The sequence below is a fragment of the Lutjanus erythropterus genome, chromosome 1 (assembly GCF_056507025.1).
Source record: "Lutjanus erythropterus isolate fLutEry1 chromosome 1, fLutEry1.hap2, whole genome shotgun sequence".
Classification (NCBI taxonomy): Eukaryota; Metazoa; Chordata; class Actinopteri; order Lutjaniformes; family Lutjanidae; genus Lutjanus; species Lutjanus erythropterus.
The window spans coordinates 12,334,246-12,447,188 of record NC_139317.1 but is presented as its reverse complement, the minus strand read 5'-3'; the positions used below and the strand labels follow the sequence as shown (position 1 = coordinate 12,447,188).

The following is a 112,943-nucleotide window of genomic DNA, read 5'->3' as shown; positions in this document are numbered from 1 at the left end:
TCCACCAGATGTTCCATGTTTCCCTCCAAAAGGCTCTGCTGCCAAAATGGGGACGATCGCTAGCAAAGCGGGAACCAGCTAGCTCCACAGTTGATTCATGATTATAGGGTGATAGTTGGGTTAATTGCTTGTTTCGTGTTTACTGGGCGAGGCCCTGTCACTTGGTTGTCATCTTTTGTGTAGCTGAGAAAATCAGTTTGACAGTAACCAGAGCTGCTGGTATCAGTCTCAGTTGGGAGCAGATAAACATGATGTTATTGATTTATTTTCAAAGATCAGGGTAGCTGTCATGGTCAATAATGATGCTGTTTAATTGTTGATAAACGATGACATGAAAATCTGTCACCATGCGTCCTCGGAGCAGGATGTCATCTGGCACAGGAAGGTAACACTCCACCAAACCAAACGAGTACAAGATGTCAGATGATGCAGGATACAGAGCAGTGTAATGTGTGTGTGACTCAGCACTGATGACAAGCTGCTGAAGCAGCCAACTTCACAGAGCTGGAAGATTCAGCAATCTCTCTTCAGCACAGCAACTGTTGCTATAAATCTGTGCTGCTGAAACGGAGCTACAGATAAACAGAGCAAAGCAGGTGGTGGTTAAACTCTGCTCCGCGTCACGTGATGAGAAGTTTATCACGGCACCTGCAGTGGAAAAGAGACCTCTGAAAACTTTGCCTTTTTGAGGGGGGGAAAGCTTCAAATCAAGTTTTATCTGATGAGATAAAACACGCGTACAGTTTGTAAATAGTAAGGAAGTTGTAAATAAGTAACTTCTTACATTTAGACATATCACTGTAAGAAGCTTTTTAGAAGTCTTGTACACTACTTTTGGTATATTTTAAACTCATCTATTTCCAGAAGTGGAAGTAGCTTATTGCAAATACTCAGATTACTGTAATTCACAATTATCTTTTGGGGAATACTTGTGAGTATTTTTTCAAGTCTATAATTGTATTTGTATGCAATTAGTTATTTTTTGAAATCATAATTAATGCCCAAACTTTGATCTGCATTTTTGAAACCAATAAGGCTATCTGCTTGCAAATGGACCAATAAAAACAGTGACATATTGACAATAAATAAATAAATTGTTGGGAGTAATTAAGATTTGTAGAAACAGAAACCCCTTTGACTGAACGCCTGCTGTTGATAATGCATCTATGGTTAAAAAGTACGCAAGTGCTTTTTAAATAGAATACTTTGTACTTCAGTATTTACTTGAAATTGAGTAACATTTCAGTTCTTGTACTTGAGTACTGATTTTCAGTACTCTTTCTACCACTGTCTGTTTCTGTAAACATCCATTGAAGTAACTACAAACTGTGCTGTGTTTCAGTTGCATAAGGCATTGTAGATATTCATTTCTGATTGGCTGGCAGTGGCTGGCGTCCAGGACACCTGTTTTCTAATTTTTGTTTCTGAGCTGTTTCACCACTATCTACATTTTATGATATTTCTTGCACCTGTGCATTGCCTTGTGAGACAATACTGTCAACACACACTGCACACCAGTGGCTGACAGAAAAAGTACTCATATCAAAGTACTCATCACAAGGACAAAAGTATTAGCATTAAACTATTATTAGTATCAAAAGTAAAAAGACACTTTATGCATAATAATATTTACATTATATGATCATAAGAATTAATGCATTTAGTGTATAGCATCACTTTAATGTTAATGGTGGTAATTGTGGAACTAATTCAAATTTCTTTATATACTGCTGGGTAGTTTGATCTGTATTAATGCATGCTAATAAATTACTTGATTTATGTCTAAAGAAAGAGTAGTAGAGTAGAAAGAGTACTGAAAATCTGTACTCAAGTACAAGTACTGTTGCACTTCTAAAATATTACTCAATTACAAGTAAAAGTACTGGTGTTAGAAATATACTTAATTAAAACTACAAAATATTTCTAGCAAAAACTAGTATTACTAGTATTAGAGTATTACTTACTTTTTAACTATTGTCACGTCACCTCGCCAAACTAGGGTTGCAAATTTTTTTGTGTGTTATCCTCAACCAAAAGTTGGAAATGCAAATAGGCGATTAATCATTAATAATTAATTAGATACAAAACATGTATTTTCCCTTATTTTCATTTTTTGCTGTTTTTATTTATTTATTTATTTTTTCTCATTTTAAGTCTAAGTTTAAGTTTCCTTGCCAGACAAAACACTGTCAAATGAGGTGCAATTACTGACTAAACTTTTAAAAATGTCTGACTATTTTCGCACATCTCTGATTTTGTGGTAAGTGCACAATTTCAGGTGTCTTGTTAAAAAAATTAACTCAGCAGAAGAAACGCCTGGGTCCACCTTGTTCAAGCTAGCGAGCTAGCTTAATGTTAGCAAACACGTTATCTTATATTATTGCTTTTCCCTTTTTAAAAATTTGCTTTAAACTTTATTCTGCATATGTTCGTGTGTTAATTCCCATTTACCTTCACTCACTAAATTAGTCTGTAGGTTGTAGATTTTAGGGCAATTATGACTCTTTTTGAGTAAAATATTAGCAAACTAACCAACACACAAGCTCAAAATGTTAGCTTAAGTTTCACAAACTAGTATTGAAACGTCTTCAAGATTAACTGATGATAATCACATTGAGTCACACCTAACATTGTTTAAATTTTCCCGTAATTTGTCACTTATTTTCTCGATCGATTGCATGATTAACAAGTATTCAAAATGGCATGATGCCAGAAAATAAAAATGAATAAATACATTTTTCAAAAAGCCCATCACTATGTTCCAAGGTGACGTCTTCAGATTGCCAACACAGCACAAAACCCAAATATAGTAGATCAACAATGTATGAAATTGAGAAAAGTATAACCCCCCCCCCCCCCCTCATTTCAGGAGCTGGAAACAGAATATTTGGCATTTTCCTGGATAATTCACTGTAAATGATTAATCAGTTGGCAAATTATATATTTTTTTTTATTACGAGCTGAGCCAGTTTATTAATCAACCAATCATTTCAGCTCTACTGTAAATTTAGTCTTTTTAATGCAAGGCCAACAATTTTTAAGTCAAAACTGTCATCTGTTTGGGAATGCTGATCACTTTTTAATTAGGGTTTACTGTGTGTGTGTGTGTGTGTGTGTGTGTGTGTGTGTGTGTGTGTGTGTGTGTGTGTGTGTGTGTGTGTGTGTGTGTGCATGTGTTCTGTTGTGATGCATTTTCTGTTAATTACACCATCTAATCTACCCCTTGCCAGTGGAATCATGTTGCAGGCTAACTGAATTAATTGAGACTAGATGTTTTTACATATGTAATTAATTCAAATCATATCATTAATGCTTTGCTCAGTTTTCTGCTAAACTGAGGAGGGACGCAGTCGAACCTTGTTTTCTTTTTGGGCAAATGAAGAAATCTCTATGGGCTATCCTGTCACTGATCAATGCACATTTAGATGTTTAACATCTGGCAAGCCACTGGAAATTGGCTTCTATGGCAACATTGCGTTGCCATCATCCTCCCATCATTAGCTTTCACCATTGCCCCGGGGTTCATAATGTCGTTAGCTTACATAGAGACGCAGTAAAGTGATGTTACATGACGTTTCTCAACTCCTTTTATTGAAGAAGCCTGCCATGCAGCCTGCCTGTCCTATTCCGTGGGCACCACAGGGAAATAAGACATGATGAGAGCAGAGGCTTGATGACAAGAGGTTTAAAATTTCTTGCGTCAAACATCATTTAATTTGGGTATTAGGCAAATAAAAGCATCACACAAGCTAGCAGGAAAGGCTTTCTGGCAGTGGTGTAATTTTACGTGTTCATGGAAAATGGGCTATAAAGGATTTTCTATTGAGCCACTTGGCCTACACATGCCGTTATACATTGCTAGATGCTCTTTTGCAACTAGACATCAATCTGCTATATCTTCTGCTCACATCTGTATGTAGCACAAAAGGTGGAACACAGAAATTCAAACTTGGACCATTTCTGCACTAGTTTTAATCGAATGTGCAGTCAAAATGATTAGCCACAATGACTGAAATTATGTAGTTGTAATTACAAACAGATGGGAGGCTTTATTTGCACTTAAGGCGACTGTGTGCATGGGAAATGCAGTGTGAACAAGAATAATTAAGAAGTTAAAGTCCTGTTTTTTCCAAGTTGTGTTTAAATAATTAACGCTATGATGTAAATTTGTTTTAAATTAGCTGTGTAGTTGTATGAATGCTTTGCCAGGAGCAGCTATCACCTTCAAGCCTTGAGGTTGTGGAGATGTAGAGATTTTTATTTATTTACTGAGACCTCAGTTTGTGTCTTTTCTGCAGGGAAACAGAATGTAAAGGCTGCGGTGCCTCATGCTGAGATGTTTCACGATACCCGAGGGCTCATTGGGGAGACAATAACTCATGAAGTGAGTCGGACAGTACTCTCTGCTTTACTACTGCATTTCTCTTTGTTTGCGTTAAGGAAAACAGTACTGTTTTTAAAAGACACTTTACCATTTAATTTGGGGAGAATAAACAAGTTAGTGCAGTCATTCCCAACCTAGAGCAGGGCGGCCCAAGATAAAAGGGTCAAAAGATTATGGAAGGGATAAATAAAAGAATCTGCATTTCTTTTACACATACGTTAACTAGTTCAGACTTTCCTCTAATTGTTACATGCTTCTTTCACAACTCATGTCCAAACAGCACCATAACCTGCGTTGATTAAGTACAATGCTTCATTTTAGCAGAGCACAAACCTTTAAGAAAAATAAAGAAAAAATTGAAATTTTGATTTTTCTAATAAAATGCAATTAGCAATTTTTCAGATTTTCTATAGGTATCTCTGACCAGATTGCAGGACATTTACTGTCCATATATACCTATCTATCTATGAAGTGACATTTCCTTTCTTTACCGCCCCCTTCAACTAGCGCCAAGGGTCTAACAGTAAATAATTTATCAGCATGTTGTTCACTCTGTCCAGCCCTTTGATGTAGTGTGATGATTGCTGCAACCTCTAGGGGCCGCTGGTGGGCTTTAGACATTAGTTTTAAAGTGGTTAATGAGAGCAATTAACAAACCATTTTCATTAACTTAAAACAGGCTGCCAGGGTAATTTTTAACTTTAATTTGGATGATAAGTTGTGCAGTAGTGTTAAGAAGCTGATATGTTTTGTAAAAAATATGTTCTAAATATTCAAATTTCTTGCCTCCCAGTCCTTTTAACAGGCTAGTTTCCTTCTCAAGACCCCATCAGTCCACAGCTGGGTGAGTTGCTTGCAGTTTACTCAGTGTACAACAGAGGTCAGTAGAAGCTGCTCTTGCATGAAGTTGGCACATCCTCTCCATCAGAGCCACTCGGTGTGTGACACTGAGTGCTGTGGACCAAAGTTCCCCCCCAAAAAATGCTGTAGTTGTGAAAGTCTTTCTTTAAGCTACCATTAACAAACAGCTTGTATCTTATTTCCGCCGTATCTGATTCAGCAAACCTGCAAGCACAGGCGTGCTTTATTTATGCTGGTGTATTTTATGCATGACAGTTTTGCTGAGGGGAAAAAAAGTTCCTCCTCCCCATCTTCCCCATGTTTCCCCCATTGATTTTGGCGCTGCTTTGATGTGAATCTGCGCCAGAAGTGTCACTTAGATAAATCACTGTTAGTCCAAGCTGGCATAGCTCGGCACTGGTGACAGAAGGGAGAATTCCACGCGGATCAAATAAATACAGATGTGAAGTAATTAGTTGTATTCCCAAGGAGCCTATTGTGGGCATGTTAAAGATGCTAGGGATCAGCTGGCTTTCCCACTAGCAGCTTTTATCAATTTAAACAGGAGCAGAAACTAGGTGGGTCATAACCCATGTGGCTTTTGATGACTCGCATGTCCAACATGCAGGCCTGGAAATTAAACAAGGTGAAATGTCTGCAGTGCTTGAGAATTTAAACAGGAGCTGAATTTTATGATTAACAACAAACTGCCTTCTCCTTTAACCACTTAACCACTGTGTGAAATTAAGCAAATATGTTTTCCAAGATAAATGTATCGGTAAAGTTCATGCACCACTGTAGTGTTGCTAAAAAAAAAAAAAAAAACGGCTTTATATTGTTCCCTGCCGTGACCGGGGGACAGATTTTTGCATTGCTAATTTGTTTTTTGTTGGTGGTGGCTATCACATAATTACTTTCCTTTTTATTTAACCTTGATTCAACCAACCTGAGAGCAAATTCTTATTTACAATGTCGTCGTGAATTTCAAAAGGAGTCTTAATTAGTGGAGCTGACAGACAGGAGAAAAATGTAATAAAAGGCAGAAAGCAAAGGAAATCTACAGAGGCCTCAAAACCACAGTTCTTTCACACAGACAGACTTTATCGGCAGGCAATATGATTTCTTAAATTGGGAAATCATGATCAAATTTGAAGATATTTTACATGTGTGTTTAAAATTTTCCATGGTCTGGACCACCTCCACTCAATGAATGAATTTAAAGGTCGGCTGCGCTATGCTGGAGAAAGATTGTTTTGTATTTGAACTCAACAACCAAACAAAGTCTGCTTCAGTGCTCCTTTGGAAGATTTGCCGTAATTTTCACTCCCCCTTCCTTTCCCCTTGTCCTGTGCACACACACAAACTCTATCTGTCGCTGATCGGCTGGAATAGTGTTGTGTGGCTCAGTCCAAGCCACTTTTTGTTTACCATTTACGGACCCAGGGCTGTGTAAAAACATGTTTGTTTGTTTTTGCAGCGCACACACAGAATGAGGAGCTAGAGGAGGTGATGCTCACTAAATTTAATAAACTGAACTGAATTTAATAAAAAGTGGATCGGATTAGAATAGCACATCCCACCTTTAACTAAGTCAAAACCCATAACAAATATATATATATAAAAAACTATTGGTACTCACTACCAGGTGGGCTGTAGAATGCCATATAGAAAACGTACCTTTGGCGGTCAGCCCTACACTATGCCCACAGAACGTAGGAATATCATATCTCTTAAAGGTCTGGTGTGTAAAATTAACCAGGATTTATTGGTAGAATATGAAAGAAATATATTCCAGAAGTGGAATAAGAGTCAGACCAGTGCTGCATGTTTGGGGCCAATGCTGGTACTGATATTAGGGGGTAAAAAAAAAAAATCTGATACAGATATAGTCGCCAATATTTTTTATGTGCATACTGTATGTAAAATCCAAAATAACATCAGGACACTGAAAGTCTCTGAAACACTTTTTTTCTGTACTGTTCTTACAGTAGCCCAGAGCCGACAAACAAAACACTCGCTCTAGATACAGCCTTTTGCATTTTGTGCGAGTTTCATGGCCACCATGGGCTCTTCTGCACGCTTAAAATGGGAGGGTGACATGTAATATTTACAGTCTGCAAGCTCACAGATAGATGACACTAAATCCTACACGCTGGTCCTTTAAGTTGCTCTCCAAATCAATTAAACAGTGGTTACTGGACAGTCAAACATCCTGTCATAATCTGAAGAAGTGGTTATGCCATTGTCTTGATAAGTTTAAGTCTGTTTTTATGTGCTCATGTGTTTTTGTACAATATGTGTTCTAATGTTTTTTCTTATATGGTTATGTCATTGTTTTACTCCTTGCGTTTATGTGCTTATATCTGTGCTTATGTGCCTTTGTATGTTATCTATATGCCATCAGCCTGCCAGGGACTGCAGATGAAAATTAGCCTGTATGGCTGAATTTAACCCATTTACATGATGGACATCTTAAATTAAAATAAACATAAACATTAGAACTGCAAACATTAGTCATTTAATCAATTAGTTGTCAACCTCTGAATTAATCACTTACTATTTTGATAATCGATTAATCGGTTTGAGTCATCATTTAACAAAAAGTCAAAATTCTCTGATTTCAACTTCTTAAATGTGAATATTTTCTGGTTCCTTTATACCTCTGAGACAGTAAACTGAATATATTTGAGTTGGGGTCAAGACATTTTAAGGTGTCACATTGGGCTTTGGGAAACAGTGATTTACATTTTGTGGAACAAACAGCAAATCTGTTAATTAAGAAAATAATCAACAGATTAATCAACAGTAAAAATAATCGTGAATTGCAGTCCTGATCAACATAAATATAGTTTTCATATCAAACACATCATCAGTGTGTCATTCCCCCTTAACAAGAATTAAGCAAAAACAGTCTGTTCTGTATGAACAGAGTTTGTACCAAATACATTTCCTCTGGTGCATTACAATATTCTGAGAAGCACATTTATACATCAGTTTATGTAAAACATGCTTTCATCTTCACTCATGTAAACCAAAAACACAATTGAAAAATAGTCTGCTTTAAGTGCATCTTATCTTATAACAAAAGGAGTGTATGTTTGTCACATAATGCTGCCATCACGGTTAATGCCACTTCCTTGTGAAATTGAAACCCACTTTTTTGCTCTCGCAATTATAGGCCCCTTCAGGAGGGGACGTATTTATGCCCAGCAGTTAGCAATGCATTGATTTAATACGTTTCTAATCAGGACATACAGCTTCAGGGCCTAAAATGTTAATTTTTCCTGCTGCTTACAAAGTAGCCTTTGATTTTCTGTCACGGCAGTAATTACAGTGTTTTGCCACTAGATAGGGAGAGAGCTTTGTCTCGTCTAATTATGAGGTAATCATGGCTGTAGTGCCAGCATGTTGTTCTCACCTTTTTGTTAATACTATTTTTATTTTATTTTACAGCTTCCGGCTGTTACCTTCCCTTCTAATTCACGCTGTGACACCGTTAGCACTGTGTGTGTGCGCGTGTGTGTGTCTGAGTGTATATTTGGAGTGTAGTAGCCTAGTGACTGTAATTGTTGTGGTATGGGTGCTGTTAATTACTGGAGTAAACGGTTGAATCACGGCCAGGGCCCTTTGTGGTTGCAGAGTGGCGGGCAGCAGCAGAGAGAGACAGAGGGCTGGAAAATTGTTTTTACCATCTGGGGACTGGGAGAGAGAAGGGAAAGCAGAAAGGAGAAAAGGGGAACAGCGGCAGACAGAAAGGCCCAATTGGTGGCCAGAGCCTAAGGGTCTGGGGGTCCATATGGAAGGCAACACTTTGCCTTGCGCTTTATTGCACACCTTGCTGTTTTAATCAATGGCAAGCCTGTTCACAGAGCCTAGAGCAGCAGTGGTTGTTTCTCATTGTCTCACTGCTACTTCCACTTTTCCTGCTCCACTACACCCCAACACTTCTCACCAAATCTCTGAAGAGCTGTGCGGCACTTTCCGGCCTCTCTGAAAGGCAGAGAAGTGGAAGTGCCACGGTGAAAATGTTTGCACTATGTGTGAGGTAAAAGCTCCTATTTTGTAATGATGATTTGATACGCTTTTGGCTCCTGCCTGCGCTGCTCTAATTTTCCAGCAAAGCAGGGATAAGAATGTGGACGCCTGCTGTGTTTGGAGCCGTTTCTTAAAATGGAGGACACCATTCCATCTGAATTCCATTTGAGTGTAAAGTAATGGGATTAGGCTACAAAAGGCGCGTTAACACCGAGACGCCAGGACGTGTGCTAATAACACTATAAAAGTGCCAGCCAGCAGTGGTCTGACTCCCTCATAACCCCACCCTGTTTAGAGGCAGTGCTGGTAATCACCCCCCTCAGACTGAGCACCATGTCGAGGTGTGGGGAATAAGGCCCTGGCTATGTGGGTGGTTGAGTGTTTGATTTTATCACAGAACTCTTGCAGGAACATCAATATTTCATTAAATTAGACCTATTTTGTTAAGAACACACAAAACTGATAAAGCTACCTATTTGAAATGGAAAACCTGCTGTTTTTATTTCATTGCAGCATCTTAGATAAGTAGTGAGATCAGCAATCAGACAGTGGAGTGCTTTACCATATGTCTTGCATCTGATGGCACATACACAGACAAATCATTTGAATACTAGTTCATGTTGTTTGCAATGGGCAGCTCCATATGTGAGCATATACTAAGACCAGTCCTGTATCCTAGAAATTTCCTTTATATGCAGCTAATTTGCAAAAGCAGCTATGTTTTGAAAGAAATGTAATGGTGACCAAAAGACCAAAGTGAGGTTGTTCCTTTTTCCAAAAGGAAAAGTTCATTATAGTGCCTGGCAAGCTGCAAAAATGTTGATACCAATCAGCAGTCAGTGAAATGTTCACTGACAACATATTTGTTTTCATTTATTTTCCGCCAAAATAGGCAATGTTGTAATATTTGATCAAAATGGAGATGGAGATCTTTCCGTTTGCCTAAACCTATACAAAATCTCAGTGTTTACTTACCTGAACCAAAATGCTTTTGTTGCAGGAGACGTGAACCCCAGACTGCAGTGTCTAAGTCCTTGGGCCGGTCTCACTAAGATATTTTTGGCTAGATCTAGTTAAATGTATTAACTTTAATTTATTTATTAATTAATTATTATTATTATTTAATTATACTTTATTAACTGATTTATTAACTTTACTTATAGAGCACTTTTCTTCTATGTTTCAAAGTGTTCCACAAAAGGCATCAATTCCATAACAAACAGATTATAAAAACAATTTCCAAGCAAATAAATAAAGCTTGCAAAAGCATACTAAATAAAATGTAATCAAATAAAACATATAAAACCAAGAAAAGGGGTCTGTCAGTGGAAATGTAAAAATGCAAGCAGCAGTAAAAATCAAAGCAAATAAAAGACGTAAAACCAGTCAGTGAAAATCATATGTATGTTTTGATAAGCAGTTTAAAGAAGTCACTGATTCTGTTGACCGGGTTTCTTCAGGCAGCTCGTTTCATAACTTTGGGGCTCTGACTGTGAGTGTTCTACTGCTTCTAGTTTTCAGCCATGCCTGGAAACACGTCTGAAAACTAGAGAGACGTTTGACTGAGGATCTCAGGCAACTAAGAGGTCAGACAGTTATAGATAAGAGGTCAGAGAGGCCATGAAGAGCTTTAAAAGTCAAGTTAATAACTATGCAGAATTTGTTGCTGTTGCTAAGGAGCTTTTAGATGCAAGTCGACGTGAAAGTGATTGCCGTGTGATTTAACCATCTGTCTTGTATAGCTGGATCAAGAATAACCTTATTTGGACATGTATTGAATCTCAGGCGGTCTAGCAATAGTTAAATACTCCCCTGCCCAGAATTAACCTTCAGAATTTGGTTGCATTTACACAGTGATTCACTTGCATTTCTCCTCTGTTCTCCTTGATTGAGTTTCAATAAAAAAATTCTGCATAATATATCAAGGTCTCCTAAAACTTTTTCACTCACAAGTTAACCAGCTCTCAAGATTTCCTTCACAGCTATAACCAGAACATGCAAACAGTGTAAGTCAGTACAGACTGTTAAGTAACTGCCATTAGTTTGATAATGAGTCATTTTAACTGTGGGTAGCTTAGTGATACACGTCAGTATTTTGTTGTGGGACCAGTGACATATGTGAGGAGAAAAATCTACCAAGCACAAAACATATAATTCATGGTAAAAAATAGACAATGAAGTCCCCCCAAAATATACCATATATATGCACATATATACACATACAAAGTGTAAAAAGCTCCATCACTATCAATTATCAGCTATCAATTTACTATCTATTAATGATGGTAATTATAAAGTCTTACCATCAATACAACATCTGATCAGGAGCAGGAGGACATTTTTGTCCAGAACAAACCTCATCATCCTTAAAATTGCTGAATAGTGTGTACTGCAATCTGTGATTGGCTGGCACAGCTGCATGACGTCATCCAGATGTCCACATGGAGCAATAAACAGGATGTTCAGCAGACGCAGAATTGTGCATTATGTCTGCTTTGCAAAAGCCACGGTGCGACAGTCTGCACTGTCTCTCCTCCACGTAAACTGACACTGTCGCTGTTGTTTGGCTCGTTGTATTACAGCCTTTGCCATTACTTGGATTTGTGATTAAATTTAGCAAAGTGCTGCCGATAGCCGAATTGTCCAGCCACTCTCAATTACCGTCTAGGGAGGGTACCTGAGAAAGCTTAACGCAGCAATTAACAACTTAATTAAGTGCCACAGCCATTGTGGCACTTCTGGAGCCATGCAACAAGGGGTGTATTGATTGCAGGGGATTGCCAGTTGGTCCCCAATTGATTGCCCAATTGATTGGCTTGGATAGGCATTCCTCAATGACTTAGGGAAGGAGTTGGTGTGTGTTGTGTGTGTGCATTTTGTCTCAGAGGAAGTAGCCGTCACGCCGCTGTGTGACACACTGATAATGACCTGCCAGACTGGCTGCATGGCCTCTCCCAATCCCCCTGAAGTGTGACACACACGTCTGGTGTCAATCACTCACTCAGTCACTCACTCACTCTCTGTCTCTCTCCTTTACACACACACAGACACACACACAAACAGAGGCCCCAGGACTGCGCTGGAATCCTAAGTAACATCTGCAGTCTATTCATTCTAAATACACCTGACAGGGATGTAGTAATAAATACACACACGCACACAACAGAATACATTGGGACCAGTGGATACACAGGTACAAACTTAACACTAGAAACACAAATACACTTCTTTTTTTTCAGTGTATCTTTTTACAACTACAATAAAAGCCAAAACGCACTTAAGGCATCTGACACTTGTGTTTTAAAGCACACCCATTGTTCTAAATGTCAGAACATGCAATGAAAGCATCTTGACGTGCGTCAAACTGCCTTGACGCTACCACTCCGAACTTTTTTCTATTTTGGACCAGAGCTTTTTTCTGTAGCTGCAGTACGTGTTTGGGGAGAGTTAAACAGAATGAAAAAGGCATGGACGTGAGGAGCGAGTGCTGATGGAGCTGCAGCTCCACCTGAAACCCAGTAAAAGAAAAAAGAGCTGACCCACAGAAGAGAGATATTATCATACACCTCTGTGATGCATGATTTTTTATTCCAAGTCCAGTTTGTGTACTTTTAAATACTTAATCACTTCATGCCGATTACTCTTAACTTGGAGGGAGAAGAGACAGGAAACAGAAGAGGGAGAAGGAGTGTGTGTGTGTGTGTGAAGTGCTGAATGATACAAAAACCTTTTTGATAATCACTCCTGATGTTACAGTTCTGTGGTTTATACACAGCAGACTAAAATATCTGTCTCTGTAAACACTGAACAGACAATCGTCTCCTCCACGAAATGTTTGTCATTGCGCTGTTTCAATGTAAGTCATGAAGAATTGATCTGACACTGTCTCTACGTCTTCATCTCCTCAGTGTGTCAGTATGCAGTTTGCTGTCTGCTGCGGTCTAAACTGTCCTCCCTAATGTTAATTCTAAATCTTACTGCCTTAATCCAACACTTTAAGTATTGTGCACCGCTTAGTCATTATATAGACAGACCTGAAAAAAGAGGACTTTTCTCCTCAGTGGACAATATTTTATTAAAGAAATAAACTATTATCAACGCTAATATTAAAGAGATAAATAGATGTATTTATTTATGTATTCCTAAAATACTGCTGGTTCTGTGTGACTTTTAAACAGCCCCCATAGCTGATGAAAATCTATTTGACATGACTCAAGCAAAAATCATGTTGATGGGTGAGGTATTATTCAAGTTTAATTCACATGTGCTGAGTTCCTTCTCCACGTTGACGTATCCTGTGGCTTCACAGAAATTATAGCAGCTGGCAACTGGCTAGTAAAAGTAACAGGAAACTCACCATTACCTTGAAAAAATGACAGATCATTTTGTGTTTGTAGATTGGTGGAAACATTTGGGATCATTTAAGGACACAATTCAACAAAACGTATCTAGCGTATTTAGAAATTTTAATGCAGAAATTATACATATCATAGGTTAAAGTAGTTTTGTCAGACAGTAGATTTTCTAGAAGAAAAACATACATTTGACACAGAAAAACACATCAAGACAGATAAAATTACACATTCTCAGGAAGACACATGGATGCACCTACCAGCCCACACACATACAGACACACACACACACACACACACACACACACACACACACACACACACACACACACACTCAGATTCAGTGATCCCAGGGGAGCAGTTAGGATGCTGGCCATGGCTGGATGTTGGAGGGGAGTGAAGTGGTGGTAAGACGTCAAATAAACTGTCATCTCTTATTGTGTCAATGAAGTAATTCCCTTTTAAAGGCCTGACCCCTCACCCTGGAGGAGCTCGGCCAATTGCACAGAGCTGTGGAGGAGCCACGAGGTGATAACAAATGACTTAACTGAGGGGGGAGGGTGCAACACCGGACCCACCTCGGACCACTTACACCACTTCACCAGGTAAAGGATGTGTCTGAATCAATTACAAACAGACACATACTTTCAGAAACAGCTGTTTAGCTTAGCACCAGTATGTAAAGGGACAGTAACCCCAAATCAAAAATCTGTATTTTTCTTCATACTAGAAAGGCTATTTATCCATCTAGAGATGCCTGCCTTTGCTCTGATATTGACTCAGTTTTGTGAAGGAACTATTTTCTTTGTACCTTTGAAAAAACAGTAGATCTTGCATGAAACTCCTCACTAGAGGTGATTATTAGTATCTGTTTAACCAAAAGAATTATGTCTATCTGTATTCGGATAGAAGACCACAAATGAAGTGGACATGGCAAATGTTTTGTTTTCTAACCTAATATTCACTAGCAATGCAATTGTTAACATAAAAATGATTATATAATGAATTAATTAAATGTTAAATATATTTACATATCCCTATACTGTACTTTTCATTTATCTATCTCCTTTAATTTTTTTTAACTAAACTAAGTTTTATGAACTGACTGTAGCCCACCACTACCTCCTTTAACTGGGAGATATTGAAAAATCAGGAAGTGAAAAATATAAATCAGAAGATTCTGCTTTGCATTGGAAATAACAAAGACATGCAAGTATATAAAAACATCCTTCAGTTAAACAGAATCATTTTGGTGCAATACATCACTGATTGATTAAGGTAGATGCAACCTTTTTTTTTTTTGACTCTGCTGAGGGAATCATGGAGCTGTCTTTATCTGAATGATAATGAGCAACTTCAGATGGAAGAGATCTCTGTTTCCATCGCATTATTTATGCTTTCCCAAATAACGTAGTGGCATTCGGGTCCATCCCTGCTGCTCACAACAAGGTCTGTGGATTGTTTTGGGTTGATTGGGTTCATGATTTCTGGAAAGAGACATCACTTTTCTAATGCTTTTCTTCTTCTACAGCCGATATCTCCAGACTTACACCAAAACAAACTCTATGATTAAATTACACTATGCCCAAAGGAAAAATATGTAGTTTTGATTTGGGGGTGAACTGTCTCTTTATAGATGATGAAATTCCAATTTTAAACTTTGTCTATATATTAACGATTTTACCTTAATTCTGTTTTTTTTTTTTTTTTTTTAATCTCTAGGGTAGAGTCTCAAAAAAAAAAAAAAACGGCTCATTTTCAATATAACAGCATCATACTCCCAGTCTTAGTAGTTCCTCATTTTACCACTAGGGGGTAGTATTATATGTACAGACTTGAATGTAACTCTCAATGAGGCTGCAAAAAGTTTACAAGACTCTGACTTTCTGGCTCAGCACTGTTCAGCTTTGATCAAACATGATTTTTTGCAAATACATTCACATCTTCCTGGATGGTCATACAGTGCTAAGCTTCTTATGATTCCTAGGATTTATGGCAAAAACAGTCCGTGTGTGTGTGTGTGTGTGTGTGTGTGTGTGTGTGCGCGCATGTCAGTGTGCTTGACAGGCTCAGTTCTCCCTGCGCCTGCTGTGGTTCTGAGGTGGTCAACTTATGACCTGTAATTACATTGCTGCTTTGCTCTCAGTGTCTCACCGGAGCAGGTTGGTCTCGGACACTTCAATTACCTCACTTCAATACCTCTGTTGCTCTCATGTGCCCAGCAAAATCATAATGATAGTCCAGGGAATGGACAGAATCAAATTTTACCTCCTGTGCTACAGCAAATTTTTCCAATTGAAAGCAATTTACAGAAAATAAAAAGTTAAAAGAGAAAAAATATGTTATTAAATGATTTGCATATTTAATAATAACAGCATGGTTTTCCAGGGAGGAAAATTCAACTTGAATCGTCATGCATCCTTAAATTCTTGTACCCATTTCAATATGCAGACATTTCAATACTTAAACAAGGGAGGCTTGAGAAAACAGCACAGCAAGGCCAACAACAAAGCCAGACACACATTCGGTGAAAATAGTCTGCATCAATTTGCATTCAAACTTGTTGTAAAATAGAGAAGAGCAAAAGATCTATCTATTGGGCCATATTTGAAGGTTGGGTCCAGGTCGCATATGTTTGCCCTTGTATAGCTCTGCCACATTGTGGTGTAACGGAGCCTCAGCTGCAGGATTGCAGTTTTTAATGAAAAAGTGGGGGGCCGCCACATCCAGGTAAGACCCCTGGAGGTTGTATTTCCAGGGCTTTGTTATATCCCACAATGAGGCAGCGTGGACACACACAGGCACGCAGGCACACACACGCAGATTTAACCAGACAATAATACCTACGGTGGAGGCTGATAAAACACACATGTATTTCTCTGTAAAAGGCAAATGTTGGATATAGCTTTGACGATCTGAAAGATTGTTTAACGTGAAATATTAAATGTCCCAAAACTTCTATTGAGTATAGGTTAATAAATGTCTGCCTAATGCAACTTTGAAAAAGGAAGAAAATCTTTTTGTTAATAATGAAGCAGGCATCCAGACAGTTTGGAGTTCTTTGTGGGCTTATTGCAAAATTCAAGGCCAGACTTGTTCAGTCATATTACTATTAATTTAAATGCCTCCAAAATGTTATAATTAATTATCTTACCTGATTAATTATAATAAGAATTTCAAGTTGTAACTAGTTTTGTATCAGCAGCAAATTAAATTAGATTGTGATTACCCTAACACTAGATGTTATAACTGGATTTTAATGTCTAAAACAAACAGCTCAAATTGAGTTTTTGAATGGAGATGTAACAGAATCATCTAAAATGTGCCTCTAAGCAGCACTTGAAAACAGTCTGCATTATTTTTTCTTGTACTCACTCTTGTTACCTTTTATACTGACATGCGAATCAGATTGCATTTAACAAACACATCGATCCTAATAATCACAAATGGGATAATAAGGGGTCTGATTATATAGGAGCTGGTTGAAATGGCAGCAGAACAGCTGATGGCTTATATGTGTGTACATCTTCAGCAGTATCACATGGGCAGCTTTTAAATTTGACCCAAAACACCTTGAGACGACTCTTCAGTAAACTGTGGTGTTTCAGAGACACTGGTGAAATCTACAGTTGCTATATGCCCTTACTCTTCACACATACCTATTGTTAGCGAACAACATGTCGCACAGTAATTTTCAGTCGCTCTGTCAATCTCAAAATAGGACAGCTGACCGTCACCGGCTGAAATTGTTCGCTCAGCAGTTCAGAAACTGAACTGTGCCAACGATAACAACTGACCCTTACAGCTTGAAATGACCTGCTCAGAAATCATCGGCAACTTTAGCAGTTTGTTCATTCTGTCTTGTATTTTATAATTAATGAAGCTCAAATCTATATTCTTGCCTCCATCTAGCTGTTAATAACTCTAAACACAATACAGAAAGGTTATATACTTCTCATAGTGAGCTTCTGGGGCTGAAGCTCCATTAGAAAGTAACCAAAATATAACAGTAATATTTATTGTAAGGATACGTAAGTCAGGAAGTCACTAATATTGTGATACAGACAATAAATTACCATACAATAAATAACATAATAATATGATTAACAGCAACAGTGCAGCTGTTATTGGAAGTCCCCTCACTAAGTATATTTAGTGAAGTACTGTATTTAAGTGTCTCAAAATTAATGCTTCTTTATACTTATATTCCACCACAATTCAGCCAGAAACATACTTTTTTACTATATTACTTTTATTTTAAACAAATCATTTTACATTACAAATATGTTTTATGAGAAGAATGTGATAATCTTATAAAATACAATACATTGGACCATTCATATGAATAAATTTGTTCTAAAGTGGTGGGAACAAGTGATTAAGAGAATTTGCCGCATTCATCAATTTTCTTATATTTTGAATTTTCTTTCTGATATGAACATAATTTATGAGTGGTCCACACCTGTCGCAGGAGTCATGTGCAGTTAATCGGCTGTTATCCAAACCAAACTTTTTCACCAATGATTGTATATTTCATTAGTTTGAAGACATTTTGAGTTCAAAAAATGAATTACACTTCATACATAATGATGAAATTATCTTGTTTGACTGCTTTTCAAATTATAATATAGTTCGAAATTTATACATGAAGCCTATCATCATCAATTTAATGATGCATTATTTCCTGCTGCCGGGTGTATTGGCCGTACATCTTCACATGCAGGTTTATGAAGTCATTGTCCAGGGGAACATCCTTCACTTATTCTATCCTCTATGTCTGTAAATGAGACTTCCCCTTGACCTCCTCCTCCTGCTGCAGTCATCGATTGCCCCTAGCTGTGGCGAGGCTTTTTTTCTTTGAAGCCATTTTCATATTGAGACATTTCTTCTTTATTTCAGTGACACAACGACCCTCATTTAATACAGAATTACCAACACTCATTTTTCCCCTTCTTTGCTTTGGCAGAGCTCTTAATTTCACTGCTGAAGCTGTTAAAATAATCGACTTTCCTTTATGGATCTCTGCAAGCAGAACTTCAAACTCCAAACTTGTGAAATTTGTCTTGTTATTATTTGATGCCATTTTCATGAATGAATACGTCTGACATATGGGGCAGGGAGCGCAGCCTTATATAGCATTATTGGGGCCTTAACTGTGCTAATTTATAAGTCTCATGCATGTGCACTCAAGTACGCACAGGCAGATTATTTACACAGTTATCTGCAGTGTTTGCTGAATCTGATGTGACATGTTTGTATGAGCCCTACGAAGAAATCAAGAGAAAATGAAGATAAGAATATGAAAATGTTCTTGCATGATGGTTCAACCTTTTTGGGCTTGTAACTTTTTGCAGAAAAAAACAGTGCGCAGTCTTGGTTCCTTGTCACATTTCAGATGTCAAAGTTGATAGCGGCTTTTGAGATTGTTATTATTAATTGTTGGAGGCCCACTGAGGTAAAATTATCTGATATTTTGCAATTCCATCCAATGTCTAAAAAACTATCACAAAATTTGTGTTGCAGAACTTTTTGTTTCCTCTTTCCCTTTGCTCCATTGATTATCTAACGACCTTTCAGATTTTGTGACCTTTTGTTGGGAATCACTGTGCGAAACTAACTGTATGTAAAATAGTTAAAACTAGCTTCACCAGCTACAATAGTAAAATGCTGCTCACATGTTATGCATTATCCTGTTTGTAATGCACTTTTCAAACAAGAAATAACGCTTTGTACATAAAAAATAGTCATAATAATATATGGGGACAAAATGAGTACTTTAACTGATTGTGAAAGCACATTTTGCTGATCTTTTCTGTATACTACATCTAAGATTTTGAGTACAGGACTTTTCCATGTAATTGAGTATTTTTACATAATGGTACTTTTTGTTTACTTACAATGGTAAACTAAAAGGACAGCTGACACATGCAGCATCAGAGAGTCTACTCAGCAGCTCAGAAATCACCATCAGCCAGAAATAATTCCAAATTATTTTTAAAAGATGATTATCTACACTGAGATAATTTTGCTCCAGATGACCAAACAAAAAACATTGGGAATAAAAAGATAAAAGCCAATCCGTTTGTTTTTCTCTTTTGATCAGTGATGTCCTTATCAAATAATAACCATATCACCCTGCTGTTACTTCTTTCTTATAATGCAGGAGTTTAATCACTTACACATGTAAGGGTTTTTAATAATGTGCAAATATGACATAAGAACCTGTATTTTCACGTCAGTCCAGACAAGTGTATCGCTTCATGCTGACAGTGTGTCTTAAATACACTCTGTTCTCCGGGTGCTACAGAGGGAATTGAAGCCATAAAAACGCTGTGCAGCCACTATTGGTTATTGTGAGAAGAAGGTCAGACAATAGGCAGAAGGATAAAGATTTGAGTACGTTGGCAGTAGGGAGAATCTCATCTGGCAGGAAGCACCAACACACACGCCAACCCCACAACAACTTTCCACTGACTCACCACAGTATCAGGTACATTGTCAGCCATAAATTACACCAAAAGTACGTAGGTGCCACTGTCCTACTTAATTAACCACAACCTGGGAATAATTTACTATCCACCCTGCATACTGATCACAGCACCATAATAATGTAACCTTTAATTGATTGTAGTAAACATTTTCCCCTACAGGGAGGTCAGAGGTCAGGTTAATGACAGAACAAATCCCTGGTAGGTTCTCTGTGTATTTGAAGGACATTTAAGAATGATAGATGTTTTTTTTGGTGACTGGAAATTAAGAAAATATAAGTTAGAAGGATGGATTAGATTATTTAGATCACTCAAAGCCTCATTCTACAACCATATTTGACATACCAACTGGAATCTCTAGGGAATAAATGGCTGTGAGAAACAACCATCAAAGCAAAATGTTAACTCATTTCCTCTCAACTCTCCTATGAAATGACTGACAGACCTACAGGAAAAGAAACACTCAACTTTGTCCAACCTATGTCTCCTTGACTTAACTGAGCTTAATTTAAGACCAGTATGACACTTTAACCATTTTCTCATGCTTCTTAAATTTGGCTCCTGATGAATAGACTTTGTCTCATCTCTGCCTAAGACTAATTTGAGTCCAATTGAAGATCTTAAATTGTTCTTTTTTTTCTTAAATTTGTCTTAAATAATCAGCCCTTGAGATAACACTGAACTCCAAAAGAACATTTGATTGTCTTAAATGAGATCTTAAATTTGTCTCAGTCAAATTAAAGTCTTGTTGCTCCGCACAGTCGTCAAGGAGAAGCCTCTGAGGTGATGAGCTCAGCAAAAGATCTCCTACTTTTTTTTTGTTTTGCTCCTTTTTCTCCTAAGGAGTGGTTCAGGAGAAACAGATGAGACTTCACTGAGCTCAAAATAAGAATCTCATTTATGTCTCATAAGACGTAGAAAAGACAATTGTGAGAAACTTTTCCTCTGGGGTGTACCCCTTTTACAAGGGTCCCCGAGGACTCCAAAACATTTGTATGCTTAAAAAGCACTAATTAAAACAGAAACCGAAAAAAATGGCATGAAGTCATTAAAAGTATCCTCCTATAAGTCAGTAAATACTATTAGCCTTAATCAGATATTACCAGGTTTCATTGAATGTGCTGATACAAACGTCTTATTTTTATTTCATAATTATCTTGGTCAAAATGATCACATCATTCAATAGTGTCTTATTGTTAAAATGTAATTTTAAAAAATAGGACATTTATATAATAAAACTTGTTTATTGTTTAGCATATAGAACAAGCACTCAATCATGACACTTCAAAAATCTACAATTTCTTCGATATTTTAAGTTTTTGTAGGTAATAAATAACCAAATAAATCCATTGTGCTTTGTGGGTACAATATGTAATGTCTCTGCACAATATCCAGCCGTTTAGTCATTGAACATTTCCAATTTATGGAAACTTTATTTTGATATATTTCAAGAACATCACCATCAGAAAATTATATTATCAAACTTACATCTTCCAATTTCCCTCCCCACCCAAACACAAGCATAGAAAAAGGCAGAGTCAACCAAGATACACAGTGCTTTTCTTAGAGATGATTTAATTAAAAATTTAATACTAGCTTGTAATTCTGCAGTAAAAGTGTTTTCTGAAAAGCCGCGTTTAAAACCACTGATTCACAGAAAAAAAAAATCCACAAAAATAAAGTAATGTAAGTACCAAATGATTCACTTATTTCTTTCTTTCATTCTTTTTCTCTATTACTTTCACTGTTCAGTTCATTGTGTCGGGCTTTATATGACATGTGAGCACTGACCATAATGAGTTCTTTCACACACCAAAGGTCAGAGGCATCACTTACAGAAAGAGAAGGACCCCCCAAACACTCACTAAGTCATTTAGCTCATTCCCTATCAATTATTGACATGCAGTTGTCAGTTGAAAAGGCAGCCAGACTTTCCGTTGATCTGTTTGATGAATATTTCAGCTGACAAACGGGCCACCTGACACTCTGCACCAAAGCAATGTGTGGTTAGAGAGAGGACGCTCATCTTGGCCACAGTCATGCTCGTATGCGCGCACATGTATATACAGTTACAGTGTTGTTGTTGTTACTGTTCTGTTCTAAATGTTTATTTACATTGATTTCCCTCTCGACTGAGTGTTTGTCACCTTTGGTTTTGACTACAATCATCTAAAAATCTATATTTTAAAGCAGGTAAAATTACTTTCTTCATACCGTCTTGCAGTCTGATATGCAAAAAACCTACATATGCAGAGGTGGAATGTACATATAGTCAAATACTGTACTTCAGTACAACTTAAGGTACTTGTACTTCATGCAAATATTTTGAGTAACCTTATACTTCTCTACCACTACATTTCAATGTGAAATATTGGGCTTTTAATCATGTTGATCATTACAACAGATAAAACTACCTAAGAGTAGTAGTTAGAGCTCAACCTCCACCAGCTACAGCATTAAGATCAGTTATCACAATAAAGTATTATACAATATAACAGTGACAGGGGCAAGTTTGCCAGCTATGTAGTGCTTTTACTTTTGATTCTAATACTTAAACAAGAAGGTTCATTAACTACAGTAACTCCTTGGTCTCAACCAATGGCTGGCCGACTGGGCTCAGCTGTCGACCATGATGTGAAACCATCTTTTTATGGCATCAAATAATTAATTAAGACCAAACGTCTACAAGAACATGAACACTTGGACATAGTCACCTAAAATGATAAAAAAAAAAAAAAACATCTTTGGGAAAAATGTATTTGATTTCTACTTTTATTTTAGTTTGGCCCATATCCCATCTACTAACATGAAGGGGGATAGGTTTTTGACCTACACTGCAGCCAGCCAGCAGGGGAAGAGCAAGATGTTTTGCAGTCACTTTTGAGGAGCTGTCATGTCGTTCATCTTTGTATGTCAATGGTCTCATCTAGCCGCCATTTGTGACTTCAGCACTCGATATGTCTCACTATGATTCAGTCACAGCCTTCCAAATGCAAACCATGCGGTAAAGTCAAAATGTGTTTTTTTAAATGTCATCCAGTAAGGGGTCTATCTACCCAGAAAGATCAAATGTTCCAATGTAATATTTCCACAGACTTCACTCGCCATTGCCACAGCCTGCACAGAAGAATGCAGCATGTGGAAGTACGGTACTGAAGAGTTGGCTTCACCCAGGCAATTATTTCATCATTCCATACAGAACACAAACATGTCACAAAAATACCTTTGAAGATGCAACCCAAGTTAAATAAAATCACATTTAGACTTTTTCCATAAGGTTCCCACTCTGCAGTAAAATACAGACATCACTATATGTGCTGGGTTTTCCACATGATTCTGCTGGGGAAAAATGATGCATCATGAGAATCATCAGTTCAGTTGAAATCAAGCGGCAACCCACAGAGCTGAAAAATTAAGCAAAACGCCAAAGTGCCAAACACTGCAGTTCCTCTTTCTGCCACTTGAAGTTGGTTTCAAATGTGAGTCAATCTGCGTAGACCGTCCCATATACAGTCTGTGGTTGAAACCTGCAGTTGGAACATTTTGATAAAAAATTATCTGAGCTGATAATAGTAGTTGTGTAGTGCATATTCAGGACAAAAATGTAACATGAAAGGTAAACACTTGAAGTAAAGTGAAATATTGTATAGCTTTAGGCATTTTTGCTTTCGCTGTAGAATGTGAAAATAACACCATGTAGTCACATCTTGCATTCAATAAAGTCACTTGACCACAGCATGAAAGAAGAGCCAATAGAGGTGTGGTGAACTGGTGATGTGTTATTTATGACAGGCTCAGTTCAAACGCAGCCTCTATAGAGAAGACACACCCCATAAATTTTTCTGTGGCCCCTATGAGCAGGTCAGGAAGGCACCAATATTTCCTCTTTATTAGAAACAACAGAAACAACATGCACCCATAAAGGGGACCTCAGAGGTGAATCGGAAACACAGGGAATGGCACAGAAAGCGTGCCGCTCCGAGAGCTGAGAGGTACTCACACAATCCATTTCTTCCAGCCTGTTTGTCCATATATTGGTGCGTTTCCTCATAACTCTCACACCAGTGACTCACAAACTCTCCGTGCTTCATCACAGGTCAACTCAGAGATGAACTTTAAAGGAAGATGTAACAAATGATCGCAACCTCTCAGGCAATTCATATCTGCTGAAGTGCCATAACCCTCTACATATCCTGACCTCAATTTGGAGTCTGCGTGTTGAAGGCCCATCTGAGGGGAGATGGTATCGATCTGAGCAGGGACTCTGGCAGCATCAATAAACAACAGGCTTCAGGCTTCAAGGCTGAGGAGACACATCTCTATTTCAGCCGGAGGGTTCACATCTGGATACCTGAGTTGGGACGTGGCCCTGGACAGATGGTGGGACACGTTTTTCTTGCTGAACTCACAGCAGGTCCAGCCCCCTTTTTGAGACCGAAGCCAGTGCTATCGTCACTACTATCGAGGTAAATAAGGCCTTAAACCTCAAGCTCACACATTTCTACTTTGAATAATTACCATTAATGTTAAGCGGCATTGTAAATAGAAAGCTACCAAGTAACAAGTCAAGTAATAAGTCAATATCTGCGAGAAGAATCAATGCTTAAGCAGCAGACAAATGGTATTTCAAGATCTTCTATATCAGCATTACAGTGAAGGAAGACAGTGCTGACTTTGGCTCATTAATCAATAAACACAACAAGCCAACCAATACATTTGACATAGACTAATGAAATAATAATCATCAGAGGAGGAGGAGGAGGAAGAAGAGGAGGAGGAAGGAACACAGGCTGCATTTGGACACTTAGTTACAAACAAAAACAGCCATAAATAAATTTTAAAAAAAAAAGTAAATAAATAATGGGCAATCTTGCTGGACAATTTTGTTGCTGTCTTGTTTACTTGATTTTCCCTCTTTGTTGAGAAAGTTAAATAAGTGTGCCTCATATATTTAGAGTCAAACTGAGCTCACTTTGCGCTAAGCAGCCTGTCAATAGTGAGAAAAGAGGTACCGGGCAAGAGAGGAGGTCTGATAAAATGGGTTTTAATTACCAGACAGTGAGTGCTGGCCTTCCTTTTCCACTTTCCCCTCCCAGCTAAGTCAGGAGTTTGATTTCTGATAATGTGGATTGCTGACTGGGCTTCATCCTAGTTGCCCCTAAAGCAGAAGGACCTAATGTCAATTCCTGGGAGAGTATGTTTGACAAAGTGCCATATAGATCCTCTGCTTTTCATCAGAGGCCAGTGCTGGTGGAGGCATTAATCAGAATGCTTGATAGCCCGGCTTTGTTTTTCCCCTTTACTCTCCTGTAACAATTAGACACAGTAATAATTTCAGGCATTACATAGAAATCAATGGGTCCTTAACCCAACAGTTGGTACAGGTGTAAGAGATTAGATGCACGTCGATGCAATGAACTTCTAACCTCTATGTGTGTACGGTATCAGATTAATGTTTGTGACCCCCCTGTCTGCTTCCTGGACCTCCTTTCATGCTGCATGCCACAATATGTTATTTCAGTTTATTCTCCACAACCATCTGGCAACCCCCAGAAATGATCTTGTGACCCCTTGGGGGTTCTGACATCGAGGCTGAGTATCGATAGACAGACAGACAGTATTGAAACTTTAACTTGAGTACTGTAATCAAGTATAGTTTTGATATACTTATACTTTACTTGATTGTTTTCACACTATGCTACTTTATAGTTCAACACCACAACATTTCAGAGGGAAATATTGTACTTTTCACTGTTATATGTAGGAACTACTTTCTTTCTGCAAGAGAATCTGCCAGAATTACTTTATAATTGACCGGAACTACTTTCTCTGTGCTAGAAAGAAAGCAGTTCCTACGTAAAACTGCTCACAACAAGGTCTGTCAATTATCTTAAGTAACTGAGTCATGATTTTTGAAAAGATACAGTGCTCTTGAATTTTCAGATGTATTTTTTAAGCACCACAAGCTGAGTGCCATTCAGTTCCATATATTGGTAATTAGACTATACTCAACTTTATCGACAAGATGTAAGAATAGATAGATAGATAGATAGATAGATAGATAGATAGATAGATAGATAGATAGATAGATAGATAGATAGATTTTCCTTTTGAATGCTTCTCTTACCTTTTAAATGAGATGGTAACAGCTGATAAAGAGGTTCAGCCTCAGGTCAACCAGAGGTGGAGACTTTTGTTTTAGCAGCCAGTGAAACCCAACCTACTGCGATAGCTGGCACAGTACATTGATATTGTTTTCAAGTACCACATGTCCAGCCAGATCTGAGCCATGGGGAGACAGAACAAGCTTTAACAAGTTCTTATCATTACACAGAACCCCGGTCAACAGACTTGGGTATCCGCTCTGTGAGCACAGTGCTATAAATTAACAGAGAAACAGACTTCATTTTGCCCAGGGATCAATGTCTTGTTCTTGGAACTGCAATCAGAGCTGTTTGGTGAGCGGGCAGAGAGACCGATGCAGCTCCTCAATCATAAGGCCGTAATCAACAACGGTTTTAAGTGCCCCTTTGTTTTACATTCAATTATACGCTAATGACTCATGCCAAGTGAAAACCTTTCAATACTAATGCTGTGTTAATGTAGAGTGAAAGAGGCACAGACCTCTTTGAATTCTCGAAAAGCCATGGTCATGAGGGCACAGAACTGGAAAATAGGAGTAGGTGGATTGCCAGTGCAGCTGTGCGTTTCTGTATAAGTGAGGACCATTCATACATTATGCAAAATATTGACTGAACATGTATAATAATTAGTTAAGGTCAATTCTAAAAAGAATATATCCCCTTTAGATACTCACCTTTATACCCCCAGAAAGCTTATTGTATGGTCCAAATTGTGCTCTTATCAATTTTGAGCTCACATCAATGTCATGCACGGTAAAATCAGACCAAGGTGGCAACAATCTCTTTTGATGGAGTGTTCAATAACTTCAATTCATTATAAAAGGCTGAGCTGTACACACAGATAGTGTGTCATCCAGTGCTACATTCGTGCACTTTTCTTTACAAAGCTTTTCAGTTATCACTTTCTAGTCCGAAGCACATTTATTACTGGGGTGACATCTTGGTTTTATCAGGGGTGAATGATGAAAACAATGAAACAAAAAATATATTTTAAATATTTGTTCACAATCTAATATTCATAATATATTCACATTTCAACAAGTTAAATGAAACATTTGAAAATGTACTGTTATTGTGTTAAGTTATTTACTTTTACAGTATATTGTTTGTTATATGTTATAAAAAATATTATGCAAATATGTAACAATGGTGTTTTAAGAGTAGATTTGAATCAAATTAGAGTTTTGTATTTTTCATTAGTTTTTGTTTTTATTTAGTTTTCAATTGTCTTAAATTCAGTTTGGTTTCAGTTAGTTTTCAGTGTTGGTTTGCTTGTTTTAGTTTAGTTTTTATTGTTTAAAAATGTTAAGGTTTAGTTCAGATTTTATTAGGATCAATATTTGTTTCATTTTTTTTTTAACTGTAATATGGGGATTCTATAGGGACAACATTTACAGAGTTCAGAATAGGAATTACAATATAAACACAAAACTATATCAAGGCCATGGACTCACAGTTATGTAGACATCACATGTGCACCAATGCCCCCTCATGCTGGTTGTGTGACAAATTTGATCAAAACTGACAAAGACTAAAGCTAAAGACATTCTTCTATATTGTGATTTTGTTTTAGTAAGTACATGATATTGTCTGTTAGTTTTCAGTTCTTGGTCTAGTTTTTATTTAAATTTAAGTTAACTAAAATGTGTTATGTTAACTTTAATAACCTTGATTTTAATGCGTATCAATTCTGCTGTTTACGTGGCACAGTACTTTACTGCATGCATTTTAAAATATTTTGCTGCATACATTTTTATTGAACACTCCTTAAAGTAACAAATTTTCCTTGAGAACAAATTTTCTTCTTATATTGTCAAAAAAGTTAATTTACTTCAATGCAAAGTTCTCTCAGCCCAGGATCTCAGAGAGAGTGTATAGCTTTTTCATTGTTTTAGTTCTTAACTGTACATTTGAGTCAAAATTTCTCACAGAACTCCACATGCTGTAACAGATTTCCATTATTTTCCATAAAATGAGCATCAGCCCACAGACACAGGAATGAGGATCTTTTATTTTGAAAAGCCATGAGCGGATGTTGATTCGGAAGCGCTGTTGGAGTAGTTTCCTCTAAACTAGCTGCATGGCTAACTACCTGCGATAACACAGTGTAAAACTTTGTCTCAGACTGCTTTACAGTTCAGACCGAGCCGTTAATGAAGTTATGACGTGACTTCGGTGTTGGCAGTGACCGTTAACGTGTTTAAATCTCCGCATCACTTCACACAAGTGTCCGGACTGAGCAGGATGCTAGCATGTGTCGTTAGCATTCCACTGCAGGAAATTAACTAGCTCGTTAGCTTAAACAGCTAGACAAGTGCTGTTATGAGGTTTTATTTCTTCTCTTTATGCTCATACTCGATTTAAATAACATCTGCGCCATGGACCCCGAGCCAATAGTGATCCGTATAAAAACGCCGTCAGGGGACATGGACTCGTCTGTCGACTGTCCATCTCTTCTCAACTTCAATGACTTGCTGGTGAGTCTTCATAATGCTACAGAGCTAGCTAACTGTCACTCTTAATGTAAGCAGTTTTCAGTTAAAACAGCTGGTCAGTGAAACGACAAATATGTACAGTTTGGAGTTCGCAGTTTCGGTTTCTGATTGAACGTGTCTGAACCCAGATAAAGTACAATATAAATAAGTTAAAATTTACAATACTGTTACCCCACCTTACATATGAGAATTTTTGTCAGTCGTCTTCCCCAATGTTTTTTTGAAAGTCTGAATTTTCACTGAAGTGTAAGTGCAGTTGTCATATATGTTTCACGGTTCACGACAGCTATACTGCATGCCTGCAAAAGGTAGTTACTTACTCAAAACATTTCATTCATTCTTCAAAGCTTGTTATTGTGCCATTAAGTTGGCCAATGCCCCCAAAATGATAAGCTGTTTTTTTTACTCATGTGTGCCGTGATGGTCAAAATCAATTTGAACCACAATACAAATCTCTGTTTTGTTTTACTTTTGTTGACACTGTCAGCTTACTGTAATGTAATGTGCAAGACTGTCAGTTTTGTCTAGCAGAATGCAGTTGTGAATCACACTGAATATTTTAGATTCAAAGTTTAACAGTAGGCAAAGATTTACTGGGAAAAGTTGACACTGTATAATATGATGCACACTTTTATGTATACAGTAAATTTTAGGGATGCACAATAAATATTTGGGCTGATAAATTATTGGCCAGTATGGGACTATCTAGCTACATTGGCTGATATCGGTATTATCTTTATTTTAGCAAATAAATATTGGCAATACTAATATTTGATTTGACATACTAGCAAAGCATTTGATTTGAATTCTTAGGCAACATGCTCCATAAAACCCTAAATGTATTTTTATAATTAAAATTAAAGTTTTTTTGACAAACTTTGCGAGAAAATGAAAATGAGAATTAACATTGGAAGAGTCTGAACTGTTCTTTTTTGTTTTTGTTCTGCAATAGGGATGTCAGTTACATTTGGTTAAGTCAAAGCTGTGAAATATTAAGTCATCCATCTTTGCTAACTACATTTGAGCCTAAACAGCAGGTTAAATGCACTTCTTCTTTTTTTTTTTTTTTAGAAAAAACACAATATAAAAACTGAATTGTTCATGTACATCATTTGCCAACTTAGCAGACATTGCAAATATTCCATGTCATAGATATTTATGGACTATAGCCTATGTGCATAGCTGACAGATTTTGAGAATTGAATGGATCATTTTGCTTATGTTTAGAAGTAAAAAGTTTGACTGTCTCACTGAGAATCAGCTCATCAGTTTTGATCAGCAAGCCATGTGCAAGTTGTTATTGTGCTAATTGTGGATAATTGTACATACTCCTTTGCATAAATGTGGCAAACATGCATTTTGTTTGAATGAATGACAAATTCAAAATTGCTGTGAACAAAAAACTAAGTTTTCAGAGATTTGAACTTAGTATTTTTTTTCAATCAAGAATTGAGTCACAGTGAATGAGAAAAACTAAAATATTTGTGGTTCTAATTGTGTCTGTCTATCTTCCTCAAATATGATAAACTGTCCATATCTGTCTGAAGTTGTAAATTATGTCCTTTATTATTTTACCTGTTTTAATTCACTCTGCCAAACATTTCAGGTTGCAATCAGAGATGTCATGCCTGAGGCCACTGTCACAGCCTTCGAATGTAAGTTTCTGTTTCACACTTCTATTTCTTAAACAGTTACTGCTGAAACAGGAACTCAGCGACTACCCATTCCCTAAACTCTTGATGACTTGTAGTATCGCAAGGTCTGTAATACATCACAGTACTTTTTCAACTCCTGACAATGTCAAAGTTCACAGTACTGTGAACCTTCTCATTGTTCTATACTGTGCTTCTCATCCTCTAACAAAGTCTTAATATAATTAACTGGCTTTTTTTAACTTAATTTTTTATTGCTTTAAAAGATCACATACACACATAAAACAAAACGAACAAAAAACATGAACAATCTGGATTGCCTTGTCTCTACAGTTCCTGTGACATAATAAATGTTTCAGTCCTTATCCTCCTTTTTACATATGAATATTGTCATTTTCTCCCATTCTTCTTGACATTAACCCTCTTGAGTTCTGATCTTATGAGTCAGCTGTTCCATAACATATCTCACTCACAATTTTCAACCAGTTATCTTGTGTTGGTGAGTCTGGTTTGCACCTCTTTGTGATGCCTTTTTTTTTTATCTTCTAACAAGATTTTCAACAAATATCTGTCTTCCCTTAACATTATATTTCCTGACATATTGACAAAATACAGTACTATACATGACCCGTATATCACAGCCCAGAATTTTGACTAAAACCAAATAAACATTTTCCAAAAACTGTACAATTTCAGGACACGGCCAAAAGACATTTAGTGCCCCACATTGTCTCCAACATGGTTGAGCTACAGACAAATACTTACTCCTAATTTTGGGTGTAATTAAGAATCTGATTACATTCTTCCAACAGTGCTTTGAATTGTAGATTCCAGTTATGGTTCTAACTATTAAATTTTTGTCCAAATTCACATTTTACTTTAATTCTCTGTCATAAAAGTCTCTCCATTCCAAATATTGAAGGTGGTCCTGGTTGCTTAATGTATAATTTTGTTTTATCTCCTGGAAACTCATGACATTCCCATCTTTCATTACTATACATAGTGCTGTTATTCCACTTATAATCCATTGTTTAAACCTATGATCAAGAGTGTAATCAAAATGTCTGTCATAAGCTATCCATGGAATTAATCTGAGCTCTTTGTCCAATCTATATTTTAGGTTAAACCATAATTTTAGTGTAAATTGTGGACAATATCTACCTTTTCAAGTAAATGTTTTGCTTCCTCTTCATCTCCATTAGGCTTTGAAATTTTCTTCCTTTTACATTTTGTTCACACCAGTAGATTACTGGTCTAATTTGTGCTGCATGAAAATATTGCTTATTAATTAAATGTTAAAAGTTGCATTTTAGCCAAATTCAACTTATATTGAGAGTAGAAGCCAGTGAGGCAGAGGACCCAGAAACATGCCGTCCTATATTAACGAAGCAGCTTGAGATTTTTCATGTTGATTCGTTAATATAGGAAAGCTTGTTTCTGGGTCCTCTAAATAACAGGTCATGTCATCAGCAAAAAGCCCAGTGATATGCTCTTTATTCCTAACTATTATTCCTTTTCCTTTAGGCTAATTTGTTGCACCAGGGGTTCTATAAAAATTGCCAACAAGGTTAGAGAAAGACAACAGCCCTGCCTAGTAGACCGTTCTAATGTTTTGCTCTCAGTCAGACTGCCATTTATTTTTATCCTTGCAGCTGGTTTTTGATAAAATGTTTTAATACCTTGAATGCCCTTATCATTCAGTCCAACATTCTCAAGTACCTGATATAGAAATACCCAATTAACACTATCAAATGCCTTTTCAGCATCAAGGCTTACAAAGGCTGCGAGATATTTTTATGTTTAACATGTTCAGCGATGTGTAGGGTAATTAACTAACCTGGTATCAATAGTCAAAATACAAAGCTCACCTTATTACTGTATGCCTACAGTAGCCCATTTAATTGTCGTTCCCATTCTGCCCTTAGTTAAGGCTTTTACCTTTATGATGTATCAGACTACTGTATGTGGAGAGGGCAGGAAAAAGCAATTAATCTTTTAAGTGCATCTTCCTCATCCGTGCATATAAAAATGATTTGATGATGCTATTTTTCAGATTGGTGTATGTTCTAATAAACAAGATTCATTTAGCTATTTTGCTCTTTATCACTGAAAATATGTAACTTTATTTATCTGTGCAATTTTCAGGTAGAATAGTTTTAAACCAGCCTCACTGTTAAATAGCTAGTAGTGATAGTTATGGTCAGTATCACTAATTAGTATATAAAGAAGTAAAGAAAAGAGAATTATTATTCATGAAATGCTGACAAAAAAGCAGCTTATTTTGTTTGGATTTTTTTTTTTTTGTCATTTCAAGGCAGAAGTATGAACAGTACAACACTGCTTATTAGTGGATATAGAATTTTGTCTTTCTTTGTCAGTTCTCTTTTTAAAACTGTATAAAACACAATGTTTTCCATTGCGTTCATTGGCAAATGAATGTAATTCCTTATGCTTTGAAAATGCAACATACAAAAATTAGAATAAAATATGTACAATTATCTTGTCCCTTTGAATTTATGAGACAAATTTAGCAACATGTTTCTGCTTTTCTCATTTTGTTACTGAATATGATATGTACAGTATGTTAACAGTTAACAGTAACAAGTAAAAAGTTAGTAAGTAACTAATAGGTTAACAGTTAACAGTATAACATGTATGTTCATTAGGCAGAAAAGAGTGACTTGCTTTGCTGCTGGCGGTTTTCATGATTTGGAAGTTGCATTAAATGTTTTGATGACAGCTTACCTTTAAAGTATTAGCATGTATGTAGTAGTTGATATGATACCATAGCATAGCAGCTTATTATTTTGTGTTACATTTTGCTGTAATTGTGTATATTTGCTGTAGTGTAGTGTAAGTACAGTAGGTTAATTATATCTCTTAACCCTCAATCAGTGTTTTATGTCAAAGATGTTTTATTCTTCCAGTGTTGCCTAAGGTGTTGGTAGCTGTTTATGTTGTATTGTTTTATTAAAAAGTTTTACAATCCAAATTTTAAGATGCTTCTGTGTTGTTGTTTTTTTAGATGAAGATGAAGTGGGAGACAGGATCACTGTGAGAAGTGATGAAGAACTGAAAGCCATGTTGTCATATGTGAGTATATAAATGACAAAATAAATTTGTGAATTTTTTCATCATGTCACAAACCCAATGATGTCTCATTAGTTGCTGCAGCAGTTTTGGGGTTTTGAATTGCATTTTTCTGCGGCTTGGATGGTGAGAACTTCTGTTCTGGAAAAGGCTCATTTCCACAAGAGTCAGCTTTTCAGTCAAACACAATTCATACAATTCCAATACTGTTTAGAGACCCCAGTATGTTTTCAAATACAACATTTTTAGAATGTGCGAAAATTACAAATTTACACTGCTTGCAAAACTGCATGGTCGTTGCCCAGAACAGCATGGAATTATGCAAGGGGACATATCAGTAAAGTGGAGATTCTTGGGTACTCAGAAAAAACATTTTCATTCATATATCAAGGAATCTTTGACAAAATTTAGCTCAACTTTGGAGCATTAACTAGCCCTGTCCTGACAAGTTGACATGACATAGTTGGTATCAATGGATGTCTTATCTGCTGTCTTTCATTGGCCTGCTGCAGCTTCTGAAGGACAGTAATGTAAGCCAAGCACATGGGTGTTTAAGAGGTTAGTGGGGTTTAAAATGGCCACCTCTGGGCTGTCAGATCTGTAATACTGTAGAATTTGAACGATTAAAAACACATTATAATGTGATGAGGAGGGACCACTGGTCTGGTCTAAAAAAAAAGAAGTATATGTTGATAATAAGATAGGAATTACAGACTTCTTGCCTCTACCTGCACTGACATTATATTTGTGTGCAGCTCACCAACCTGTTAAGAATTCTGAAACCATACAGCCTCATCCAGTTGTATTTAACCTGAAGTGAAAACCTGTTTATTGGTAGTTTTCAGCCGCACACATACACACACGTTTCCACTACCCATTCAGCTCCCCCACCTAGTGCAGTACATTTTCATATTCCACCATACTTACTGTTCATGCCACGGACAGTAAGAGTAATGGCGTGTAATGGGTTTCTCTACGAGGTACACTGAAAGCTAAATGAACTGTCAATTTTTATTATTTATTATTCAGTACTTAAAGTTTTGCCTCATTAAAGAGCGGGCCCCCTGGGCTGCAGAATTGTTCAAAATCTACTTTCATCTGTGGATGTCTTTTACCCCCCATCAGCTCACAATGATGCTGCTAGAGCCACAGGCACAATTTACACTCCTTGTTTTTTGTCCATTTTTATCATGCATTCACTTGTGGTTGCCTTTTAATCATTAAGTAGCATAGGGTAGCAGGGTGATTAAGCAAAAAGAGACAGCTGTTGTGCCAATAAGTGTTATGAGACAAGGATGGAAAAAGTATTGACCTCAGCCAGCTTTATTATTCACAAATCCAGCTGACTTGTTTAGAGGTTATTTTGTGATTTCGTCTTGCGGTGCTGTGTGTCCTGTTTGAATGGGAGTTAATTCAGAGGAAATGGCAGTATTGATGTACCAATAAGGTTTCAGAAATATCTTGTCTGGTGTGTTTTGGTATTACTACCATTATTTTGAAAGTGTCTGCTAAAATTGCATCTTAATATTACTTTAACAACAAGCAAAGCAAAATTATGCTGCTCCAGTAGATTACGATCAATTCTTTCAGGAAATGTATGAATGCATAATTTAATGTACTTCTGTTGTGACACTAAATTGATAAGTGATCAACCAAAATCAGCAATGGTTGCAGTGTACTTACATATTTTGAGCTTGAGATTTTTCCCTCTGCAAATGAGTAAATTCAGTGTCTCAAGTTATTTATTCATTGCTATCGTAATTTTCTTAAGTCAGCCTCGTTTCTCTATCATCAGGGGACAGTTTACTTACCTGTAACTTACATCAGTTAATCTTTCAAACCTCGCTGTGGATCATTTAAAAGGTGCCACTTCTCAGCCTTGTTAATTAGTTTCCTGCATTCCCTATTAACTGCTATTAACTGCTTTGATGAGGGGAAACAGATACATTAGTGTCAATTTTGACCAGATAAAAAAGGTTAGAGATGAAGCAAGTGTCTTAGCTAACTTAGCTAAAATAGAGCCTCTTCTTCTTCTTCTTCTTTTTTTTTTAACAAGCAACATGTTGCTTAGCCTGTTTGCTGACGCACGGAGCAGATTAGGACGTCATCTACATTGGGAAAAACTAAAACAATCTAATCACTTGTTGGCATCACTTGCAGTAAAGAAGCAACAAAACAAGCAGAGCGAGTCTAAGTGCGAGCAGGGGCTTTTGGAGTGTGAGGGGTTGGGATTTGAGTGAAAACTTAACAAAATCTGAACATGAAATTTGTAAGTCATGTTCTCAAATTGAAAGGCCACACTGTTCTTTAACAATATGAAAAGAAAACCCACAGAGAAGCAACTGCAGAATGACTAACAACTAGAGACATCAGTGTACCTGGTACCTATTCTTTTTATGAAACATCGGTTAGCCTGATTTTGTCAAATATTTTATGTTCAGTGAACTTGATCTTTGTCACATTAATCATAACCAAAACCCATGTATGTTCATTTATTTGGCAGAATGGACTACAGTAACCATAGAGCATTATTTCAGTTTGTTATGTATAATGGCAGCTTATTGTCCCAACATTTTATTCAGGTGACATGCCTAGGGGAAGCATATTAATTTACGACCCTGACCTGCACCTCACACTACCCAGCACAAATAGTTAATATCCACACCACTGCACTGCTTCGTCCACAAATTTTATGAAAGCCAATTGTACAATGAATTTTTGGCAAACAAATCCAGGCGCCTGATAATGGTTTTTTACTCCTTGTGGGACAGCCAAGTGCACAAAAAGCTGCTGATCACCTGGAAAATACCGGGCTCACTAAAATATAATTTACACTAGCCGAGTACTTTAAATGTCTTATGCAAGGGTTATGCATTTCAGCAGTCATTTGCATTTGTATTCAGATGATTTTTTTTCTTGTTGTGGTTGTTTGCTGTGGTTGCCATTTGGCCTCCGTAGAGACCACGGTGGATTTTTGCCTCAGTGTTGTTAATTCCAGGTGAGCAGACAGCCATTATGTGAAATTAATAGGAATTAAGGAAAACCAGCATGTTAGGTGAAAGGTGGGATAATTCATTAGAGTCTCTCATGGTTGACTTGGGTCTGCACGTGTTTCTCGTGTTTGTGAATGTTTGCAATAATAAATTCATAACCAGACTTTTAAATATGCTTTCACTACAGTGTTTTTTCCTTAGTCAAGATCTCTGCTTTAACATGGCCCAGTGAAAAACTCATGCTCCTTGTTGCTGAACAAAATTAATGCTCAAATTCAGCACTTAATTAACATCAGTCTGCAGAGGGCATTTATTGTGAAAAGTATCCCCCATCACTGAGAACATTGATTGCTACATGTTCCTGTGAGACCCACTAGTCTTGCAGGCATCTCTAATCATTGTTCGACACCTTGAAAGACAGACGCCCCTGTTCAAAGTTAAAGACTGGCCTGTGTCAGGTGCTAAAAAAAACATGTGACCTCATCCGTTCCTCGCTCAGCTCCCCCTGGAGGTAGTAGCTCTAATTCCACCATTCTTACTCCCATTTCCCCTCAGTCTGCTAATGATGATGAGACCCACTCTCTGCTCTCCGCTCTCCCACTTGTCCCTTAAGGCTGAGCGATGGTATTTGAGATCGGACACTGTTTAGTTATTGGCCAACAATGGAGAATGTCTTTTAATAACACACCTACTACAGATTAGGTGGTAATTGCAGCCTTAATCAATAAGCTAGCTGAGCGGAAAATTAAAGGTATGTGAAGCCCGACCCCCCCCCACACACACACACACACGTGCACACCCTCAACACACACAACATGTTTTTTGGTATTAGGCCCATTGTTCAGATGTGGCCTAGTGAGAACGCTGGAGGGCGAAAGCAGAGGGCTAGGAGCGAGGAGGGACCTGACAGTGATAAATAGGCCTTTTAATAACAGCTGTGCCACATGGGTAGCCATTCTGATCCATTCCCATCCAAGCCGGTCCCATCGTCCTCCCTCCCTTCCTCCCCTACAATGAGAGAGCAAATTTACATATCGCTGTGATGACTTGGTAGTTCATACTGGATTGTAAATGAAACACAATGAACACATGTATGTGTGGACTACATAAAGACAAACATCTTCTAAAGTGTCCAACAGTGTCTGTATTTTGTTTAGGTTCCCTCCTTTCTGAAGCTTCAAACCACACACACACACACACACACACACACACTCTCTCTCTCTCTCTTTCTCACAGTTTAACAGATGGTTTGCTTAACTGAAACATCAATTATTGCATTGCCTTGGCAAGCATCTGAGAGGCTCCAGAGTGTGTGTGCACGTGTTAGTCCTGTAGGATACGAGTGTTTGGTGAGCTGTTGACCTGGAGGAGAGAAGGGTTAATGCTACACTCCTTCAGAACAAGCCCATAGGGCATTGGTCCTCATCGGCAACAGATTTCAGCACAGCATGCTCACATTTTTGGGAACACTGCAGACTAATTCTGACGTCAGTTAAATAAACATTTTTGTGTGTGTTATGTTCTAAATTTGTCATTGTAGTGCAGAGTTTAATTTAGAATTTACCAAGGATTTTCTTTATCTGTTTTACGATAGTTTGATTGTGTGTGTGTTTTTTTAATGCAATTAACATAAAAACAGATTTTAAGTATTTGTTTATTTATGAAGTAGCTTTGATTGTTTCCTTAAAAGGATAGTTCAGGTTAGGGCTGCAACTAATGATTATTTTCATTGTTGATTGATCTGCTGATTATTTTCTCGATAAGTTGATCGTTTAGTCTAAAAAATGTCAAAAAATAAGTGAAAAATAATGATCATAATTTCCCAGAGCCCCAAGCAACATCTTCAGATTGCTTCTTTTGTCCAACCAGTAATCCAAAACCAAAAGACTCCTCATTACTAACAAAAGAAAAGCAGAAAATCCTCACATTTTAGAAGGTGGAAGCAGCAAATGTTTGCTATAATTTCTTGAAAAATATTATCAAAATAGTTGGCAAGTAATTTTCTTTCAACTTATCGATTAATTGACAAATTGTTGCAGCTCTAGTCTGGATTACTTGAAATGGGGTTGTAATAGGTACTTTTTGATAACCTGTTTATTACCTACAGCAGATGGCGGTTGACACGGCCCTGGTTTTGAGAAGCAGAGCACCAGCACGGAAGCTAAGCAGTGTACTGCTGGCGACAGGGTCAGTAGCAAAACGTATTTTAGCTGCCTAGAAAAATAAATATTAGTTTATGTGTACACTATATTTAGAATATTTTCACACCTTTATCTTGCTGTCAAACAGCCTTTTCCAATGGGAAAATAAACAAAATATGTTTTGCTGCTGACCCTGTCCATACAGGGTACATTGGTACTCCTGCTTCTTCTCCAAACTGGGGGCGTGTCAACTGCCATCCTCTGTAGGTGATACACTTAGTATGGATAAGTAACCTACCTCATACAACATTTTCAGCCAAATCCAAACTATCTCTGGTAATATATTTCAATTTCAGTATGTGTAATAATCACTTCAAACCACCATTGCTCTAAACGATTTGCAACTTTGTTGTCCCCCTTTAGTACTGCAACACAATGCATGAACAACGCATGAATGGGCTGCTGCCGGACCCTCTTCAGATTTTTCCACGAGGTACGGAGTGACATGTTACAGTTTATCATGGATCCGTAACGCTGAAAGGCTCAGTACATCTTTGTAATTAATGTGTTGACAACAAATCACAACAAGCAGATTTTAAATATATAAAAAGTATTCACACTTCACAAAATATCACAACTTTCAACTGAAATTTGGTTAAACCACACGTGCTATGTTCAGATAATAGGAAAATGGGAGCATGTGGTGGCTAGAAGTCACAGTGCAGCCTCTGGACAACATTAAAATTCATTGGCTCTTTCTGTTATTGTGTTGACAGTCATTTATAAATCTACATTTCTTTTGCTCCAAGGACATTGAGACTGCGAGCCTGTGTTCGGGCTAAGCCTTGGCATTGTGCAGTTTCTTCCTGAACTGGTTTCCACTAAGAGAGCTTTTTTTCACATACCTTTTTTATATCTTCATATACTTTTCTCACCACTCAAAGTCATACATAATCACTAACAGGCCCCAAGGGCAAAGTGACGAAACATTTTATTGTCCCTCTCTTTTACTCTGTATCTGGCTCTCTCTTTCTGCCTCCTTCTCTTTTCTCTAACTCTGCGATTCTGTTTTTTTTTCCTTCCTACCACCTCCCACCAGCTGTCTCAAGAGCCCAACATCTCAATCACTCTCTTGTCTACAACTAATTTCCGAGTAACCCTCATTTCATTTCATCTTTTTTTTCTCTTTATAAAGAACTGATTCCTTTTCAGCACATTTGTAAATGGCCCAGTGATGTGTTCTACAATCTAGTCAATTACTGTTTCAGCCGGCAAGACTCCAGGGATCCGGAACATACATGGCCTGAAGGTACCTATCTCAATAATTGTTTCAGCTGCCTTACACAGAGAACGAGGGGAGGGGAGGAGAGGAGAGGGAGGGAAGTTAAGGCAAATGGATTGGTAACGCTGTGTTCCACTTATTGAAATGTCAATTGAAGTCAAGGCTCTCCTTTTCTTTCACTCATTTTCTTGCTCCCCTCGTCTATGTTTATGTATGGGGATGGCTGTCTGTGGCTGTTCCGGGGCTTTTCTCCATCTCTGTCTCCCTATATTCTTGTTTCTTATGCTGGGATAAGAGCAAAGTGTTTTGTTGAAATGATCTTTATCTCCCCTCCAGAGTATTTTGATCCTCTCATTCCATATGATAGAAAGAACATCAGCGTTGGCTAGAGCAAAAACTAAGTCAGTAAGAAGATGTCATTGTTCAGCCATGAAATTGTCATTACAAGCCCCCTCTGCCATTTACAAATGGCCTTCCACAGACCTCCCCATTTTATGTTAGGCATATGTTACTATTGAAACTCACTGCTAATTACCATGGGTTAAATGACTTGACACCCCCTCCATCTCTCCAGATGATCCATATTATATCCATCTCCATTTCAGTAATAAAATAAGCCCCCCTTTCAAATACTGGAAGTGCTTTATTTAATGTATCCTCTGAGGGGCTTTGGTAACAACCACTGATCTGTGTCAGGTTTTTTTTTTAAGGTCAGGGGGTCTGTTTTGAGAAGATGATGTTTTCCAAAAAACCTTTAGTCCTCTGGTAATCTTTCCCCTCTTTTCTCCCGTTTTTAATATAAAAGTAATTGGCTGAGGGGAGTCTTGTACACTGTTTAAATTAGGTCTTCCTGGGCACTAATTAAAGAGAGAATCCCTGTGCTTTAGTGGACCCAACACATCGGCCTTTTGACCTCAATTAAACGTGTTATTTTTAGTATCCCCTTTACAGCATCTTGTCTCTTCTTTTGTGTACGATATCTGGGTTGAGCATAGAGGTCTTTGGAGTAAACATAGATGTCCATGAATAGATGCAAAGAACGGTATACCCAATGAGGCATGAATTTCTTCATGTCTTAACTTCAAGGGATATTTATGATTATTGGACGTGGGATGGTATGAGGTACTTATTGATAGTCAGTGTATTACCGAAAGTATATGCCAGTCGACACGCCCTCCTGCACCACCACAGAAGCTTAGCAATGTGCTGTTGTGGACAGACCCAGCAACAAAAGGCATTTTAGCCACTTATAACAAGGTCTACCTAAAGAAAAATCATTCTCAGTTAAAATGTGTGTTATTTTTTTAGAATATTTTCACAGCTTTAAAACTATCATTATATACACTAAATACCGATACTGTGGTGAAAGACCAATATCTATCCAATAATATCAGTTGATGATACATCAGTGGGGCCCTAAATAGCAAAAATATAGTGTATAATTGTTACACCGATATTGATTTTTGACAGTTCAGATATACTGTAGTTATTACAATAACTATCAACAAGAACCTCATACAACCCCACATAGAATAATCCAAATTATTAAGGTCAGGGGGTCCAAATTATCCTTTTAAGTTTTTTTCTCCAACCGTTTGCCAAATTCTGTGTTATCTCTCTCATTTCCTCTAGTTTTAAGCCATATTTCTGTACTTTTATTCAAATATATTTTTGGTTCCACTCTCCTCTCCTTTCCTCCCTTTTTCCTTTTGCTGTCTGTCATCCTCTCCCCTCCTCTATGTGGACACCTCTTTCTTTCTTCTTCGTGTGCCTCCCCTTTCTCCTACGAAAGCCAATTAACCTTCAGGCTGAACTGAGAGCTTGTGTTTTGTTCTTGTTCATTAGGGGGTCTGGCCATATGTCTGTCTGTCTGCCTGTCTTTTGGCCTTGACCACTAAATGTGTGTGTGTGTCTGTGTGTGCGTGTGTGTGGGTCCTCTCACATTTGTGTGTATGTGTTTGCAGGTTAATACGAGACCTAACCCAGCCAATGACTGCACTCATGCTGTCCCAGACTCCATGGCTAACAACAGGTGAGCTTGCTAGGGCACGAGGAGCATGTTTCACTACCTGGAATAAACTTCAGTTGGATGGTTGACAGATGAGTAGAACTATGTCTGTGATACATAAGTCAGTGTGACTGTGCTGTGCTCTGTCCTCCAGCTTAAAAAAATCATCTGCTGAGCTGAAGAGGATCTTGACAAATGGGCAGGTGAGCCTGTGTTTTGGGTTTAAGTAGACTTTGACCGCTGTTATCTCACTGCTCCTGCTCTCACACCTAGTTTCCACTGACTGGAGCACATTCTCACAGTGGTTGGCTCCTCTATTGATTTTCTGTAATGCCAATTGAGGGCATGTTGGACAGAGTGTGTATTTGGTTATCGTCTCTTCATTGTGCTGCACTGGGAGCAGTGAGTCTGTAGGCTCCTGAGCGTGAGCCTGTTACAGTTATGTGTCTCCCTCTTTTATAAATACACACACACACACACACACACACACACACACACACACACACACACACACACAGTGGCTAGCGTGTCAGAAAGACAATTAAGCCAGCAGCCTCTCAGGTTTCTGCTGTAACACAGTGAACTAATAGAGTTGTTCTCTCCCTTCTCCTCCATCCTTTCATCCATCTCCTCTCATTCTCTCTACCTCCCTACTTTCATTGTGTTATCTAATCAATTGAGTTGAATTGGGGGGGGGCTTGTATGTGTTGTGTGCACGCATGCTTACATGCATGTAGGCCTGTCAGAATTTATTTACTTGGGCAATATGTTGTCCCAGAAATAATTGCGATATATTAGTATTTTAATTTTAAGACAATTTTATGTCAGTGATGTCATGATAATATAATAGCATAAATAGTGCAAGTACACCCTTTAAAATAGCAATGAACTTTTAATTCAGACAGCAGACGATGAGAGGATGGAAGCAACGCAGCCAGAAATAATAGCGAAACGTGTCTCAGCATACTCATTTCTTGTTCATTCAGCTACGGCACTGTGATAAAATGCTTAGCGCTGCATTCAAGTCTTATAATGGTGGGGAAACCCCTGCTGTTTATTGTGACATCATGTTGATTAAAATGTTGGTGCCATTCTTATGTAAACAAACACACACAAACGTGGATAGACTTTGTACGATATATAGACATGATCTCGGTCAGTTTTTCTGAAAGGAAAAACACTTTTTGCTGACCTTGATAAGTCAATAAAGTAATTATTGCTTCAGGCCTACATGTATGTTGTGATCCTGCCTCTTTCTGTCTGTACAACATTAGTTTTGGCAGCTCCACATTGATATCGTATCAGCCACAGTATAGGTGGGCATTCATCCAGACAAAACTGGCGTATTGACAGGACACCATTCGCCTGCGACCTCAATGAGCGCCACACAGACTCACAAACCAGTCATACACATGTTGAACCAGTTGCTCCAATGCAGCATGGACCGTGGCAAATAATTAAGAGATTCAAACACAATAGTCACTGTTAGAATACAGTAATTTTCACTCCAATACTCAATACCAGGATCAACACAACATGATAATTTGTGAAAATACATTCATGAATGACTATCCGGTGTAGTTCAATTAATTTCAGTTGAAATAAACACCTATATGAGGAGAAGGCTGTTGGTTACTCTTAAAAGTGTCATTTATAACTGTAGAGCTTTTGTGGAATGTTTTCCTTATTGTTTTTTTTGTGATTGTCCACACAATATCATCAGACAGGCAGTGCATTAACCTACTCCATCATTAGTGACATAACAGATTTAATCTTCCATATTCAACTTAATTTTTATTTGTATGTATAATAGCACCAAATCCTAATGGAAGTTATCTCAAGGCACTTTTCATAAGGAGCAGGTCTAGACCAACTTAACTTAAATCAGAACTACAAAATTATCCTACAGGAAAATTTTGACTGGTATTCTGAAAATCGGCAAGAAGAGGAAACATTAGACCGGCCATGTTGTGTCAGGCTACATTATATTACCAGCCTCTGACACTTTTTTTTTTTTTTTTTTTTTAATCAAAGTAGACTGGAACGACAACAGCCAACAAATTGTCGTTAAACTCTACATCAGTCACTCCCCCACTCACCCAAGCACAATGTCCTTTTATAAATTGGACAGCAAATGTTGTATTGATCTCCTCTTCTCCTCCTCCTGCCCCTCTGTGTTTTCTCTCCTTATGTTGCTGAACTTGGAGTGACCTGAATGCTTGTCTTGTTTATAGCCTCTGGTGACAATGTACCCCCCCCCCCTTTCTCTCTCTCACCTGTGTAGTTACACAGATCATCCACTGGTTGCGTGTCTTCTCATGTTATAACATCAAAGTACCTTTTGTGTACTTGTGTGTGTTTTTGTGGCTCTGCAGATAAATGCCCAAGACATCCACTACCAAGAGCAGCTTGGCCATGGAAACGGAGGCACAGTTTACAAGTAAGTGTTTGCTGGCTCCCACATTGAAGCACCAACATGACAAGGCCACAGCACAATAACGGATAGTGACACGGTAGCAATACAGTGCAAATATTCAGGAAGAATGTTGCAATTAGTCGCCAGTTTGAGACTGATGTGATATGATTGCTGACGTTTTTTCTGCTCATGTTTACGACAAACACATTACTCAGTAGGGTTCTGTGAAGGGTGTGCTACTGTCCACCACCTTTCCTCTGTCCCTTCGTCCGTCCATTTATCTCTGTGTTTGGTGTGACATCTATCAGGCTGTTTGTGTCTCTACCTGCATTTATTTATTCTGGTTTGAAGGTTGCAAACATATATGATATTGATTCGGGGCTGTAAGGTATGACAGCAATTGAGTTAATCTGTCTATAGTACAGCACATTACCTGCCACTATAGAAGAGCTCCATCCTTTCTGACGAGACAAATGTATTACTGCCCTGCTAACATTATGACAAGGTTGGCATTTGTATCACTCCTTCTATCCTTCTTTTCCCCACCTTGTGTTTCCTTCTTCCCATCAATCTTTAGCTATTGAGCTGTTTTATTGAGATTGAAGTATTGATCACTGCTCAGGCTAACCTTGACTTGACAGAGTGGTCTGCCTCACACGGTCCCCAGAAAACCCAGTAAATTTCCTACCTTGCAAATCCATGAGAATGTCTTTTTTTTATTTTCACCCCTTTCTTTCCAACCACCTTTTACAGTTTTATGACTTTGAGATAGTTTCATTAAGAGCCAATCTCTCATAGGTTCAGGAGAATAAGATTGCTGATAAGTTTGGCCCCAGAAATGGTTACACTGCACTGGTGAAGGCCAATACTGCAAGCCCAACAACTTCTCAGTCAATTTAGCCCCACAAAAAAATCCATATGCTTTGGTGCTGAAATTTTTTATGGTTGAAAAGAGATGATAAAAAAAATACAGACAAAACAAAAGCCTGGTTGTTTGTGTTATGTTGGCGTAGATTTTTTATTGCATGTCTATTTTAATTCAGATATATCTAATTTTTTACTTGAGCCCTAACATACTTGTTGACAGCTTGAAGATGTAGCCCTTAAAGCCTATCACAGATCACATTCTGTGGCTCACGTTCATACTACATGGTAATTCTAAGCAAGTTTTCCGCTGAGTTAGCATTAGTTCAGTAAACATCAACCATGTTTTGGACTGCCTCTTCCTCTTATTTTAAAGGAGGTCTACTCTGACTCCAACATGACACTGGAGATTCTGTCTTGATGATGAAAGCTAAAATTATACTGAATAGTGCCCTCAACCAGGCATTGCCAGCAAACCTAATGTCACCCACCAGTAGGTCCAGTCAAAAAACAGAACACCTACTCTATCAACCCAAATTTCTCATGCATTTAATTGCAAATACAGCAATAAAATTACTGTAATTATAGACCTCTGACTTGAGCTTTTTCATCGACATAAACATACATACAACCCTTGAGTAGGACAAAAGTTCTCAGATAGCACCGTTCAGATCCACCCTGGCGACCCAAATCACAGACACAACAGCACTTAAAGCAGGACCCTGTTTGACTACATGTCTTTGTGGAACAAGCTTGACTAATCGTTAAGGTACTTAAAGTACAACTTCAATAATCACCTTTTGCCATAAAAAAATAAATGAATAAAATCCCTTCCATAAATGCATTAAACAGAAAAGGCATAATATAATATGTTAGTGTTCTAAGCTTCCTGCCCCTTTATAACTAGTCATTAGAGCTCGAGGAAACTCAAAATTGTGAATTTATAACAAAATTGGTGTTAATTGTGTTGGTGGCCTTGACATCGGCTCCTAGAAATTTTCATCAGTAACTGTTAATTGCTTCCCCATTTCTTTAATTTTAATTATTTTGTCACAGTCAGAAAAAAGCTCCCAATTATTTAATATCGCTCTTCCCTTGGCCTCACCTTGTATTCAGTCTGGCTGGATTTTTCGCTTTAGCAGTTCCAGTCAACTTATTACAACTTACAAATAGAGTAATCTTTTCTTCTTTGTACATATCTCTTTAAAAGCATTTCATGCTAAAAGTGTATTTTAAGATAAACAGTGATGCCTTAAGCACATCAGAATTATCCAGTCTGTCCTCACAGAAGCTTTATCATGGTGGGATTTTCTTAAGGGTCTGGACAGGAAGCTGAGATTATCCAATCAGGTGCATAAAGAGATGAAAATGTGAAGAGTCCAGGTTGGAAGGATCACCTTAATCTACTGTCCAGTTCAATCAACCACAACCTCTGTGTTTAGAGACTGTACAGAGATAAAAGAAAGGAGCATTGCATTAGCATGGATTAGTCTAATTGTCCCCAATATATTTAAATGTCTTCATTAATTACAATGTTTACTTGTCAGCAGTATTCACAGTAGAACTCCTTTGAACAAAACATGTAGTTCTGTGTGGTAAAAAGAACAAACAAACTACTGTTTTCCTCTTCAAACTACTGGGCTGCCTCGCTGTGGCGTACCTGTTAGTTTTGTTGGAAAAGAAAGATGTTTTCTCCGTTAATGCATGTTTTCATTCTTTTGCTCCAGTTTTTATTTGGGTTTGGTGCATGCATTGCTTAAATATTACTGCAGCAGTTTTAAATTTTAAACATCCGCTGAAGAAACCAAAAAGTCTGCTGCTGATGCATGCTTAAAGGTAAACAGCGGTTTATTACAACTTGTGTTATGTTTTTGCAGATCTGGTCATTGGTCCTCTTACATTGTACTCAGCAAAGTAATTGGATCATAGCAACAGTCAGATGATCAAACAGTATGGAAGCTGCAGCTGACTAATTACTTTTGCCATGTGTCACATAGAGTTGCATCAGCTGCAAACTGAAGAAGGAGGCTAGGAGGTTACTGTCACCTCGGCATATCATGCATCACAGTCCTCCAGTGTGTGCTGTCCCCATTATTTGTCATTGGTCAGCTTTTAGAATTAATGCCAAATATCAACAGCTGATAAAATATGCCAGTGACAGGGTGCCCCTGTGGCTCAGTTGGTGGAAAGTCTGCCACAAGTACTGATGCTATCAGTCCTCTGCAGTGACCGCCAGTTTGACTCCCACCTGTGGCCTGTTAGCTGCGTATCATTCCTTCTGTCTCTACCCCCTTTCCTATTGTATCTACAGCTGTCACTATCAAATAAAGGTAAACTGTCCCAAAAATAATTAATTTTTATTTCAGCAGGCAAGTATTTATATAATTTTTTTTTTCCAGAGATGGAAAAATATCGGCCAGATGCATGTTTTCAGTATCATAGGCACACATGCACTTTTGTTTGGGTGTAAAACTCACTGAAAATTACTGTAGCTTTATCTGTATTGATTAGCTGTACTAAACAGTTTTTCCTGTGTCAAGCAGGAAATGAGCAATATTTTAAAATACTGTTTAGAAATGCAAAAACAGATTTTTGTTGATATGCTGATATTTTCCAACTCATTTTGGCCGATTGCAAATATAGATATATGCACACATTATGTTCCACCTAATTGCAGAGAACATCAAGTCTCTCCTGTATTGGAATTAACATTAATTATTATGCCTACCTTTATTGTAATGGCCCACGGGCAGATGCAGACATAAAATACAATGCTTTCCAAAATGTACACATTTGCTGGGCATAAAAAGAAAACTGCTGCGGACAGGTTCTTTTCACTGGTACCCGTTTCTCTTCGCTCTTCACATATTCATGGAACATTTGTAATGATCAGGATGACAGCTCCTAAGATGGGCAGTTAAATTTGTAGTGTTAAAAGAATGTAATTGGCTCAACCTGTCATGACTGATTCTGAGCAATAATTGTAAATAGCAACTATGCTATCTGTTTCAGACACCTCAAAAAACAAACCACAGACATACTTGCATCATTTGCACACAGGGTTAGAAAGTGGGTTATAAATCTACTTGCCTGAAGTTAATTTTTGCTTGCCCCTGTACAATTTTTTTTATTTATTAGAGATCAAATTAAGTCAAATAACAACAACAACTAAAATTAATGCCATGTTTAATCTGAGGCTACAGTTTCTATAAAATGTCAGAAAATAGTGAAAAATGTCTGTCCCAGTTTCTCAAAGTCCCTAGTCATTTCTTTAAATGTCACATTTTGGATACATTCGATACTAAATGAAGAAAAGCAAAAATCTCAATGTTTGAGAGGCTGAAAATAGCATTTTTTTTTTTGCCATTTTGCACAATTAATTAATTGAAACTAGTTGAATAGTTAAATTCAAAATTTTACCAAGTGAGTTGCCAGATTTACTTGCCCATTACTTATTGTTAAGCTCTGACGCATAATTAAAGCGTCTTCTTAACAGCCTGTCATATCAGCAGAATCAGAATTCATTTCAGACCAGTCCCGATATTTTATGCACCGAGGGCCTGGACAGGCCTCTTGCTTGCTTAGAAACCAATTCTCTGTCCTCTTCAGCCTCTACCCTTTGGTCCAGCTTATATTAGGCTTATCACGTGTGAAAAGCACTACCACTCCCCACCTTTTAACCTCTTAGCCCATTTATGACCCAGAGCCATTTAGACTCAATTGGATGTTACCAACACCTCAGCTCTCCATAGCCACAAGCTGACCCAGCCATCTATCAATGTCAGCCTTTGGTTTTTATTACACACTCTCTCAGAGGTCCATCTTGTCCACCAATCTAACTGACTCTATGGCTTATAAATACAATAACAAGGACACACAGGCTATTTTCATGACTCATGGATCCAGCAGTGCAATTAAAACAAGCACATTTGCCTGGCTGTGACTGTGGTGACATCTACTTAGACACCCACAGCTGTTCCTTTAGTCTCACAGACCATTTTCTCCATTGATTTTGTTTTTTCACCTCATTGATTAGACTGTACATTGAAGGGCCAAACCTCTTTGGTTAATTGGTGGTAACATGGTATCTTGTATCCAGATATTTTCAGATTGTGCCTAGAGCGAGTTGAATGGGATTGCAATTTAAACCTGGTTTCACAGTGCCTCTCAAGTGCATTTTAAGTGAACTCTTTTGATTGGTTTTGACGTACCTGCTTGTACTTGCTTTTGATTTTATTTTGGTAAATAAACTGTCTCTCCTGAGCAGAGAATATGAAATGTGTTTTGAAGATTGTGGTGGCTGTTTGATACTTCATCTTGTTAAGCATGGTGTAGTGGGTTGGAATAGGTAAATCAGATTTGTTTTGAAATTAGTTGTAAATGCTTAACTATAAGGCTGATGAAGCACTCCTTAAATTCAGTCTAATGCAACATCTCTTTAATAAATCCTACTAGGGTTGAGATGACGGACAATGCTATTTGTCCATTGCGATGTTTGACAGTCATCAACCAGTGAGCCCCCTACCATCGTAAAAGCCTTCTGTATTTTAGGGAGTATGTCCATTTAGAGTTGCCATAGAGTTGTTCATTTTTTGGCGTTGCTGTTGCTGCTATTCATTTCTGCTGTGTTGTGTTTAGAATTTTCTTTTTAAACACAGCTAAGTTACCGACGTGGTGCTGAGATCAAGATCCTTTTAGACCCGGCAACCATATCATTGTACATTACAGTGTTTCACTGTGTACATCATCAAATGCCAATTTAGTAGATATCACCCAACCCTAAATCCTATGTTCTTGAAGGTTACAATGCTTATTTGATTCCCTTATCAATGACCAACCAGTGACTAATGTATTTGGCTGCTCTAATGCTATTTTCACAGTTTTTTTTCACAGAGTTCACAGAGGCAGAGAGTTCACAGAGAATGGCATTTGATGTTTATATGAGAAAAAAATGATGCTTGAGACAAACCTGATGATTTCTGTAATGTAAAGCATGAGTTCCTTTTACTGTAGCCATTTTTTCCTGTATCAGTGCCCCTCAAAGAGCAATATATTTATCATTACATGGACACAAATATATGGCAGAACTTCAAAAATTATGTCTACATTTGTCACTCATGCTGAATATTTGGACTTATTGAAATCAATAAGTTTTTCTCCAGATAATAAAAAATTATCTAATGGTTAAAAACCTGAAAGTGTAATCTGAAACCTGATTGGAAAAAAAAATACATTCACTTACAAAATTTTAAAAAACAACTGGTTAGTCTTTTGCAGCCTCGAGCTAAATGATTATGAAATGATTGTGGTATGATTGTTTGATTATTTGGTATCCACTGGAGGTTAGAGTGACACAGTGATGTTCCAATTAATCTTAAATGGGACATAGTCTAAACTGTGAAACCTACAATAATAATAATTTGTGCCTGTCCTGTGATTTGGATATGCTCTTTTATGGCTTCTTCTTTGGCCCATGCTACACCTTCCAGTAAGTCCATGAAAATCAGGTCAGTTGGTTTTCCTTAATTCTGCTGACAAACAGACAGGCATCACTGAAAACATAATCTCCATGGCAGAGGTAATATGAACAGAAAGTATACATGGAACAAACTTCTGCTGTAACACTTACTGCCTGTAGGTGTTGCAAGATGTGCAATTTTAGCAGCTCTTATGTTCCTAGAGATGGCTAAACTGTTTCAGCTGTTACTTTCCTATCCTGGAGGTGGCGCAGTGTGGCATGTGTAGATCTGGTCTGACAATGAGTGAATGGTAGATTCATAACGATTAATCAATTCTTAAATTAATAGGCAACTGTTTTGATTATTGATTGATCAGTTTGAATACTTTTTTAAGAAAAAAAAAGTCAAAATCCTTGGACCCCACCTTCTTAAATGTGAATGTTTTCAGGTTGTTGTATTTTTGGGTTGTGGGCAAAATAAGATTTGAGGAAATCATCTTGGGCTTTAGCAAACAGTAATCCACATTTTCACAATTCTTTGATATTTTTCAGACCAAACAGCCAGTCGATTAATTGAGAAAATAATTGACAAGGAATATAATATTTTTATCAATGAAAGTAAACATACTCCTTCATAGCTGCTGGCCCATACACCATCTCGTTAACAGACATCTGAGGGCAGTGTAGATGTAAGGCAGTTTTACAGCAAATGGCAAACCAACAACTGTTGTGCTGTTGTAATTTCTCTCTCAGCCACAAGAGGCCATTTCTCAAAAGTGATATCAAAGTCCATCTGTGGAACTGAGAAATATTTACTTTCACTTCTTAGCATGCCAAGATATAAACAAGCCTTTCAACTTTGACGTTTGAGCTTCTCAGCCTTTATTTAGCAAGCTTTAGTCTGTACATTATGTCTGTCTGTGAGTGTCTGTGTTTTGGTTTCTGTCTGTGTGTCAGTTAGGAGACTCATTACAGGCGTATCAGGTGAGAGAGTCAGGGAGGGAGAAGGCAGGCCCGTCATCCATGTGGCGGTGTAAAAGTACCACGTTAGCCCTGATCCAGGAGGCCGGTCTCTCTAACCCGCAGCCCCGACTTCAGAGACATAGAGAGAGGCCCTATGAATACTGCATGATGGAGCTTTTATTACAGAGCGAGCTAGAGTGTAAATAAGATCCAGGCAATGGGGCACGTTTACTGGGGTCAGATCAGGGGGAAGTGGCGGGGGGTGGCTATGTAACCTTGTCCCCATGTCTCCCGCTGTCACAAGCCTGTCACTGTAACTCATACAGGGATGTTCGGCCCTGAGGTGGTCAAGGACAGTCTGAGAATAAAGCTTTAAACAAGCAGTAGTCACACCATATTTCCTGCTCAAAAACATGCCTTTAAAGCACTTTTTTTTTTTTTTTTAAATTGTGATTTCTTAAATGCACAATTAAAGTTCTGCCTCTAGAGGTCTCTCTCCTGTAGTTTGATGATATCTGAAGTAGCATGGGGTCATGAGAGTTATTTTTTTTTGTTAAATAAACACCATTTCAGATGACAATCTATCTGGCATGACTCGGGCAGAAATAGTGTTCATGAATAAGGCAATACTAAAATTTTGTTCTTGTCACATTTAGTCAACAGCTCAACATATCTATAACAGGTACACCATTTTTAGAAATTTTAATGGAGAAATGTTGCATATTATAGCTTTAACTCTTGTATATCTAACTTAGACATAAAGTTTATCATGTAAGTATTAGTGTACACAATTTAACCGTTCTTTATGAACATAAACAAAAACAGCATTGGCTTTAATACATACATGTGAGACTGTGCATGTAGGTACATATGCACACAAACGCAGATGAAAGTTATTTGCATGGTATCACGTGCACACAAAGCTTAATTTCTCATGTGTTTAAGTCGTAGTAAGGTGAATTCAGCTATGGGCTGGATATGTCTTTCAGCATGACTTCTCATTGGGAACTACAAGTTGTTAAGCATGGTGAAGACCTGGTGTAATCTCTTTTCAGACTGCCTTACACACATTCAACCTGCCCAGTCAGTATTTAACATGTCTACCCCTGCGATCTTGCCTCAATTAACATCTTCATCTTAATTAAGAGGCAGCAGTCATGCTTAACTGATATTGATTGTAGCTTAAAGGAAGACCGAGACATCAAAATGGAAACAAGGCCATCAGCCTTATGTGCAAAGAACTCTTTTCTAGAAAAGACGGTGCTTAAGATCAAAAACACCAGCACTCTTGGGGCAAAAAGAAAATACACTGTCCATTTAAGTCAGACGAAGGCATATGGTTTGTTTTAATAACTATGAACTTTATTTGAATCTTTTGCCTTTCCATATTTTGTATCTTTTATCTGCGAACTTTTAGGCACAGCTTGCCATGTGGCTTAAAACAGTTCAGCATGTTATAGAAGCTGACATCAGTAATATTTTCACAATTTTGAACTTCCTACAAATGAAAGGAAATTGAGACCTTGCCATAAATCATAAAATTAATGAATAGTTGAATATAATTGGTTAATGTGGATTCTCTCTGGATACCTTGGGTTTTTCTTTTAATTTAATCTCTAAAAGGTCTTTAGTTTTGCTTTTGACTTCAGCTGTGACAAGACTGTTATCAAAGATGTAAAAACTAAAATGCAAACTGAAATTTTATATACAGTACAGTACAGTATGGCAGAGCTACAGTTGACACTGGTCTCTGTTTGTCCTGACTGTGGGTAAATACTTGACATGGCACTAATAGGTGTCATTAATTAAAGGCCTGGGCCAGTTTTGAGGTGTCTGGCCGAAGAGCAACGTGATACTCCAATCTAAGACACATTAATCACACCTTGCACCATACACACTCTCTCTGGGAGACCCGCTGACAGGTGAGTAGCCACGTATCACGTTCACCAAGCCTGCTTGCAAGCTAACCAGACTGTGTGACGTCTACTGTCCCCACCTCAACTCCATCACCTGACAGCTGTTGGACAGTATTCGTCCTTGAGGATTGTATGTTGAGAGGTCCTCAGGTATTGTCACTGGTGCCGTAAACTAACCTTCAAGGGCTGTAACTAAAGCCGATGTTTGGCATTAAGGAGTTTGATAATTAAATCATTACGGTGACGGTCTGTGACTGCTGCTTCACTTGCAACTCAAAACTCTGTCTGGAACAACGTGTGATAGGGCTGACTGGATCTGGTTTTGGGTTGTGACCTCTGACCTTTAACAGAAATGACAGAGGCATTTTGTCATGCTGACTCGACTATTGATCAGAAACACAGAAAACCTGTGGAGTTTCGTATGTCATTGTCATTTATGTCCTCTCATTACCCTTTAGTTGAACTTATTCACCATTTGAAGTACATTATAAGTACATTAACAATTTGTGATTGCTCTGATCAATATTTATTTATCAACAACATCACAACAGTAACAGAGCGTTTCTGCAGGGTGTATGATGGATATACCAGGGCTGTGGCTTAAAGGTGAAAATATACTCTATGATCAGAGCTCATCACTTAAAAGAAAGGTTAAAAAATAGATGGAAGAAAAAACTACTATACTACTTATACTTTTTTGAAGCAGTGTGCATAAGACTGTGATTGCACTGCCATAACCATGTCATGAATACAAAGTTGACATTGAGGTGTCTTTCTTGTGACAGCTTGACATTAATCAAGACATAATAATCTTTCATAAACATGCCATGGCAGGCTTAATTGTCATAATTAAAGAAACTATTTAGCTTTATCTATTAACGTTACATTGGCTGTCATGAGAGCGTTATAAATGTCATGAATATTTTGTTCATTGATGTCAGTGGTACGTTTTAGATGCCATTAGGATTTACTGCACCGTAAAATCCTTCTATAACAGTGTCATGAAAAACTCCCTTGACTTCAGCTGTGGTGTTACTATTTGGACTTGACATAAAGATGTCATTAAGTTTTATTACATTGTCAAATGCTTTTATAATTGTGTCATTGTTACCAGTGTTGTCGTGGTTAATGTCAAATTGTTATAACAAAGACTTGTCAACTTTGCACGAAAATGCAAAACCACTGCATATGACAGTATAATTTAATGTTAACAAATAAAACTAAATCATTTCTGTAGGTTTGATAATTAGGCTTGCTAGGACAGGTTTATGACAGATTATGATGACTTGATAAATGTCAAGTTGTTGTAAGAAGTTCATCATCAACAGTGTCAACTTTGCATTAAAAATGACAAGATTGATTGAATGACGCTATGACAACAGTCAAAAACCTTCACAAAGACTCCTGAATGTTTATGACAGATGTCATGACATGGCTATGGTGGTGTCATGTCAGTGTTATGCACACCCCATCAATCAAAGTGTTACCAGCTACTGTAAGTTTAAAAATCAAAACACAAAAACTCAAGTTACTGTTAAAATAAAAAGTGACTGCTCTCATCATTTTTGTTTCATATCATCTTCTGCTTTGTCCCTCCAGAGCGTACCATCTTCTTGGCAAGCGAGTTTTAGCTGTCAAGGTGAGAACTCCTCCCTTTCTGGTGATAATAAACTTGACACTCAGTCTGTTCCGTCCTATCAGAACATCAACAGAACTTGTTAATTTTGCGTTTATTTAAGGCTGGACCTTTTTTCCCCACATTTGATTACAGGTCATTCCTCTGGATATCACGGTGGAATTACAGAAGCAGATCATGTCAGAATTAGAAATCCTCTACAAGGTTAGTTTTTTCACCACAACCCCCCCCAGTCCCCCCTGGTTCCTGTCCAACCAGATCTACACTGTGAATAACCCATGAGTCCTTAACTAATGAAGTGTTATTTATCGCCTCTGGACTTACAATGTAAGCCAGGGATCAGCGGTACATAGACACACATGCAACATACACATGGACCAGCCATGTGAGTTTACTGACGACTGTCCCTTTGTGCTCGGCGAGAATTTTTTTTTCTTCAGTGTCCCGCAACCGTCATGAATTCGACTTTCAGCTGTCACAGACTTACAACCACTGTCCCAAATTGAAGTTCTGTTTTTCATTTTTGAGTCACTTTGACTCTCTCTCTTGTCCACCATAGAAGTTGTGCAAGATATTTCCTGCATTTACTTGATTGTTTTGACACAGTCATTTTTCATTATCCTTTCCGTTTTTGGTCGAGTTACTATTTCTTTTTTTTACTGTTTGATAAATAAATACGTCACTGCAAACTACAGCACAAATGCAAACCTCTTTTTTGAGATACAGCAATGGAATTTTTTTTTAACATATCTCATAGTAAATACTTAATTTTATTTTTAACACCATGACAGTGTGAAATCATGTATATGATTTTGCATAATGTTTGTGTTGATGCCACTTCATATTTTTTTAATTCATACACTGAACAATTAATGTGATGTAGGTCTTTATTTTTCGCAATGCATAAGGACAATATGTCCCAGAATTGTCCCAGATGCTGTAACTTTCTAGGTGCTATTTTTATTGCCCCTGGAACAACAGGATGTCCTTAATATCGAGCTCTGGCTAGCCCTCTTCCCATGCAGCGTATGTAGGATTAAATCATAAATAAAAAATTCTTTCCAAACAGAAACAGATGATGGATTTCAAATTGATGCTCCTGAGTCATGCTTTTGAGCTCTAACTATCATCACTTAAGTAGGAATGATCACGAGCTAGAGCTCTTCTGCAGTCAAATTCCTGATCACATAGTCTCTTTTCGCTCAGCTTCATAATGAGATTAATGTATTAACAAATTCTTTCTGTATCACAGATAAATATTGTGGCATGCTCTTTAATGATCAGTTTGTCTCTTCTCTTGATTACAGTGTGATTCACCCTACATCATCACTTTCTTCAGTGCCTTTTTTGTAGAGAACAGGATATCAATATGCACAGAATTTATGGACGGTGAGTTTCTCTGTGGCTTAAGCCAGTATATGACATGTTTGTCTTTCTTTGCGAGCCACAGCTGTGTTGAAGAGACTTTGGGGAACTGTCCTCCGTCTCTCTACCATGCATCCATTTACACTTCTGCAGATCAAGAGAACGTCTTATCGCTGTGAGCTGCTTAGCATGCCCGTGTGCTAAAAGCTACAAGGGTGCAATAAATCTTGACTTAAGTGCATTTGTAGGTGTGTTTGTATGTGTGTGTCTGGTTTGGCGTGAGAAGGGGGACTGTCTATGTTTTTAGGTGTGTCTGTTTGTCCAAGTGTGTGTTAATGCAGTGATTCCCCTGTTTCACGCTTTGGCCAGCTTGTCAGCAAAGTCTGTCTAACCCTTCAGCTCTCTTTACTTCAGGAAACTTTTCTTTGATCAGTCATTTCCAGTTGTACTTGATTATTGCAAACAAGAATATATGGTGTTATTAAAATCGGACCACATGCAGAAACATCAATTAATTCTTATTATTGTTTTAACGGATACAATTAAAGTGACAATAAGAGGAATAATAACAAACAGTGAATATAGTCATTGTACTTGTGTTGACTCACTTACTTGTAGCTAATTAAAGATGCCCTCCAGGCATGTATGAAGACACTAGAAAATAATGTGTCTGCGTACATTTTTCAAAAAAGTGTATGTATGTATGTATTATTGTAAGTCATCTACCTCATTAAATATTCCAGAATCTTTTTTGTCCAGCACAGTGACGCTCAAACATTCAACTGTAGGAACAAGAAGGAACTTTTTTTTTAATGGAGGAGGATTTTACATAGTTATTTTGTGTGAATTTGAAGTCTAAGAGGATCAACTGTTTTTTCATGACATGGGTGCCAGTTTGGGCTTCACAGCATTGTGCAGATGCTGGATCTGGATGAAATTGCAAGAAACTGTTTTTTGTTTGGATATGTGTGGGGTGTTACAACCTGGATGGTGTGTTGTGCGAAAAAGACTGTTATGCAATTATTTGAGAAACCGTACAAAATCTGTCTCATAATATCAATGCTTGAATGAATAATTTGTCTTTTGCAGGTGGTTCTCTGGATGTCTATAAAAGAATACCAGAGCATGTGTTGGGGAGGATCGCAGTGGCAGTAAGTTTACATGAAATACTTCTAATCTCCCCATTAGTCACTTGATTACTGAGAGAAAAACATTTCAGTTGAGAGCTGGTGTTTTTTGAAACATTTATTTAAAGCTACTACAAGGAACTTGTAATATTTTGTTGATTTTGGAGGCCCTTGTGGACAAAAGCAGTAATGTTACCACCACCATAAACACAACATCAACATATAACATCAAAAATAAAATGATTTGGATAAAAAATTTCCCTTCCTCCTTTTAAGTGGATAATGTAGCCAATATTTTCACTGATGGTCTTGTTTACATATGTAGGTCATTTAGATGCATCAGTATTAAATTAAGACTTTTTCATAACCAGTTAAAAACTACTTGTAGTAGGTTGAAGTGTGTAATCTATTAGAGTGCCTTAGAGTGTGATCGTCCATGTGTGCCAGACAGTCACAGTTTTCAGTGTGACCTGTTATTTGTTTGCCGGATACAGGACAGGTCTGACAGGAAAATTCATTTTATTAATAAGATAAAAGAAAAGAGAACCACAGGTGTGAATTTTTCAATTAGCTTCTATTTGGTGAAGTGATGGACAAAGTCATTGTTGTTTTCCCCTTTTCTCCCTCCCTTTCTACTCTCAGTTAAAACTAGCATTTTGATAGAAATGGCCTTGATGTTGATAAATACATGTCTCTTTTCCACCCTCATTATCCTTCTCCTATCTCCAGCTCCTCTTTTCTGTCTCCCCCCTTTAACTTTGTCCGTAATCAAACAATGACAGCTATTTAGTCAGTGTTAATTCCAATTCACAGCTTTCCCTCCTTTCCACTGTCACAGTTGTTAATTATCACAGAAGGAAAAGCACCCAAGAGGGTGTGAGTGAAGCTGCACACTGCCTATGTGGCACTCACACCACAACCTTTTGAGGCAGCAGGACTTCAGAGAGCTTTTGTGCTTCCTTAATTTGTCTCAGAGGTTGTCGAAGGATGACAGAAAGCTAGAGGCTAGAATCAACTCATCCCATGCATCCCATAAATGAAAAAATACCCACCTTGGGAGATGAGTAATACTTAAACAAAAATATAATGATTTTATGAATGTTGTATGATTCTAGCCAGGCAAGTGGAGTTATATAAGTGCAACCAATAATACACTGCATAAAGATGACAAACAAGTGCCTGTCCACTCTTACCTATTTAACAAAATATATTGCTCCTTCCAGTGTGTTTTTAACCCTGGTGTTTTCTCCCAGTCAGTTGTACACATAACACCTCCAAGGAGACACAGCAAGGAGGAATTCTTTGTTCCCTAATAAACTCAGTGAATTTCATTTAATGCGAAGGAGCAAAGCCTCAATACCGAGGTCCTCCCTCATTACACTGCTGCTGGAATTCACAGTGTATGTAACAGAGCCCTCCTATATGGGCTCCATTACATACACTGTGGCTGCTGTAGAAGTTTATTCATGTCAGAGCTATGTGATATGGACAAAATCTTTTTTTTTTTTTTTTTTTTTTTTTTTATTCACTTAATACCTGTATTGATAGTTATCAATATTGTGACAACATTGTAGGGATTACTGTTGGTACTTTCTCATAATATTAGCACAATGAGATTTTTGATAATCATCAGTAATGTGGATACAATCACTAAATGTGTAAAAGCAAGCAATAAAACAGCTAGAACACTTTACTGTATTGCAGCCTTTAAAACCAGGAAAAGACAACACTTATGCCATGTAACGGTATAACAATATCCAAAATCTAAGGCTTTATCTAATGTCATATCACAGTATTGACATAATATTGATATATTGTCCTGCCCGTATTCATTCATTTACTGTCTGAAAACTCCAGCACTCTCTGATGAGGGCAAAACACACACACACACACACACAGTACTAACATTTAACCACAAGGACCACCAGCAATTATGCCCACGAATATGTCCATTCTAGAGAAGAATAAGAATGCAATAGAGAATATAGATGAGCTACATGATCCAGCAGCAAATAAGTCAATAAAGAGTTACCCTTACTTTTCTTTGTGGTGTGCATGACACTTGTTGTTAGTAGTTGTAGTGATAATAAAATCACAACTCTTCCAAAATGCAGCTTTTTCCAAACCACTGTCAACTATTAGGAACACACTTCAACTCCTCCCTGACGCTCTGCATGGTGCATTATACCTGACAATAACTGACACATGTAAAGCTTGTGAATAAAAATGCGTATGTACAAGATTTATACTGTTTATGATATAGTTAATAAACAATTTTTCATACAGTGTGCTCTGCACAATTAAAAGGCAAAAGTTACATTAGCCTAATCTATTAAAAAACAAAAAAGGGCAGAGCCCATCCCGAATTGACTCAACGTGTCAGGGCCTGTTGGGTCTCGACAGGCTTGCAGACCTCTAGTATCCAGTTGACCTTTTTTGTCCAGAATGCCACAGGCCATTGTCTCATAGCACATTTCTGGGACGCCTCACTCATCTGCCAATCTGCAAGAAACGGGGTAACTGTACCAACCTAACTTCTAAATGTAAGGTTTAAAAATTGGCCACAATCTGCTTTCTAACAACAGGCTCTCACAAGAATGATAATCAGAGCTAATGCACCCTCTGGTCCTCATTCAGGAAACAGATAGCACTACTCCTGATTACCAGTCCAAGAGCAACATCAATACACCATTAGAGACACGTGTGAACCATGACAGCACAGCAGTATCCAACCCTTTTAACATTTCAGGGTGAATGTTGTCTAACCCACCTGGCCTCTTAGGAGCTCACTGACCACCTTAATGACGTGTGCCATGACAGCCAAGTTGTGATGTGTAAACAGGGTCACTGTAATTTTCTCCCTACCTATAACTTCAGTTTGTAGACATCAACTGGAGGTAACCACTCCACATTAACCAAATTAATTAATTATACAGACATGTGTGCTGGTTAAACATGGAATGATGTTGATATTAATAGATTTTTTCTTTCATTGGTGCCTCTAGGTAGTGAAAGGTCTAACGTATCTGTGGAGCCTGAAGATACTTCACAGAGGTGAGTATGGTTGTGTGCAGGCTGTGTGTTTATTAAAAAAAGAGCAGAGTTGATAAAGACAAGCTACAGAGTGCTGATGTTGCAGTTCTCTGAAGCAGTTTGTCTCCGCAGATGTCAAGCCTTCCAATATGCTGGTGAACACCCGGGGACAAGTCAAGCTCTGTGACTTTGGTGTCAGCACGCAGGTACGCTGATTTGTTTGTGTGAGCATGATAGATAGATAGAGAGAGAAGAAAAACAATCGTCTACAGCTGCATCGCCACAGTCCTGTGCAATCTGTGTGTGTGTGTGTGTGTGTGTGGACAGATCCGTGTGCATATGGTCAACCTGTCAATCACTGCATTCATTTTCAACTCAAAACATCAGCGCTGTCCCAGGGGTCTTCCTCTCACATTAACTTCCCCCCCCCCCCCCGCCTCCATTGTTCTGCAGCCTCCAAAAAAAATCACTTGTTATAATTATGACCCGCACACACCACGGCGAAGCCTCATTGATATGTATTCAGGAGATGTGGGGAAAGCGTGGGTGGCAGACAATAGCTCAGTCATTGTGTGTGTGTGTGTGTGTGTGTGTGTGTGTGTGTGTGTGTGTGTGTGTGTGTGTGTGTGTGTGTGTGTGTGTGGCAGTGTGTGTGTTTGTAATGTAATCATCAGGGACAGACCTTCACCATTCCCCCAAACATCAACCCCGAGGACTCTGTCTCCCTTTTCAGACACACACACACACACACACACACACACACACACACACACACAAACCCTCCTTTCTGTTGCAAATATGTTATTCATTTTTAACCTCCGCTTGCTTGGAAGCTCCAAGGTGAATTTTACACCCTGTATGTGTAACACTAGCAGGACTGACTTGTCCTCTGTCTTTTTAACTCTGTTTTTCTGTTTACCTCTCTGTCACACATATACACTCCCCCTCCCCCTCCCCCTCCCACACACTGTAGGGCACATTCCAAAAAAAAAAGCCATAGGGGAACAGACACTCATTATCACAGTCCTGTCATTGATGGCATGTGCCATTGTATCCACACACACACAGACTCACTAATGTCTCCTTGTCTTACTCCTGTTCCCTTGTGCGAGGGTTGAGAGCAGCCCAAAATATCAACCTGACATGTCAATAGATTTAGATAATGTAAGTTCAGCGCCTGTCTTTTTTTATTTCCTAATATAGGTCAATGAAGTAATGACTCATAAAAGTTGTTTACACAGGTTAAAGCAATAAATGGCATTTTTTGAAGTGGGGTTATATGATATACTTATCCATGTTCGGTGTATTACCTATGGTAGATGGCAATCAACATGCTCCCAGTTTGGAGAAGCAGCAGGAGTACCAATGTGGTAAGCTAAGCAATGTGCTGCTGTGAACAGGTTCAGCAGCAAAACTTATTGTAGCCACCAAAGGATTAATACCACTTTAAGTGTGCACTCTATGTAGAGTATTTTCACTGCTTTGCCTTGCCATCGCACAGCCTTTTGTGATGGGAAAGCACCGTTACATAAGCCAGATGTCACTCTTTCCAAAACCAGACTCCTTTGATAAAAAAAACAAGTAATTTTGCCTTGCAGAACATGGGAGTTGCTGGTCTTTCATTGCCTCGATCGGCTAGTTTGTTTGTGTTATTGTGTGACTTTGGTGTTTTAAAAGGATAGTTCAGATTTATGCAAGTCACACAAATAAACAAACACATCAAGGCAGCAGTAGACCAGCAAGTCCTGTGTTCTGTGAGGTAATATTACAGTTTTTGGAACAAGAGTTTGGTGACTTTGGAGAGAATGATTTTTGTAAAGGTGGTTTTCTGTTGGAAAAGGCTGTTTGACAGCAAGGTAAAGCAGTGAAAATATTCTAAATATGGCATACATTTCAACTGATATTGATTTTTTTTTTCAAGGTGCCTAAAATAAATTTCACTGCTCACCCTGTCCACAGCAGTACATTGCTTAGAGACTGTGTTCACCAAGCGTTTTTTTTTCCCAGCTGAAAACACCAGGTGCTCTACTGAAAACGCTCTGAGCGCATGAGAGCGCTTTGAAGGCACAGCGTTACTTCAGCCAAGACGCTTTGGTTGCTATGATATGGAATATCACTGGAAATAATGATTCATTTATTATTTTAAATATCTAATTTCCTAGACAGTTTATGTTATCAGCAAATACTGGAAAAGAGAAAAAGGACAGACCTGCCAGGCTATGTAGGTTCATGAGATGTGTGGCCAAGGAAACATCTTAGCAAGTACCATCGATTGGTTGAAGAGTTGAAGTGGGATGGAGCTCAGTTTAAGGAGTTAGAGCAGGACACAGTTTCTGGTAGCCTGTTTGTCCCACCCCTCCACCGTGGTGACTGGATGGCTGTGTAAAAAGTGACAGAGACGACCACTGCGTTTTTCCCAAAGTTGAACTTTTGTCAGCTCTTGACGACCAGAAAAACTGCCAAGTGCTCAGCGCAGAATTGATGCTCAGTGCCTCATCATGCTTTGGGCATTTGTAGCAGAGTGGCAGAAAAATTTAAAAACGCTGGCCCCAAGAAAAAACGCTTTGGTGGAGACAGCCCCTTTGTTTCCAACACTGGGACTCCTGCTGCCAACTGCCATTTAATGTAAGTAATAGAATGACTGTGGATAAGTACCTCTTACAACCCTACTTCAAAAAATCTGAACTAATGGTCTGAATTTCTAATGGTATGCAGCTTAATTATTTGCTTATCCAATGTTAATTAATATCATTTACAGCTGGTGAATTCTATTGCCAAAACGTACGTGGGAACTAACGCATACATGGCGGTGAGTGAGTCCTTTAAGTTCAATCTCATGTCAGATCATTTTAAAGTTGCACTAATGAAGATGTGAGTAAGCAAAGGAATCAGAGCCTCGAACTCAGCCCTTACAGTTTTTCTTTTTGCTCCACAGCCGGAAAGGATATCGGGAGAACAGTATGGTATCCATGCAGATGTCTGGAGTGTGGGAATCTCTTTCATGGAGGTACAGCAATCTATCATATATGACATCATGCTATATTTGGTATTTGTACACAGAGAAAAGTGTGGGAAATTTATAGACACAGTGTCTTCAGACTGACTGTTTCTCTAAGATGCATATGTGTTTGTGTTTCCATGTGCATGTGCATCAGTATCTCTGTTCCTCTCACTCAGTGGCGTTGATCGAGTGCCTGACTGACGCCCTGCGTTTTCAAATAACATTTCATTTTCAGTATAACACTTTCCTCGTCTCTTGTCCTCCCTCTGACGTTATTGATTCCCCATCTGTTTCAGTCCACAGTTCTCCCTCTGCAGCATAACAAATGATTTGGGCTTCTGCCTCGCCTTTGTTTGTCAATAATGTTTAATATCATAACAATTATAACAATAATAGATGAGTTCACAGGGAAGGACCCACGTCAAAATTATTGACATGATCTCTGTGTGATAAAGATGGAGTTTTATAGCAGTGGACCCCCTGGCCTTCTACCCGTTATTTCTAGCTGTGAATGTGTGCATTAAGCTAAATGAAATGGCTCGCTGTCTTACTCAATTTGGATTGATCTTTAGGCTACTAGTTGGTCTATTTATGTTCAAGGAAACACCGTGAGCATTTTGATGTTTTAATAACGTAATGTCGCCAATAAGCTGCCCTTGACCAAGATGAAAAATGCCCACCCCAAGTGAATTGCCAAATGTCAGAGAGAGCTGTCACCCAGCCCCCCAGCCAAATAACATGCACACACACTACAGAAAAGTCCTGCAATCCCTCCCTCCTCATCTTTATCCCTCCATTTTGTTCTCTGCAGGTGGTAATCATGGGGGGGTTATTAACTAATAGCTGATGTTGTTTGATGAGGAAGTGTTATCAGCAGGTGGGCACTAAGCTTACCTCAAAGACAGAAAGTCTCAGGTTCTGAATGCTTCAGTGGCTTTAGCAGCATTTCCCTTCTGTGTCTACACTTGAACTCCATGCTGTTAAGTCACTGGGAATGGAAAGGCATTTATACATTAAAGGGATAGTTCGGATTATTTGAAGTGGGACCGTATGAGGTACTTATCCATAGTCAGTGTATTAGCCACAGTAAATAGCGATCGACACGCCCCTTGGGTTGGAGAAGCAGCAGGAGTATCAGGACACAAGGTAAGCAATGTACTGCTGCGGACGGCTTCAGCAGCAAAATGTATTTTAGCCACTTAAAAATGGCCCACTTAGAATACTCTCACAGCTTTACCTTGCTGTCAGACGGCCTTTTTTGATGTGAAACCACTGTTATAGAAGCCAGATATTGCTCTCTCCAAAGAAACCAGACTCTTTTAACAAAAACATTGTAAACCAAACAAACATGCATATATGCATGTAGTTGCTGGCTAGATCATAAGTTAGGGGAAAAAATATTGTTCTACTTCACATAGATGATAAATCTTTGAATATAAAAACAACTTATTCAAATTGGTTGAGAAGTGTAAACATTACAGTGCTTTTTATCTAGGAAGTCCCCATTTACATGTATATGTGCACAGGCCAGTCTTTCCCAGACCAATATGGCAGCGACATTGACAAATAACAGCAAAGAGTCGAGGCAGCCAATATAGCATCTGCGTCTCTATTTTTATGGTGTAGATAATACACACACTATCGATAAGTACCTCATCCAACCCCTCTTCGTGTAACTATCCTGTGAATGCATGTGTGTACAAGAGGTGGATACAGTATGATGAGTTCCTGTGTAGTCATTGAATCCACTCTAGCAGCCATACAAGAAATTTTACTTATAATTTGTCAGTGTTGATCAGTTCTCAGGTCCCTTTGAAGACCTTCATATCTTGTGTTGTTATCATGAATTATATGCATTACATTATCATGCATACTAAAAAATTGGCCATTATAAGCTGCACAAATGTAAGTATTATGGAATGGGTTTTTTTTTTTATGTCTCAAGAAGAATCTTAAGAATTTCCTGTAACACTGAATTCACTTTGTTCTTCACACAGCTGGCGCTAGGCATGTTCCCCTATCCACAGGTGAGTTATTTTGTTTTTCCTGTATCTGTTAGTTTAAAGCAGCTACAAGCAACGTTGATATTGTGTTGTTTTTGGAGGCCCATATGAATGAAAGCAGTTGTGTTTCCACCACCATGGCCACAAAATATAACTTTATCTAAAGAAAAATCTCCTCCATCTTAGTGTTAACTGGCTAATGTACTACTCATTGTAACTTTGCCTGAGAAAATGTAAACACAGGCTCATTTAATCTGATTTCAAGGAGAATATGTCCCAGTAGTAGGCATTAAGAATAATTATATAAAAGAGCCAGTCTTCTTGCTGATGGTCTTGTTTGCTTATGTAGGTTATATACAGACATCATTATTAATCTGAGACTGTGTCATAACCAGTTAAAAACTTCCTGTAGTGTGTTTACAATAACATAATAATAATAATAATTGTACATGATTTTTAAGTTTTAATAACATTTTAGATATTATATGTATATTGCCCCCAGGGAATTATTTATATGATTCCAATGTCAAATGTTTTTTAGAGATGTACTTTGAACTATTCTGTGAGACGTTAATCATGATTCAAAGCCATGAATGAGACTAAGATGTCTGTTGACCTCAAAATCTAATTTTCTGTCATCTATATAACTTAGTTGTTCAGTGTTGCTATATGCAGCTTTAAATGTAAATCAACTGTTTGCGTTCATTTTTTTCCCCTCATTACACTAAGTTAAAAATCCTGCTCAAATGTAATTGCCGACCACAGAAGTGACTTCCCAATCCCATCAAGTCTTAATTAGCCCTTTAAGATGGGTTTATCTCACTAATCCCTAGCTGAGCAATCTAAATCTGGTTACCTCAGGTTACCTCCTGGCCGCTCGCCTTCACGAAATGTGAAGGAGTTTATCTAATGAAACACTTGTTCTTAGAAATACATTTAATGTGTGTAATGTATGCTTTGAAAATCTTAATTATGTTATTAAAAAGTTATTTTTATTTTCTACGTCAACAAGTCAGCCATGGAGACTTGAATGTAAAATTTGATTAGCAAGAAAAAAAGAAAGAAAAGGACGTGACACTGTTCTGCTTACTGGAAGATTTGATCATTTTCTGTGTAATTTTCCTCTGGGCTTAATGTATGCAACACTTGAACTGCTCTGTCAGTTAAATGAAACTTCAATGCAGCTGATTAAAGAAGCAGAGTGTGATGTAACCACTGCACTCTCTGCCCAGAGACTGAGTGACTGCTTCCCTTCAGTATGATGACAATCCTTCCTCAGAAAAATAGAACCAATTTACTAAACGTTGGACTTGGACAACATAATGAGACTTTAAAAATCTCAGGATCTGTGTATTAAAAGAAAAAGATTTCTTTTAGGCCACAGATGTTTTGGATGTTATTGTCAGTTAAGTTTCTTTGAAGATGTTAATCTATTAATGTTATCTATTGTGTGCTGAGAGAACCCCAATGTGTCTTTACAAGAACTCAGGGCTGTATTGGTAAACTATTGGTTATTTTAATGATGGAGTATTCTACTGATTATTTCATTGATTAATTGAGTAATCAGATAAAAAATACCTCTGCTTTATGAAAGAACAGTAGTAGAAATACAAAATACAAATTAGAAAATCAGACAGGTCTCTTAAAAACAACTAATGTGCTTTCCTTTTTATAGAAATCAACATTGTTATTGCTGCGTACAGGGATAAAATCTGTCAAAACAACACCGAACCCCCTGATTATACCTGCTGTACTGGATTGGTGCGTTTAAGGCTCCAGTTGCAACTTAGACCACCTGATATTTTGCTTTCTGGGGTATTTTATGCGTCACTGAGTGTGTGTGTGTGTGTGTGATCGTGATGCTCCGGCTTTCATAAACTGAGCAAAACTTAGTTAACTTAAGGGCATCATACCTAGCCTTAACTAACTTAGGCTACCATAACTAATGTAATTATTTATTAGTCTTCATCTCAACTTGCAGTTATATTAATTTACATTAAATGCTAACATTAACATGTTTTTTTGTGTTGTATCTGCTCTCTGGACTGGATGCGTAGAGTGTATGCTTTCTGCTGAGATGCTGATACATTGGCATTGTTTTTCTGTGGAGGGCAAGTTTAGTTTTGCCGTATGCACCTACAACTGAGTTTTCGTTTTGTTTCAGCTCAAAATGATCCCAAAGTTTCAGCAGTTTCTGCCTTTTCCTCTCTCAGCTTCTGCTATTTTCTGTCTCTTCCTTCATTTTGCAATCTGTGTCTTCAAATCACGCTTCTTTGCATCACAGGGCCATGCATTGTGTGATAATAATTATCCATGTGAAACACATTGCAATTTGTATAGTTATGGATATGAATTACATGAAGCCTTGATGCAAAGAATTTAAATATATTTTAGTAATCGAGTTACATTCAATTCAGTACTTAGCTGCATACTTCCACAGTACAGTTGTGATGTAGCTGTTCATTTATTTTCTGTGTTGACCATTAATTCTTAAGTCATGATGAAAAACTTATTCCGGCCTATGTAAAAGGGTGAAAAGTTGTGTTTAAGGTATAAATGTCACACAAGGAACAGTCTGTGTGTCTACATGTGTGGAGTGTATGACTACAGCCAAAGGCATGTCTGATTTTGCAGTGCTGTTCCTTCCATCATTTAATGCTTCCGTCATCATGATAATTGTTAGTATATTCTTGCAAATTAATGGGCTCTCTTGAAAGATTATGATCAATCAAGAAACGTCAATAATCGGAAATTTAAAACCCAATTGACATTGTGATTGCCTGTAACAATTTTGTAAGACAGAGTTGGACGTTCCTCATGGCAGAACCAATAGGATGGTGAAACGTACTTGACATAAACATGTTCTAAGACTCAGTGTACCAGTTTTGGATACCGGCAACCCCTGTCTTAAAAGCTAGCATATGGAAGAATTTTGGCTTCTGTGAAATTGAATAGAAAAGGGAACTGAACAAGTTGTGTCTGACTAAACTAATTATGGATCATTGCAAATAAGCTAGTAGTAGCAAGTAGTCACAAAGTGAGAAAAGATATCATGTACAGAACTCAAAAATGTTGAGGAATCATGATGCATCGATAATCGTTTATGATTCCCATCCTTAGATTAATCTACCCTCATTGATATAAATGGGGAAAACAAAATAGCAGGAACACCTCTCAGTTTATAGTTTAGGCTCTCCACTGTCACGCAGCGTTCCTCCTCTCAGTGTTAATTCTCCCCTAACTCCATATGGTACTGCAGACAGTTCACCTGCAGGCTGTAGCAGAGCGGTGTGGCGAGAGCGCTCGGATCCAGCTCGTCAGGCGCAGTCAGCCAAAGTCCTCGGGCCTAAGCTGTCATTTTTGCAGACGCTGGCACAGCTGTCTGTGCAAAACCCCCTGCTACACTTCACAGAGAACATTTTAGTACAGACTGAGGGAGAAGTTGGAGAAGATGAAAGACAGAGAGACACTGGAAGGGAATCAGTGGCATCTGAGTTTACCTTGTAGACTAGTAGAAGATGCAGGAGAAGTTGTTAGAGTAGAATTTGGCTTTGAGGCTGAAAAAGCCAATTTTAACGTTGTTTGGGGTCTTTTGTTCACTCTTTACATGTTTGCTTGCCAGTTGCTTTCATTTGTGGATGTTTAGTTGATGCATCATCGCTCGTTTATTGTATTTTGTGTGTGTGTGTGTGTGTGTGTGTGTGTGTGTGTGCGTGCGTGTGTGTGCGCACATGCACAGTGGAATCATCACCTCATGTTTGTCATGATTAGAGATGGTCGCTTTAATTCCACTTCACCACATGTCGGGATTCATTTGCGTCCTTTGTCAGGAGTTAATGGAGTTTTTGCACGGCTCGCTCTGAAAGTCTTTGAAGACACCAGACCTGATGTGATGTGTACACAGCCGCCAGCACTCTTGCTTCTGATTGATTTGTTGTCTTTTTGTTTGCTCTCTGGTTGTTTTTGTTTCTCTTTATTTTGTCATATTTTCTCTATTTTGAATGAATTTCTGGATGAAATATCGTGTCAGTTTTTTTGTGTTTATGTTTCAGGATCTTCCTTTACACATCACTGCATCCATCAAAAACAGCATAGATGCTTTCTGTTTGCTACTTTGTTTTTTTTTCTTTTTCTTGCAAATGAAATGGAAAGGAAATGGTATTGTTTTTTAGTACTGTATGTGTGTTGTAAACAATGCTTGCTGTAATTTTCAGCACTGTACGCCATCTAAGCTCTTGAACTTTGCTCAGTCAGAAATTAGTTAAAAGTATATTTTAGTGTATTAGGCTTCCTTTTTAGGCTTTAGATCATATTGCAAGTGATGTGACATAAATGTTGACCCTTCCTCCTCAGTTTTGATTATGTAAAACTACACTACATCTGTCACTTTTTATCACTATGCTAATTATTGTCACCCACACATAATGAATAATGCACAATGTCAGCATAACCTTGTATTTAGCTTCTCTATGCAGTTGATTAATTATCTTAAGATGTAATATTTTTACTTGATAAGAGCTTACTCTTGCTTATAGTTATGGCTTGTTTGTATTTCTTTAAAATGATCACAGTTGTCTTGGGTGGTGCTTAGCCCAGGATGCAACTATGGTGCCCTAGCAGAATAGTGTGAACTTGTTTTGCTGGAACATTTGGGGAGTTGAGCCTTGGAATTACAATGGCTAAGTCTCCACAAAAGAAAAGGTAACAGCTGATACTTTGTTTACATTTGCACCATTAGCAACCAGCTAAGGTTTAGGGTCACTGGAGGTTTCATGCTCTAAATATTCAAGAAATGCAGCAAAAGTGCCCTCTTGGATGCCCTTATGATAGATGTAACATGATGAAGTGCAGTCTACGAATGGCCCAACACCCAAGACAGTGTGATAAAGTGCTCTCTAGGGTGCCCCTTCAGTCAAGAAAATGTGGAAAAGGGCCCTCTAGAGCAACCCTCCAGTAGATTAAAATATTATAAATTTGGCGTGCCGGTGCCACACCACATACCGCTGGTGCTCTTTCTATTTCTTTCACCACTGCACCTCACATAGTCTGAGTCCGCCAGTGGTTGAGTTACGTTGCCATTTTCAGTGTGTAGGTTGCTAGTTCAGAGGTTGTTGTTTCACATAGTAGCAGGGACTTTAAAAACGGTAACACAGAAAGTGGGAGGGGGAAGTGAATGCTGAATAAAATAGTCAGCCAAGGGCAGGCTTTTTCCAATTGCTTACTTCCTGTGAGCCAGACTATCACTAACCAAAGAGACTATCAAATCTAATTTAACCTAAATTTGCCATGTAATGGATCTCAGTTGGGTAGCATTGAAGCTTTTTGCTAAGGATGAAAGGTTGTCAGTTTGGATGAGATCAGAGAAGAGCTCCTCTCGTTGGATGATTTTTTACAGCGCACAATTTCAGGGTAACACATCTTAAGCTAACAGAGTGACTTAATTGTTGTTAACCTATCAAAGACAAGAGCCTCTTACCATTTTCCATTTTCTTATAGTGATATTAATGATATCCCTGCAGTGCCACAGTGGGACTGCCCTTGTTGCCCATAAGTAAAATGTGCTCGTAAACCTTTGTTGAAATTGACATTTTTGATCAAAAAGGAGTATTGTAAGAGTTTTCTGATTCCTCACCCTTGAAGAAATATCTTTGAAATCCTTGAGGAAGGAAACAGTCATGTGATCTTTTAGAAGTGTTTATTGAGTTGCTCTTAAAAGGAACAGAAATCATTTGACATCTAAAAATTGAATTTCTGACTTGTTATTTTCACGCTGAGATATTTTCAAGTAACGAATAAAGCTTGATGTGGCTCACAAATCGCCACAAAGCCACTTGAGTGGCTTTTACCAGGGCTCTGTAGCTCAGAGGAGCAAGAAACTGATGTTCTACACTACTACAGTCGTCATTTAGTGAGCCACACAAACGCAGTCCTATACACGTTCATTCAGTCCTACGCAGCAAACGGCACCCTTGCTTGTCAAACATTTGTTTGTACTTCTTCAGGTATCAGACGAAAGTTTGAAGAAATGTATTATCGGGAAGTATAAATGTCATATTAAACAATATTTACCCTCGGGACTAACGTGCAGGTAATGACATGTCTACCAGATAATCAGCCCACAGTGATGAGACACTGTTAAGAGGGATGGATAGAGAGGGATTATTAAGCCTTTCTTTTTGATATGTGGTCAAGTTACCTGGTACAAGAAGAATAAGTGCTCAATTATGCTTGAATAAGTTAGTCTCCCACTATCCAATTTCAACCCCTGGAGCAGCACGCAATTTTGTCCTAGTAATTATTTCTGAACAAATTAGTTTTCCATAGTTGCCTTTAATGTGTCTGAATCAGGCAAAACTGGATATAGAGGTGGTTTAGGAGTCTCTTGGTACTTGCAGAGTGTGAAAACCTGTATTTAATTGAGTGAATCAATAAGTGCTCTAATGCACTGTCAAAAGACCTGGAGAAATGAGCAATTTATTTACCAAACATTGTTAGACATTTAGCTGAGCCAAGGTTTCAGGTTTTATATCATTTAGTCTATATGATGAAGTTATAAATTTGGGATTTTAGAAATTAAAATAGATTGTCCTGATGAACTCAGCCCTGGGGGTTTTGAATAGGGAAGTTAAATGCTTTCCGTTGTTTCTCTGCAGTCTCATTTTGAGACATTATCACAGAGATCAAATCAAAAATTCCTATTCTGTTATTTTTTTAAAGGAGCAATATGGAGCATTTGCATGTGGAAAAATGAGAACAGCAGTCCAAATAGTTGGAGCCACAGACTGCTGGTCAGACTCCATTAATATGTTACTCAATTTAACCAGTATTAACATCGACTCTTTTTTTACTACTCATAAACAGACACTAACTCATTCAGTGAACGTTCAGCAATAATTTGAGCTCTAATTAACATCAATCAGGCATACAATTTCCATTCTGGCCTGGAATTGAAATTTCAGGGCGGGGGGGGGGGGGCGCAGTGTCTGTAGCATTGTTGTCAGAGAAGCGAGTGCTTCGACTCACTAGCATTTCCTTGATCTCTGCTGACATATGGTGATTTTATGATTTATTACAGTTAGTATATATTTGTCTTATATGGACTTATTTTTGACTTCATATTCGGGCTGTGCAACATGTCAAAACATTTTCCAGTAGGCCACCATCAGCCCAAATACATTATATATTGCCGATATATTCATGCAGGTGTGTCCCAGAGCTCGAGCTCGGAGACGTTTGTGAGCTGCGAGTTTGTTCACACTGTCCAAAAAGTAAACACAATAAAAATGTCAAGAAAGGAAATATTCTCATTCCAATTTTCATAATAAATAAACAGAAAAATTCAACCCTATAACTTCACATTTCTCTTATACCTATCTAGGATGAGTTTAATTGCCTTCTTAACACAATTTATTCAAACTTGACAGAAACAAAATTATGTTGAAACTTACCAAAACCGTTGATTGGTCTTTCTACCATTCCAACAATTTTCCAACCCTTTTTTGATAGAAATAGATCCATAATACACAGAGTTAGACTTGAAATTATTTTGTCTCAGCACTGTTGTCCTCACACATACTCTCAGTGGGTCTGTTCTGTCAAGAGTCTCTTACAACTACTTACTATTTACAGAGGCAGACCACTAAATTAGCAAAATAAAATGACAAAAATCACTGAACAAAAACAACCTTGAATGGACTCATAAATATATTTTGTCAATCACAGAATACTACTTCAAAGTTCATTTAGTAAGTCATATAAATATTCACCATAAATCTTTTTCAATATTTTGTTTAAACTGACTTCCAAACCCAACGCTAATTATTCAAGTGACTTTTTTGCAAACCTTCAGAGATCTGCTTTCAAATCAGTTTTTCCTGTTTTGCTTAGTCCAGAAAAATGTGACCTGTTGGATGCAGCTTACCGCATCCTGGCCTGTTTACTGTCAGTGTTTCACCTGTAAAACTGACACACTGAGCATGCTCATTACAAAGATTGCTCATACTGTTTGTAACAGTTATTTTACATCCCAGCATATCTAGATAACCTGGAGGGCAGGAATAAAGTGCTACTCTGAAAATTAGCATTAGTGGATCTTTTACCCCCATTCTCCACAAATGAGGGGAAGGCCATTAACATTTGTGTGTTTTCATTATGTAAATGGTGTTAACGCATACTCACAAATTGCCAACAGGAAAGCAATAATTTTCTCCTAGTGATCATAATGTGTCCAAGTGCATCATCTTGATTATGACACGCTAATTACATATTGCCTCGTTCCTTCTTCTCTGTCTTGCCCTACAGATTCAGAAAAACCAAGGATCTTTAATGGTAAGTTTTATTGCAACAGAATAACAGGAGAGGAAATAGAGGTCTCCCACACTATAGTCTGTTACTCTTGGTTGGCTCTCTCATTTGAAACAACACTCAAATTGCATTTTTGCAATGAAATATTAGATCATGCTTAAACTGCTGGTATTACATTAGGTGCCATTATGGAATAATAAAAACATTCAGGAGCTGAAGGATGGCTTTGTCTGAGCTTGCTGCATTTGATTAATCTAAGTAGATACTTTCTTTTTTTATCACACTATTGATTTTCCTTATTGCCAAGAAATTCCATGTAGGCTAACATGTTTTTTTTTCATCTCCGTGTCTCTCCTCTTCCAGCCTCTCCAGTTACTGCAATGCATCGTTGATGAGGTGAGTCGTCGTCTTATGTGCTTTTGCATCTAAAGTCAGTCTTAATGGCCCGGAAAGCTTATATTTTGTTTCCTAATGAAGCAAACCACTCAGGCGGCTTTGCTCCCCACTCACTCAACCCTTCACCCTATGCAACTGCCTCAGGCAATACACATATGCACACGCACATTACTGTAGAGGTTGGACCTATCGTGAGTGACACACACACAGCAAAACAGTTCTGAATTCTGTTATACTACAGAGCCAAATACCAAGGCAGATAAAATTTGTTTACCCAGGACAGTTCTCATGACTGCACTGGGTGTTTGTTTCTACATAAAAGGCATAATGCTCACACAAATACACAACTGAAGAGACTGATAATTGCATGAGCACTGAGGACCACAGTGAGTCTTTTTGTTTCACAACATATAAACACACATGTATTGAAGTTAAGTCAGATCTTACAAAAACAAAAAAGGGAATACAAAACAGAACAGAATCATAATTTCATAAGATGTTTTATTAGGGTTGCTCCCTGGAAGTCAAAGATTTGAATCATCAGTCAGAGACCTGTCAGTCCACTGAGATTCTTTCAGTCAAACATTTCTATTTTGTTTGGGCTTTTTCTGTCCGTTGGTATGCATTACAATAACCGGAGTGAACAAATAGAAACTTGCAAAATTGCACAGGAACGACATTTCAGCGAGGAATATTTTTATAAGCTGGTGCACAAATAGTGAGAGAAGGTGAAAAGTAACTGTTATTTTAGACAGAGCCATGCAGCAGCATTGCAGGCTGCAAACTTTACAAAACACCCCTCATAATCACCACAAATGACAAAACAAACTGTGGTGGACGCAAAGAAAAGTGTTAGAAATGCAAGCTGAGTTATAGAGGCAGGAGAGCTGACACTTTTACTTTTGTGGAAATCTCATCACATCACAGGTGACAAAGGAAGGCATTAGAACGTACTGGCAAAATATACTCATGTAGGCTGATATGAGTTTAGTGTGGCGCTGAATTAAAAAGGAACAAATAGTATGGGCCCAATCTGACTCAGCTGACAAAATTCTGAAAAGGTAGGGCCCTACATGTTATATAAACCAACTTATCCATCTAGTCTCGAAAAGAAATACCTGTTTTTTACTTAAAAAATTAACCTGCAACTCCATCTTTTATTCAATCTCTTGTATTTCCCAATGATTTCACAGTTACACATTTAGGATTGATTTTAACGCTGTAAATAACTCAAACTTGGACAAATCTCTTTACAAAAAATAAACCGAGCAGTGTGACATAACAGAAGTTTGTAATGAAATTGAGTTTTAGTGATATCAAGTCTAACTACACCCTCTTTATAATGAGTTTACCAAGGTCACATCTGATACTGAAACGCTGGTGTGCCACTTCTCTTTTGCCTAACACGCTCACAGTTTATCAGCCTGAGGAGAACCTGAAGAGTTTTACATTTCTTGATCCATGGGTGTGCTTGGATGTACATGAATGTCAAAGCTCACACAGACTACATTTTCATCAAAAGCAGCAATCACAACATTCCCCTTCCCTCTTTTCGTCCCCCTCGTCACTTCTTTGCTGACTTACACTAATAGCAAAAATGCCACAGCACCTCCCTGAACCAGCCCCCCAACCTCAACACCAGCCATATCACACATTAAACATACAGTGTCACTTGTCCTTAACTGCCTATAGATTGGCCGTAATTAATAATTAAATGCTTTTGGTTGTAATGGATTGACCCTGGTTGACCTGTTCATTAGTCAGCTAGACGGAGGCATCACTCAAACTATTTTTCCCGTGCCTTTCACTGCTCCTACCCTTGAGGCGAGAGCACATTGTTATCCCTAGCGAGCCTTACTGTCCCAGCTAATGCAGTGCTTTGGAGGAAGAGATAAGAGGATAAGCACCCTTAGGAAAAATGAAGTTGCTCAGAAACAATGTAAAGGTTGAGGACTACACTAGAGTGAAGTAGTCACACTTCAGTGTGCAGTAGAATACCCAGAGAAACGTTCTTAGTTGTCCCAGTTTGTTGCCAATTCAAGACCTAAGTGCACTACCACCTTTCTGCCTTGCTCAGCCATTTTGAGGGCCTTTTTATTGTGCACTTTAAAGGGCACAATTGTCAAACTGAAGCCTTTATCAAGCCTTTTACATGGTATGCCTGCCAGATTTGTGGAGGTGGTCTTTAACAGTGCTATTTTATCCATTTTAACTAGCTCTCTGTCTGTGTTCCCTCCTGCCTTAAGCACACAGTAGAGCATCTACTTCTTAAGAAACTTAGTCTTTACTCTTTGTTACCCTTTTTATCAGTTACTTAGTATTCTACTCGATTTCTTTACTGAATAGTCATAATATCTTTGATAAATTTCAGTCAGATTTCATCCAGGTCATGAACAGAAGTGCCCCCATTTATGTAACAAATAATCTTTTACTTACAGTTGATGCTTGAGATGGTTTTAAATCGTCTTGATCTCAGGTCAGTATTTGACTCAGCTGATCATTCTGTTCTACTGGATCACCTTTTAAAGTCGGTTGGCATTAGGGGTAGGTCCCTTTAGATTGGTTCAAATCTTATTTGTCAAACAGAACTTTTTGGTAGGGGTCAGTAATACCTCCTTTTTTGTGGCCCGTTTGACGCCTGGTGTTCCCCAAGGCTCCATCATCATCATTTGTATATTTAATTATCAGATTTCTATTTGCCTTATTGGAATCGTATGTTTTAATATAAGGCACTTTGTAATTTTGTTTTGAAAAGTGCTGTTGAAATTAAGTTTATTATTATTGTACATCTTGTAGAATTTAAAGGCATCATGGAGCCCCATGAATTGCCTTAGAAAACCTGTATGAATGGACTAGCACTGATCCCATGGAGAAGTTAATTTAATGCTCAGGTATTTTTAATTGTGCTAGACACACCTGACTTCAACTTCATGGCAGGTGTGATGAATTATATCTGCCTCACTGACATTTAGTAACTATTGCCCATTGGTACATATTGTAATGCATTGTACACATGATCCAAATACTTTTTATTTTCTTTATTTCAGTTGTGATACTTCGATGTTGTGTCTGACTTATCCACTGGGGATTTGAAAGTTGCTGTAATGGCTGAATGAGTAATAGGCCCCTGTGATTGGATCATTAATATTATTGTAGCTAGAGGTGTGTTTGGGGTGGGGGGTGGAGTGTGAGAGTCTGCCTTTTCTTTTTTGTTCTTTTTTTAATCGCACACAAACACACAGTGAGGCATGGCTGAGGAAGGCTCAAATAAAGATTTGAGTCTCATGAGACTCAAAATTAAGACCAAATAAATGTGAAAATGATAAATAATTTAAAGTCACAAAGAATTGTAAATTCTGGTCTCCTGGTATCAACACAATGGAGATTGATGAAATGTTGTTCAAATGTAACATTTAAAAATACAAATGCAATATCTCATTCTAGAAAGAGTGTCTCAGTTTATCGTGATAACCCACAGTTCAAGCTATCCATAGTGCTCATAATGCCCCTTTTCTTTTGTAGAAAGGAGTTGGGCTTAAAAGAACTGATTGCATAGATGGAGTCAGTAAAGGAAAAAATACATTGTTGTATTAACAAATGTAGGGGTGTCACAGTATACCAATATTGACAATAACCTTGATATTTAAAACATGAAATATTCATATCATGTTAATAATACACATATGATAATATCATGTAAGTGAGTGGTTTTCAAAGTGGGTGTTGGGCCTCCCCACGGGGACTCCGAACAATTTCAGGGGAGGCTCGGAAGTGAAAAAGTACACCATTAGTTAATGATTATGAACAGATCATACAGAATATCATAACTGTAGGATTTGGTTACAGACACTGATGAGATACAATAATTTGGGGGAATTTGTGTTTTTTCCACTTTTCCAGAGTCAGAAGTGAATAAATGCCCTTGGACAGGTCTACTTTGGCTGTCCTGGCTTAATTGTGGAGTTCTCAATTCCTGGATGTCTGTGGGATCATGATTATGTTATGAATCTATGATTCCACAGACATCCAGGAATTGAGACAATCTAAGCAAGGAGAGTAAGGGGGGCATTTTTCCAGGCTTTGTTTGAAGCGAGGCCCGCAGGCAGTTTCACTACCCATTAAGTGTAATTGCACTTTTTGTAAGCTTTTGTACAGTAATGGTTACAGACTCTGTTTCCACCTCCTTACACTTGTTTTTCGAGTGTAACTCGCCTCCCTAAAAAAAACGCAAAATGAATAAAGTTAACGATGAATTTGACTTTATTCATATTTTTTCATATTCAATATCATTATCATGAATTCTTTTGGCCATGATAATTGTGTAGGTGAAATCTGATAATATGACAGTCCTAGACAAAGCAATATTTCATGGATGCTTATGTAGAAAATTCTTTAAAGGGATAGTTCACCAAGAAATGAAAATTCATTCATTATCTCCTCCCCATCGTGCCAATAGAAGAACAGGTTTAGCTTTTTAGTCCACAAAACACTGCTGGAGTTTCACAGGAAAACCGCATTGTAGAATCTCACAAACAGTGAAAGTGAATGGTGACCAGTTTTCAAACGAAAAAAACAACAGAATAAAGAAATAAAATGCCTCCATGTTCCATGTAATCCAAGTCTCCTAAAACCCCAACATGCCAAGTTGACTAAAAAAATGTTTATAGCCTGAATCTTCACTGTAGATTCTTAGCTTGGAGCCTCACTCACGTGCACATGCACACCTTCCGAACGTGTGTGCTAACAAAATAAACCTGACTCTCAATCAGCATGAGGGTGAGTAGTAAATGACTAAATTTTTATTTTTGGGTGAACTATACCCTCAACGTAAGGGCAGTCCAGCCAACAAACAAGAAAACCTGGATCACTGAATGATAAGGGGAACATTTTTAATCAGCTTTGATAAGCTTTCGTTTATTTAGATGAAACCAGAAGACACCATAACTATGGCTACGCAACATGAGGCATATTGTAGGACCAGATACATACTATACTTCACCCCCTTCAATTCAATAAGACTTGAGTTAAATTGAGGCCAAAGAGGCTCAATGCAGAGCAATTTCAGTAAATCACATATCCTCCAAGTAAATGTATGCAAATGCACTTACACAAAAAGAAATAATCCAGTGCATCTGTTTAGATGTTAGTTGGTATACTCACCTCATTCAGCCTATGTCTTCAATGAGAAGTTCTCTGTAGTTGTTACTACCATCTGTCTGCTGTCCACCCTCATTAATGTGCCTCTCACTGCTCTATTTGTTGAATAGCAAGTGGCTGCACTAATAAAGAACTCCCACTTTATTTTCAAGCCTGTAATTACTGATCTAATTTTGCCTAATAATTGCTTCATGGCAATGACATGTATATTTACTTGTACCCTTGTACCCTCGTAGTGTGTGTTCTGTCTCATAGTGGAGCGCGTTGACAACCGGAGGAATAATTCACGCAGACTAGCCACTTTCATCAGCTTGCTGGTCTTTTGTGCCATCGCCTGCTGCCACATCAAAGCTGCAGCGGTGTTCCTCTCAGCTGGAGACATGAATACATGCATAAATGTGTGTGTTTGTGTCTGCAGAAAAGGCGCGTGTGCATGCAAATATGTGGGGAAAGTGCAGAGAGAGATTTTGTATCAGATTTAGCCTACACACCACATAAATTAGTTGTGTAGTCAACACTTTGCACGAACTGCGGGTCCAATTGATCCTGTTTTTCTGCCTGTGTATGTGTGTGGAGCATGCACACATAGTACAGTGTTTGCAAATTATTTGGTACACTCCTTCTAAACGGAGTGTAGACTCAGGCTTGTGGTGTGCAGTGCTCAAGGGCATTTGTTTGTGCATGCCTGTGTGTGTATGTGCATGTGCTATGATATATTGCTCATCCAAGCGGCGGCAGCACTGTGAAGTGCAGTGAGATTAGAAGGGAACCCATTCCTTTGTTAATTTAAATGGGTTCATGCATCATGCTTTGCGGGAGCCTGCCGATCAGAGCATTAAGGAATGGCGAACACTGCCCAGAGGTGTTTTTAATGGCACAGCAGGGCTTCAGATGTAAAGAGGTTTAATTCCCTGCATTTGAATAAACGCCTGGTTGTGGACCCAGGTTTTATGGTTTTTGTGTAGTTGTGTATTTGTGTTCATACTATTGGATGTCACTGTTCTGCATATATTTAAAATCTTATCTTAAATCTTACACCTACTGTTTACCTCCTGGGAAACTTAGTTTTGATATTTTCTCATTATACCTCCTGTACCTGAAGTGAACAACACTGTCTTGTGCACCTGCTGGTTGCAGCTTCTTAAATGTAAGGATTTTTTTCTTTGTCATTTATGATATGATAACTGTTCGTTGAACAAAAGCAGCAATTTAAAGACATTAGTTTGAGCCCTGGGAAATTGAGATGAGCATTTTTCACAATTTTCTTGAAAATTTTTGGCACATTAATCAATAATGAAAATAGTTGCAGCCCTTGATTGAGATGTAGTATGTTAAATTTCAGCAATCACAGTCTCATATATGAATATGGTTATTTTAATAATCCAGAATTCTTGTTGTTTTGTGTAATGACAGTTTTCACATTTTAATACTATGTGTTAAAAAACAAAACAACATTCATATAAATTGTACCACATTATACCTTAACACTTTTTTGGCACCATCATTTTATTCTTTTGATGTAACGTGTAACTTAAACCCTGTCTATCTTATCATTTGAACCTGTCTATTGTTTTCTTTTATTTTTATTTCTACATTAAATATGGACTAGAGACATAAATGCTCGTCCTTTTTCTTTTCACACACTATTTTCTATTCTCTTCTGAATTTTACTGCCATCGAGACAAAGACAGAGAATACACATTAATTTGACACTACTACTCCTAACTTTTTTCCTTTTGAACTTTTTTCCTCCAAAAAAACCTTCTATATCTTGTAAGGAAATAGTATTAGGTGTAAATATTAAGAGCGTTTCATGCCGACAGTCAAAGATGGAGAAAGAAGCAGAGTGAGGGGAGGGAAATGGAGGTGAGGGGCAGGAATAGAGAGTCAGTCTGGCACAGCTGCTCTACATGATACGATTCGTAGAAACTCCACTGACAAGACGTAGCAAGCCTGACACACACATTCACACACACGCACACACACACACCTTACTATTGTTCATTGTGGCAGTGATTTTGAGATTTAGTCTTAGTCCTGAGATGAAATGTCTGTGTCAGTTTTAGTCAAACTTGGTCAACTTCACTCCTCATATTTTGAGTTAGTTTTAGTTAGTTAACCAAAGACATTTTGTTTAGTTCGAACTGTTTGGTTCTAGCTTTAAGAGCCATAATGTATGATTAATGTTCTGTGATAAAAAATGTAAAGTACACATTTCTAAGCTAATAAAAAAAGAGCGATGGAAATAAAGACAAAAACATTTTTCTTTGATCACATGAAATATTATCAATTACAAAATCCAAACAAAAAAAAAATCAAGAACATAGTAAAAAAAAAACTGCTATTAATGGAGAAAAGACCTTTCTTTGTCTTACTGAAGTTGTTAAAAATGACTGAACAAAGCATTTGCTTACCCCATCTCTCAGCGTGAGAGACTAAAAAAACACAATGTCGAAATGGAACAATTATCAAAAAAAAAAAAAAAAAAAAGTTTCATACATGAATCACCACCATTCAGAAATGTAGCCTTCATCTGAATGGCCTAACAGAGCTTATAACATCTTTAATTACCCCAGTTTCTGTGTCCAGGTGTGCCTTCAGGTGTCTCTTGAGGTTTGTAGTATTTTAAAGCCGACTTTCTCCCAACACCAGGACACGCTCACTTTTTCTCTCCACGGCATTATACTGTAACTAAAGTGAATCCAAACGTACACCTTTTTCTTTTCTTACTGCATTTTACCTCCTATTATTTTCAGTAACAATATTAAGACAAGATTTAGTCACAGTTTGGGTTATTATAGAACTTTTTTAGCATGTTTTTCTTGAACAAAACACTTCCTCACACACACACACACACACACACACACACACACACACACACACATACACACACACACACACACATACACACATACACACACACACACACACAGAGTGCCTTTACAATTCACAGCTCTCTCATATGTCTTTCTCTGAAACACATCAGTTTGTCTTCATGGTATTAAAAGAAAAGCTCATTTTACAAATGCTGTCTTATGAGCATACTGTTAACAGAGAGAGCTTCTATAATCTATCAAAAGAATTCTATCTCATACGTCACTCAAATGATCCCAGTCAGTTGTCAACATAAAATTTTAAAAAATTAAAAACAGATAGAAAACTAACTACCTTATTACAAATTCTACTTACCTTTGGTAGAACTACAAAAAATAAAGGAAGAATTACCAAATCAACAAAATCTGAGCAAGTCAACATAATTAGATGGGCAAAACATATAAAAAATGCACTGCTCAAGGCACCCTAACAATTTTTCTCCTTGTTGCATTGACTTCAGTCATTTGTATAAAATGCGGGCTCAGTGCCATTTACATAATACAATAATTTGTTGAAGGTTACGACACGATACAAGACATTTTATTCATCTCCCAGAAGGGATTAATATAGTCTCGTATTTCAGTTTTTAACAAACAAAAGTGCTTGACATCAACAGCTCAGATGATTTTTGCTTAGTCTTGCTTCATCTTTCTTCTTCACGTGTTCATTCTAATCGAAATAATATATTAATTGTATAAATAACAATGTTTTTCACTCTAAGCTTTTCTTCTTTGCCCAGAAGACCTTGATTTGCTCTTTTTCAGCGTGGAGTACGTCTTGACTCAGTCAAAGAAAGAGGGCATTTAACTTTTTTCACACACAAGCTAATTATAATAATGAGTATAAGAAGTAGTTCTTCTGTTGTTGACACTTACAAATAAACTGTGACATTAATTGCTGTTTCATGTTTGATGTTCTTTTTGCCATTTCAGAATTGGGCTCTGTACAGCCATGCTGGTGGAAATCTGTACCACGACAGCTTTAATATACAATAGTTCCTCTTACATTTGCTGTCTCACCTTGTGAATCACCTCATGTGTTGATTGGTTGACCCAACAGACAAATCTTTTGTCACACAGCAGGAGTTGTACATTAATTCGACTGCAAATCACCACTCAATGCTACCATGAATAAAAAGAACAAAAATGCAGCGTGTAGCCTTGAGGTCATACGCTTAAGTGTTCATACCAGAAAGGTACTTAACTCTGAACCTCATGAAATCCAGGCTCTTCAGTGGCATCTGCTCTTTGAACAAGTGTTGTATCAGTGATTTTATAATGGTATGTAAATCTTATTTGACCAGTGCACCTTTGGGATCTTGTCTTTTTTGAATAAGCACCAAAGCATGTAGAAATATCTTGCTGTAGCACAACCAGTAACTTTCCCTACTTCACAGCTGTGTTATGATGTTGCTCTGTGTTTGCTGGATGGCAGTTGGTGGCTAACACGTTAGCCATAACAGCTTAGCGGTGACCCCTGTATCTGTCTACTTATTTCTATGTTCTTCTACCCCTACTGATCAAAAATTAACCTGTAAACTTAGATTGCATCATTTCTTAATCGTACAACTCTGATACACCTGATTTAATTTTGAACTTTTCTTGATATGTTGGGTTAGCCCTCTGAGAACCTGGATCATAGCCATAAGTTGCAAACTGGACCAGGATTGACTTCCAGACTAATTGTTACGTTGCCAATGCCTACCCCTTAAAAAAATCAGCTTTTCAGTGAACATATATTTTCAAATGTGAAAACAGTCTTCTAGTGTTGAACCCAGCACATACATCATTTAGCACAGTGAAACATCCAACTGTAGGAAAAAGAAGAAAAACACATTTTTGAGTTGAAGGGAACTTTAAATCATTCTTCTGTCAGTGCAGTGAGTTATCATCCCAGATTAAAATGTTATTGTTGTCTAAATTGGTCTGTTCTTCTTTACAGGATCCTCCAGTTCTTCCCGTTGGCCAGTTCAGTGACCAGTTTGTTCACTTCATCACTCAGTGGTGAGTCTGTCGCTGTTAACTGTTAAATACACTTTGTTTCTCGAAAGACTAGAAAGAAATTATTTTACCAAAACACCTTCAGATTTTAAATTGAATTTTTGTCTGTCTTTCAATTTCTGTTGACTGTGCAGCGTATTTGATTGTGATTCTATTTTTGTATTAGCTTAATATGTTTGGCACAGGCAACCATCTGAGCTCCACAGAGACAGACTGAACAATTACAGAGACCACAAGCAGCATTTGACTTAAATGAACCAAATTATTGTAGATGAATCAAAGGTATAATAGTTTACAATTGGATTAAAGTGCATTTGCCCATGTGTGTTAATGGATTGCGGTTGTAATGGTTAAAGCTATGATTTTCAGTCCTACTGATAGTGAATAAAAAGCTGTTCTTTTCTTACAAGTAATGATTGATTTATCTAATGCAACAGGACAAAGACAATGTTTACTCTGCGTTTGCCTCTGATTCATTAGCCTGTTGTAATCTTTACAGTTGCACAAACATCAACATACACACCCAAACCACATGCAAGCAGTGTGTGTGTGTGTGTGTTTGTATATATGTGTGTGTGTGTGTGTGTGTGTGTGTGTGTGTGTGTGCACCAGCTGTTGTTTATCCCCCGTGCCTGCTTTATTTACTCAAACAAGGCAGCTCTCTCTCAGGACAGACTGAGGTACTGGTGCCCTGCCCTGCCTTGTTGCAGGCTTGGCACTGTCTTCTCCCAGTCTATTCTTAATGTGTCCTGGTCCATTCACTGTGACACATAAACCAGTTACATGACTAACTGAAGTCAGGCCACTGAACTAATTTCACAAAGGTCTCAGTTTGACGGGTTGTGTGTGTATACATATTATGGAGGACGCTCACAGAATCGCACATAAATCCACTGAATCAATCTTCTAACTGCTTCTTTCTTAATCTTCTGAGTAATAAGAAATAATAATTCAAATTAGAAATATTAATTAAATGATTCAATTTGAAATGAATGTGCTGTGTTTTTTAGGCTACAGTGTTTATTGTCTATCAAGCATACTCTTTCAGTCCCTGTCACATGAAAGGTTTCATTTCAAGCCTCCTCTTGAATAATAATTTATAAATTAAAAATTATGCAGATGAAATTAAAGTTAGAACAAAAAAAGACTCTTGTGCACTTATAAACACAGTTTGAATAGTGGCTGAATATAAACTGCTTATATTCTTTCTTCTTTTTTCAGTATGCGGCGGCAACCCAAAGAGAGACCTGCCCCTAATAACCTCATGGTAAGTTAAACCAAGCCTTCCATTAAACAGCTCCAAGGACCACAAATATACGTTTTGAATAACTGTGTACAGAGGGTAATCATATTCATGCATTCCAATAAAAATTCAATTAAACATAATTTTGTTATCTTGGTAGTTTTGGAGTATACAATTTTTCACAGTGATTGAGGTGTTTTGGGTCAAGGACCCTCGAAGTTGTCATTGCTGCGTGGAAACAACAGTAATGAACTTTTTGCTACCAATGAAAGATGTCAGAGTGAGGTCAGTGAGAAACCTTGGGGTGGGATTGAAACCTACTTCAGTGATAATTTGTTCAATTCACTGCATTGGAGCCAACCTGAATGAATCAGGCTTATTTGTTGTATAAGAGTCAAATAATTCTAGTTTACAAGTTACAAGTTTTATAGCCTAATGAAAATTCTGAGCAAGAGACAAAAGGAAATTATTCAAGTGTGTGTGTCTTTGTGCATGTAACAGTAAGAAAGTGTGCCCAGATAGACCAACTATTTTGACTTCTTCCTGCATAGAACATAATAAATTCTCATAACCCTAAAAGTTTGCTATCACCAAAGTGACCTCATGTCTCCGCTGCAAATTAGAGACATGGAGTATCTCCAAGTGGAGGATTTCTGTCTTTCTTTTATTTATAGACGTAAATCACCTGGTCTGTTTTAAAATGTATTTTCCCTTTTGGTCATTTACATGTATGTTTATTATGCTCTTTCAGCATTATTTCCACTCATCCCACCTACATTATGAATAGCCTTTGACTGGATGTAGTTTATACATCCTCACTGAAATACTGAAATTTCTAATTAGATAGACTCCATGGTTATTTTAACCCAAATAGAATATAGGAACAGTAGATGAAGCACATTCATACATTCATACAAGCCCTGTTAAATAATGTGTCTTCAGGCATAGGATCAGGGTTAAGGATGTATGAAGGTATGAACATACATTTTATTAATATAAGATAATATAATATAGATACAATTTGAAATTCGACCTAAGTACAGTTTTTGAGTAGACGTACTTAGTTATAACCCCCCTGTAGAAGACAGAAGCTGAAAGTGTGATGTTGGTCTTTTACAAACATTTAAATAGTGCTGTTTTTTGCAGAAAAGTGGGCAACACACCTTAAAGTAGGTACTTTACATAAATGTAACCACAGAGTAACTGAGAAATCTGCATCCCCTAAGGAGAATTTATGTACAAAAAGAAATTTTCAAGCCACAAGATGACAATTTTTAAATTTCCATTGTAATACCATATTTTTATGTAATTATTCATAGAGGCTGTTATTCTCTAATAGGTTTTAAAGTTTGTGCCATCAGATTTCTTTCATATTTATTGAGTTACGTTTTCCTTACTTCAGTCTTTCAGCAGAACTGGTAAAATAAAATATAATTATAATTTAGTTCAGCAAATACAAATAAAGGCCCCTTTCATATGTTAAAATATACTGTGTGATAATTTAAGACATTTGCCTGATTATTAATATAACATCCTCTGGAGAAAAAATCACCAACCACCACTGCATACAGCCCTTGTTGTAAAATGCTAAACCTCTACCTTGTATTAGGACAATGTGAAAGATGTCATTGACATGCGTGGCACTTAAAATCTACACAGGTATTAACCAAAGCAAAATTTAAGCCTTGTTTCCATCAATATATTGTCATGCACTTTTTGAAGTATCTCATTAGAAAAGGTTGGGCATAACACGACAAAGCTGTGCCTGGTGGAATCAAGCATTTATGAAAATATGACTAGGAACATCATATTCTCTTTCTTTATTCTGCCAATAAATCCCCATAAATCTTACATTCCGAACCTTTTACCTTTCATGACTGATCAGCTGTTTCTGCTCCGGGAGGAGAGGAGGAGGACAAGCTGTTTGCGTCCGCTGTCCTGTGAAAAAAATAATTCACTTGGCCAGTTGTAAAAAAGATCCTGAAGACCTTTCTCCATTTTCTTCTCGTAGAGAGCCAAGGCAACTGGTTTAGTTTCTTTTCATGTTTGAAAAAGAGTGCTGCAGTTTATAAATAAAGTTTTACTTAATTCTTTGAGGTTTATTGGCGATTGGCAAGGAACTTTATGATACGTAGCTATACCATCTTTATCTGACAAAACTAAACAACTAAACAACTCTAAACCTGTTGAAGGAGATACACATAATTCACATTTTCCTTTTTAATTTTCTGTTTTGCAACCTTTCAAAAGTTTGCTTTACATTTGTTGGACAAATATATGAAAACATGGGTATTGTCTGAAAACCATAGGAGTGTGTCTGATGCCATCTCTATTTGACTTAATATAGAACATCATAGATTCTGTACATTGTGACTCTTGTACAGTAGAGTTTTCTAGATAAAGACGGCTTCTCTTGTCAGTGTGTCGGGTATAAAAGCCAAGCCACGTACCTCACTTCTAACGTGGACTTGATGATTTTCTCTGTTCTAGCATTTGTACACAAGGCCTCAGCAGTTTGCACTAACTGCCTTTTAAGAGTTGCACTAGCTCTGGTTTCTGTGTTAGGACCAAGGACAGCGACAGTTAGGTCCACAGAGACAGAAGAGGTGAAGGTTTGTGTTGTGGGGACGGAGGGCTGGAGGGTGTAAATGCAGAGCTGCTAACAGATTGTATGTTCTCAGTCTCACACCAGAAACGAGGAGTAAAGGGGAATGTTGTCTAGACACTCACTGGGAATTCTTCCCTCCAGACAAGTGTTTCTCTTGAGGGGGAGACCACGCACAACTTCTTTCGGGGAAGTTTAGTTTGTTGTGTTTGCGGTGGGCTGCCTTGAACACAACTTTGATTATTTTTACCTTTGACTCCAGTCATTAGTATTTCTGTGTCTTAAGTTTGGCGATATAAGTGTTCCAGTGAAGAGGATCTTGTTTTTAGGTTGATTGAAAACTCAGTTCTACATCTTTTCCCTTTGATTGGCTTAGTTCCCACTTCACACATCTTTTTGGCTGCTTTTATATTCATTCTTCTAGACAAATATGAATACTTGACAACACTGAATTAAGAGCTCTTTTTCACAGTGTGTTCATGTGGTTTATTATTTCCTGCATGACCTCACAAGCAAAACTTAATTTCAACATAATAAAATGCGAGGACAAGGGTTACAACCGAATACCAGTTACCAATATTTGTGCAATATGCAATTCATCCCCCAATTTATGAACACAATTGATCCATGACCCTCTATAAACCCAATTATCTGGTGCTTCTTATCAATGGATTGAACTGCAATGTCTAAAGTCTTGTTCCAGACTACCAGCCCAAATCTGTTTTTGGCATATCCACGTTGGTTCCAGTTTGATTTTAAAAAGTCTGGACAAGGTGGCGTGGTTGCTCAGTTGGTAGAGCGTCTGTGTGTTGAAGCTGTGAGTCCCCTGCAGCGGCAGTGGGTTTAACTCCCACCTTCGACCCTTTGCTGCATGTTATCCCCCAACTTTCTCTCCCCCTTTCCAGTCACACATGAATGAAGTGCATTTTTTGCTCATTATTCCAATCAGATTTCTACAGATGAAACTCAGTCTGGAAAGTCGCCCGTTCACAGTTGCATTTGAAAGTGTCTTTTGCATCACGTGCAACATGACACACAATGACAATGTCAAATCCAGAATCCTACATCAGAGCAGCAGGTCTCCATGTATGTGATGGATCTCCATTTGTCACGCTTAAACACTGGAAAGCAGTTGTACTTGGTTTCTGATGCAGATAGGCTGGTGATGTCTGGACACAGAAATCCGATCTGATCACTTGCTAATAAGAGTGCGGCCAGTCTGTCTTAAAGATCTGATTTGAGGAACAAATCTGATTTAAACAAAGCTTAATCTGTACATTTCTGCCAGTGATACAAACCAGACTGTTCTTCATGTCTGACATCGCAAACCTTCAAGAAGAACAATTTATGACCCAAAACATCAACCTTCTTTTTCTTTTAGTTTTGTAATAACGTGACTATCCTTTCATTACTGTTCATAGCTTCCTTTTCCTCCCTTCTGCCTTTCAGAAGCTTTGGGTCATCGTGGCTCACGTGGTGGCATTTTCACCATCGTTTCCTTTTCCCCACTCTCCTCAACATTCTTACTCTGCCCCACTTCCTTCATATTCATTGTGATTTCAGTGCTCCTTTTTTCACATTTTCACAGTTCTCTCTCTGTCTGTTCCCACTTTCTCTCCATCATTCTCGTCTTTCCTTTACCTATATTTCTGTCTTCCTGTAGGCTTTTCATTTCTTCCTGCCCACGGTGAACTGAGGTATAAGGTCATGGATGCCTGCCTTTGTGGCACCAGCCTGCTGATTGTCTTTCTCTCCTCCTCCTTATTCTCTCTGTCTTTCCCACCTCTCACTCTCCCCCCAGCCTCCTGAGTACATTAAAACTCTTTACCTATTCTATCTGTATGTTAATGCACCGTGCCAAAGCTCCCCCTTTTCTTTTCTCCCTCTGCTGTACAGAAAGAGCCACCATTTGCTCTTGGTTTTTATCTTTGCAACTCATTTCTCCTGGAAGGTAATGTGGGAAATCACACAATAGTGTAGACGCTGAGCAAATAACGTTGTTTTATGACCATACAGAGTCACCCTAGCTTTAGTTTGCTCATCGGGTTTCAGTGTGTGGTCTCTCTAATCACTGGTATAGCTTTTATTGACCTTATTTTCAATGGTATTTTATCCTATTAGAGGTTCTTTAAAGGGCTGCTGTTTGATTGCCTGCCTGCTCTCGATGGCTTCTGTCCCTGAACTCTAAACAGTATTCTACAACTCCTTGTACTGTATGCTTTGCTCATACTATTAATATTTTGTCCTATTCAGTTCAACATCTTTATCTTCTTACCTATCTAAGGGGCTCAGTGAAAGGAAAACCTTTTTCTCAGGTAAATACTACATTCCTAACATGAATAAAAGTAGAAAGAACGGGAACAATACAAAGAAAAAAATGCCAGAGTAAAGAAAAGTAGTCCTTATAGAAGAGCAAAGGTAATGATAGCAGACGTAGCATGAAGGAGTCTTGAATCCCTTATTCAATGATTATATGTTACACCACAGCAGGAGGTTTTAAAGCACATGCTTTTGCACTTTGCTACCATGAAGAATGACAGTTTACTCTGATGTATAGTTATATAAGGCTTCGTCTTTACTCCAACCTGATAGAGAGACAGGGTGGTGGCAGTAGGATGGTCTGAATGTGTTTTAGAAACTTCAGAAAGAGCTTTAGTTGCAAGATAAGCCAGTTATTACTTAATTAATTCTAATAAACTAAATCCAAAATCAGTTCTGTACTTTGAATTCTTGCTCTAACCACCACAGAACAGCCATGTTAGTCTTCTGGTGTACCTAAAATCAAGCCTGTTTCTGATCCAGCAAATAAAATTATATGTGCAAGGAGCCCTGTGGACTTTTCTTGTAAACGCTCAAGTCATGTTTACAGTCAGTGTTCACTAGTTTACTTTTTATTCGCTGCCTGTGTGTGTGTGTGTGTGTGTGTATGTGTGTGTGTGTGTGTGTGTGTGTGTGTGTGTGTGTGTGTGTGTGTGTGTGTGTGTGTGTGTGTGTGCGCACGCATGCATGACACACTTGTAAACATTGCTCCATAGTTCTAGTGATCAAAAACTGAGTATCAGTGAGTGTTAAACTGAAGCAAAACAAGATGAAAACAAAGAGTGACGTCCACTTAAGCAAATAGACCCGTCTTCTATGATATGCAAATCTGCAAGCACAACCACCATACAGAGTACCAGTCAAAAGTTTGGACACACTTCTCATTTAGTGTTTTTTCTTTGTTTTTTACGAAAAATTGTTCAGATTATACCAACAGTGTGCAAAACTGTCATCAAAGCAAAAGGTGGCTACTTTGAAGAGTCAAAAGAGCAAAACTCTTTGCAAGCCTGTAGGTGGACAGTAGGAGAAGAAGAAGTTGACAATAAAAAGCAAAAAGGCATAATAACAGTGATGTTATTAAATCTTATATTGCAAGTACAGAAGACAGTTTTCAAGGGTCTTTTATATTTTAGATTCTTAAAAAGATATGCATTGTTTTCACATTTTTGCTTACTCTATTATTCTAAACAATTCCATATTTCATAGTCCATATTAATCAGATATTATGAACTGACTTTCATATTTCAATTTATTTGCATTTAGCATTTTCAGAAATTTCCCACTACTGTGCTCCCCCTGTGAGTTTATAGTGATGTGCAATATATTACAAGTAAGTTAGTTGCTTTTAATTTGATACCTTACCAAAAAAGCCTTAAAACCAGTGGAAAACTTGAGTTGATCTTAGCCCAGATTGTTTACGCCATGACTCGTAATCTGTTTGTCATTTTGCTGGAGTCTAACTAGTCAAAAGCCTGAGCTCTGTCTGGCTGTAGCTCAATACCTCACATGTATCGGTAAGAGATCTATCTTCTTTTCAAGTCCCTTCATTTGTAAAGAATCACATGATGAGCCATCAGAGAGGAAAGTGAGTGTGTTTTTCTCTCCTCATACTAATGCATCTTTCATTGTGGACACCCTATCCTGTCATCATAAGCTAATGACGTTGGTCAGTTGAGGAGACTTTCCATTGGCCTGCTCCCAGGATGTTAGCTGCAGCTACTTAGTGATGACCTGTCCTGTCTGAGGTTTCTTGCTTTTGGTTCTTTCTCCTCTCCCTGCTACTTCAAAACAAGGCCTGTTCTGTGTGCAGCACCTACTGGCTTATTTATGATGCTTTAGCACTAGAAAGACAGAAAATGCAGTGTTTCTGATCCATGACATTTAGCTTCATATTATCTTGAGTATTATGTTTTTAGAATCAAATAACAACACTATTTTGTGTGTGTGTGATTGTTTTTGCATGTGTTCACTTGTGTGTATGAGATGATAAAACAAAAGTGATGATACCGCACCCTTATTTTCTCTGATTGTGATTTGATGGACATTTCATCTCTCCCTCCCCCCTCTCCCTTGCCGTCCCTCGTTCCACAGCCAGCAGCCTTCACACAGCCTTTTAGCACCCTTGTCAATGCAGCCCTCCTATTCTGCTTTTCTATTCATAGGCACACATACACACGCGCACAAATTTCGTAGCCCCTTTTCAACCCTGGAGACACCAGATGAGCCCCTCGGTTTTTCACAAAGGAACCCCTCCTGTCTCTGATTGTCCCCAAATCGAGTTTCAACATACATACACAACCACACAGAACAAAAACATAGAAGCTGAGTGGCATCAAGTTTTGCCACTCACAGTGCCTGTGTAAAAACTGCGGATGTTTATTATTAACAAATTCTGATTAGTGAATCCATACCAAATCTGTCCTAAACCCCTGAACCATGTCAACATGTTAACTGCGCTGTTAATTAGGTCACTCTTTCATTTATTCAATAATTTCTTTCAGGACAAAATTGTTTGACAAAATTCCAGTTTTTTTGTTTGTCTGTTGTTTTTTTGTTTCACTAACCTGCTGAACAAACCAGTGAAGAGATACTAATGTCCCTTAAGCTGTCATACACTGTACAGTTTGAGCCTGTTTCCGACCTGATTTTTGAGCTGCTCAACTGTGATGCTCTCCGATGACTTTCTTACATGTTAGAAACTTTGGTGGCTGTTGTCAGGCTCTCGCACAGTTAGAGCAGATCCGTGAGTTGATTCTTAGAGGACAGTGCGTTTTATCTCACTGCACCTCTACAAAGTGGCGAACACAGCATCTGAAATTGCTGTGGCGATGTGACATCATGTGGACAGAAGATATGGACAGTAAAACATAGCTAGCTTGCCTTCGATTCTTTCTGCAAAATGGACAAGTCTTACTATCCACGTCTTCCCAACCACCTGCGAGTCCATAGACGCTGGCACCTCCTTTTTTTCCCCAACACACAGGATCCAGGCAGCATGTTTCTATCTTACTAGCATAATTGCTATCAAACAAACTTCTACCTGCCTCGGAGCTTTCAAACTAATCTTAATTGACCATTGCCAATAGCCAGAACACTCTGCAGGGGCCGATAGGCTGTTTTATTTTCTATTTTACACGTACAGTGTGAGGACTCAAGTTGTGGCTTGACAATTGGAGTGATCAGCATGAGCACATAAATCATGACCTTTGACCTTATATCACAGACTATTTACCCGTACAGTAGAAGATGGAATTAAACATCAACGATTCTAAAGTTGTACAGTCGTCCAGGTCTTGACAGACTGACACTCCTATTATTGAGGCAGACATGTATGAGACGAGGCATGCAGTGGACTGGAGGCTACAAGGTGACGCATTTACTTATATTTACTGGTCATTCGCAAAATTCGGCAGATACTCTGAGAGTAGTCTTTCCAGTTTAAGAACTGAATTAATCAATGATGGAGGTTGCCTTGGTTTTATTAACTAAATAATGTGAAACTGTTGAATTGGTGGTGTACGATATTCACTTTTTTTTAAGATATTGTGGTGTTTAGTGTCACTAAATTATGTTTTGAGAAACTGTATGGACTCTCAAAATCACTATTGTGGTATTGTGACACATGCAACGATTGGTGGCATTGGTTCATTTTTTGTTGTGTTTAAACCCCTGACCGTTAGATGGCAGTGTTGATATCAAGCGTTACTGTTCTGATTGCATAGAAAAGTAAATTTTGTATCTCAGATTTTATGCCTTCATTGGTTTGTTCTTTATATTATGACAGTTTTCCTAAAATTGGATTTAAAAAATAGAAACATATCATTTTGCTTACTGCACTGCAGCATATCACAATATATTGAATTGTGTATCCCTGTAGAGACATGTATTGCGATACGTATCATATCGCTGGATTCTTGCCAATACACAGCCCTAATGCTTTACGTGGATGATGAGTTGTAGTTATCAAACTTTGGAAACAGTTTTAGTGTCTGAGGATTAGGTGTCTGACTCCATGCTCCATTGCTCCATGTGCAAAAAGGATTTTAAGTATCATTGGACCTCTTTGGGGTTTCTCTGGTCTCTTTTCAGACTTGTGCCAAATCACTGGTGTCTCCACCTTCCTAAATTCTTCTGTCAGCACCTTTGCCGCCAAATGTTTTCACATTTCACCCTTGGGTCTTCACTGACATAAACCCCATTCACACATACTGGGACTACAGTGCGTGGGATGGGACCAGTGTGCAACTGTCCAGTCTCGTCATTTTGAATAATAGCTGGAGCCAAACTACACACAAATCAATGTTTAGACCTTGTACAAAAAAAAATTAATTTAGGCATTTGGATAAAATCTGCCTTTCTGAGGATCCAACATACTTAATTTTCACATTTTCTTTTTATTCAGGTGTAAGAAGAAATTTAACAGTAATGAATATTGCAACTTAAACAACCTTGTCTCATTCTCTGGAAAGGTTAAATGGTCATTTTATTTGTGAAATGATTGAACAGCAATGGATTGGATTCTCACAAGGTTCCTTGACACCAAGAATATCACTTAGTAGTTACTAAGACCATTGATTAATTTCTCATTATTCTGTCCCACTTCTTTCATTTTTCTACTAGTTTACAATAACCAATTTCACATAGTTTATAGCCACTGCTAACGACCTCTGTTGTTCAGCAGCAAGTTTTCCACATCATTCTGCATGTTTTTCTAAAAAGCAGTTAGTTACTAGTTCATTCAAAGGCAAAACTTAGCAGAACAGACAACCCTAGTTTGATCCCTCCTCAGTTTTATCTCCCAGCTCAAACAGAGAATCCTGCTCACTGTTGTGGTGGACACTTTGGCTCTTTTGGTGCTCTTACTAATCTTGGTTCTCTTGTTTTTCTGTCATCTTTTTCCGTTTGTTTCCATTTTAGTGGCTAACATTTAGTGTTGTGGCTCACTGATAAGGTGGATATCTGCAGAAAGTGCTGCCTCCCTGTGCAAACAGTGTTGAAACGAGCAGATAGATTTGAAAGCAGCATTAGATGCTTGGATCATTAAGTTTAGAAGGGAAACCGCACTCTAACACTTAGAGAAGTTTCCCTACGATCTCTGTGCACTAAGATCGAACAAAGTACACACACACACACGGAGTTCATTCATTTACACACCAACCAAAGCCAGCCTGTTTCCAGAGGGAGCTAGTGATTAGCATGCAAATCTGTAAAGACCCAGTTATTCTATCTACCTCTTCACCCTCCTCTGTCTCTCACACACACACAGTTATACTGACAAACACACCATGTTTCCTCAAACTCTATTCTAATGAGGTGATGACCAGTCTCTTGTTATAATTGCCTCAAACTCCTTTTAATTTCTTCTGAGCTTATTAATCATACATAGAGTTATTTAAAATCGCATAAATTAATCTTAGATTAAACAGGCCCTTCAAAGGCTTCAAACAATTAAAGAGTTAGGTAGAATTTCCCCTGGGTTTAGGCCATTTCTGTTTGAGTGGAGCGGTTGCAGGTGATTATCCCATTTTGATGTGGCCAGACGGTGATTAATGTAACTTTTAAATGAGTCCGTCCCCCGTCTCACCTCTGTCCACACACTGCTACAGCAGAAAGTCAGAACACCTTCAATGACCTAACTAAGGATTGGTTACTCACTCTGTATTTATAACTCTTCCCTTACAGGTTTCATACTTAATTTAAGTCGCAAGTAATTTAATTATTAGGGGATTATGCGTGCGTGTGTGACAGAGTGTGAAGATGTATGCTTAATATCCTCAGTACGAGGGTCTGTGTGCACTTGTATGTGTCTGCATCAAGGTAAGACTCTTGAGGCAGCTTATGTCTCATATCATGTTGAGAGTCTAAAGTAGTTTTTCTCCATCCTGGTGATCCTGGAGTATGTAGGGTGGTGGGCTTGCAAATTAACCTCCGGGGTCACAGTGAGATAAACAAACTTCTGTTTTGTCTTTTTAAGCTTTTAAAACTTTTAAACTCATTTCTTTTTTTCTTGTTCTGAGCGTGACGGCTAGCTTGTTACTGCTGAGATTTTTATATGCTGGTATTTGTAATTTACCAAGTAAATACAATGAAATCAGACAAAACTGTATCACGATAACAAGGTCAATTTACTAGCTCAAATCACATCAGTGAAAACAGAGTTTGCCCAGTTGTCATTGATTTATAGATTGTGAAATTTCCATTTTTCTGAGCGCTGTAGGAACATTTTTCATCTTCTTTTCTTTGTTTGTGTAAATATTTAGATGAAAAGTGTATTCTTGTCCATGGAAACAGTAGTTCACAAAACAGTCTCAACACAAGGTCCATTTAGTGGATCTTCTCTTCTGAACTTTCCAACAAATGAAACCATCTGATAAGTTTGTCTAGTTTGTCTTTCTTCCTTGCCTGCTATCTCTTGTGTCTGCTGACTCTAGCTCTCTCTTTATCTTACTTTCTTTAGTTTTTTTAAATTTTGAAATGACCTGTACATGATTACTTTCAATCAGGCGTATTTGTGTGTCGGTGGAAGGACACATTTAGAGACTGAAAGATCAGGCCTGACGACAACTTCAGATGAAAAATAGTGTAGTGTGTGTTATGGTGTCTTTGCATATGTGCACGTATAGTTTGTGTGAGTTTGGTATGACAAGCCGTACACCTTCATCCAAGTTAGATTCCAGCAGATGTCTCTGGCCTGTCAGGGTTAATTTCTGGAGCAGAGGTGCAAAGTGTGATTTTAAAAACATCACTCAGGACTTCCTTCTTTATTTCTGTATCACTCCCTCTCTACTGAGGCAAGGAAGAATGATTGATGAGATGGGTATTCAGCACATAGGGGCACCCAGGAGCGTCCACTCCACCCGTCTCATACTGATACACACACACATGCTCACACTGATATGAGAGTAATTAACCTCAGACTGTGTTAACCCCAGCTGCCCATTAGAAGGACAACAGGATTGATGGGGCTCCCCCCAGTCCTTCACAATCTCTACAGTTTTTGCAGGATTACAGCACACATGAATGTGTTAACACTTTATCTTTAAAATATAAAACTGCAGCAGACTAAACATGTGGTGATTGAATGTTCACAGTGAGGTCATAGTAGTGAGCAAAGAAAGAATCAAAGTCAAACAGAAGTCAAACTAATTGATATTGGTAGATTTTATGAAGGAATAGTGATACTTTTATAAACTTACAAATGTATTCACCCTTCATGTGACTTTATTTTTTATAAACTGTACATTGTATTCTTCAGTTTAACATATTTTCCAGTGCAACCACAAATAGACAAGAAGAATCCCAGGAGGGAGAAAGTGGACCATCTCTACCAGTCTGTCCTACTTTGTTACTAATCTTACATTGTCTGCACCAGTTTGGGTGTTGCTGGGGGGTATTTAACGTTGTTCCACCCCAGAAAATAACAGTTGAGAACAACACTACTCACTTTGAAATCACTTTCTACATCAAATCTGAGACAAACTACTAATGTCACTGTTACAGTGGGAAATGATCTTTTTTCCTAATGATTTACGGCCTTGCGAAGCACGGTAAAATAACTGTGAAAAGTGAATGTTTAGGCTTACGGAAAAATATCTGATCTTGGAATTCCTTAAATTCATTTTTAAGTGTCACTAAGATGTACTTACCAGAACATCTTACAGTTGAAAAATAAACCTGTCAGTGTTTTCTGGTGTCTAAAGGCTGTAATAGTTCCATCACTGCCCTCATGTGATGCCTACTGTGGGTTTAAGTTCATTATTTTATCACAGCAAATTTTATTTTGAAGGGTTTGTGCAAGCTGTTTGAAACTCAACACAAGGCATCATGGGATTGTCATTGGACAGCTAAAAAGAAAAACTGATAAATAACTACAGAAGACATTCAGTGTTGGATTTATCATTATTGATTTATTTTAGTCTCTAAGAATCACTGCTGTTCAAGGCTGGATGCTTGACGCTAACATTAGTTTAACATCAGCCTCTCCTGCTCAGCTTACTTTGTGGCTGACCTCCTTCATGTTTCCAGCAGCTGGGACACATGGCGTTTCTTGGTCTTGAGATGCCGCAGTGTTTATTAACTGACACACTGTAACCTGTACTGTGCATGTACTGCCAGATTGAGAGCTGCCTGCTAATTTTCAGTTTCTGCTCTGATATGAGCAGCACTAGCTGCCAAAAACAATCTGTTATTTGTTGGTTTAAAACATTGTTTATTATTCTGTACTGGAGTTTCTTGTCACTTATTGGCTTTATTGGTATATCTCTTTTTTGTATTGGATAGATGGATTTATTGGTTTGGATCTCTGAACCTAAATAGAGCAAAAATCTTTGTTCACAAGTTCCTCTTATGTGAGTTTTAAAACAGGCAGACACTGAACAGATTAAGCCAGATTTTAGCCTGGACTAATTTTAGGATCAGGCCAAATTTTTTTGCCAGATCGGTTGTTGGTTGACATGCATTTTGAGGGGGTGACGGTGGCTGAAAAATTGCCGTAATGATCAAGGATCTGGTTTGCAAATGACTGGATAGATTTCTGGCATGTCCAAAATTTTAGTTGACTGTATTGCAGTCTGAGCAGTTTGAGCAGCTTCACAGTAACAAATGATCCGTTGAGCTTGCTTTAATATTAGTAGAGTAGTATTTTACATGTGGCTAAAACTGATATCTTGCTTAAATAAATTTTGTTAGAGTTTCTAGGTAAATCAACTTCAGTGTGAGCACCCACATCGTGGTCGGACAATTGATCCATACAGTTTGAGAATAAAAATCAATGGTTCTGGCCATCAAGAAAGGCAGATTAAAGCATTTAGCGTGAGTTAACACAATGTAGAAGATTAATTAAAAAAAGATGCGTTCTGTCCTCTCAGCTCAAGTCAGGACCGAGCTCCTGTTAACGGTGACAGTCTCTTGTTGTTAAGGACGGATATCGTTGAAATCAGGGTTGACAAGTTCATTTAAACTGGCCGGCCGCAGCCTTGTTTATCTAATTGGACATCGAGACACCACAAATAAAATTCATGGTCAGCCTCAGTTGAAGTGTCTCATTTACAACCTCCTCCCCTCTCACCTCTGACCCTCTGTGACCTCTGTGACCTCTGGCTCTGGTCTGGAAAGTCCCCCAGATGAGGCTGGAGATTGGGACGGCTGTCATTGAGATATCACATGTGACGTCTCTGTTTCAGTCCTGCAGCGGTAACAAGTGAACCCTGCCAGCACTTAACAAACTTGATCAGCTTCCAATCAACAGAGGCTGGTCATTGGTTTCCAGGAGCTCATTTATTGGCACTATTGATGAAAATCAGTCAAGATTGTTAATGTCATTTGTTGAAAATCTGAAAATAATATATTCAAAAGCATTTCATTTGTTATTTTTTAATTGCTGACAAAGATGGTTTGTATTATTGCCACTGCTACTTTTATTACAGAGCTCATTTTACAACCAGTGATGATTCATGTAGACCATTAAAGATAATTCTTTAAAATTACCTGATTACTGCCATTAGTTAAACGTTGGGCATTTAAAACAAATCTGTTGAACATAAATATTTAATAGGGTGTAATGAAGATCCTGTTTAGTTTGTCTGTATTTTATTATTATTTCTTGACTAATGATTGAGAATAATTATACAAGCAGATCTAAACTATACACTTCACATAAAGTTGTAATAATGTTTGTGGCTCCAATCTGTTTGATAATAAAAATAATATTGGAGAATAGGTATAAACATTTTCTACAGCAGTTAACCGTTTTCATGAGAAAGCTTATTACTTGTGGTTTTACAGCCGCTTGAGTCCATTTTTGCCATCGATGACAATCATTCTGAAGGTCATATGTTTGGAGTAAGATTCGTGGCAGGAGATATTTATTCTGAGTGCAAACCTGGAAATTTAATTGCAAATGAAAACTGAAAACGCTAAATTAAAAAATTATGTATTTCCTGCCCAATTTGGAATTGAATCTAAAGACTTTCTACTATTATTAACTATTGATTGTAAATAAGAATGGAGCGCCACAACTCAGCTGTCAACAATGACGTGAAATCCCCTTTTATAGCATCAAGTAACTAATTAAATCCAAACTGATCACAAATATGAACACTTGACAAATATCAGTCTGATAAGAACTACCCAAAATGGCAGAAACCTTCTTAGAGGAAAATGTATTTGTTGTGTGCTGTGATGTTTTAGTTTGGCTCATGTCCTGTGGGGCAATCAAGATGTTTTGGCTTCATTTTTGGGGAGCTGTCATGTCGTCCATCTTTATACAGTATGTCAATGGAAGTTATCAGAGTCCCTTTAAATTGTTGCGGAGCGCGGGTGTATGGGATGTTGGGTAGCTCACATGAGCGTGGTGAACATGAGACAGAGAACCAAATATATCCTCCAAAACTCTGGACCAAGCAAAATACAGATGAGGAGGATGGCAGGAGAAGAGAGAGGGATAGCTCGAGTAAAGTTGGCATGAATATCGTTAACACTGGTCTAACCAACGCTGAACCAGTCAAAGAAAATAAAGATGGACAATCTGTGTTTGTACCAGACTACCTCATGGTAAGTTATGTACTAATGTATGCAAAGGTCATAGGTCACACAGCTTATTAAGTCATCCTCTCTTTGTGATCACTTAAGTCTTAAATAGACTGAATTAACAAAATTTAACATGGATCTATTAATTACATTTATATTATATATATTCTTATTTTATCTATAAAATGTAATAAAATCTGTCTCTCTCTTTATTTTCTAGGATCATTCCTTCATCATACATTATAATGATGGTAACGCAGAGGTGGTGTCCATGTGGGTTTGTCGCTGTCTGGAGGAGAGACGAGCTCAGCAGGCTCAGGGACATGTCTGATGTCCCACTGCTGTCTTCCCATGATGGACCAGGATGTTTGATCCCAAACCTCAACGAAGGCTTCAGGGTCAAGTACGTCCTTCTGCACTGTACAAGTGACTTAATATACACGGACAAAAATCACTAGATGTTGAATATTTTATGTGAGTAAATCTCACATAACGTATTTCTGTTTCATGCGCACATCCTCTGAACTCTGCATCTGAATCTCTGCATCCAAAAAGTGCACAGAGATCCACGCTTTCTTCCCACTGTGGGTCTCCATCTGCAGCTTTCTCTCCACGTTTTTCAAGAGTGCAGTGAGCGTCACAGACTGACGAATGGAGATAAATGGTCCGGATTTAAAGGATCAGCGACAATAAACAACTTCAAAGCATAAGACTGCAGTTTGCTGGCAGAGTTGTGCTCCGTTTCTCGGATGGTATCTCAAATAACCGTCTTGTGCTTTACTGTTGACAGCCCTCTAGTGAATGTTAAGGTTTTCGCCTGTGAGTAACTACCCATGTGTGTGCCTGTTTTTCCAGTGGTGTAATTTATTACCTCAGCAAACTTAGGTTGTCACTGTAATAGGAAAGCTTCTCCCTCAAAAGTCCCTGTGTTTAAATGGATAGTTCAGTTTTTTTGAAGTACAGTGTATGAGGTCCTTATCCATAGTTAGTGTATTACCTACAGCAGACAGCAGTCAACACATCCACAGTTTGGAGAAGCGGCAGGAGCAGGAAGTCTAACATTGTACTGCTGTGGACAGAGTCAGCAGCAAAACATATTTTAGCCCCAAAAAAAAAATCAAAATCATTTGAAATGTACACTACATTTGGAATATTTACACAGGGAGCTGCTCGTTGACGTCTGCCTTGATCTGTTTACATGTGTCATTCTTTGACTTCAGCGTTTTAAAGGGGTAGTTCAGATTCGCAGAAGTCACACAATAACACAAACAAACTAACCAATCGAGGCAGCAGTAGACCAGAAACCAAGGTAAAGTTACTGATTTTGCCAATCGTGGCTTTGCGGGGAACAATATTTGACTTATATAACAGCGGCTTCATGGCTGACAGCGAGGTAAAGTAGTGAAAATATTCTAAATATAGCATACACTTACACTATTATTTGTTTGTTTAGGTGTGTGCAGTACATTTTGCTGCTGACCCCGTCCACAGCAGTACGTGGCTTAGCTTCCTACACCGGTCCTCCTGCTGCTTCTCCAGATTGAGTGTGTCCTGACCGCCCTCTACTGTAGATTATATCCTGACTATGGATAAGTACCTCATACAACCACACTTCAAAATACCGGAACTATTCCTTTAATACCTGGACTAAAACATTTGTGTCCAGTTATTCTCTCGTCTTGAGAGGGTTAAAAGCTCTGACTGTGTCTTTAAGGAGTTTTTAAATGAACAACAAATCTGCAGTGTGAATGAGATTCAAGCAGCGGAGTGAAATATTGACACGAGTCTTTTCTTGGTTCTCAAGCTTACTGACCAAACAATATAATGTTCACGCTCACTGGGAGGAACCAGGGTTTCTTTATGGTTTTAAGCAGTTTTTAACTTAGTTGCACATCTTTTATTTCAGTTTGCACAGACTAGCCTGACCGTGAATGCCACTGAATAAACCGCAAGAGAGGAAACTGTGCTGAAGCAGTTTTCCCTTTTATTCAGCAGCCATTTCTTTTCTTAGAAACAAAAAACATAACTCTGCCCCCTATAAACCAACACTTTATTCCTTTTACGTTATATTTTTATCCACCTTCTCATCTGTAAATCTTTACATTATCAGGATATACCATGAACGTTTATGCAGTGCACTTCACACCAAAGACCACTGACGACCCACGTGGTGAATTATATGGATTTCTCATGACTGAGGCAAACGAAATGGGTTTAGTGACTAAAGTGAATTGCTCTGACAGGGTCTTTAGGTGCAGCTGTTGAAATGTGTAGTGCTAAAGTGCAATTAAATTCCATTACTTCCACAAAGGCCCAGTGAACGCAGCCCACAGTGACATGATGTGTACAGTGTGAGTGAGCATCACTGGAAAGGAATGTAACGGCAGAACATCAGCGCAACAGAAAAGGCTTAAAGCACCAGTTTATTATACACGTGGTGAGGAATTTCTTCACTACGCTGCTCGATGTGTTTCTGTCCTCTGCGACAAAGAGGAGACACACGGGTGATAGGTTTTTAATTTGACTGTAAATTATCCAAAAGTGAAAATGTATTTGTTGTTTGTAGAACAATCAAACATGGACTCCATCGTGTAATTCAGAATTTGGGGAACTCTTCAACATTGCTTGTATTTTTACTTGACCAAGCCTTCACTCGGTCGACACATTTCATCTTTTTGATTTTAAAGCATCTTCCTTCCAGAATGGATCATTCATTTAGCATTTTTGCTACTTAAGTAACTGAAGAACTGACCTTACTCCAGACAGAAAGCTGTGTCCAAGCTCCTTACTACATACTAATTCTAAGCTTTTTCAGTATGTAGTACATGTATGTGTGCATGCAAAATTTTAAATAGTGATGCAAACATGCATATTAAATTCTCCTGATTGTTTATTTCTGTGGTGTTGATGGACACTGTTATTCTACGATGTGTGTAACTCGAGGTCAACATACCAGCTTTTTCTGGAACGAGGAAGACTATGAGATTCAATTGAGAGTTTGATTAAAGCTACTCATTTATGAGTATTTTTGTCAGACTCCTGTTTCCAAGAATAATTTCCATTCTATTGAAGTAGGAGCCTTAAAATTGCATGTATTTAGTACAAGGACAAAATTATATTGAATACTCAGTACAAAACAGTTTACCATGAAACTCACATACTGCATGTTATCAGAACAGTCTGTAGGTTGACACTGGGACACGTCACCTCGATCTGGACGACCGTTCTCACTCCAACGTGTCAAATGTGGCAGCTTGATCAGTGCCGCTATGATGCTGAGCAAGAAAGTTAGTGTACGGAGGAGGGTGGAGTGGATGGATGGTTCAAACACACAGGACTTTCACCCACGAGTCCAGGTCTTCTTTGTGTCCTGTGCGAAGACAGTAGTGTTGACTTTTCTTTAACCTGTGTTACGTGACATACCTAATTAAGTAATTTTGAAGGTATTTTGAAAGTCAGCCCAGACTTTGCCTAATTATTATCGCTTATTCAACTGTGGAGCCCCTGCATGAGCAAAAATGACACTGCAGGGACATCTACTGCGTCCTAGTTTGAAGCTGCAGTATTTGACTTGTTGGGAGTGAGAACTTGTTGTAAACACTTCTTGTTGCAGTGTGATTAGTCAACAGATTACAAATATGAAGGAAACGTCTTCCAGCACCTTCTACTGGTTGTGCTCATAAGTCATGGAGATCAGGTGATTTCTGAGTGAGTTTGAGACGTGATCCCAGATTACACTGAATTGATTTCCTTTTTATGGAAACCTTTTTCCATATCCAACAGTCCATTATCCTTAAAATGTTGCTTATTTCAACGTACTTCACTCTGTTTGTTTGTGGTCAGTCATCCCTGATAAATTGATGGCGCTTAAGTCCAGTGAACTGCACAACCAGCTGAGGTGATACGTGTCATGATCCCTCCCATATTAACACATTTCTTGAGTGCCATTATTAGCCTCAGAAACCTGAAAATGAGGCACAGCCTTTTTCGTTTTATGTACATAAATATATTTAAACTTTGGGAAAGACGTGCAAGATGCCATTCATTTTCATTCAACAATTACTCTGATAATTGGTGAAACTCAACATTGGAAGATTTTTGAGTAACTGAAAAAAAAACATCTGCATGGATTCTCCAACAGTTGCACAATAAATAAAATATACTCTGCATTATACTACAGATATTTTAAAAATTGTATTAATCTGTCAGTTTCAATAAGACAAGTTCTACTGTATTGTCAATACATCTGTGAGACATTCACCTTACATTAAGTTGGCCTTAAATGTAACTGAAGCTATAAATAATCAGCAGTCTGGTAAAACTAGTAACTAAGTGTGAAATAAGAGTGTTTGGTGGCTACAAGCTCCCGATGAACACTCTGAAAATATTTGTGTTCAAATGAAACCAAAAGAAAAAAAAAAAAACATTTCATATTTCCTTTTTCTTTATTGGTTTGGCAGCGTGTACTCATTGACTGTGATTTTTAAATGTGCATCTGCATTATCAGTGGAAATTTTTTTTTTTTTTTCAGCCTGCTTACAACTGAGATCTCCTCTTGTGACTCTTTCCCTGTTATTATTTTTCATGTTTTGCCAAAACCATGAAGCATTAAGTCAGTGATGGGACTCAGCAGAAATATTAGTGCTGTGATGTTACTGGCTGATTATGGCCTTTTCTGTAATTATCTGTGTTGGCACATATTCCAACCATCATGCACAAATAATAATAAAAAAGTATTTAAACATAATTTGTGATTTTGTCCTTCGCTTAGAGTTTTAAAAGCAAACTTTGTCAAAACATTTAGTATCTTCAGACGTCTCTGTCTACATGTTAATGATTTTAATTTGAAGTGAAACAGATTTCACACAGACACACAATGAAGTTAATCAGTTTGAGGGTTTAAATACTCACCTCAGTAACATTCAGGATTCTTTATTTCACCACTGCAAATTTTTCAGCTTCCTCTGTAGATGTTTTTTTTTTCTGCACTTTGAATAATTCACACTTTTGGACATCTTGAAGGACTAGGTTTTTACTTTTTGTCTTGTGAGCAGCATGGAGGGAACAAATGTGAAAAGTTAAATAAATGAACCTTGTATCATGTAAGTCTGTAAGATTTCTGAGCACGGTGAGACAGTTCCAGAAACATAAACAGAATTTTGATAAACTAAAATATATAAGATGAGCTCAGCCTCTAAAGACGTCTGCTGTGTTTCTGGATCTTGTTGATACGTGGCTTTCTCTTTGCAGAGTCTTCTCTTGTATTTGTAGATGCAGCGACAAACTGTTTATACTGACAAAGGTTTTCCAAAGTGTTTCTGAGCCCGTGTAGTATCATTTATACAGTCGTGGGTTTTTAATGCTGTGTTTAATGCAGTGCTGCCTGAGGGGGTCAAAGGTCACAGGCATTCGATATTAGTTTTCATCCGTTCCCCTTATGTGCAGAGATTTCTCTAGATTCTCTGAATATTTTAATAATATTATGGATTGTAGATGGTGAAATCCCTGAATTCCTGCAGTTTTGTGTTGAGAAATGTTGCTCTTAAACTGTTGGACTATTTGCCCTCACAGTTTTTCACAAAGCAGTTAATCTAATTTGAGTGACTGAGCCTTTCAAACCTGATCATGATTCTGTCACCTGTTACCAGTTAACCTGGTTTGCTTTTGAATATTCCAGCCAGGTGTTTTTGGAGCGTTCCACCTCTTTCACAGTCTGTTCTTGTCTCTGTCCCAACTTTTTGAAACTTGTTGTGGGCATCAGATTTAGAATGAATGTAGCTTTACAAAAAAACAATAATCAGTTTGATTATTAAATATCTTGTCTTTGTACTGTATTCAAATGAATACAAGTCAAAAAGTTTTTGCAGATCATTGCATTCTAGTTTTATTTACCTTTTGCACAATGTCTCAACATTTTTGGAATTGTTTTTTTGTATAATGATGGTCATTTAATTAACAGTTTGACATTTGTGTTGATGTAAAATGACCCAAACCTGTAAGCACTCTCCTGTTTTAAGTTCAATTAGAATTTGCATTTTATAATTAATCTCAGTCAACCTTTAATTAATGTCAGCCTTATTTTGTGTTATTAATTTGTGCATTAACCTGTGAAAGGTAGTTCAAAGTACTCAAATGTAGCCCAATAAGAAGATTATGTTTACAACAAATGTTTATTTTGATTGTCAATCAATCAATCAGACTTCATGTGTACACATACAATACCCCTCCCCCATCCACGCACACATTCTTCAAGCAAGTACTTTGTCATTAAATAAGGAACTAAAATAAGAAGAGAGCTCATTAAAAACAAGAACAGAAAAGTGAGGAAACACCAGATGCAGGATAAAACTCAAAATAAAAATATAAGGTAAATAAATTAAAATTAATCAATAAATAAAAACTCTAAACAGTGGGTAAAAAGTAAATAATTGGTAAATTGTTAAGAGGAAAACAATCCAGAAAATTCAAAGAAATAGATAAGTTTGTGATAATAAATTAATAAAATAAAATGATTTACCATCTAACAACAAATAGACTAAATGTATAAATAAACGGGCATTTACTTAAATAAAGTTTAAGTAAATGCAGAATGAAGAGGTAGGTCTTGAGTTTGCTTTTAAAAATATCACCACTCTGCAGCCTTCAGGTCTTCAGGCAGACAGTTCCACAGTAATAAAAGGATGCGTCGCCGTAACTAACTTCTAACTTTGGGGATAATTAAAAGGCAACTACCAGAAGAACTGAGGGTTCATGGGAAAAAAAGCAAATCTGATAAATAGGTAGGATTAAGACTGTTAAGAGCTTTATAAACCAATAAAAGGATCTTAAAATGAGTTCTGAAGCACACAGGAAGTCAGTGCAGAGACTTTATTTTCCGTGTAATGTGTGCTCTCTTTCTGGTCCTCATCAGCACACGTGCAGCTGAGTTTTGTCATAATTGTACTTGAGCAGTATTTTTCTGAGGAAGACCAGAAAGTAGTGTGTTACAGTCCTCAGTTCTGCAGGTAATAAAAGTATAAATCAGTGTCTCTGTTGGCTTGAGGGAGAAACAGTTACACACAGGATGTTCTCAAGATGATAAAATGCAGTTTTACTTATATTTCTAATATGCTATTCAAAACTAAGATTCAAATCAGAGAAAACTGAAGGTTTTCACATGTTGACAGGGTTTTAGTGCCAGTTCCTGTAGTTTTGCATAAAGTTTTTCTATCTGAGCTTCAGGACCAATAATAAAGATCTCAGTCTTGTCTTGATTGAGCTGTAGAATTTTTTCTGCCATCCAGGGCTGTATATCTAAAACACAGTTAAAAAGGGAATCAAATCATCAGGGGCAGAATTTCAACACTTTTAATCCAGATCAGAATGATCCATAGAGGATTAACTCAAAACCAGGATATGTGATCCCAATCCCACAAAAATAGGATACAGATTTGGTAATCCAATCCTTCCCAGAATCCAGATCAAAAGTGGGTTTGGGTATTCCAGAACTCCAAGGTGCAGATTAGTATAGTTTGGATGCTAAAAAAAAAAAAAAATCAGGATTATCCTGAACCCAGTGGACGGGTGGATTCAGCATGGATTCAAGATGGATGTGTTTACTCATTCTTTTATTCATTTCTTGCATCTTCATCGTGCCAAAACAACATCCACTCTAAATTAAACAGTTAATATTTTCAATTAGAATACCAAAAAAAATCAGTGGGTGCAAAAACAAGTAGATAATTTTCACCTGCATCATTCTTTGTAAAATTGCTAAAGGATTCAAGGTTCCTCACAGCGGCGGAAGCCCCGAGTACATGATCCTGACCGACCACTTAGAGCACTGTGACCAGTTTGACCAGTTTGACAATCACTGAGAGACGCTCTGGTGGACCGTTATTTTACTGAGGGTCTTTTGAGCAATAAAAACAGTAGTATGCTGACAAAACGGTGTGCTTTTCTTTTTATCCAGTGAGACATTAAATTAATAGTAACAATGCACCTCCCAGCTTTTTCACATCTGTGTTAATGAAATGTCACTTTGACCAACAGATGGAGGCCGATCCACAGACAGCAAATCCAGATTCTGTAACCCTGATGTTGAGGTATCTGGATGACCGTGATTCTGTCTGAAAACCAGGACCATACCCACAAAATCAGTTTCATCTGGGATAGCAAAATCTGGATAATTCTGATCCAGATTAAAAGTTTTAAAATACTGGCCCCTGGTGATTATGGCAGGAATGATTGAATAGTCTCTGTGTTGCATGCTGGTTGTCCTTGTGGAAAGCAGCTGTAGTCCCAGAAAATTCAGATGGAGGCCATCATGTTTAAACAGTCCCTGCGTTTCCCATAAAAGATTAAAACTGTCGATAAAAGCAGCACAGTGTAGTGCTGGTCTATCAGCCATTACAGGGTTCGGGTGCAGGTTCAGTTCAGGTGCAGAACAGTAGTAGAACAATCTCCTGGTTTGCAGAAGGCCAGAGAGGTTTTGATTAATTACTGCATTTCTCTCCAACAATCTTTTCTTGAGCATTAAATATTTTTTGATCTCAAGAAAACAAGCTAATGTCAAAATCCCTTAATAACTGTCTCACTTACACCATGAAATTAAATATACAAATGTCATTTTTAGCCATGTCCTCTCTGGGCTTCCATACAGACTGGTGTCCTTCACAGTTTTATTTTGTTACTTACTGTAAGTCATATTTGTTCTTTAATCTGAGACCTTGTGCGATGTTATTTATACGAGCTTCTGTCTGAATGGAGCTAAACGTGTATTAGCAGGCGGCTTGATTTGATAATCATGTAGCAGTGGGTAACACAGCAGAGGCATGAAGGCATTTCAGGACCCTGACTCACCTAAACAACATGTATCAGTCAGTGTTGTGCTGTATTGTATGTATTATCAGCTTTTTAAAAGGAGCCTCAGAAAGCAGAAGGACAAACGGGATTTCAAAGCCTGTTTGTACTTAAATGATCATGCAGAATTCATTCCTCTTTAAATGAAAGCCAGGTTAAGCCAAAAGATTTTGTGATCGAGGTTACCTTCACCGATCGTCCTGTTGTGACAAGATACTTTACCTGCTATTTGACCCCTTTGACGCTGTAGTGTAAGCACCAATTATTCTTCTGAGGGACACCAAAGGCAGTAATACAACAAACGCCGGCTATGAGCCAGAATACTGCTCGTCCTTGTATTTCTGTTTTTTTATGACAAGAATCTCCAGTGGGAAAGAGAGCTGCCTCTGTGCTGCATGAACTCCGTGCCACCAACGTCCCAGAAAAGTGTTTCATGTTTGAGAAAGTTGAGTAGAGGTTAAAAAGTGCGGGGTCAGCTCTATAGCATCTGTCCAAAGCCTTCTGTGAGACTGCAGCCAGGCAGGAAATCATTTTGCTTTTGTCACCTTTACTGTAGTATTATTCAAAAAAAAAAAACAAAGGTGGACCCCTGCTGCCAGATGAGTAAGACAGTTGTTCTAAATAGCGACCTAAAGGCTGCTGCATGCTGCCAATGAAAGGCTCTTCAGATGATTGGACAGCACTACAAAGCTCTTCATGATGCTCCATTCAGCAGAGAACATCTGAACATTTTTGTATCGTTCTGAAACTGACAACCCCACATCTGTACGCACTTTGCACAGCTGGACAGGTGTGTTTATTTCAAAGGGACAGTTCACCTCAAAATCAAAAAAACATATGTCCTCTTACCTGTACTGCTATTTATCCATCTTGATAGTTTTGCTGTGTTGCCAAATTATGGAGATACTGCCCATAAAGATGTTTAACTTCTCTCCAATATAATGGAACTAGACAGCACTCAGCTTGCCCCAAATAAATTTTAAAAACTCAACAGCAACGTCCCTTTCCAGAAAACAAGACCTGGTTACTCAGGATAGTCCACAGATATTGTTGTGAGGAGTTTCATGGTGTTTTCTACCAAACTGCATTGACCAAGTGTATCACTGTGCAGAAGGAAGCGTGCATCTATTCATGGACGAGAGGAGGACATCGTTAATGTTTACATCTCACGCTGTTACAAGCGCAAGCCTCAAGTTCATGAGTAGATGCAAGTTTCCTGATGACACGCAGCAAATGTGTTGCAGGCGGAATCGAACCGGCGGCCGCTGCAGAGGACTGATAGCCTCATCACATGGTGCCCAACCTGTGGAGGCCCCCCATGGTAATACCTTTATACCGCCCAAGCTTGTTATTCTGCCTAATGAAGACTTGTAAATCGAACAATCTGGACCTTTAATATGAGCATTTTATCACTGAACATGTTCGTTTTTTTTTTTTGCACTCTGCATCTTTTGTAGGCCACAAAAAAGAACTAGATTTTTATGTTGTTGTTTGTTTTTTTTCTCTTTGTGCTGTAAAGCACTTTGGAACAAAAAGTGAAAAGTTAAGTGGCACGATTGAGTACGTCTCTAGTAGATTATTATATTTGATTATTATAGATTATTATATTTGACAGTGTGCAAAAGGCTCAAAAAAGTTAAGTGGCATGATTAAGTACTTCTTTAATAGATTTTTATATTTGCCAGTGTGCAAAAGGCTCATCATTTAACACTAAAACACTTTATGAAGGGATGCGATGCGTGTCTCAGTACCTGTGAAATCAGTGAGTAACCTTGTCATACCGTTTAGTCACAACAGTCCTAAAGACGTTATAAAGCTGACATGATGACTTTGGTGTGAACAGAGCAGATGAGTTGATTGAACTAACCTGCAGTGATGATGATGATCAGTCAGCTCAGTGTTGTGACAGCTCTGCCTCTTCCTCTCTGTATCATCATCAGATGATGTATGGCTGTGCTTGATGTGACCTATAGTGATAATATGTCTGTAAATGAAAATGCGGCTGCTCCATGATCTCATCTGGCGGCCTCTCTGCAGGATATTGACGGCGCTTTGTTTGGAGATGCGTCTTCATTTCTGCCTCTCCGGGACCTTCATATTCCCAAACTCCCAGGGAGCTGTGCGTCTCCGCTTTGTATCGGCCGATGACCTTTTTTTTTCCACAGCAGTCCGACTTGATTAGCACACCGACCGGGACAATGAGTGGTCGCCCTGTACACAGCCATTACCCAGATCCCTTTATCAATGTCCTGTAATTAAAATGTCACCGTTTAATTTTCGAGCCATCGCTTTCCTCTCGGCGGAATCTTTCCTCCAATAAAAAAGTGCAATCGAAATGCTCTTTTCACTGGAAACAAAAAAGGGATCCGGAGAAAGCGTTTAGGAGAGGCGAGCCGCAGAGAGGGGATCAATAGGCCCTTTAGTCCAGCAGGAGGATTGATTGGTCTCTAAAATGGGATTTATAGGGGTCATGGTTTTATAGGGTGCTGATACAACTGTTAATTATAAAACATTTGGCCTCAATTGCTGCTGTTATTAAACCTGTCCTGATTGAGGCGGGTTTGATTTATCTCTTTAACACCATATGGCAAAATGCAAGAGTGTGAGAAATAAACAATAAAAATTAAACCTGCAGGAAAATATGATCAGACTTCAGCTGCAATCAGACCCAAATCACTGATCAATAGCATTAAAACACACTCCTGTTAGTTGTTTTACAGGTAGAGGCGTTATTACAGCCCTTCTTGTTTTACATGGATTCAGTTTAAAGACACCTGTGTTACAGTGGACAAACGCCCATAAACATAGGGGAGACCGGGGGCAACTGTAACATTTTTTACATTGTCATTCATAATTCAAAGGCTCAAGGGTGTGGGTTTCCTTTCAATATTTGTTTCAACATCTTAAACAGAGGTCTCCCTTTAAAAAAAAGTCCTGCACTATTGTTTTATTATGATATGTCTTTATTTATGTAAGGGGGCAATCAGGCACC

The 112,943-nt window shown here is 38.0% G+C and overlaps 1 protein-coding gene across 1 annotated transcript; it reads left to right on the top strand.

The window, feature by feature from the left end:
• The first annotated feature begins 28,287 nt into the window (after window positions 1-28,287).
• On the top strand, window positions 28,288-102,212 carry map2k5 (mitogen-activated protein kinase kinase 5). Its single transcript, XM_084745128.1, has 22 exons — window positions 28,288-28,719; window positions 30,344-30,392; window positions 33,415-33,482; window positions 39,037-39,106; window positions 39,882-39,922; window positions 41,860-41,927; window positions 42,058-42,106; window positions 44,279-44,343; window positions 55,120-55,159; window positions 55,292-55,360; window positions 56,464-56,545; window positions 57,611-57,672; window positions 60,654-60,702; window positions 60,814-60,887; window positions 63,440-63,490; window positions 63,617-63,688; window positions 65,680-65,709; window positions 73,987-74,013; window positions 74,353-74,385; window positions 84,358-84,419; window positions 85,638-85,683; window positions 101,331-102,212. Exons 1-22 carry the CDS (start codon window positions 28,588-28,590, stop codon window positions 101,439-101,441), a joined length of 1,350 nt encoding a protein of 449 aa, XP_084601254.1. The 5' UTR covers window positions 28,288-28,587; the 3' UTR covers window positions 101,442-102,212.
• Window positions 102,213-112,943: the final 10,731 nt, after the last annotated feature.

Bases quoted from the DNA above. Each gene is read 5' to 3' on its own strand.
- map2k5 (XM_084745128.1), top strand. From the start codon at position 28,588: ATGCTCATACTCGATTTAAATAACATCTGCGCCATGGACCCCGAGCCA. The intron at 33,483-39,036 runs GTGAGTATATAA...GTCCCCCTTTAG, and splicing joins TGAAAGCCATGTTGTCATAT to TACTGCAACACAATGCATGA. The intron at 57,673-60,653 runs GTAAGTTTACAT...TGGTGCCTCTAG, and splicing joins TGGGGAGGATCGCAGTGGCA to GTAGTGAAAGGTCTAACGTA.